We start from the raw sequence: 117,239 nt of genomic DNA, 5'->3' as shown, positions 1-117,239 counted from the left end.
CGGGATTTGCCGTTTCAGTGGGCCAAGGGAGCATGCCCTTCAGTCTTGCAGAAACGGGGGTCTAAAACGTTGCTGGCAGTGGGGAAAGAGCCTCAGAGACAATCCTTAGGAGCCAAAGCCGCCTCTCCTGGAAAAACTGCCTACGTAATCTATTCCTCTGTAACCGTGACTAGCTTTGCACAGGGTGAAGACCAGGACCTAATAAGGAAATGGCTTTCTAGCCCAAGGCATACCTCTGCTTGCTAGTATGCCAGCCCCCAGCGCTAACATAATTCCTTTTCTGAACCTGTGACAACCTTGTGAACGTCAGGATGGGCGCAGCCCACCCTTGTCCCTCAGAGTTTGAGCAAGTCGCTAAATCTCTCTAAAACTCGGGTCCTAACCCGTTCCATAAGGGATTAGACCTTAATAATCCAAGGTCCCTTTCCCTGCAGAAATTAGGTGAATCCATCATTCGTAAGGCATAGCTGTCATTTTTCTATTTGGGAAAATGATGTCAACACAAATAGAATATGAAGGTTCAGAAGAAATCAAGACAGAAATTGTAGAGGGAGAGAACACGAAGGGCTGTTTTTCTTCATTCTATGTGGCAGGGGAAAATCTATTTACAAGGGCTAAGGGGAGGGTTCAGCCGACAGCTGAGAGGTAGCCCATTCTCTGAAAGGATTACTAATGTCTATTTATAGAACCCAGCAGGCCACCATGTCCTGGATCAAGATACACATACTGTCACAAATACAGACTAAGCAGCAACACTCCACAGAATATTTGTGTAATATTTTATTTGACACAGTCTTAAGCTTTAAAGGAAAAATTAATTTGTAGCTTAGAATTATTGCAGCGCACTCAATATTTAGCATGGGACTTTATTTTAAGGCAAAGGATTATCACAGGTTTCATACTGTTGACTGTACATAAATATGGGGGAGGATAAGCCAATAAATAACATCGCTTTAAACACTATGGAGTCCAATTTATGGTGAATTATATTTTCTACAGTACAAAACTAATACAGAAAACACATTTGGAAAGATCACAGTGTTTAGAACATTGTAACAGCAGTTTTTCAAACAGTAAGGTGCATCTCTAAGCTTCTGACTCAATCTTGCTTCTAAGAAGATTGCATTATACCATGCAGCGGCTGTGAGAACCACCGCCCGCCCCATATGAAGGGGAGGCAACATCAACTGACTGTAGCACTTCCCCCTCCAGGAACAACTACAACCAAAGCTAAAATCTCATGAGCATTTGCAAGTTGATCCTTCTCAGTGTGCACACCAGCTAACTTGCCCCCAGTGACCGAGTCTTTATGTATTTTCGCTTACCATTTTGTCCTTGAGAATAATGTATACATTCAAGCCGAAGATTGCTCTTTCCCTGTAATACCTAAATGGATTTTGACTGAAGATCAATTTAATGTCACATATTACATTATACTTTTTTCCTAGGACTGAAATACTCATTTTTTAAAATATTATGTACATAATAATAGACTTATAGAAAGTGGTTTTTTGGTATAATAATATCTAACATACCAGAATACGTGAGAATTTGGTTTCATTATAAAATACAGTACTACAACATTTTGTGATATAGTAAAATATCTGACAGAATGTTCTGCTCTAAATTTAGACCTAACTGCTATGTCTTACGACATAAGAGTCGTAACGATATGTCTTTGAACGTGCCTCAAAATACCCCTAAAGAAATACAATAATATGCAAGAGGTCATAGAACTTGTTTTTGGCAAAAAAGGCATTTTTGAAGAAGCCTCTCATTTTGTTTGCAAGACTTTCAAAATTTTAGTTATATACAACAGATAACTGGTGTTGGATTGAATGCTAGTGGAAATTAGAAGTTTAAAGTAATAACAACTTACATCTATTATTTGGTGTATTTTTTAAAAATTTATGTTAACTCTGCATTTGTGCTGAGGCAAGTGTATTCCAAAGAGTACAATTTTATTAATAATTTATTGATCAGTTCTTCAAAGTTTAATATTACTTTAAATCATAGTATTCATTTCTAGATACAATTAGGAATAAGCAGTTATATTCTATCGACAGATTATTCTTTTGTATCCCCTAAAATAAGGAATTGCAGTAGTTTACTAGAGAATGTGAAGTATACCATTAAGAGGGTGAGCTTTTTTTCTCCAATGATACAATCATATTTCTGTTAAGTATCATGAATTGTGCAAAAAATCTTTTTTGGTGAAGTAAATTCTATTCACTTGGTAAATGCACATTCCAAAACATGTGGTGCTTGACAATTCCCCTTATATGGCTTTGCAAAGTGTTTCCTTAATAATTGAATTCTACAAAATCCATTTTAAAAATGTTTGTTAATTTAGCGCCATTAAATCCATGAGATTAAAATTCAGACTGCCTTTCCAAGGACAGCTCCACTAGATGTTCAAAGTTGGGAAAGCTGTTAACCTTTTTTAGAGAAGGGGCTTCCCTTCGTTATCAGATTCTAAAACCAAACTCTTGTGTTTCAAATGTTCCATTTCTACTCCTGGAGAGTCTACATAAAACCGGCTTTGCATTTTCAAGAGCAAAGGGATTCTGCTGCTAGTCTTCAGAAGACATTTCTAATATTGAAATACTAAAGTCCTAAAAAAACAGAGATAAAATTGATCATTAAAATCAGTCTTATTTGAATACATCCACATTATGAGAACTACTGCAGTCAACTTGGACCAAATTCAGTGACCGAAGTTGATAATTGATAATTGCCACTTAAGCATGGAGAGCAAAACAAAACTGGGGGGGGGGTGGCATCAGAGGTCCCCACTAAAAAAAAGGCAAAAAGGTAATTTGCTAAAGATTGACAGCAGTTACGTATCATTTATAGCTTTTTAAAACTGATTGCTAACATCTACTTTACACACTTTACAAAAACAGTACACACTGATGCATGTAAATTAACACCACACACAAAATATAAAAAGAAAGCAACAGCAGGACAGTATTACTCTACTTAGGAGACTGTATTCTGTGTTTACACATTTACACAGTCAGATGTTTCTCCTTTCATCTTTTTAGAGTGCTCATAATTTCTGAAAGCGGGAGATGAAGGTGGGTATTTGGGTACTTTCTGAAGATCCACACCCATGTGCAAGACATTAAAGCCATCTGCTGGTTTCAATTTAGTAGGTGGTTCTAGAACACAAAAATGTATCTTGGCTCTAGGGTGGTTCTGAATACAAAGAATAAGTAGAGATAGGCTCCAAGAAGAGTGGAGAAGGAGGGAAAGATACAAAGTTTTTCTTATGTAGAGACACTTTCGGCAATTTTCAGAATTCTTGTTCCGGAAAGTGTAGTAAAGAATGACCTCAGGTCTCTGTGAGGACAGAATTGTCCTCTAGGACAGAATTGTTGTTCTGATATCTTTATTGGGCCGGGGTGTGGGGAAGAGTATTAAAACTCTTCTGTAGAAAACACAAATGTTATAAGTATAACATAAACATAGCATGCCAGACTAACCGTGTTTTTATAGTGGCAGCTGGGCAACAGCAACAATCAGGAGGTTGAACCTTACAGACACAACTCAACATCTGCAAACAGGTTCTTTATCCAAGAGGATTTTCTCAGAGTCTGCGATATGTTAATACACTACATACATCTCCAAAAGGGGGCAAAAGAGCAGAACTCGCCTACCTTATGTAATCACAGAATCTATTTTTCCCCAGGGCAGCTCTTGGTACTAGTGTTCGGAATTTGGGGAAACACCACAGTACAAAAGAATATGCAGTGGTTTGTTTCCATTTTATCTAATAACAACAAAAACATACATAAGCTGTAGGAAGACCTTAGCAATACTGTGAAATAGCAGTACAGTGCCAGCCCTGCACTGTTCAATACAGTAGCCAACCCACATGTGGCTCTTGAGCGCCTGAAATGTGGCGAGTCTGACTTGCGATGTGCAGTAAGTGTAAAATATACGCCAGATTTGAGACTCAGTACAAAAAAGGTTAAACATCTCATTAGTAATTGTATATTGATTACATGTTGAGGTGATCATCCTTGGGATACACTGAGTTAAATCCAATAATTACAATTAATTTCATCTTTTTTTTTAACTCTTGTAATGTGGTGACTAGAAAAATCTAAAATTACACGTGACTCACGTTTGCGGCTTTGTTTGTAAAACTCACATCTGCTAGCTTCTACAACTGGCTACTACTAATGGCTCTAACCTGGCAGAAGTTTTAACGAAAATGAATACTTAGGATAGACAAGTGGAAGTGTTAACGAGGGCCCTCATTAATTATGTACTAATTTATTAGAGGGCAGTGAACACACAATGCAGACCCATTCATTAATCAGTGTATGCTTGCATATATCTATTTACCACTTGGATATATCTAAGAGCTGTTGGGTTTTTTTTTTTAAGATTTTATTTTACATATTTGAGAGAGAGGGGGAGAGAGAGAGCATACAAGCAGGGGGAGGGGCAGAGGGAGAGGGAGAAGCAGACTCCCTGCTCAGCAGGGAGCCCCAATACTGGCTAGATCCCAAGGACCCCTGGGATGTCACCTGAGCCGAAGGCAGACACTTAACCAATTGAGCCACTCTGGCACCAGAGCTGTTAGGTTTTACATCATATGTGATACTGACTTTCCCTAAGTCAATCTCTCACTCTCTCTCTCCATCTCTCTCCCCACCCCACACCACCCTACACACACTTTCTTACAGGGGAGACTAAGAAATACCAAAGAGGAAACCAACAGGAAGTGCTCACAAACTGTTTTCAGTCCTCCACACTCAAGCCTCGCCTCGTGTATCTTTTCTCCCTGTCTCCCTTCTTCCTCGATATTGTTCAGGGAGGAGAAAGTCAAGAAAAGGAAGGAGAGCTTGCTCTTTTAGCCATACTACTCACCAATACACCCCTCCAAAAAATAAAATATGATTTGGTTTTTGTGCTAAATGATTTTTCAAATTCAGTTCAGAGGTGAAAGAAGATGCAGGAATTTCTGCAGATAAGGGACTTTGCCACTTGTGGAAGAGTTTAGGTGGAAATGACAAGGTTCCATATTTGAAGGGAATTTTTAAAAATATTTTTTAACTCTAAAGGCATCAGCCATCAGGCCTCAATTCATTAGCACTTTCAATTAAAGAAACAAGGAGAGAGGGCACACCTGGTAGATTTATGATAATGTAGGAGGCTCCGATATGTAATGTAGCATCAACTTTGGTATTTTTCACAACAGTACAAATAAAATGACCAGGTTTCTTTAGGCAGGAGAAGCAGGATAAATGCAGCTGCCATTCTGTTCCCTGTATAGCTGTCTTTGGGGTGAGCTCTCTTGGACCTGTCACCTGACAACACAATGGGCCCAACTCCTGCTGTGGCTGACCTTGGGGTCAGCGCTTCTGTCCAGAGGGGAGTCTGGCCTTATTAAGCCTAGAGCTATTAGCTATGAACTAACATGGATGGAAGAGATAAGGAGAAATCCTGCCCTCCCAGGCAAAAGGAGGTCACATGATTAAGCACACACAGGAAAAAAAATAAACATCAGAATGTACTATTTAAAGACCAAAGGGAGGACAAGAAGTTGCTGAATCATGGGGAGGTTGGTAGGGGTGGGGGTGGAGATCAGAAGACCCAGGAAGCAATAAAACCCACAAGTAAGATGAGGGGTTCTTAGCAGCATGAAAAGTGCATGGGCAACTCACACTTAGATGCTGAGCTCCAGAAAGCTTTTCCCACCCGCCCCTTTGGCTGCCTTTTCATTTGCTTTCCTGGCCAAGTTTATGCCAAGAGAACATGGCCTTGGCAAATCTGAGGCTGGTCATTGAGATATTAATTTGGGACAGTGTTGAATAAACAACCCAGATCCCCCAAGGAAGGCCTTATATGTAATCGAGAATGTATTTCTATTGCTGCATGTCACACAGTTCTGAGGCCTGAATTCTACTGTAGACCAAACTCAACCAAAAATACTTTATTTCCCAGTTCATTTTTGTCCTGCAGAGCTAGCCTGCCAGCTCCTTTTCTCACATTAGTGGCACTATAAATCCTTTGTTTGCAGCAAGCAAAATAAATATTTGCATGAAAAGGAGCTCAGAGCCAAACCAGCCTATTCCTATTTATTAAGCCCCAGAGCCTTCTGAGGCCCAAATACTATGGCCAGGATTGGTTCTAGAATATAAAAAACACACACTTCATTTTTGCCCATCTAGTGATCCAGACCCCAAACACTGCATCCACATAGGGAGATTCCACTTGGCTGAAATGCTTATTTGAGGTCAAACTTGAGCACAGTTTTCTGTGCACATAGTAGATACTTAAAATACAGGTTCCCTTTAAAACATATAAAGGAAAAAAAAAGGAAAAAAAAGGAAAAAAAATAAAAATAAAAATAAAAAAATAAAACATATAAAGGACCTGCATATGACAAAACTCTCTTCTACCCATTGACAACTCTCATGACAATCCTGTGAGGTGGAGCGGGCTCTTTGTATCACTAATGTTTTTCCTTTTATTCATGTGTTTCCTGATCATGGTTATAAATCACAAGCTTACACTAGTTGCACTGAAATTATTGAGATTTACTCTCTATGGAAAAGGAAACAATTTGAGTACTACCTTGATTAAAATCTTAGTGTGTCAAAGAAAGTTAAAGTTCCGTATTGCCATGGAAGAATGCCAACTTAAAATGAACCAACAAAATGATTCAAATTATCAGAAAGTAAATACTATTATTTTAACCATGTAGTCGGTTACTTGAAGAACCACAGGGGTGTATATGCTGAAAACTCTGTCAAATCTCAGTTATTAGGATACAGATGGAGAGAAAAGTATGTGTGGAAGAGAAGGTATGTAATTGTGTTAATGAAACAAATTTGCCGAGTTGTAATATTCTCCAAAACTTCCCATTCTTAAAGTATATTGCAGACTCCCCATTGTGGAGAGATTCTTTCAATCTAACCACAATTTCCACTGTTACCCTTGGGGTTTATAAGTGTTCATGCACACATAGTAACTAACATTAGAGTTATACTAGTGGTAGTGAAAATGCCCTTGTGGCCATCACGGGGCAACCTGCCTAAGCACCTACTCCATAAAGGATGGTACTGCTTAGCAGGGAACAAATTGGTTAATTAGATAGGAAGTGACATGCCATGCTTTATACAGTAATATGTAGGGGTCTTTTCCCCACTTCTTGGAAAAACAAGATAGAAGAGGATCTTCCTAAAGCTACAATTCTACTCTTTCAGGAAAATGGAAACTTACAATATGTTGACATGCTAAACAAGCTTACCCTTGTTTCCAATTTACCAAGGTGTCAGTTCATAAAGACACACTCAAGCATGGCCTTTGCTTGGATTCAACACAGGAAAAGGTTGCCTTTTCATAAGGGTCAGCACAATGTCATAGTTACCCTACTAGACCTTAAAAGGGTGGGCGAGCATGAATGAGTCCAGTTGTTCTGAAGTTCTTAGAAATAAAACTGATATGTTAAACTAGATTATCACTTCTTAGTGCTCTAGGTTTTAGGTTTCCAGAATGAATGATGGAAGGATCAACAAACAAACAGAAGGTACCTTCCAGGGGTACTTTTGTTCACTGCTGTACCTGGATTCTAGTCTAGAATACTAAGTAAATGTACTTGTGAAGTGAAACCCTGGATTTGAATCTTCATTCTGCCCCTTCCTAGCTGTGAGACTTTGGAACAATTATGTAAGTCACCTTGAAGGGTTGTTGGATGATGAAAAAAAGCATGTATTCCATAAAGCCCTGTATATTGGATGCTTATTACCTTCAGCCTATAGAGGCCAAAGGAAATGAATCTAAAACCAGATGCTGAAAAGCAGGGACCACTGTCATTTCAAAAGAAGACTACTCCATAGAAGGCATTTCGCCTTAAGGCTTTCTGAGAAGGCCTAGACTATTCATGGAAGAACTTCTAGAACCCAACTTTGGGAGTCATCCGAAGCCTTTTATGTGGTGTTGCTCCAACCTGAGTATTTTCAAAGATGAACAACTGAGGCCAAGTGTATATATTTATTTCTGAGGATGTGAAAATGAAACAATAAACAAAAAAGGTGCATGCTTTTCCAAATCATTTTGTCCTAGCTTGTTCTGATGAGTGCAAACATAAAGTAAAAAAATATACAAAGGTACCTCTTACCTTTTTCAGCCACAGATTCTTTGAGAATCTTATGAATGCTAGAGAACCTCTTCCCAGAGAAATGAGTGTGCATACATGCACACACATGCCAGGTCACACACAGACACACACATATTTTACGCAACAGTATTCCCAACTCCTCCCAGTTTATCTATAAATCAAGAAGTTAGGAACTACGAACTTAATAAGTGTTTGGGTTTACATGGAGATAGATGTAGATGTAGAATATATATGTATATATTCTACATCTATCACATATATACAAATATTTAATGACTATTTCAATAATTCTTATATCTTGTATGGTACGCAAGTCCCTCCTCACTCTGATATATGAAATTGCCAATGACCCCTTTATGTGTTTACAACAGGGTAGACTTTAATATGGCAACTTGGCTCAGTGGATATTGTAGAGAGTTTCTAGTGGAACCTGTGTCTTGAAGTGTAAGGTGAGCCGCCAAGGAGTTCGCTCATCTCTTAATCTAACAGCATAAACTTTACCAATGTTCTTTTCACTATCGCCAGGTCCCTTTCTCAGCCAGGGTCTGCCTGTCCCAGGGGACACGGTGTTCCATCAAAGGCAGAAACAACATATCTTCGTAGTAGCTACCCTGATCTTTGAGATGAATGATTTTTACCATGAGTGTATTTTACAGTTCATCTAATAGCTCCATAGGGATTACATAAGCATTTCAATATAAATTAACAATAGAGAATACATAGCTCACACTTCAAATTGAGAAAAACATTGGACAGCAATACTTGCTACAGTATTTGCTAGCCTGTGAATTTTACTTTTCTAACTGAGCTTTAGGAAAGAAAAAGGAGCCAGGAAAAGAGATGTAAGGCCTAAAGAAATTCAGAATTTCAGGATTTCAACTAAGTTATGATATGTTTTGGAGCGCCTGGCTGACTCAGCAGGTAGAGTGTATGGCTGTTGATCTTGGGGTTGTGAGTTTGAGCCGCATGTTGGGCATAGAGATTACTTAAAAATGAAAATTGTTTAAAAAAAAAGGTTATGATATGTTTCCTTTAAAGTGCCCAGGGTAATGATAAAATAGAGATCCATTATGCAGATTTCTCCATTCAGTAAAACCCATAAATTTCAATAAGTAAAGACAGAGGACAACCAAGAGTTTCCTTTTTTGTCCTTTCAGCAACCTGACATTTCATCCCTCCCAGCAATTTTCAGCTGGGCAATCACTTTAGTTTTTGACTGTGTTTATTTCTGAATTTAGGGGTGGAGGGCACCCACAGATGGTCAGATTCTCTTTCCAGTTGCAAGGGTACTGGCATTTTATCAACAGAGTCCACATTTCAGTTTTGTTTTATATGCCATAACTGAAAAACGTATTATTTCTCTTTCCCTTTTTCCTCTGAGCTCTAGTTTCACAATAATTCCCTGAAATTTTAAATCTCTCTGGTTTTTGGAAGAGTTGTGGTGTCTTTATTCTGCAGGTTCTCAAACTGTTCTCCCTGAAGTCTGGTATCATGTTGCCTTCCTGCCTTCTCCCTCCCTTCCTTCCTTCGGGGCGGCAATGTTAAGGCTCATGGTTGTGATACCATTGAATGTGGCTTATGTGGAAACTGCCTCGGGTAGGCTCGGGAAATCTCAGGGACTTTCTGCAGGGCCACAGTGGGAGAGGGAACCTTCTAGACAAAGACACTGAAGAGAGGGAATTCGGCTTGATTGGGCTGCAGCAGATCGATCAGAAAGCACACCGTCCCGGAGAAGCCTTCATACAAGCTGTATATACTTTCAAGGACTCGAGAACCGGCCTTGAATTCCTCTGTAAATAAAAACTCAGCAAACCTAAGAAGAAGAAAAAGAAAAAAAAATATGAGCAGTTTTAACATGACTGTTTCCATATTATTGGCCTAGAGTTGCTTATTTCTCCTCTCTGCTAAGTTAAAGTTCTAGCACCAATTTCTTTGCAAAACTGTACAATATTTTAAGAAAGCCTTTTTCTCTGTTAAAAGGAGGATCTGTTACATAATTGTGTATGTTTCACAACAAATTATGTTGACAAGCAAGTTCAACTATTGTCAGAGTTTGCAAAGCAGTTTGGTATTTTCTGTGGCTTTCATTCCTTCTGTCATCTGATAATTAAAACTAAAAAGAGACAGATAAATAACCATATTTTTATTTATTTTGAATAGAAGCAAGCTGATGTATGACTGTTCCTTTAGAAGAGTAAATATGCTATGTTTCTGCAGCCATATCATTTCTGAGCTAGGTTTCATTTATATGTGACAGAGAGCAGAGACTGTGAAAATAAATGGGCAAGATTTTATACAATCTGTGCTTTGGGCAAACAAAGGAATAAGATGAATGGGAAAAGGCAAACAGCATTTTATAATCATGACATCAAATAGCAAATTCAGCTACAAGATAGATTATTTTTAGGACATCTGCCTTAAAAATAAATCACTAGTCTCTGGATTCTCTAAAGATCCTTTTTCTTCTACCTGTATTTGCCACAAATCCTATTCAAATTATTTATAATGAGTAACATTTGTAATAGTTTACAGCTTTGAAAGTGCTGTGACCTGTGTTATCTCTTTACGAACCTCCTCTATTACTTTCTGTCAAAAACACAAATAATCACCAATTCAGAAGCTGGAACTCACAGGTTGGTAAGGCCTGAGAGCTGATACTGCCATAAATTTAGATTATTGGTACTATGTGTGTGTGTGGGAGGGGGGTCCTATGAAGAGTAATTACTTATTTGATCTTTTTAGGGCTCTTGGAATTATCAGTAGTAGCTTAAAATAAGTCAGCAGGAAACATATTGCAATTCTGTTCAGCACCATTTTTCTATCAACTGTTTTCCTGAATATGCAACAATTTTTCAATGGAGTTCAAAATTTTAAACAGTAGAATGATTATGCCCCTTAAGAGTTAATTCAAAACTTTTAATTATGCAATGAAACTTCAAAGTATAGCTTCAAGGAGACAGAACCTTTACAGTGTCATGGATCACTTCGCAGTCTGGACTTCTTCCAGAAAAAAAGTCTTCAAATATAGAAAATAAAATACACAGGATTCCCAAGGAAATTAATTATATCAAGGCACAGCAAAAGTTTTCAAACCAAATTTATGAAGTAATAATATATGGATTTTTTATTAACACATTAAATAACAAGATATAATGGGTCTAATAACTGCAGACATTTCTAAGTAGTGATGAGAGTCAAATATATTTCATAACATCTATAACAAGAGTCATATCTATGACTTCTACTGGCGAGAGTCATAGCTACTGCTAATTCTCCTGTGGCTTATTACTTATGTTCCGAATTGGAGGTAATGCTCCATCTCAGTTTGAGATAATACTTTTCTCAAGTAAATTCACAAACCCTAGATTAAGAAGCCCTGGTAGAGGGATCCCTGGGTGGCGCAGCGGTTTAGCGCTTGCCTTTGGCCCAGGGCGCGATCCTGGAGACCCGGGATCGAATCCCACGTCGGGCTCCCGGTGCATGGAGGCTGCTTCTCCCTCTGCCTATGTCTCTGCCTCTCTCTCTCTGTGTGACTATCAAAAAAAAAAATAAAAATTAAAAAAAAAGAAGCCCTGGTAGAGCAGAAAGAGGAAGGGATCTGGAGCTGAGATACCCAACTCTGATAATTTTATGTTAGATGACCTTTGGCAAATTTGTTAATCTGATTTTAAAATGGTGAAGTTGCAAAATTGGGTCAGATTACCTGTAAAGATTAAAGATACCATATATTAGGCTCTGAGCATATGGCAAGCATTTGATATAGGGCAAATATCATTTTTCACATAAACATAGTGAAAATGTTTGTAAAACAGAGACTACCATTCCACGATACTTTAAAAGAAACCCACAGTTAATTTTGCTTTCTCCTCTGGACCTTTCTTTCCCCCTAATCTTTGACTTATTTAGCACATTACTGAAATTATAGTCTATATAATATTTAGTATCCTCCATTTTTTTTGCCTAAAAATAAACATTTTTGTGCTTTTCAAAATGATTTCTAAATAAATATATAGCAATTTATAAGAGTACCAGTGATGTATGAGAGTAGCGGTTTCATTGTGTTCTGACCCATATAGTGTGTTAGCACATTAAAGTAAAAATGATTGCTCCCAAAATCTATCCAGTGATGTCAAATTCAAACTAACAAATTCATTCTTCTAAAAACTTCTGTCAAAATGGAAGTCAGATAGTAATTCTAGAGCTAAAAAGAGTACAGATACTGAGGACATTACGTATCAAAACCTATTGATTATGACAAAAATTGAACTCCGGAAAATTCATTCATCTGAGAATTTTATTATTATTATTACTATTATTATTATTATTATTATTATAAGAATGATGTAAGATATTCTAATGAAACATTTTTTAACTGTAGGAAATAAAAGAAAGGAAAACTAGAAAATCAAAATAAAGGCAGAAAGTTATGAATTAATAAGCAAAAGAAACACAAAAAGAATCAATAAAGCCAAAAGCTAGTTCCTTGAAAGAATGACATAGACAAAATTCTGGTGTCTGGCCAAAAAAAAAAAAAGCATTAGGAAAGTAAAAGGACATGGGAAATTTAGAATATCATGGAACTATACTGTTAAAGCTTTACATCAAACATTTGAAAATCCATACGAACTAAATGCTTTTATAGAACATATTCACTACCAAAATTAATTCAAGAAGAGGTAGAAACCCTGAATAATTAATGATGGAAGAAACTGAAAGCATTATCAACTATTTTTCTGCAACTATAATTTTCAACCAATGACCAAGTAATGTTTATTACAGGAAGGTACATATTGTTTGACATTACTGTTTTAGGACCCATCAAAATTAGGGAAGATTCCCCAGTTTGGGCCATAGCATAGTTAACTTTGAATTATAATGAAGTAGAAATTTCAGTACACTAAGGCAATGAAATGCAATGCCCCCGAAATATTCAGATATTAGCTGCACGTTTTCAGGCTCTACCTGGAAGTGAAAAATGGAAGCTGCCTGAAGGGCCCTGGACTCCAGAACCTCATAGATAAGACTCTGTAAACTAGGACTGGTCTGCCAAAAAAATATAGTGGTTGTTCTGGCACTTTTTACTAGGCTTTCTAGGGCATGACAATCTCTGATGAAACCTGTTACGAAGGTGGTATCGCATTAGTCTAAATAGAATCCAAAATGACTTTCCTTTGTAGAGAAATGTGGATTTGGGAAGTAAAGGGTCAGGCTGCAGCCAAACAGATTAGGGAGCCATGAATCCAACTGCATTAACAGAATTCCTGAACAGTGAAGCTTCAAACGGAGGATGGGCATATGTTAGTGTTTTTCCTTCAGTGCCTATGGGCAAATATCATAAAGGGTCTTTTATGTTTCTTAACACTGAATATTAGCTAAATTGGCTTGGGAAGACTTTTCTGAGAAAATAGCTTTAGAGTGAAGGTCTGAATGAAGTCAGAGGGCTGGGAGATATATATAGAAAGTGAGCATTACAGATAGGGGGGATACCAAAATTTCAAAGACTGTGAGGTAGGTTGTACCTGGCACCTTAAAAAAATCAAAAGGAAGCCACTGTGGTAGAAAGAACTAGGTGGAAAAGAGTAGAGGATGATCTCACAGAGGTAATGGTAGGCAAGATCCTTATAGCGCCTTTTGTTCAGAGGACAGACCTTGGCTTTTACTCTGAGTCATACGGGAAGCCACTGGATTATCTTGAACAGAGGAGTGTCATAATCCGACATGATACACAGCATAAGAAGCACATTTCAAAGGTCAGGGTGAAGCAAAGAAGTATTCCAATAAAATCAGCATTACTATGGCTCATAATAATGGACATTTTTATGGAGATTCTGAACCAAGCAAGGAGGGAGAGGGGGAAGGAGAGAATATAAAAGAGGAAGGAAGTAACAAAATTATAATTATTTGCAAACATATGTGTCTATTTAGAAAATCCAATGGACTCTAATGAAAATCTAATAGAGACAGTAACAGAGTTCAGAAGGGTAGCCAGATATATCATTATAGCTATCAAAATTGTTTATAAGATACAATGCAGATGTATATGAAAGAAGTGCATGTTAGATTGCTAAACTGCAATAATATGCACATCTTAAAAAGCTTTCATAAATACCAGTAATAAATGGCCTGAAAATATAGTGCAGACCTGGAAACATAAAATGCCTAGGAATAAAATTAACAAGAAACATGCAAGACCTTCTTTGTAAGATCAAAACCTTACCAAATGACATTTCTGAAAACTTAAATAAAGGGAAAATATATCATGTTCCTGTATAGAAAAACAACATTCTAGGGATGTTAATGCTCACTAAACTATAAATTTATTGAAATTCCAATCAAATTGCTGCAGGATTTTTTTAAATCTGAAAATTGATTCTAAAATATAATTGGGAAGATAAATAAGAGAAAATAGCTAAGAAAAACTAGAAAAAATGAATAATAAAATATGGTAAGTCCAGAAACAAACATGCATATTAATTGTTTATGATAAATTTGGCATTTCAAATCATTGGGGTAACTGGTCAATAGATACTACTGGAAAGTTTTGTTTCATCATTAAAAAACACAAAGATAGATATCCAGATAGCACTGTTATCAAAAGTTCTATTTTTTTAAAGATTGTATTTATTTATTCACAGAGACAGGCAGAGACACAGGCAAAGGGAGAAGCAGGCTCCCTGCAGGGAGCCCCATGTGGGACTCCATCCCAGGACCCCAGGATCATGACCCGAGCCAAAGGCAGACCCTCAACCACTGAGCCACCCAGGTGCCCCTAAAAAAGTAAATTCTAGATTAGTCAAAGATTTGAAAGTTAAGATAGCTTTTAAATGGGTGAAGGAGGCATAAATTTATTTTTTTAGGTTAAAATAAAATCACAAAGGTACTAAAAGACAATGTAAATTAATATTTTTATAATCTTGGAGTGGGAAAGGTATTTTTAAGCATAACACAAAATCCAGAAATCTTGAAAGTTTGACAAGAAAAACACTTAAAACTTTGGTCTGGCGGGTAGCCTGGGTGGCTCAGGGGTTTAGCACCACCTTCAGCCCAGGGTGTGATCCTGGAGACCCGGGATCAAGTCCCATGTCAGGCTCCCTGCATGGAGCCTGTTTCTCCTTCTGCCTGTGTCTCTGCCTCTCTCTCTCTCTCTCTCTCTCTCTCTCTCTCTCTCTCTCTCTTTCTCTCTCTCTCTGTGTGTGTATGTGTGTGTCTCTCATGAATAAATAAATAAAATATTAAAAAAAACACTTTGGTCTGGCAAAAGACTACCAGCTAAATTGAAGGACAAATGGCAAAGTAGGAAAATATTTACAGCATATATTGTAACAAAGAGTTACAATTCTCAAGACAAGCACCACATTAGGATTAAAAATGGGCAAAAGATAAAGACAGGCTAGAAATACCCATGGGTCTAATGACTTCAATTCTAAAATTTCTGTGACAAGAATGCTTGCATGAGGGCATAGAAATGTATGTACTGGATATCTGGGACAATTTTTCTTGTTATTCGTAAAGACCACATAGGTATCAAGTATCCATTACTTAAAGACTAGTGAAATTAATTATGGTACATCTATAATGAATAACTATATAGCCATTTTAATAATGAGATAGATCTATACAAACTGAAATGAAGGTTGTCCCTTAAAAACTGTTCATTTAGGGATCCCTGGGTGGCGCAGCGGTTTGGCGCCTGCCTTTGGCCCAGGGCGCGATCCTGGAGACCCGGGATCGAATCCCACGTCGGGCTCCTGATGCATGGAGCCTGCTTCTCCCTCTGCCTGTGTCTCTGCCTCTCTCTCTCTGTGACTATCATAAATAAATAAATAAAAATTAAAAAAAAGAAATTTTTTTAAAAAAACTGTTCATTTAAAATTATAAGCTGTTAATGGCATGTATGATACTGTTATATGTACATAATAGTAGGATCTTATTTATGTGCATGTATATATATGTATATATACACACATAGTTATATATACACAGATATATGAACGTGCATCTATGCATAGAGAAATGTCTGGAATGACAGAACTCTAATTTTTAGTAATAATAATAATGAACACTTACATTGCAGTAATTATGTGTCAGACACTGTTCTAAATGATAGATGAAGACATTGTGCTAAGTGAAATAAGCCGTTAACAAAAAAAAAAAAAAAACACATACTGCATGATAATACTCATATGAGGTATCTACAATAGCCAAACTCATAGAGGCTGGGAATAGAATAGTGGTAGCCAGGCACTGGGGACAGAAGGGAAAATGGAAAGTTGTCGATCAATAGGTATAAAGTTTCAGCTATGCAAGGTGAATGAGTTCTAGAAATCTGCTGTACAACACTGTGCCTACAGCTAACAATATGGTATCATACACTTAAAAATATGTTAAGAGGGGGACACCTGGGTGGCGCAGTCTGTTAAGCATCTGACTCTTGGTTTTGGCTCAGGTCATGATCTCGGGGTTGTGGGATCAAGCCCAACATCGGGCTCCATGCTCAGTATGGAGTCTGCTTGAGATTCTCTCTCCCTCTCCCTCTGCCCCTCCTGCTCGTGCTCTCTCTCTCTAAAATAAATGAGTAAATCTTTAAAGAAAACATGTAAAGAAGACGGATGTAATGTGAAACATTCTTACCAAAATAAAAGATAATCTCAAACTCCAATAAAAAATATATACTAAAAAATTAATAGGAAAATCAGAATGTATGATTAATATAATAACAATAAATCACACTCAACACTAAAAAAATTTAAAAATTAAAATAAAAGACAATCTCAATTATACATACCTTTGGCCCAGCAATTATACTTCTAGGTCTTTATCTTTCAGATATACCCATACATGTGCAAAATGGTACATGTGCAAGGTTATTCATGATAGCATTATTCATAATGCAAAATACTGGCAAAAATGCACATATCCTTTTACACGGGACCTAGTAACTAAACTCTGGTTCATTCATACAATGTAAAACTATGCAACAATAAAAATGAGGAGTTGCTTATGTGCTGATTTAGGGTAATCATTAAGATAGCAAGGTGCTACACCACTTGTATAAAAAAAGAGGGAGGAAACTTTATATATAGTACATTTGCTTATATATATACACAGAGTATCTCCAAGTTAACTAAGAAACTGTGAACGCTGATCGTCACCTGAGAAGAGAACCCAATTGCTAGAGTACACAGCTGATGTATGTCTTTTTTCACTTTTCCAGCTATGTGACTCTTACCTGTTCAGAACATGAATTTGATTAACGTTTAGAAAAAAATACATGCAAAGATCAGCTGACCTTTGGGCTCGGTAGATGTATTTAGAGTTTCCCGTGAGCCGGTAGAGCAGCAGGAAAACATAGGCACTGCCAGCTACACCGTGGCAAATCCCTGGTCCTTTCTTTAGCAGACCTTTTTGCCATGTCAGTTCCCCACACCGGATACACGTGTCAAGGTACTGTGGTTTTTTGGAAACCAGATAAGCTTTGGCAAACAGATAGGCAATTCCTGTGGAAACATCAAAGACATCACTGACCCCTGCAGAAAGAGCAACAAGTATAGAGTGATATAATCCATAATTCACAAATGGGTTAATATTTAATGGTGCATGCTCTGGTAAGCCTTATGCATATCTGGCTATTTGAAATGACTACGTGTTTATACAGTCTGCCCATTCCCCAACGGAGGTTCCGAATTTGTAATGTTAAAGTGCTTATACCAATACACCTTTTCTTAAGGCAAAACTGGGAGTCCTTCCAGAAACAACAAGGATCCCAGAGGACCTGGCCAAGATTTCTACTCCAGCTGTGAAGTGAGTCCTTCCCTACTTGATTGTTCCAAAGGAAGACATTTGCCTTCAAAACTCCTCCACAGAGGCAATCTCCATTACACAGCCAAGAACAGAAACAAGAGAAGCGACAGCTATTAATAAAAACAATTTCCCCCAAGTTCCAGGGGCTCCTATTCTGGGAGGAGATTAGTAACACAAGATCCTTCTCCTGCATTGTCTCCACCTCTCTCCTAAAGTGGGGAAGACTGGAATTTAGTAGGTATCTCGACTACCTCATTCATCAGAGTTATCTGTGCCTTTCATTATCTTTTGACCAGGCTATTTTACAACTCTGGGGGGACAGAAAGTACCTTGTGAACAACTGATAGTAATGCAAATAATTCCTATTCCTAGAAAACCACATTCTGTCTGGTAGAGGTTGGATTGATTTCCCTCAGCCTTTGTGGAAGCAGCCAGTTTTGCTTTTTTTAAAAAAAAAAAGATTTTATTTATTTATTCATGAGAGACACACACAGAGAGAGAGGCAGAGACACAGGTAGAGGGAGAAGCAGGCTCCATGCAGGGAGCCTGACATGGGACTTGATCCCAGGTCTCCAGGATCACACACTGGGCTGAAGGCAGCGCTAAACCGCTGAGCCACCCAGGCTGCCCAGTTTTGCATTTTTTAAGCAAATCCTTGTCAGCATTCCTAATGGCCCATAAACATGTCAGCTCCTAGGATTTTCCTTTGAAACTAGTTGTAGTACCTTTCTGGTTCCCTCGTTAATTAATGAACTAAGTAAAATTGTTGACATATGTTTATTTTATATTTGTATGAGTCATGATTTTATTCTTTTAGAATTCATCCTCTAACACTTCCTATGATTAATACATAACAACAGACTCTCCTCAGCCAAGGCTTTCCAGTCAACTACTGACAATGGTTGCCTACAGCACACTGTCCTTCCGTTCTAGGAACAAAGTATCTCCCACAAGCTAAAAGATGATTTTAAAAGAATTGAACTTATTACACATTGATTCATTCATGTATCCATACATTTGTAAGTGGTCATTGATTACTGTATACATAGCCCTAGGCAGGGCTTGCTTCATGGGCACGTGACCTGTACAATCGTCTTCAAGGGCCTCCAGAAGGACTTCATGCTGGGTTTAATACTCTGCTGTTACCATCTTGAAATGAATGATCCATTTCTTAAAGAAGGCTGCATTTTCACCTTGTGCTGGGCCCCCCAAATGATGTAGCCAGCCCTGGCCTTGGGTTATACAAAACAGATGCTAAACAAAATTTTTGACCTTCAGGAAAGTACTGTCTAGAAAGAGAGAGAAAAATTTGTCCATGTGACTAATACATAATAGGACATGTAGTTCATGATGCTGTTGGAACATAAAATGAATGATGCTGTCAATAACACTAGAGGGATCAAAAAAGTGGAAGTTCCCTAAGGGAGAGAGTTGGGTGAGGCCTAGAAGTAGGGCTTTCTTCAGGACTTTGTAGGATGCGTAGGAAACTCTAGGCCCAACATGAGTTAGAGACAGCATTTCGAGGCATCAAGATCAATAAGGGCAAAGATTTGGAGGCAGGACAAACAATCCACATGAAGACCACAGGTATAGTGTTCTAACCAACAGGACAGGGAGATAGAAAGTTAGATTGGGTTCATGTTATGGATGGTTTTACAAGTCCAGTTAGGCAGCATAGACTGTGTTCTGTGGGCCATAGGGAACCAGTGGGAGGGATTTTGTTGTGGATTGGTTGGTTTTTATTTTTAATGGTGTGATTAGTATTATAGACACAATGTCCCACAGTGGTGTCAAGAGAGTACAATGGGGTAGCTATGAGCTGATCATGTTGGCAGAAAGATGGCAGAGAGGTTAATAAAAGGCTCAGAAGAGGGGTACCTGAGTGGTTCAGTGGTTGAGTGTCTGGCTTTGGCTCTAATCATGATCCAGGGGTCCTGGGATCGAGTCTTGCACCAGGCTCCCCAGTGGGAGCCTGCTTCTCCCTCTGCCTATGTCTCTGCCTCTCTCTGTATGTCTCTCATGAATACATAAATTAAACCTTTAAAAAAAAGGATTCAAAGGATTTAGTGGTTGTTTAAGTATCAACTGAGCATCTACTATATACCAGGTACAGCAATAGGTGCTAAGGTTTTAAAAAGCCTCTCCCTTCATGGTGTTTACAACCTAACTGGAGGCATTAATTAGGTTACATGAGGGAAATAGAGCTGTCATGGAAGCACACAGGAAGGCTCCTGACCCACACCTAGAGGCAGGAAAGGCCTACTAGGGGGAGTGACACTATCTAGCCTGACTACCAAAGATGAGGAAGAAATAGCCAAGTGAACTGGGAGCCCTTGGTGCTCTGCTGGATTGCTTTTACCTTACAGGCAGGTGCTACATCTCTCAGTTGCTATGAGTTGGCTGCTAAGAAAGCTCATGGCTCCCTCTTCTTGGGACATTTGCACTCAGCCAAATGAGAGGAGATTTCAGCCAGTGACTAGCTGACACAGGGATCCCAAAGGTCAGCTCCGTGCCTCAAGATGGACCAACTCTGTGGTGTAATCTATGCCTCTCAGCTTCTACTCAGAAGCCAGGTGAAGCTGGCCTCCATGGAGACACAAAAAGCCCTTTGTGTCTCAGCTCCTACTCTGTTCTGCTGACATCTCCTCCATTACCTACTTGAAGCTTTTCACTTCAGTAAAACCAAACCACCTGCAGTTCCCCTTCCTCCACTCTGGTTCCAAGCCTCTGAGTGACTTTTCTTGGCACAATCTTCCCAACTTTCTTGGCCGGGCCAACTCACCTCAGGTATTTCTGCCCTCCAGGAAGCCTTTCCTAAACCTGGAGGGGCACCCGGAAGCCCTCTTCTGAGTCCTCATCATTCCCTTTACAAACCTTAGCACTTACAGGATATCATATTAAAATTGTGTTTCTGTGTCTGCCTTTCCTAGGATCGTGCAAACTACCCATGGACAGGAACTCTATCTTGCTCATTTTTGCTCCCCTAGTCTATGGCATGGTGTTTGACATGGCAAAGGCTCCACAAACATCTGCTGACTTTATAATGTCTCATTTCTCACCCCAGCACAGGCTGACACTGAAGCAGAAATGAGATGTGGAAGCAGGAAGGGGTGATATGGTCCACTAACTGTGCCAGGTCATTAGCCAAAGGCAGTTTAATAGCTATTGATCCTATGGTTCGACCAGAGCAGAGGGTCTCTTCCTGCAGCCTGGATCACAGAACAGTACATGGAAGGGACCTTGAAAGACTTCTAAACCTGTTGTCTTCTAACCTGACCTACTGAAATCCACAATAAGGCTGCTTAATCTAAAAGAAAGGAATGTTGGATTTCTTTGCTTTTGATAAGAACCGTGTCATTTTTGTCACCGGAACACTAATTATCGTGCACCGATAAGAAACTTAAGTCAGCAACAATATATGTGTTTACCAAACACAACTGGAGGGAAAATTGTTACTTAAGAAATATGGTTTAAGAAGCTAGACCTGCGAAAGCACACAATCTAGCAGAGCCTCACAATAGCTAGACTTGGCACGCATGGTTTTAACATACTGGAGCAATCACCACGCAGTTCTCTTCTGCAGTCTGTAATTTCACTGAGGCATGCATTGTACGGTACACAACAAAGCTTAGTGACCAACGACACCTGCACCGGACAAGCCCTCGTTCTCTATTCAAAGTCATATACCCAGGAGCCCTTGAGAAAGGATTTTAAAAAACAGCCACACCTGTGTTTCACACAGAGGAAAGGAAATGCACTGTCAGTGTTACCACAGTAATGATGTAACATAATGCAATCTAGAGTTTATTTTAGACACGGCATTTGTTTTAATGATTTTGTAAATGACTCTCATCCTGTATTTCAGAATCATTAAGGTTATGAAGAGGTCATATGCATCTGCCTGCTATACTTCATTGCATTTAGTGAGAAAACCTATATGCCACACTGCCTATTTCTAAATGTGGGTGCCTGCAGATCTCTTGGGACATATCCCTAGGGAAGGGCAAGGATCCACAGGATAAAGGGGATCTGTGGTGATAAAAAGACTGACTTTCATTTCTCCATCTCAACATACTCATTTCACAGATGAAGAAACAAAGCCATGAAAGGCACAAAGCAGTTTTCTCAAGGTCATTTAGTGGTTAGTGTTGGAGCTACAATTAGAACCCAAAGTTATTAACTTCGAGGCCAGAACTATTTCCACACTGCCTGAAAGATAACTACAGCTGTCTGTCACCTACAGAGGTGTGCTAAAGGACAGTCGATAGGAAGCAATTATAGGGAGAGATAAGGTATCCTTGATGAAGGTCCACATTTGGATTATCTCTGGCAGGTTTTTATTCACAGAATCAGTCTGCTGCCCCAAACCATCTGCTCTGTTCACAAATCCATTCTCAAAAAATATTTTCCTCAAACAAGTGAAAATGATTTTTCTAAGTCATCTTTTTTTTAGAATTTTGGGAGAGTTTACTGTTGCCGACTTGATGGTCTTTAACCTGTACTTATCAGATTTATAATCACTCTTATGCTGTATTTAGCATATCTCATATAAAAGGAAGACTGGTACCCTTGAGGTGGGAGTGCAGGTTGGCATAAATAATAGGCCCTATTTGGTTCTTTGTTCATTTGTGAATTGGTTTATTTTTGGTAGTTCAGGGACTACATGGGTTAAATGATTTTGCTCTGCAACCTATGTTTAATCTTACCAAGGTAGAGAACATGAATGAGATACAAGGACAAATAAAGTCCCCAAGGTGATAAATCCTATGTTATATTGTTATGGTACATGATTTACAAAGACACAAGGAATGTGATGTACAAAGAGGATGGAAAAATTGCCCTGCAAGACACCCCCATTAATTAACTGACGGAGTCACTCATTTTAATGGATTATCTTCCCATCCTTTGCAAGGCTTTTAGTAGCACATTGAGTCCCTTTAAAACACTTGGTATTTAACTTGGGATACCTCCAAAATTCAAGGATTCTGGGGGTGCTTGGGGGATATACAGAGACTATCAATGAAAATGATTAAAGGGAAATGGGATTTGGGAGTGCTGAGCGTAACATGAAGAACTATCATTTCCAGAGTGGTAAATAACTTGTTTTTCTCCAAAAAGTTCAAAGCAAGAAGAAATGGGCTCAAATTATCACCAGCAGGAATTAGGTTGGACACAATGCCCTGGCACTGGTATAAGCACACACAGGAGCCTTTGAAGTCCCTTCCTTAGGTAAAATGTGGCAGGCAGAGAAAATACGGCCAATGAGCTAAAATGTATGTTATTCTTCAACTCAAACTGTACCAAAGAAAAACTGAAATTGCAGCTGGATTATAGAACATTAATTAGATAAGGAGGGGAAAGGAAGTAATGAAAATCAGGTCGCAAACTAAAGAAGAATCGAATATATTTTAAAGCTCTGCTCATGGCACTGAAGCATAGCCTTGAAAATTAAATCCACTCCTAATCCAAAATTTTTGTTATTTTGGTATTTTATCTCTCTCCCCTGGCCAATAAACTGAAATTAATTGATTTATTTGAATTTAGCTTCTTTCAAATTGCTCCTTCTCAGAAGGCCTAATTAACAGTGTGATGGGATAAAAAAAAAGAAAGAAAGAAAGAAAGAAAGAAAGAAAGAAAGAAAGAAAGAAAGAAAATGATGGAGTCTGATAGAGTTTCTAGGCTCAATTCCAGAGAGTACACTGCAGGTGTCTTCTCAGTTCTCTAGACTTTTTATTAGGTGATGATGGAAATCCTCATTTGAAGAATTATGTAATAGTGCATCTCAAACCTTAAAGTGCATATAAATCACGTGGGAATCTTGTTAACTGATTCTGATTCAGTGCATCTGGGATAGGGCCTGATATTCTGCATTTCTACGCAGCTCCCATACAGCCCATGCCACTTGTCCAGGGACCATATTTTGAATTACCAGCCTCCAGATCTACATTGTTCAATGCAGCCACTGAGCACTTGCCCTGTGGCTAATCTGAGCTGAGATGGGGTATTAACATAAAATATACACTGGCTTTCAAAGACTCTACTATGAAAAACATATGAAACAGCTCAGGTTTTAAATTGGTTGCATGTTGAAATAATACTTGGGGCATGCTGGGTTATAAAAAACATATTATTAAGATTTATTTTACCTGTTTCTGTTTACATTTTTAATGGGGCTACTAAAAACTTGATTTTATATGTGGCTTATATTTTATTGGACAGTGCTAGTTTAATTTATATACAAATAGATATAGGTCATATATTTTTAAAACTACAGGATCATTTCTGAAGATCCTTTGCAGATCAAGACTTTTTTTTAGCTTTGACAAGTTTCATCTTGACTTTTGTATCTCATAAAGTAATGACATAAGGTGAAAAATACTCTCACTCCTCAGAAAAGACACCTCTCTTTGGCTAAGCCCAGTGAAAGGCAATGTTTTCAGATAATAATGTGGGTGAGACCTGGGGCGCCATGGCACCAGTGCACCAGCTCGTTCTCTCTCTCGATGGCCTCGCCGAGCTCAGGTGGCCAGTTGCAGTTCTGTTCCTGCTCCATGAGGAAGTCCACACTCTGCCATACCAGCTCCTGATCTGAGGGCTTGAGGTGCTCATGGTAAGAAAGAAGCATCTGGAGAATGGACGACAGGCCGTGAGCTGCTCCTATATCAACAAACAAAGCATAATTAGTTCACACGATTGGAAGGACAGCTCATTTAATTTAGTGAAAAAACAATCATAGTATAAAAAATGAATGGCAATATTACTTGAAAGCAGACACAGAAATATGATAATAAAGTTGCCCAAGATCTAGACTTCTGGGGGACATATGTTAGAACAGGGATCAGTATACTATGGCCTGCGGGTCAAATCTGACTCACTGCCTGTTTTTTGTAAATAGAGTTTTATTGAAATAGAGCCACATTCATTCAAGTGTTGTCTATAGCTGCTACAGCTATAGCTATAGACAGCAGCTTTTGTGCTACAATGGCTGAGCTGTATTTGTGACAAAGACCTTATAGCCCACAAAGCCTAAAATATTATCTATCCCTTTATGGAAAAAAAATTAGCGACAACCCCTGTTTTAGGCAAAGATTTTTTTGACTTTGTAATTTATCAATAGCTTTTACTGTTCTAGGTGCTGAAGATAGACGAATGAACAAACTAAATCCTTTCTTCTCTAAAGTTAAACACTAATAATTGGTATTAATTCCTTAATCTTGCACAGTTAGCACTGTGTACTGGGCATTGTCTACACCTTGAGGATACACAGATGCATGTGACTTCGTTTATGCTCTTGAAGACCTCCCCATCCAGTATAGTGAGAAAGTCAGACTTGTAAATAAATAATCAGAATATGAAACGATAAATGCTATTATTGGAGATGTGTACCAGCAGCTAAAAGAGAACCAAGGAAGGAGTGCAAGAAGTGCTCGAGGTTCAAAACAGGTAGTATCACCTGAGCAAAGTCTTCCTAGGTGTTCCAGCATAGGGTACTGTACTAACAAAGGCCTGAGCCTGCTTTTGGAGAAGGAGCTAGCTTAACAAAGGTAAAAAAAAGTCAGCCTAGCCCTCTAGAAGTTTTCACTCATTCCTAATGAGTAGAGAAAGTTGACTGGTGGGTGGTGCTGGGGTCAAGATATTCTGAAAACTTCTCCTTTAAACTCAACTCCATAACAGTTAAGCTTTATCTTTGCACTCAGGCCACCCAGAAATGGCCTTACAGTTTTATTCAGTCAAAAAGGATTCTTCTGGGGTGCCTGGGTAGCTCAGTTGACTAAGTGTCCGACTCTCGGTTTCGGCTCAGGTCGTGATCTCAGGGTCCTGAGATCAAGCCCTGAGATGGGCTCTGCATTCAGCAGGGAGTCTGCCTGAGATTTTCTCTCCCCTCTCCCGCTGCCCCTCCCCCCACTCGCCCTCACTGTCTCTCTCAAATACATAAAATCTTTTAAAAACCAAGTCTTCCTAAAATTTAGTCATAACACTTGAAGTTACCTTTCTTTCACTGGATTTTAATTTGTTAGGTAAAAAAGCTTTCCAGGAAAATATTTATGCAGTAGATAGCAATCTGGTTTGTGCTATACATGCAAATGTCTAGAATGTTAATTTCTCTAAGAAGATGGAAAAAAATGAAAGGAATAGTTCTCTTCAGGAACTCTAGCAGACACTGCCCATGCCCTGCCCATCACCTTGCCCACACTCACCATTCTGGTGCACCTCTCCTACCTTCTACCTCAAGCATCTCTCATTCTGCTTGAGGCTTTCTCTAGCCACAGGGATATGCCCAGCCCACAGGTCCAAGACTAAAGTCCTTGGGAATTAACAGGTCTGGGAGCAGCCCTTGACCCATGAAGCAAGGAGTTGATGGATGAATATCCCAGCTACCTCACCATTTGGGTGGGACAATTCTGAGACATGTTCTAGATGGTCTTCAGGGTCCCCAGTGGAACCAAGCCTCAGCTATCCACAGTTGCTCACTATTACATCCTCTATTAACCTTTTTATCTACTCTGTCTCACTTCCTCATTCCTCTATCAACACTTTCTAGGACCATCTCCCAAATACACCATTTATACTCAAGTCTTTGTCTCAAGGTCTGATTCTAGAGAAATTCAGATAGGAACTTAAAGATTCCTTGAGAAATCTCTCAGAGAACTACTAGTTCACTGCTGAAGTTGGGTACCTTCATTATGTACAGGCTCTTGGTAAATTTCTAGGGATCACAAAGATAAGTGAGCAAAAGCCCTCATCCTGAAGGTGCACAAAGCCTGCTGACGTGGCTGGACAGGCAAGCCACTAATTACAATGTGACATGATAAGGGCTCCAATAAAAGTATGGCAAGGTGACCTGACACTAACCAATTTTGCTTTAGGGTAAAACCTGAAAGATGTGAATGTTTCTCCAGAGAGGATTCAATAAACTCTTTTTCCAAAAACACAAAGTTTCTCAGTAGCTCTGATGCTGTTTGATCAGTCTTGAAGTCTAGGTGTACATATTACAGATAGTTGAAGGGACTAAGGGAGGCCAGGCATTCTAGGCAAGAGGAACGGGCACAAAGATTTTGAAGACATGAGAGCACTTTGCTTGTAGGACATTATACAGGACAGAGTCAGAAAAGGGAGAAAGAGAAAGCTTGAGTTTGGAGAAGGGAGCAGGTGATCTCCAAAGGGCCTTGCATGACTCATGCTTGGGAGTTTGGGGAGCCACTGAAAGATTAAAAAAGAAAGTAACTAATTATCACTTTACATGCCTCATATCACAAAAGTAGCCATTATGACTCAGTAGTCTGCTATTAATCCACAAATATTAAACACTTGAAAATGTTAGTGGCTTCATCCTGTTTCCCTCTGCAGAGACACCACTGGCAACCAGTGTGTAAACAGTTGGCCAACTTTTGGTGGAATTCAGCCAATGAACTCACCATCTAGAATAAGGATTTTGGTCTCTAGTGCAAGCAATCATTAAAATAGCTACCTTTCTGTTAGACTATGAGAACAAACATTAAATTGTGATTTGTAGCATCTATCAATATTTGTTTTTATTTTATTTTTTAAAAGATTTTATTTGAGAGCAAGGGTAAGTGAGAGAGAGAGAGAGAGAGAGAGAGAGACAGAGGGAGGAAGAGAGAGAAACAGAGCATGAGTGGGGCAGGGGAGGGAGAGGGAGAGGCAGACTCCCCATTGAGCAGAGAGCCACATGTGGGGCTTGATCCTAGGACCCCGGAATCATGACCTGAGACAAAGCAGATGCTTAACCAACTGAGCCACCCAGGCGCCCCCAATATTTGTTCTTAAATGGCATTTTAAAGTGTTCATAGTCAAATGGTGATGACCTATATCATAAAACAAAACCTTCTAGTTTTTAGTCCATGAGGATCTTAGAGACTTTCTTCTTCCTGCAGGCCTTTGCCAACACTTACACTCACCCAAGTATTCAGTTCCATAGTAAGAATACATCAGAGGGAATGGTTTTCTCTTTTTCATGGCATACTGCTTCCCAGAGTCCAGAATCGCCTGGCAAATTGATTTGATCTGTGCTGGGGTCAGCACCTGAGGAAGGAAATCAAGAAGAATCAATCAAGAAGCAGCAGAAGTCAAATCAGGATCTTTTTTTCACGGACACTGGGTTTTCTCCTTAAAGACCATCAGCATATTCCCCAGATTCTTTTCCTCTATGTAAATAAGCTTAGCCAGCAGTAACTTTTTAACACCCGATTCTCTCTTTGTTGTCAAGTTTATCCACCCTCTTCAGAAAATCTGCTGTGTTGATGGGAAATACACACTTTTATCACTGTAGGCTTTTCTAAAACGCAAAGCCCACTTTAGAGTGGTTATATCATTAATCCTTGTCAAAGGAACAAGAAATTGCACAGAAAAGAACAAAGACCAGGCCTAACGGATTATCCTTAACAAAGCTGTCACTCTCAGTGTGCCACGCAGGCCTGGCCCAGACAGTGGGCCTTCGGTTTGTGTCGTTCAGGCTATGCTTGTAAAGCCACAGTTTTGGACAAGCTGCTGCATGGCAGGAACTCTCTGTAGCCTTTGCATTCCCAGACCAAGACCAAAGTCCAGTAAGTACTAAAGCAATATCACTTTCAAAATCACAATGACTCTGAATAGAGAATGGCTAAAATGCAATGACGTGCAGCCTTCCACATTTTACTCACTCTACCCACAGTCTGTTTTAGGACTATAGAGATGGAGATGTTCTCAAGCCTACAAAGCATTGTTGAGTTTATTAGGATTCTGCTCAGGTTCAAGAGGTTTTCAGCCCTTCCCCCCACTCTGCCTCTGAGCAGATGAGATGCTCCCAGCTCCATTGGGCTCACTCCTCCTAGGTCACCATGACTCTTTGGGGGAGCATTTACCTTCTGGTGTGTTATGTCTCTGTCTCTGTCTCTCTCTACTAGACGATCAGTTATTGGAGGGCAAAGACTGTGGCATCTCACCTTCTTGGTATCCTCAGTTCTTAACACAGAACCTGACAGGGTCTTTGGGAGTAATTAAGTGCCAGGTTTTTACAGGCATGAGAAGCAGAGCTTTCCCTCTTTCCCTTCCTTCCTTAGTTATTTCTTAAGCCCCTACTGTATGGCAGAAAGGCTGTTCTAGATCCTGGAGGTATGACAAGGAACAAGACCTCTGTTCTTATAAAGCCAACCTTCCAAAAATACAGACCTGCACCAGAAAAGTACTAGTTAGAGTGACTATGGCCACTGCCCAACCCCCCATCTGCTCCTCCAAAAATCACCTGCAGTTCAGCCTCAGCCTGATTAAATGAATCTAAGATCAAGGAAAAGCCAATTGGCAGATGAATGGATAAAGAAGATGTGGTACATATATACAATGGAATATTATTCAGCCATCAGAAAGGACGAATACCCACCATTTGCTTCAACGTGGATGGAACTGGAGGGTATTATGCTGAGTGAAGTAAGTCAATCAGAGAAGGACAATCATCATATGGTTTCATTCATACGAGGAATATAAGAAATACTGAAAGGGATTATAAGGGAAAGGAGGGGAACTGAGTGAGAAAAATTAGAGAGGGTGACAAGCCATGAAAGACTCCTAACTCTGGGAAATGAACAAAGGGTTGTGGAAGGGGAGGTGGGTAGGGGCTTGGTTGGGGTAACTGAGAGATAGGCACTGAGGAAGGCACTTGATGGGATGAGCACTGGGTGTTATACTATATGATGGCAAATCAAACTTCAATAAAAACAAAGCAAAAAAAAAAAAAAAGAAAGGAAAAGTCCATTGGATTTTGGTCTCTCTCCTAAGGCTCACACATCAAATCTTTCTGCCTGATACCTACCATTATACTCACCAATTACTTCTGAAATAAAGTACGAATGATTTTTTTTCTTTCCCGCCCCCCTCTTTTCTTTTTTTCTTTCCTTGCAGGGTTTTGCTCCTCTGATTTACCCAACATGAAAAGGGCAAAATATAATACAGGTTTTGCTCTCCTCAAATCTAGCATTTAATTTAGGAAATTAATTACATAGAGAGGAGTCTGTTTATTAATTATTTCTGCCAATTAACACTTACTGGGCTACTATTCTAGTAAGGCCCTATACTCAGTATTATGGCGGAAATTCTACAAAACCCAGGACATATTTTTTCCCTACATGGAACTTACTATCCAGCACTGGAGATGAGATATAGCCAGTAGTCTACCATAGAGCAATTTAAGTTCCTGAGCCTAAGGGTGGAAAGAAACAGTAATGCAGAGTATATAACAGACAAGGAAGCACTGTTTAGCTTCACTAAGACTTTACTATCCCATTTTCTATCTGGTTGCTCAGAAATAATGATGTCGTGGCTTGCAGCTTCAATTTTCTTTCTATTAGCAATCTATCTTTGTCTGTTGGCTGTACTCCTTTCTGCCTAAAATTCCTGAAGGCTCTATCTTCCCAGGCATTTTCACCATCATTTCAAGGCTCAAACTTGGGTCTTTCCAGAGCTGACCAGCAAATTTCTCCTAAATGATCTCCTGTCCTATATCCACTCAAATTGCTACCCCAAATTTTCATTTGCTATTAAAAACATCTTAAAAAAATAAAAACATCTTACACTGAGTCTTACTCTACTTTATAGCTTCCGTCCCCAGTCTCATATCAACCCCTCCTGACTGGCTTGCTCTCAGAAACCCACTAAGAACCTCGAACGGCATGGATTTAATAGGACTCTAACCTGGTCCCAGCCCACATTTTCCTGGCAATATATCTGGCTCTTCAACTGAACTTAGGTCCTGCCTACCAATACTGGTCTTGAATCCATATGACAGAAACAGTTTTTGTAGATAAGGTCATTGAATTTTCGGGGTATGTATTCATTTGAAGTACTAAAATTCTCCCTATCTTACTTCTATGCTACTAATTTGAAAATCAGCTTATTCTTTCCTCAGTTGAACATTTATTCATGTTCTCTCTCTCTCTTACTTCTATGCTACTACTTTGAAAATCAGTTTATTCTTTCCTCAGTTGAACATTTATTCATGTTCTCTCTCTCTCTGTCTCTGCGTGTGTGTTCATCTGCTTATTTTAAATGCAGGGGAAAAAATCAACTTAGATTACATGTGGTGCCCTCTTCCTTTCTTTCCACCCCTAATCCATGGGTAAATTATTGTATAACAAAACAATTCGCTCAGAATAGAGCACGAGTTTATAAAGTACTTCAAAACCTCCCCGGTCATGCATCATGTCTGGGTGGTTTTCTCTTATCTCTCAGAAACACTGCAAAAAACAAAGAAAAACTGTGCTAGGTTGGCTGGATAAAGACCAGTTATGCATGCAGTTCTTTATCTCTGGGAACAGACAAGACCTACCCTTGGGTTTATTGATCGGCAAATAAAAGTGAAAACACTGCTTATCCAAAGTGTGCAAAGGAGGAATACTGAGGAAGAGTGTGCTCTTCCCCTCTCCCCCCACCCCCGACCCAGCAAAGAGCACAGAAAGAAGACATGTGGCAGGAGGTGCTAGTCCTTTTCTCATCTATTTGCTTTCTCGGGCATCCCTCCATTTCTATGCCAGCACACAGGAATGAGCTTGTGAGCACACTCACTACCTCTGAGTAGATGGCTTCCGCGCTTCTGAGACACTGAGGCCTGGGAATGAGGTAGTTGGCATTTCCAGTGGGGGTGGAGAAAAGTGACTGGGGATGGCAGACAGGAGCTCCCTGTCCATCAGGCCTTTACCAAAACAAACCCAAATTCCCTCTACTATATTTGTAGCATCAAAGGCCTATGTGTGTGTGGATACCTTGGACGGATTTGGTTCTTTAAATAAACTGTTTCCTACATTGAATTAAAATAAATTATGGTATCTCAAAAATACAAAGCAAGTCCGTGGTGGTTTGATTTAAACAGTTTCATTAGTTTAACTGATTCCCTTCACCAAGCCTCAAACAGAGGTGTCTGCGGTGAAATAGTTCCTATTGGGCTGGGCTCTGAGTTTGAAGATATGGGAGAACAGTAAAGCCCATGCTATGTTTCTTGGCCCTACCCGAGGGTTGTGTGGTAACTGAATCAGCTCCATGCCCAGGAGAGAGTTTCATTAAGGAAATGGATGAAATGAACCAAGCCACAGAAGGCTTCCTTCACCACAGTCTTCTTTCCCAGGCAAGTGTCTTGCCCACAGGCCCTCTGAAGTGGCAGTCTTTGCTAGCTATAGGTCAACCACTGCCAATGTGATCATGCAAAAGTCCAAAATGTCCTATGTGGTTGCCCATCTACACAGAATGCAGAAAGCCACTCCTATATCACACCAAACACATATGTAGCAGAGTAGGAATCTGATATTAATTTGTGTTTTCCTCCAGCAATTTATTTGACCCCAATTCTTTGTCTACCACCATATGTGGTAGCATAGGCTTCTGCTCAAAGAAAAGAAACAAGCCATTTGACTCCCAGTGAACATTAAAATGACTTGATGCCCATCAACAATAGGAAAGGGCTTTTGAGCTGGCAGAACCTGGGTACTTTTGAATTGAAAGCTGATACCATAAAGAATAGCCTTGAAGGACATACAGAGTCAGGATAGAATTACAAGATGTTCGAGGTAGGAAGAGTTGACACAGAAAGGAAACCACGAGGTTGAAAATCAGCATGGAATCCCTGTTCTTCTTCCTACACTCCCTTGTGCCAAGCCTTAGGAGAGACCTGATAGTCCCTGGATGGGTTTGGGGATTTATAGGTAGTTAAGATGTGTGCCCCCTGCTCCTCCTGGAATTTGGGGAGATGGTAGCCTCAAAGATGTGTCTCTTGTCTCAGGGTCTGGGGCCAGTAAGAGAGAACACTGCATGGCACATCCCAGCAGAGAGCCAGTGACAATCCTGAGTTTCCCGTGAGCACCATGGTGAAGCAGGAAAAAAATACCATCCCCAAAAGTAAATTTATTTTTAAAAATTCCCAGCACAAATAATTTCTTTTTTTTTTAAGATTTATTTATTCCCGAGAGACACAGAGAAAGAGAGAGGCAGAGACATAGGCAGGGAGAGAAGCAGGCTCCATGCAGGGAGCCTGATGTGGAACTCGATTCCGGGACTCCAGGATCATGCCCTGGGCTGAAGGCAGGCGCTTAACCACTGAGCTGCCTAGGCGTCCCCAAGTAATTTATTTTTAAAAAAGATTTTATTTTTATTTATGGAGGGGTGTGAGGGGGAGGAGCAGAAGGAGAGAGACAAGCAGACTCCAAGCTGAGCACAGAGCCCGATGCAGGGCTCAACCCCACGATCCTGAGATCATGACCTGAGCTGAAACCACGAGTTGGATGCTTAACTGACTGAGCCACCAGGTGCCCCCAAATAACTTCAAATTAAAAAATTAGGGAAACTTTTTTGTACGAAGTCAATATTCACAATTGGTTAGGCTGGGGGTTTTTTGTTTGGTTTTCTTTTTTACTTTTTATGCTTTTGGGGGGTTCTGGTTTGGTTGGAACCCACTAGGTTACAGAGAATTGTCAGGCCTTCAGAAAATCTCTGGAGTGGGTGGAGATTTACCTCAGGTGTTGAGAAGACAAAAACTCAGGGAAGCTCTTTTGAGGCAGAAGCAGCTTAAAGAGACATGACAGGGCTAAAAGGACAGCTTTCAAGCAGGAAACAGATTTTGATGAATCAAACAACTCCTACTTTGTGCAAAGCCTGTGCAAGGCGCTTTGGGGGAAGATGTAATCTTAATAGTTAGACTAGTAATACCTGAACCATTTGAACAATGAAACATTCAACATTTAAATTTGAAAAGTCATGACCTATAGGGGTAAGGTGGAGGGAATAAACATTAGGGACCTAGCAGATGGGAGAGGGGTCAAAGCTAAGCTTTGAAGGACAAGTAGGAAGTAGATAAATAAAAGTAGCTGGGAGGGCAGGCATTTTAAACTAGGAGATAACAAGGAAAACTGCATATTAGGGCAATGCCTCTCAAACTACAATGTGTAAATTACCTGGCGCTCTTGTTAAAATGCAGATTCTGAGCCAGCCAGTCTGGATGGGACCAGAGTTCTACATTTCTAACAAGCTCCCAGGTGATGCCACTGCCACTGCTGCTGCTGGTCCAGGGAACACACCTGAAGTAGCAAGGGATTATGGGAACAGAGAGGCTGGTTGCAGCAGAGGATTTCTCCTGGGAAGGGTGAGATATTAGACTGAACGAACTGTAGGAACTTCCCAAAGACATTCAAGGAAGTAAGAGGGAGCACCTGGCAAGAACACTGCACACCATAATTTAAATGATCAGAATACCGGAAGAAGAGAAGCAAGTAACAATAGGAAATTCTCTTCCAATATGCTGTGTGTAGGAAAAATGTGTCCAAATTTGCAAACCCCAGCAGAGTTCTCTTAGCCAACATGGCCAGGTTTGTTATTTTCTTAATTAGTCTCCAAATGGGGCACGTGTGCTGGTGCAGAATGAGCAAGTCCCCTCCATCTGGTTTTCCTGATGTTCCCTGACCATTATTATGCTGGGTGATGAGGAATTGTTGGGGGGGGGGGTGCTTTAGTTAATGATTATCTTTCAGTTCCTAAAAGCATTCAGCAAGGAATTTCAGTTATAAACATTTGGTCCCAGATACCATTTCAAAGTTATTTCTTTTCCCTTCCCATATCAGGAAACACAAGCCCAGAAAACACTGGAAACCAGAAAAGAAAAACAGGTTTTACCCCATTCTTGCAGACTGACTGCTAGCTTTAAAGATTTACTGAAAGTAGCTGGTAACCTAGTCTGTACCAAGTGTCACTAGATGGTGTCATTGTTTTCCGCAAGACACTGAATGTATCAGAGCCTGAACTTATCTATGGAAAGGGGATCACAAGGACTTGCCCCACCTGCCTCCTCAGGTCTTGGTGAGACTATTCAAAAAAAAAAAAAAGCCATTGCCAGTGTTTGGCTAAATGCCGCAATCACCTGGAGAGCTTTTAAAAATCCTGATGCCCTGGCCACACCCAAACCAATTACATGAGACTCTCTGGGTGTGGGACCCAGGCATATCCAGTTTCTCCCTCCACTGCCCCATGAGTGGACACACATGATATGCTGGGTCAGATCAGAGGTCACTGAACCTCATCCAGTGTTTCAAACACAGGCACTAATGCACATATTGTAGGACAGTCATGGTGAGACCATAGAGCACAGTAGACCGTATATTGGAGGTCTGGGCTTGAGATCCAACTCTGCCACAGTGACCAGGGTTCAGTCATCAGAACTGAACTTTTCCTTAGCTTTTTTTTAGGAGGGGGAGGGGCAGAGGGAAAGGGATAGAGAGAATCTTTAATTAACATATACTGTATTCCTAGTTTCAGAGGCAGAATTTACTGATTCATCAGTTGCATATTACACCCAGTGCTCATTACAACATGTGCCCTCCTTAACGGCCATCACTCAGTTATGCCATTCCCCCACCTCCCTTCCAGTAACCTTCAGTTTGTTCCCTAGTGTTAAGTCTCTTATGGTTAGCCTCCCTCTATCTGTGTCTTATTTTTCCCTCTCTTCCCCTATGATCATCTGTTCTGTTTCTTAAATTCCACATGAGTGAAATCATATGGTATTTGTTTTTCTCTGACTTATTTCGCTTAGCATAATATCCTCTAGTTCCATCCACATTGTTGTAAATGGCAAGATTTCATTCTTTCCTGATGGCTGAGTGATATTCCATTGTATATATATGTCACATCTTTATCCATTCATCTGTTGATGGACATCTGAGTTCTTTTCATAATTTGGCTATTGTGGACATTGCTGTTACAAACATTGGGGTGCATTTGAATCACTGTGTTTGTATCCTTTGGGTAAATACCTAGTAGTGCAATTGCTGGGTCATAAGATAGCTCTGTTCTTAACTTTTTGAGGAAACTCCATACTGTTTTCCAGAGCAGCTACACCAGTTTGCATACCCACCAACAGTGTAAGACGGTTCTCCACTCAGGGAGAAAGAATCTAAAGCCAGCACCATGCCCAGCATGGAGCCCAAAGTGGGGCTGGATCTTATGGCACTGAGATCATGACCTGAGCCAAAATTGAGAGTTGGACGTTTCACCAACTGAGGCACCCAAGCACCCCTCCTCATCTTTCACATGAAGAAGCTGGACTAAAATCTACCCACCAAGTCAGTACTTCCTAAATTTTAGTCTGCCTTAAAAATCACCTAGTGAGTTGGCTAAAACACAGCATCCTGGGCCTTACCCTCAGAGATTCTGACTCAGTAGCTATGGAATGGGGCCGGAGATCTTCTGTTTGTAACAAGCTCTTAGCTGGTGGGCATGCTTCTGGTCTGAGAACAACCCATTGAATAGCACTGTACTAAGTGATCTCTAAGACTCCTCAGGGCTCCAAACTCTGGTTCTCTAAAGTGTTGGAGGAGTCTGGCTCTTGAACAAAAGAAGGAGCATAGCATGATGCTTTAAAAAAAAAATAGGGACTTTGAGGTCAGACAGATCTAAGTTCCAGACTTGGCCTCAGCACTTCTACCATGGTGGGTTTAGGCAAGTTACTTTTTAAAATATTTTTATTTATTTATTCATGAGAGACACAGAGAAAAAGAGAGAGGCAGAGACATAGGCTGAGGGAGAAGCAGGCTCCATGCAAGGAGCCTGATGTAGGACTTAATCCCAGATCCTGGGATCACGCTTAAACACAATTGTGTTTAACTCTAAGTTTGAATAGTGAATAGGCCAAAGGCAGATGCTCAACCGCTGAGCCACCCAGGCGTCCCTAGGCAAGTTACTTATATAGCAGCATCCCCATGTATGAGGTTTTGCTTCCTGTGGTTTCAGTTACCCTTGGCCAACTGCAGTCCCAAAGAAGTGATCCTCCTTCTGATGAATCATCTGAAGTCAACAGTAGTCTATCGCTAAATCACCATGCCTGCATCATTCACCTCACTTTGCTCATCCATAGGCAACTTATCATCTCCCATCAGCACAAGAAGGGTAAGTACAGGACAATGTGATATTTTGAGAGAGACTGTATTCACATAACTTTTATTGTGCTATATTATAATTGTTCTATTTTATTTTTGTTTTGTTATCCATCTCTTACTGTGCCTAATTTATGAATTAAACCTCATTACAGGTATGTATGTATAGGAAGAAGCATTATATATATATGTATATATATATATATATACACATATATATATATATACATATATATATATATATATATATATATATATATATATATATAGGGTTCAGTACTATCCACGGTTTCAGGCATCCACTGGGGGGGGGCTTAAAACATATGCCCTGTGAATAAGGGGGGCTGCTGTACTTTCTAAGCCTGAGTTTACTTATTTGTAAAAAGCAGCAACAATAAGACCTACCCATCTCACTGCATTGCTATGAGGATTCCATGTAAGATACTTAGCACAATTCCTAGCATAATGCACATGCACAATACATGTAAGCTATAAGAGTTCAATTAGTGACTCAACTTCCACCATTCAGCACCATTGACCTTGGAGGTCTGCGCTCAGGATCTTTCTCATAATAACCCTGCTATTGCTCACCTCTCACCCCCACGGTCCACCCAAGGACCAGCTTGTGTCAGCCTTTCACTGTCCTGTTTCCCTCAAACCATGTTTCTTTGCTTCTGTACAACACTTCTCAAGTTTATATGGTTTCTAGACCAGTCTCTGTCACTAACTATGTAACTTTAGACCAATCATGTGTAACCCCTCTGGACCTCAGTTTCCTCTTCTGAAAAAACAAGGAGTTAAGCTGGTCTTTAATGTACCTCTCAGCAATAGTATTTTGTTATTTGGGGAGTCAAAACTTTATGACAACTATTTACAAATCCCTCTATACTTAATTTGGGCTCTAATTCTAGGACGTGGATGTGATGCTATGTTTCAGTGGTTTCATTTCTTACAGGCTAGGCCAAAGGTCCTTGGCACTGAGATCATAATGCATGTGTAACTTGTCCTCTATCCCAGGTGTTATCAAGACACATACTTTTTTTTTTTTAAGACACATACTTTTATGTACTTTCTTCTTAAGTAGAAAGCTTCAAGAACTAGAAATTGTTTTGGCCTTTTGGCACTGGCTACTTGAATATCTGTAGTCATTGGCCTCCTGATGCCTCTAAAGTGAATGACTGGGTTACTAAAGCCAGATGCTTAATTGACATTTCACATCAGACCCTCCTCTAAGGCATGGCTAAATGAATGAGTCATTGCAGTGTTCTCAAACTGTGATTCAACAGACATTTTTCAAGTGCTTTCTGGGTGTACAATACTGTGCTAGAGAGTACAGAAATACAGAGATGAGTAGTTGAGTACAATCAGGTATATAGTAAATGCCTTTCCTATTTGGAAAGGCCAATTCTGATTACATATTTGTGATTTCCATCATCACTTAGCTACTTAGCATCCACTTTCCCCCTATTCCTTGGTAACTAGATTTCAATTTTATTAGGCTGACAATTGTGTTTAACTCTAAGTTATAAATAGTGAATAGCCTCAGCCCATGATGTCGATCCTTTTGTCTCTTGCCAGATACTCAGTTCTCAGCTTTCCTTGAAGGTAGGCTTGGCTAAGTAGCCTTCCCCCTTTTGATCAATGGGGAAGTTTTCTGGGGCATGGGCTTCTTAGAAAGTTTATTATTTCATGATAAATGGAAATAAAGTGGATAGACTTGGATGTTACCTGCCTTTCCTCTTTTTGGTACCTTGGATGTTTACATAAGGCCCGCAGCTATAGCAAACATTTTGCATCCTGAGGCAAAGCATGCATGGATCAAAGGCCAACATTCAAAGAATGATGGAGGAGAAAAAAAGATCCTGGGCTTTATGGATATCATTGAGCATCTGTACCCCAACCAGGACTACCTATCTCCAGACTCTTGTTGTAAGAGAAAAATTATCCCCTTTTTAAAAGTTGCTGTTCAGGGTATCCCTGGGTGGCTTGGCAGTTTGGCGCCTGCCTTTGGCCCGGGGCGCGATCCTGGAGTCCTGGGATCGAGTCCCGCAGCAGGCTCCCGGCATGGAGCCTGCTTCTCCCTCTGCCTGTGTCTCTGCCTCTCTCTCTCTCTCTCTCTCTCTGTGTGTGTGTGTGTGTGTGTGTGTCTATAATAAATAAATAAATAAATCTTTAAAAAAAGGTTGCTGTTCATTGTTTTACTTACGGCTAAACTCACATCAACTTGGTAGCCATAAAGTGCCAATCTAACAGCATGGCTAGCATTCATTTCCCTGTAAGGCAATTTTTGCCCACATGTACCTCTGTTTCCACAGAAACCTCTAGCTCTGCGGCTCTTTAAAGTGAGGCTGACTTCTTAAGTGGACAAATTCAAATGCAGTTTCCAGTTCCGGCAGCACTCACAAAGCTGTGATTGATTTTTCTTAAGTGCTGTCCTAGAGCCCAAAGACAAAGCCTGGGAAACAAAGTGGCACCTTTGCTGCCATTGCCCTGGGTGGTCTCCCTTCTCCTTCCACTTATCCTGCTCTAGGTCAAGGACAATGGACACTCTCCAGTCTGCCACCATGACAGTAGATCCTCAAATCCTCAAAGTTGATTTGGGAAGACAGAGAGGAAGCCCATGGGAGCCTCAGCAACAAGTGCTGTGAAGCAATTACCTTATTTTCCAGGAACCAGGGTCACCTCAACTTAAGTAATTATATTATGTACTGCCTACTTTGTCACTTTGAAGAGCTATTCATGAAAATGGCCGTAGGAGAATAATATCTGAACAATTTGTGACATTTTAAGGCTCAATAACTCTTTCACCTAGATACTTTTGACAGAACAAGCTGAAAGGGTTTCTTTTGCCAAGCTTTTTGACGTGGACCTATAGGATTGATGGCTGCCCTGAAAGTCAGAAACAGGGGAGGGAAGGCAGAGTTTCTTTAAAATTGCTTAGATCTTTTTTCTTCTTTTTTCCCCCAATATCTTAAAATACATTTTAGTAAATCTGTTCCTTGGGGCTAAAGGAACCAGTGAGACAGAGTGTGGGTTTGACCATGAGTGGTACCTTCTCGATGTGCAAAATGAAACCCAAAGCTGGTGGGGTGGGGGTAGGATGGAGTGAGTGACCATGGCTGAGAAATTCAGAATTTCTGGCTTTGTCATTATATAGCCCTGAGCAAGTGATCAAACCTCTCTGGCTTCATGGTTTTCATCTATATAATGACACTGCTGACCAAAAAACTTCCCATGACCTTTCTGGTTCATGATTTCTAGGATTTATAAGTATGTGCATACTTTCCTTCCTCCCTTCGTATTCAGTTAGGTATTGTAGAGAACCCTCTGTGTAATCATATCCAAAGTAGTTTTGTTATGTTGACATTATGTCTTCAGGTACCTGAAAGGGAAAATGATTCTGGTTTACTGTTTTCTGGTTTCTATTCAGAAAGTTTTAGGCAGGGATCTTAGAGCTAGATTATAAAATTCAGATAGAATCACTTTCTGCATTAAATGATACATTGAAAAAGATCTGGTGTAAGCTGGGCATGAAGGTGTGAAGGGGGCAGCCACCACCACCCCTGGTTAGGGATTAGGTGGCCATGATGAACAAAAGTGTCACTGTGGCTAGTTTCAATTTTCATTTTATGCCTAAAGGAAGGAGAAGGAATAGAGAATCTTAGGAGCTGACTCTATGGCTGAAGAGAGAAGAATGAAGTAAATCAACACCTTTAGTCTACTAGAGACAAGAAGGTCCCCAAATCCTCTTCATTAGATTTGAGCCTCCACAAATGCCAAGTGGATTGCTGCCAAATGAATGGAGCTAGGGAGACTCCTTCCTGGTCCTTAGCGAGGCTGGGGTAAGCAACTGGGATATATAGCTAGTACTAAGCAAAGCAGGATTTATAACCTTGTAAGTAACTAAGGTCCTTGTCTTATACAGGGTTTATTCTGTAAATATTTATTGAGCCCTCCTATGGCTCGCCAGAAGAACATCAGTGAACAAGAGAGACAAATCCCTGCCACCAGTGGAGATTATATCCTAGTCTGAATAAATTCATATTGTGCTCCATATTTTATTACCCCAAATATGTCTTTGTCGGCCACTCTCCATTATTTGTTATTATTTTAATGCAGCTGTCTTCATAAAAAGTAAATCGTGTGCCTCATCTCATGTTGCCTGGGGAAAGCTTAAAAGGAGATGAAATCTGTTCACAGGCACCAATGTTCAACTGAGGGTAATCACCAGAATCATGAGGATGGACATAGGAAAGACATTTTCAGCTGGCCAGCTGCTATAGTGTATAATTACATGAAAGAGTTGAAAAATCGAGGCTTCCCTCTGGACCAAGATTTACAGGAGGTGGGGTAAGACCAGACTCCTCATATTTTGTGAAAAGCCCCATTCAGGATGCTGGGATACAGGCACTGCTTTATGGGCTTTGCATTGCAAATCCAGCACTATTTAATATTGCAAATTGCACAGGTGGCTACAACAAAGAACTCGGCTTAATCTTATGTGGTTCATGTAGCTTTGCTGTATTTATACCTGGTCACAAACTAGACTTTCAATTACAAGCTTAATGCCAGGTACCCTCCCTATAAATTTGCTTCATTAGTTGCAACACAAAATACTACTGACCATTTAGCAAGTTTTGAATAAACAGAAGCATGCATCCCCACAATACTGAGAGCAACCCCAAGTCTAATATGTAAAGTGGGTAGTTACGTTAAATATAGAATCAATTTTGAAGAGGTACTTACAAAATAAGGTCTCCCAATTACACTATCAAGGAACAACTCACGACAAAGTGTATCCAGGTGCATACATATGAGATCTATATATCTATATAAATATATAGATAGATTTAGAGTGAAAGATGTAGAATTTGGACTGCTGCTACAATACATCAGTGTCCAAGGGAAATAAGTACCTAGGTCCACTTGTATAAGAATGTCCACAGCAGCTTTATTTGTTAAGAGTTTATTCATAAGCTTTATTCCTAAGACCTGGAAACATCGTAGATATCTATCAAGGGAAGAATGAGTGAATCACTGTGGTATATTCCACTATGGAACAGTCCTCAACAATAAAAAGAGAATGAATCGCCTATACATGCAACAACATGGATGGATCTCATGAATATGTTGAACAGAAGAGTACTTGAAAAGGCAAAACAAATTACAGTGATACAGAGGAGTGGTTACTTCCCTGTGTCCTTTGTGGTGTGTGTGTGTGTGTGTGTGTGTGTGTGTGTGTGTGTGTGGTGGGGAAGGCAAGTGGTACTGACTGGGATAAAGAAACTTTCTGAGATGATGGAAATGTTCCTTTCCTTTTTTCTTTTAAATATTTATTTATTCTGGAGAGACAGAGAGAGAGAGAGAGAGAGAGAGAGAAAGAGAGAGGGAGAGAGAAAGGCAGAGACATAGGCAGAGGCAGAGGGAGGAGCAGGTTCCATGCAGGAAGCCCAACGTGGGACTTGATCCTGGGACTCCAGGATCACACCCTGAGCTGAAGGCAGGTGCTAAACCGCTGAGCCACCTGGGCTGCCCCAGAACTGTTCCTTTTCTTAATCTGGGTAGTGAGTATATGACTCATGGTGAAATCACTGAACTATATGATTTGTACACTTTGCTATATGTAAAACATGCTTTACTTTCTCAAAGCAAAATAAATCAGGGTATTGAACATCTGTCAAATGCTAGAAAAAATGGTTTCACTGCTCATTAATACAGTTTGTCTGAATGTCAAGATCCTTTGGTTATAAGACAACTAACCTTACTAGCTGTCTTGAAGAAGGGCCTTCTTAAATCTTGTGTTAAGTCTGCCCCTTGTGGGCAAATGAATTCCATAATAAAGCACATTACCTCTGGGATGATGCAGCCCCAGGTCAAGACTTATGACTAATATACAGAGGCTGGATTTCATTTCCTCCTCCATTTTATAGTCAGGTGCTCTTATGCAGGGCACCACCCTGCTAATCACACAGGGCTGCCTGGTTCTCTGGAAGGAAGCTTGAGAGCTCCTGCAATCTAAATGCAGCCAAACCTATGAAGGGACTAATACTTGGGCCCGGAAATGTACTAGGCCCCAGGTAGTGTGACAATGGTCTCTGCCTCTTTCACTTTCCACAGACCCATTTTTTCTCTATGGTTGAAGGTGATCTCCTATCATACCATAACACATACCGGCTTCCAAGTTTTATGATGTTCTTCAAATTTAGCCACATTGCAGTATCATTAGAACCACTGAGACCCGGGATCCCTGGGTGGCACAGCGGTTTAGCGCCTGACTTTGGCCCAGAGTGCGATCCTGGAGTCCCAGGATCGAATCCCACGTCCGGCTCCCGGTGCATGGAGCCTGCTTCTCCCTCTGCCTCTCTCTCTGTGACTATCATAAATAAATTAAAAAAAGAAAAAAAAAAAGAACCACTGAGACCCAATTTCAAATTCTTGAGAGAGAATCTGATTGGCTTGTCCTCAAGTCAGGTGCATTTACCTCAACTGCATCAACATGGGTACAAAAGTCCAGCCAGAGAGTGTTTTACAGAGAACTGGGGATATTTGGAGCTAAGTGGACTTGCCCAGAAGGGTCTACTATGCTTGTATCAGGGACGTATTTAAGTTAAATTATTAGAAAATCTGATTTCCAGTGGCTTATTCAAATAAAAGGTTATTTTTCTAATACAACAAAGTCTGGAAGTATCAGCACTGCTGATACTATTTAGTGGTTTGTGATATCAGCCAGAATGTCACGATTCTCTCTTCCTTCCCCCAGTTGGCTCACAGGCACAAAATGGCTGTGGTAACTCCAGACACCATGTTTATATCCAAGGCACAAAGAGTAGAAAAGGACATTGCCAGTCATATCTATTCTCTCTCTTTCTTTAAAAATCAAGAAAGCAAAAGGTTTCCCAGAACTCCCAAGTGCACTTACACTGACATGTCATTAGCTAGTGCTCTTTGGCATAGCCACCTTGGAGAGGCGGAAAATCAAGTAATTATCTGAAAACACTGCTATGTCAAACAAGATTAAGGTTCTGTTAGTAAGGACGATGTGGAAAAAGGATATCTGGTAGGCAACAGAGTGTCTGTCACCATAGTGAACTACAGGAATCCATATTCTCTGAAAAATTTATGTTAGCCATTTGTGATGTCTGGACACAGGTGATGGAAAGCATACTTAATTTTTTTTAATTCATTGCTTTCATCACACACTAAACCCTGTGTGTGTGTGTTCAATTTTGCACTCTACCACACAGGATCCTTCAGCTAGGATTTGCATTCTATTTCAAAAGCTGTCATGGAGGTAATTGGTCAAGGCAGGTTTATCGGCTCCCAGACTCATTATCCAACCACTACACAAATACCTCTTCTATACAGATAATACAGGATTATAGGAAAGATGATTAAAGGAGCTCTGTTTTCTCTAAATAATACTGCTATTTCAGAAGTGATGTCAAAGATAATTATTTCAATATATGTAAATGGATACTATTCCATTTTAAATCCATTCCTTAGTGTGAAACACGTGCAGGAGGTGAAGGGAGAGAGTGAGTTACCAACTGCAGGCAGTTTTCACCTTTAGAAAGAATGGGTGGGACTAGGTGGCTTTTAGGTATCACTCCATGCCTGAGATTATCCTTTCTAAATGGACTGCAATCACGGTCTCTCCGAATCACAGGGACATTTCCAAGAATTGAGCAGTTAGTGCTACTTTTCAACCAGAGGATGTATTCTATGAGGAGAGAAAAATGCCATGGAAAAGGACAGAATGTACTCATCCACATGCTAAGTAGAGAAACTCAAATCTTCTAGCTGATTTTCACATATAAATTTGTGTTGAAAGACTATTATCACTGCTTTTTATGTTTAAATATTTATCATAAAGATATTTAATGGCAAAATTGAGGGGGATGTATTAATCCTGTGAGGGGGGGATCTTGTTTAGATATTTGTTCATAGAACATATGTTCACATTACAGCACATTATTTATGTGAATCTTGTTCTTGTTTCAACACCTAACTTAAAAGTGTAAGGAAAAGTCACAAATTTTAGAGATCCATTTATAAACCAATAAGAAAAGGAGTTCTAAATGTCTGCAGGTGAAAATTATTAATTATCTGTCAGTCCTTGGGCAGGTCACTTTTGTAGTCTGGATCTCAGTTTTCTCAATCTATGAAATGGGAGACATGAAAAGCCCTTAAAAGCCATTTCCTTGCTCAGAATTTCCAGGTTTCTCTTATTGCTAAAGAAGTTTATCCAGATCAGAGGTTGCTCTGGTGACATCAAGCCCTCACCTGTGTTGTCCTGAGTCTTACATCTCTTCCAGTAATTCTGTTAAGTTCCCCGGTATTCTGTTGGTAAAGTTCCCCCTTTAATTTATCTTTATTTTTGTAAATTTTTTAGTATAGAAGTCCAAAAGACTATATATGAGAATATTACAAACTTTCCCACAAACTCTGTACCTTAGTCACATTTTGTTGGCATTTTTTTCCCATTTGCTTTATGTTTCTCTGGTTTTGGAGGGGGCATTTTAGAGTTAAGTTGCCTTTACCCCAAAGTACTTCAGAGTTTATTTCCTACAAATGAGGGAATTCTCTTATCCAACTATAGTATAATTATCAAAATCAGGAAATTGAACACTGATACAATGCTATTATTTAATCTATAGTTCATATTTAAATTTTTCCAATAATCCCAATAATGCTTCCTAAAGATTTTTTTTCCTATTAGGATCCAATCCAGAATCACACACTGCATTGAGCTGTCATGTCCTTTAGACCTCATTAATCTGGAACAGATCTCTCAGTCTCTGCCTTTCTTGACTTTGAGATTTTTAAAGAGTACGAGCAATTTATTTTATTGGCTATCCCTCAATTTGGATGTGTACAGTGTTCCTAATGATCCAATTTGAGTTATGCATTTGGTGCAGGAATATCCCAGAAATCGTGTCGTGATATTTCATCCCTATTGGTGCCCCTACTTTTAAAATTTAGCTACTTCCTTTACCCCAAAGATACAGATGTAGTGAAACAACAGGGCACTGCACCCCAATGTTCATAGCAGCAATGTCCACAAGAGCCAAGCTGTGGAATGAGGCACGATGTCCTTCAACAGATGAATGGATAAAGAAGATGATATATACACACACACACACACACATATGCACAATAGAATACTACTCAGTCATCAGAAAGAATATGTACCATTTGCATCGACATTGATGGAACTGGTGAGTATTATACTGAGAGAAATAACTCAACCAGAGAAAGAGACAATTATCATATGGTTTCACTCATACGTGGAATATAAGAAATAGTGAAAGGGACCGTAAGGGAAGGGGGGAAACTGAGTGGTGAAAAGTTAGAGAGGAAGACAAACCATGAAAGACTTCTAACTCTGGGAAACAAAAAAAGGGTTGCAGCAGGGGAGGTAGGTGGGGGAATGGGGTGACTGGATGACAGGCACTAAGGAGGGCACTTGATGGGATGAGAAAAGGAAAATTAAGCTACTTCCAGTTCAATTTCTATCATCTGAGATTTTTAAATTTTTTTAAGATTTTAATTATTTATTCATGAGAGACACAGAGAGAGAGGCAGAGACATAGGCAGAGGGAGAAGCAGGCTCCCTGCAGGGAGCCTGATGCAGAACTCGATCCCAGGACCCCAGGATCTCAACCGGAGCCAAGGCAGATGCTCAGATGCACTGAGCCGCCCAGGTGCCCCTATCATCTGAGATTTTTAAAGTTATGACTAATTTAAGGCCTTAGTTGCTGAAGACCCACAGGCTCTTTTAATAACAGTTGCAACAGTAAAGTGTGTCATCACTTAGGCCTGGCTACATCCCAGCTGGGAAATAGGAGTTTGGGCCAAAGACGACCAGTGATAAATACACTATGAAAGTCAGCTCAGTCAGGGGGAGGGTGGATGCGTAGGTCCAAGAAGTCAGCGTCCATGAGGTCAAAGTCTGCAAGCACCAATCAACAAGGATAGTAAGCGCTGACTGCAGGGCAGGGGTTGTGGGCTCCCTGCCCAGCATTAGAGAGCTAATGGGTGGAGCTGGCCCTGGGCCCATGGGTGTTAGTCACAGACCTCAGCGGAGTGCAGGAGTAAGGTGTTTCTGGCTATGGCAGATTCTGCGGTGCCAGCACTATCTCACATACCACAGGGTTGGCGATTTCCCCTCACTCTAGACCAGTGCTTCTCCGATCTTAATGTGTATAAGAATTCCCTGGAAGTCTTGTGCAAGTGCAGAGCCAGATTCAGTAGTCTCAGGTAAAGCCTGATATTTTGCATTTTTCACCAATCGGTCCACATGTGATGCCAGACCACACTTTGGGTTTCAAAGCCATAGGAGAACACTGTTTGGGGCTATTGCAGCAATGGATGTGCCCACACTCCCTCACATACTTTGGAGTTGGCATTCACTGTAAAATTCCCCTCTATACCATCATCTAGAAGCTTCTTCTAATCAGCCAATTCAGAACTCACTGAATACCCTAGTAAGCCATTCAAATCCAAAAAGCTATAACAAAAAGATAAAGAGGTGACAAAGGCAAAGGAGACATATTTATCACACTGCCTAGCCAGAAACAAAGTGAAAATCTGTACACATTAAGCCATGAATAATGGCTTTCTAAAAAATAAGTTCACAAAAAAATCTCATTTTGATAGCCCTGAAAACGTGCATGTCCTGAGGAAGGGTGGCTACCCCTGGCAGGGGAAGTGTTGGCTTTGCATCAATCCTCGCTTTTTCTCCAGAAAATTACAGTCTACCTACATAACAAACCTGGTGACTCAGGCTAATTTCCTTTTAGCAAGCACCTCTAAATAGGCCCGGCACAGCCTTCCCATAATACTCCCAGATGTTCTAAAATTGAGAAGGTTAGAATTGAAGTAACAAGGGCATTACTCACAGGAAACACGAACCTGCTTCTTATTAACAATTCACATTTCTGGCAAACTCTTTAAAATCAGTGTTTTTTGTTAAGGCTCTGCTTTGAAAATGCAAGAAGTGCCAGTTGGTGTTACAGCTCTGTGGCAGGTAAATTTAGGACATGGCAGCAGAAACACTATATGAAAAGCCAGTCTAGCAATGCAGCAAATTGTTTATTATACTTGCTTTCAATTAAAGGGAAAGGGACTTCATCTTCAGGAAAAAAAAAAAAAAAAAAAAAGATGCTGTTTTCTTCCAGCAGAGGGAGCCTGTGAAATAGCCAAAAATCAACCCTGAGCTACCAGTGGTCACTTGCTCTTATCAGAGCAAAGTGAGGGTCATTTGCCCCTCTGTCCCCAAAAAAAAAAAAAAAAACAGTTTATTGAAGCATGAAAGCGTGACAATGGCCTTGAAATAATGAGCCAGATTTCAGGTGTTCAATGAAATGCTTGCTTATTGAATAAACACTTTGTCTCTTTCCTCAGAGAGCCTCTGTTTTAGTGACTTCTCTTGCACGTATCAACTTTATGGAACACCAGCTTTACATCACACACCTGTCTTCTGGGAGGAACCCATTTAGTAAACTGAGTTTGATGGTGGGAGTGCAGGGCTAACTTTGGTTAAGGGCCTCCTATGGCACACAGTTTATTTTTAATCTTTACATCATCCCAGATAAAAAAGCCCCATGCCATCTTGAGAGGAGGAAACTACTGATTTGTTTATGCTCACACACCTATAAAGTGGGAAAGGTTGGATTCTTGTTCTAAATCTTCATTCCACTGGAGTAGGATTATACATCCATATCTTTGTTATGTAACTGCAGGATTTCTCATTGTGAGTGGAACATACTTCCTTGCCCTACTGATGGGCTCTGCCATGTGAACTGCTTTGATCAAAGGAATGTTAGTGACACAGTAGAAGCTTTATTTTTTTAAGAGTTTATCTTTAGGGGATCCCTGGGTGGCCCAGTAGTTGAGTGCTTGCCTTCGGCCTGGGGCATGATCCTGGAGACCTGGGATCAAGTTCCGCGTGGGGCTCCCTGCATGGGGCCTGCTTCTCCCTCTGCCTGTGTCTCTGCCTCTCTCTCTCTGTGTGTCTCTCATGAGTGAATAAATTTTTTTTTTTAAAAGAGTTTAAGTAATCTGTATACCCAACCTGGGGCTTGAACTCATGACCCCGAGATCAAGAGTTGCGTGCTCATCTGACTGAGCCCACCAGGTGCCCCCATAATATAAGCTTTAAACATGCTTGCATAGTTTGTCTTGTGCTGGGATACATGGAGTTAGGCTGAACCCTACCTGTGGCCTGAAGTAGAGCCACTCCACCTCCAGATGACCCACAGACCATCAGCAAGAATAATCCATATTTGTTACCATAAACCACTGAGATTTGGGATTGTTACAAAGGAAATTGAACTAATACAACTCTGTGAATTAAAACTAGCCCCAACCTGCAGATGAGAACACTGGGGCATTTAAATGGCTTACTCAAAGAGGAAAGTAATTTCCCAGGGGCACCTCTTGTAGTGTCCTCTTGATGTCTCAGTGGCCAGAAATATGTAACATGGCTACCTACACTACAAATGAGACTGGAAAAGTATCTGGGATTAGTAGCCTCTACTGTGGAGGCTAGCGTACACCATCCTGGGAGAAAGAGATAAAGGGTATTTGAATAGCCATTCAACAGTATCTGCCATCCCATTGTTGTCAGGCTCCAAATCCACTATCTTTATTACCCCATATTGTTTCTATCATAAGTAGGTAGAAGGTACTTAGAAGTCCCTTCAACTTGACCTGGGTGAGCTCAATATGGCAGCATGATTTAGCTTGTTCTTTTGCACTTCTGCACTTGCCTTGAGATCACCCTCCAGATAAGTGATAATCCTAGGGGAATGAGGACACACACGGAACCAACCTGAACCCACACAGAGCTACCCCATGAGTGAGGAAAAATGTTGTTGCAAGCCACTGAGATTTAAAGGTGTTTGCTATGTATTTTTAAATAATAGCAATAGTGTTTTGAATTGTACCCAGCCCTACTTGGCTATCAACTGCAAACTCTAATGATAGAGGTGAGCTTTTTTTTTGTATATTTTTTTATTGGAGTTCATTTTGCTAACATATAGTATGATACCCAGTGCTCATCCCGTCAAATGCCCCCCTTAGTGCCTGTCACCCAGTCACTGCAACCCCCCTCCCACCTCCCCTTCCACTACCCCTTGTTCGTTTCTCAGAGTTAGGTGTCTCTCATGTTCTGTCCCCTTCTCTGGTATTTCCCATTTTATCTCCTTTCCCCTTTATTCCCTTTCACTATTTTTTATATTCCCCAAATGAATGAGACCATATAATGTTTGTCCTTCTCCGATTGACTTACTTCACTCAGCATAAAACCCTCCAGTTCCATCCACATCGAAGCAAATGGTAGGTATTCATAATTTCTAATGGCTGAGGAATATTTTCCATTGTATACATAGACCATATCTTCTTTATCCATTCATCTTTCGATGGACACTGAGGCTCCTTCCACAGTGTGGCTATTGTGGACATTGCTGCTATAAACATTGGGGTGCAGGTGTCTCAGTCTTTCACTGCACCTGTATCTTTGGGGTAAATCCCCAGTAGTGAAATTGCTGGGTCATAGGGTAGCTCTATTTTTAACTCGTTGAGGAACCTCCACACAGTTTTCCAGAGTGGCTGTACCAGTTCACATTCCCACCAACAGTGCAAGAGGAACGTTCCCCTTTCTCCACATTCTCTCCAACATTTGTTGTTTCCTGTCTTGTTAATTTTCACCATTCTCACTGGTGTGATGTGGGATCTCATTGTGGTTTTGATTTGTATTTCCCTGATGGCAAGTGATGCGGAGCATTTTCTCACGTGCTTGTTGGCCATGCCTATGTCTTCTTTGGTGAAATTTCTGTTCATGTCTTCTGCCCATTTCATGATTGGATTGTTTGCTTCTTTGCTGCTGAGTTTAATAAGTTCGTTATAGATCTTGGATACCAGCACTTTATCTGATATAGAGGTGAGCTTCAATTTGTAACTACCTGGGGTATCTCCACACAGTACTGCCTGGTAGCTGCTAAGAGGATTCCAGGAATCTTTTAGGACATTCCCCCACCTCCCCAGTGCCCTCAATTTGACTGGTATACAATAGTGTGGGTGCTCCTCCATTCAGAGGCAGGTCAAAGGGGATGCATTTTCACATGGGAGGGCCAGGAAAGCACTATATGTAGGCTGATTTAGGGCTACCAAAAGCCCTGAGCACTGTGAGGAGGAAGCAATGGAGACAAGGTTGAGAATGACTCCTTAACCACCACCATTACCTCCACTACTGTTGCCCAACTGCTAATATCTCAATAAAGTGTGGTATGACCACTTACTCTCCCAAACTTCAGGTCATAGAATCTTTTGAGAGCCAGTTGATAAGAACAACAACAACAACAAAATTGCTAGAAATGTGCTACCCATTATATTGTGGCCACAGATGGTGCTAAATGTGTCAAATACTAGGTATACAACAGCTAATAAACCTGGAACTTGTAATGATGAAAACAGTATTGTTTTCACAGTCATTTCCTATCATAAAATAATTTCCTGATGGATAAACTATTCAAACATTTAAAAAGCAATCATGAAAGCAATCATAAAAAGTAGAAGAAAACACACAGGAATTTTATATATGTTGCCAAATATACAACAGACAGTATTAGTGTTTTAAATTTTACAAACCAAGAAAGAGCAACAATCCAAAGGAAAAACAGAAAAGGACATAAGAAGGGAATCTGCACATAATGGTATGCCAAAGACTTAGAACTTTGGCAAAAATTATCGTGAGACAAATGCAAATTAAAATGAGATAATAGGTTTTAATCTAGCAGAGTGGTAAGAAATAGGGAAGTCAATTTACAACACAGGTAAGTGGTAGGGCAACAAGCACTCTCACACAGTATTGAGTGGGGAGGTAAACAGGTGCTGCCTCTTTGGAAGGTATTTCGGCAACAATGAAAACTGCATCTGTGGAAACCACCTAAGAGTCCACTGACAGATAAATGGATAAAGAAGTTGTGGTATTAGGTATAGACCAGAGTACTATTCAGCCATAAAATACCCCTGAAATCCTGGGACGCCTGGGTGGCTCAGTGGTTGAGCATCTGCCTTTGGCTCAGGGAATGATCCTGGGATCAAATCCTGCGTCAGGCTCCCCACTGGGAGCTTCTCCCTGCTTCTCCCTCTGCCTATGTCTCTGCTTCTCTCTGTGTGTGCCTCTCATGAATAAAGAAAATCTTAAAAAAAAAAGGATTTCAATCTTGCCATTTGTGACAACACAGAATAAGTCAAAGACAAATTCTGTGTGATCGCACTTATCTGTGGAATCTAAACACAAAACTCCATAGATAAAGAGGTCAGATTTGTGGTTACCAGAGGTGGTAGGTGGGGGAGGGTGAACAGGAGGAAGGGAGTCCAAAGGTATGAACTTCGAGTCATAAGATGGGTAGGTACTAGGGATGTAATGTGCAGCATAATGATTATAGCCAACACTGCTATAGGATATATAGGACAGTTGCTAAGAGAATAAATCCTAATAGTTTTTATGACAAAGAAAAAATTTTTTTCCTTATTTTGCTTTTTATTGTCTCAGTAGGAGATGGATGCTAAACACTGTGATCATCTCACAATATACGGAAGTTGAACCATTATGCTGTATATCCTCAACTTATATGATGATATGTGTCAATTATACCTCAATAAAATTGGAAAAAAAGTAAGATCTTGGGGAAAAATTGTCTTAGATGTCCCACATTGGGCTCCTTGCAGGGAGCCTGCTTTTCCCTCTGCCTATGTCTCTGCCTCTCTCTGTGTGTCTCTCATGAATGAATACATTCCTTAAAAAAAAAAAAGGCATAGTTCAGTGAAGTGTGGTACCACCCGGACAATGAAATACTATCCATCTACAAAAGGTACAAAGTAGATCTGTGTGTGTTAACATGAGAAGTTCTTCAACATGAGAAGGTCAGATTCAAGAAGCAGGGTGCAGGACAGTGTTCGGGGCATGCTCCACTTGCATATGCACATGTGTGGACATGTCTAGAATATACCTGGGAAGATTCACACGAAACAGGGGAAAATTGTTTACGTTTGAGGATGAGAACTGGAAGCTGGCAGTGAGAGGAAGGCTGATGTCTCATTATATATGCCACCTTGTACACTTGGGTTTGAATGGATGTACACCAAATGCATGCACTATTTTTTAAAATAAAAGTCTAGTTAATACAAATAGAATTGAGCAGTCCTTAAAGGTGTACAGGAAAACAAAAAGAAAGCCTAATAGCCTCCCTATAATTCTAGAAAAATCAATGCATTTAAAAGGATAACTTTTTTTTTTTTTTAACAATGATCTAGTGATTAGACTGTGGAAGGCTGACTTTTCAAGGACTATTGAATTTCATTCAGTAGACAAAGAATGACCTGAAAGCAAACTAATGGCAGTTTTTCAGTCAAGAAGGAAGGTACCGTTATTTACATAACTCTGAGGACACACAAAAGATAACGTCTGCATTATCTTCATGCTCATCTTTTACTGCAGAGAGGCCGAAGGGACAAAACCCTCAAGTTAGATGACTATGGCAGGACTGATCCAGGATGATTCAAGTGTTTCTGAGGCACTGTGCCATTATGAAAGTTGAAAGCAATTACTTCTGTCAAATTGGAAAAAAAAAAACTCCACAACAATTATTCTCTCTTTAAAATACAACAGAAATAAGCATGTTAGGCTTTTAAGGGGGTTAAATGTAGAGTAGCTGCACTGTACCTAGGTCAGGACAGTGCACTAAGTGCCAAAAACACAAAACAAAACCCACAAAAAGCCACCTTTCAAAAAGTGCCACTCCTGTGGTTGAATGAATATTGTTACCTGTCAATCAATGAAGAGGTGTTTAGTGCATTTATGTCCCCAAAAAGCAGCTAAGGGGAAATAGTGCGGTTGGATGTGATATAGTCATGCCTTACAGGAATGTACAGTTTTGTCGTGGCGACAGACAGAATTTGGTTTTAACTGATGCAGTACTGAAGGCAAAGCTACTGGCATTTGGAGAAAGGACAAGCTGGAGGAGGCTTCACCCAGGACTTGGAAATATAAGCTGTGCCTAAAAGGAAGAGTATCCAGGTAGGTAAAATAGCACGAGCAAATGCCAAGGGATGGACTACCAGCCAACTGAAAAAATGGACACCAGTGGAACCACACATCATATTGTGAAAGACAGAGAGAGAACGTTTGGGTCGAACAGAAAAGCTCAGTCCACTTTGTAGCAGGCTTGGAAGCCACGCAGAAGTGTGCGATTCATGCATTACCCGGGTACTTACAAAACTGTCTTATCACATGATAACACATGATCAGGAAAGGAGGGAAGGGAAGGGTCCTGGTCCTGATGGTTAAATATTTGATTTAACCTAAATATTAGGTTAAAAAATACTTCCCCCCTCAATGTATGATTTCTCAGTGCAGTATGACTCTCCAAGAGTGGGTGAGAGTTTGCAAAGAAAACATTTGACCCAAAGTCCCTCTTTTTGCATAATTTCCAAGATCACACAACTCTGTTTGAGAAATGCCAGAGAGGCAATGGGGAACCTCTCCTGCTTCCAGACTAAGGAAGTAGGGCAAGGACCTGCACAAGGTCTACAAGCTGTGAGGTACAAAATGAGCTAAACTGTTGCCATGAACACCTGGGAACTCCCCTTTATGACTACACAAGTTTCTGTCTGACTGTAATTCTTCTCCCATGTGTAAAATTCTGACACCTCTCCACCACTCTGAAAAGTGTGATCCTGGGAAATACCAAGGGGAGGGCAGTACTGTGGGGGGCTCCTCAAATGAAGAGGGGATCTGAGAAGCAAGAGGTAAAACAGATGGTAAAGAGAAGAAGTTCTGGCAGTGAGGTCTTGGGAAAGACAAAGGAACAGAAGTCAGCCTAGGCCTCTGAACTATAAACCATCCTCAGGGGGCACTGGAGAGACTTGTAGGAGAGGAGCGGATCATACCACTTTGGCTTGAGTTGTGGGTGCTGGGCCAAGGAGATACCAGCGTAGGAGGGGGCTGGGGACAAGGGTTGAGCTTGATCCACACTAACATCACTTTTCCCTGAGTTTCCAAGTGCCCCCCCATCCCACCATGGAATCACTAAGTCACTAAGAGACTTACAGGAAGACTGAATTCTGGACATAGGACTAGACACAGTCCCAAGTTGTCTTAACAAGTGTATATTTTCTGCAACAAATCGAAACAAATCATTTTATTGAAACTGGAGGGAAGAAAGACATAATTCTCAAGTGAGCTGAGGAAACTGGAAAAAAACAATCCCCAAATACTACTTTAAGGTGATAACACATTATTGGTATTCTCTTTATTTAGAAAGCTGCTGTTAAGGCTGTATTTCGGTGAATGTGAAAATATTTGTCATGGGCTGCTATTGATCTAGCCACGCTTATTCTACCATAAAGATGCCCTTCAACCAGAATTTCCTAATTTAGCAAAGGAGTTTTGTGGAACCTAATGCCTTTAGATAAAGACTACATAATTGATCTTCAGAGTCAACCAAGTATCTTAAATTTACTTGTCAAGCAATAGTATGTGTATGTTCTACAAATGACGTGTCAAGCTCTGTCGAGAATCTCCAAGATAATAGTGCATGACCTCAAAGTATGTATAACTGGACGAGAGGCTGAGAGCTCCACAAATACCCACCAGAGCTGCAGAGACTCTGAGGAGCAAAATCATGGAGAGAAAAATACAAAGGTGCTTGTTAGTGAGATATCCAAAGCCAGCTTGGTCTAATTTAGAAAGGTTGAAATCCTGTATTAAAAGCTTTCCTTAATCTGTATTTAAAGGAGATGGGGGAGCTATTGATGTGACAGGAACAAGGCTGTGATCTGTGGGGATCAGCGCTAAGAAGTTGTGAGCTAAGAGTCTGCTGCCACTCCCCCAGCCCTTTGGGTCATTCCAGGAATGTAATAGAAGAGTGCATAGGATGGCAAGGGCTTCTCAGCTTTGGCAAGGATACTCCTTTACGTCAGGCATGTGGAGTTCAATGTTAAAGAATAACTAAGGATCCAAATGATGGCTCTGGGCACAAAATCTCATTTATCAGTTTCAACAGCTGTTATCACTGGTCTAAAGGTATTGGGAATATAGCTAAATTTGTCCATGTTGGCTGTGGTCTCATGGCTAATCCTACAGTCTTGTCCTCATTTGCAAATTCTCTGTGGCACTGGAAAGTAAGACAGCTACAGGAATGCCGGGATTTCCGGTTCTGGAAGTGGGGCCACTAACAGTTAGGATCTGCATGGGCTAGGCCAGATCAATGTGTCCTAGCTTCTGCGAGACCATACAGTCTCCGGAGCTAGTCTCCATTTCCCTAGACCTGATGGAAAGTGGGGAGGTGAAATTCACGGATTCTATCACAGGCCCAAATATCTGTCCCCTTTTCTTTTTGTTTTTGTTTTCTTAAGGAAGGATTCTGTCCTCTAGCGACCCAAGTGGTACCCAAATCTCCACGTGTGCCCTGTTGGTCATAGTAGTCATTCCATGTCTGAGACCCCAAGAGTCATCTGCTCTTTTGCCTTGGGCTGTCTCTGGAGACTCTCGCAGTCTGGATTTCACCTGAGCAATTACGGGACCCTAGGAAAGCAGAGTTCCAGAAAACTCCAACTGGTCAATAATGATGAGCACTACAGATATGGCAGAGTAAGAGAGCTGCAGAGAAACAGAGAAGAAACCAAGCTGTGTCACCTGAGAAGCTGCCTTTCTGGGGGCATCCCCATTTTACACCTTTTTATACGTGCTCCAGAGCTCTCTCTTTGGCTGCGTCTGGAAGGAAGAAGGGATATATTTTAGCAGAAAATGAAGAGGGAAAAGCATTCTAGATAGGAGTGACAGGGTGAGCAATGGCCAGGTGTCGTGCTTAAAGTACTCTGAAGAAGAGAAATGAGGGGAGCTTGCTGATAGACTGGGATAAAAGAGAAGACTTGATGACACAGTGAGAGTCTGAGTGCAGGGAGGGGTGAATGGAGGTTCTGTTCAGCTGTCTTCCATTTCCAGGGAAACGGAATGACAGGAAATTTCCACTGAATAAGAGGAAATGGTCGGAGCATCTGACAACACAGTTGAATGCAAGAAAGTGAAGAGACCACAGTTTGCAGAGTAGCTTCTCTTTTTTTGCTTTCTTGATCAAGGGCAGATTTTGTCACTGGTAACTTGTATTTAATTAGCAAGTTTCAAAATTTAATATTAACATGTGTTGCCAAATAGAACCATATAATCTAAAGATAGTTCAACCAAATTTTAATCCCCTTTGTCAGTGCCCTTACATAAAAAAACTTTTTTAATTCCATTTTATAATTTCTTCAGTGTCTTGTTTACTATCTCTCTCCATCCTCCCTTCCTTGGGCTTCAGCTCAGTGTTGCATGAACTCTGCTAAATTTAGGAAGATCCAGTTACATCCCTAAGTAAAGGGTTTTCTGCAGACAATCCTGTCAGAATACATCCTCAAGGAGAATTTATTATGGAGTAAAAGTGGATGGGGAAAAGGGATTTTGATCAGCGGCAGAAAGGAATGTACTTCCAAGCTTCCAAGAAAGAATGTGTGCGAAACTGCTATATAAATGATAATCGCGGTAATAATTATTCAGTCTTTTGGTTCCATTTCTTTTTACGCAAACGTAGGATCCCATGTACAAGACTGAATATAGGTATATAATTTAGCCCAGCATTTCTTTTCACACACTAGTCTACACAATCATTTCTTCAAACAGAAGAGTGAGGATGAAGTATTCCTAGCAAAAACCCACCTTACCTAGTAAATTCCACTGGTATAAGAATTAACGGACCGGACTGTGGCTACTGAGATCAAGAATGGGAGAGAAAGCCCCAGAGAAAGAGAAGTGGAGGTCTGGAATACGGGATCCTAAAAGTTCTCATTGCAAGGGCAAAACAAAAACATTTTTCTTTTTTGGTGTCTACAGGAGATGATGGATGTTAACTAAAGTTACTCTGGTAATCATTCCACAATACCTGTAAGTCCAGTCATTATCTGTGTGCCTTAAACTTATATAGTACTGTATTGTCAATTACATCTCAGTTAAAAAAAAAAAAAAAAGAGGCCCTCTCAGCTGAAGTAGGCCAGAGACTAAGCAGACAGGCCCCATGCCTCCCATCCTACTTCTGATCAATGCAGCTATGCCTCTCTCCTTTCCAAATAGGGCTTCCACACATGATTCCTATTAAACAAAGGGTTCCCCAGATTAAAGATAAATGCTTTGAAATCCCTTTGTAAGACCCCTGGGCTTCAGTCAAACTCATCTAGTCACTATTCTTCATACACACTTCACCCTCCCTGCCTTAAAGTCTTTCCCTCTCCTGGGAATGCCCTTACTCCTGATTCCACCAGCTGAAGCCCTACTGTGCCATAGGGTGTTGCTGAACTACCCAAAGTAGTCTTTGCCACTTAAATATACTTGTTCCCTCCAAAAAGAAGTGCAATGCTACTTGAATATTAGACTAGAATTCCTAGAATCCATAGAAGGTAGACCAGCCCCTGGTGTGGATGGTCATAAGCCCAAATTCTAGTGAGTGAGACAAAGGGGAGGTATGGTGGGAGGCTCCTAGGAGGGAGTTGCCTACTTGATAAGAAAGCAGAAGAATTCTTTGTCCTATCTCCCCCCCTCCAACCCTTTATTTCTTGTATATGAATACAGTTGAATGAGGATGTAATTCTCAGAGCTACCATCAGCCAACTTGTGACCATAAGGGGGGAAAAAAAGAGGCATACTACACATTTCCAACAACATGGACCTTGAGTATAATATGCTAAGTAAAATAAGATGGAGAAAAAGACTGTATGATCTCATTTTTAAAAAGATTTTATTTATTTACTCATGAGACACACACACACACAGAGAGAGAGAGAGAGAGGCAGAGAGAGAAGCAGTCTTCATGCAGGGAGCCTGACGTGGGACTCGATCCCAGGTCTCCAGGATCACGCCCTGGACTGAAGGCGGCGCTAAACCGCTGAGCCACCCGGGCTGCCCTGATCTCATGTATACATAGAATATTTAACCCCTTTCCCCAAAGAACAACAAAAAGCAAAAAAAAAAAAAAAATCAAGCTTATAGGTACAGAGACGGAATAGTGGTCATCAGAGGTGGGAGGTGGGAAGTGGGCAAAATGGGTGAAGAACATCAAATGTACAAACTCCCAGCTATAAAATAAGTAAGTCACAGATGTAATATACAGCACGGTGACCACAGTTAATAATAGTGTATTATTGCATACTTGAAAGTCTTGCTAACAGAGTAAATCTTAGCCATCACAAGAAAAAAAAAAATTTGTGGCTAGGTATGATGATGGAGAGAAACTGACTTATTGTGATCATTTTGCAATATATATAAATTCAGGTCTTCATGTTCTACATCTAAAACTAAAACAATGTTGTATAGCGATACATTAAAAACAAAAAACGACAACAAGAGGGCTGCAGAGACACTGATCCAGAACCCCGACATCCTCGGGGATGGAATACTGGAATCAGCACTGGAGACCCCACCCCACCCCCCAACCACTTGTGTAAGAAAGAACCTGCCTTCTTTAATTCACTGCCAATCTGGTTCTCTGTTACAGCCAACTGCACTCCTAACTGATACACTTCCCATCTTCCCAGGCCCCTTCCAGGGAACATTCAGAGATCTCTGCACCTGCCAACCAGACACAATTTTTCTCTCTACTTCCATCTTCTTTGTGCCTACAGTCACACCTGTTAATGCTCCTGATCACATTTGATAATTCATATTCAAATTATAGAACTTGAACTTATACATTATATGTCAATTTCAAAGATATCTCAATAAAGCTGGAAGAATGAAAAAAATAAAGAAAAAAAGAAAACAGTATGGAGGTTCCTCAAATAATTAAAAAAAGAACTACCGTGTGATTCAGTAATTCCAGTACTGGGTATTTACCTAAAGAAAACCAAAACACTAATATGAAAAGCTAAATGCATCCCTATGTTTATTTCAGTATTATTTACAATAGCCAAGATATGGAAGCAACTGAAGTGTCCTTCGACAAACACATAAAGATGTAAGACACAGTGTACCATTTCTATAATCCTTGTCACACACCACCTCTGTTAAACCTCTTTCCTTTCTGTGAACTCCTTGAGGGTAGGTGGCATGTTTCACACCCCTTGGTACCTCCAGAGTACCTAGCCCAGTGATACTCAACAACCTTTACTGAGTAACTGAATGGCATGAATGAGGCAAGTGAATACAGGACCTAACCTTCAGGTCTGGTTTCTTCTTCCAAACAGTGATAAATAGGACACAAGCCATGACCTCAACTGGATATTTCTGCAGAGTTTCAGTCAATAAAATGTAGCCAAGAGCCCTTTCCTTAACATTGGACCCCATAACAATGTCGAGACAATAGGATTTCACTCCGATTTCTGTTGCATGAAGTCACAGATTTTTAGAGTTACAAATTTTTTATTATCCACTTTGTTCCCTCTGGTTCTCTGAGCCAAGAAATGCTACTTAAAATAATCTAATAAGTAAATAAATTTCCCTCCAGGCAAAACCTCTTTGTCACATATATGCATCATCTGGTTAGAAAACATTATCCAGAGTGGTGGGAGTGCATAGAGTTCTTCCTGGAACCTGTAATGGTTGAATTGTTGCAAGGAACGTTAAATTTGATTCTTATTTTGTTTTGTGATGGGCCCTGTTCTCAGGGAGGTCCCTCATGAAGAAGAAAATCTATGCTATTGGAACAGAGCAGGGGATGGGAGCCTGAATCTTGTCCACCACATGACTGCACTAAATGTGGGAACCAAGGCTACTAAAGGAAATATTTTCCTGTCACTCAAAAAGTGGAAAATAATCTCTTTGCTTATGACCAAACCTTAAATAGCAGCATTATTTTTGAATGGATGTTGCTGTTTAGACAGTTTAAACAAGAAATGCTCCTATCAGCAGGACACTAGGTCTGTGTACTTTTTCAAAAGCAAAGACAATGGTAAAAAGACCCACAGAAAACCATCCCCAATGAAAATTTGATGAGCTGTTTCCTCTTTGTTCCCTGTCAACGGCAAGGGTGAAATGACCTGTATAGGCTGTAAGAAGAAAATGTGAAGATAAAAGCTGATAGAAGATTCATTTCCAAGGTTTAAAAAGTACCAATGAAAGATAAATTACCTGGGCTCTATTTAATACATTCCGACTTTTGACTCTACAGTGGTGATGTGTTGGACCCAGCACCCAAAGTCAGTTTACTTATTCATTCAATAGCCACTTACCAAACACCCAAGCATACTGGTTAAACCATCACCTTTGAGACCCCTTTGTGTGAATTCCAATTATAGCTTCCCTGTGTATTTGCTTTGAGAAGCTGGTGAAACCACTATCCTCTCAGAGCCCCAGAGTAATCACCTGGAAATGGAGACAGAAAAAGAAGTTATCTCATAGGGTATGCCCTCGTTCCTCAGTGTGGACCATGAACCTGCAGCATCAACACCACCTGGGAGCTTTAAGACCTACAGAATCCTAGGCACTGCATCAGATAGAGTGAGCCAGGATCTGCATTTTAACAAGATCCCCAGGTGACTTCTACACATGTGAAAATTTGAGAAGCACTGGATACATAAGAACAAAGTCTCTGAAGAAACATCTGTTCATGTCCTCTGCCCAATTTTTAATCTGATTGTTTTTTGGGTGTTGAGTTTTATCAGTCAAATGATAGATTTTGGATACTCTACTGGATATGTCTTTTGCAAATATCATCTCCCATTCTATAGGCTTTTAGTTTTGTTGACTGTTTCTTTCACTGTCCAGAAGCTATTTTGATGTAGTCCCAATAGTTTATTTCCGCTTGTGTTTCCCTCACCTCAGGAGACTATGTAGAAAAATGTTGCTATAGCAGATGTCGGAGACATTTCTGCCTGTGTGCTCTTCTAGGATTTTCATGGTTTTGGGTCTTACATTTAGGTCTTTCATCCATTTTGAGTTTATTTTTGTGTATGGTATAAGAAGGTGGTCCAGTTTCATTCTTTTGCAGGTAGCTAACAAGTTTTCCCAGAACCATTTGTTGAAGACTGTCTTTTTCCCATTGGATATTCTTTCCTGTTCTAAAGATTAATTAGCCATACAATTGTGTGTATTTTCTGGGTTTTCTATCCTTTCTACTGATCTTTGTGTCTATTTTTGTGCCAATACCATACTGTTTTGATTACTACAATTTTGTAATCTAACTTGAAGCCTGGAATTGTGATACCTTCAGCTTTGCTTTTCTTTTTCAAAACTGCTTTAGCTATTTAGGGTCTTTTGTGGTTCCATTTAAATTTTAGGATTGTTCAACATCACTCATTAGGGAAATGCAAATCAAAACCACACTGAGGGGATCCCTGGGTGGCGCAGCAGTTTAGTGCCTGCCTTTGGCCCAGGGCGCGATCCTGGAGACCTGGGATCGAATCCCACGTCGGGCTCCCGGTGCATGGAGCCTGCTTTTCCCTCTGCCTGTGTCTCTGCCTCTCTCTCTCTGACTATCATGAATAAATAAATAAATCTTAAAAAAAAAAAAAAGTTAAAAAAAAAAAAAAAAAAACCACACTGAGCTATCACCTCACACCTGTCAGAATAGCTAGAATCAAAACCACAAGAAATAAGTATTCGTGAGGATGTGGAGAAAAAGGAAACCTTATACACTGTTGGTAGGAATGCAAACCAGTGCAGCCACTGTGGAAAATAGCATGGATGTTCCTCAAAAAGTTAAAAATAGAATGACCCTATGACACAGCAATTGCACTACTGGGTATTTAGTCAAAGGATACAAAAATACTGATTCAAAGGGATGCATGTACCCCCATGTTTATATTTATAAACATTTATAAACATTTATAGCATTATTTGCAATAGCCAAATTATGTAAGCAGCCCAAGTGTTCATGAACTGATGAATGGATAAAGACATGATGTGTGTGTGTGTATATATATATATATGTATATATATGTGTGTGTATATATGTGTGTATATATATACAATAGAATATTATTCATCCATAAAAATGAAATCTTGCCATTTGCAATGACATGAAGTTACAGAGTATAATGCCAAGTGAAGCCAGGGAATGACAAATACCAGCTGATTTCACTCATATGTAGAACTGAAGAAACAAATGAGCAAAGGAAAGAGGGACAAACCAAGAAACAGACTCTTGACTATAGAGAACTGATGGTACCCAGGGGGGATGTAGGGAAGGGATGGGTGAAATAGATGATGGGGATTAGGAGGGCACTTGGTGTGATGAATATTGGGTGCTGTATGGAAGTGATGAATCACTATATTGTGCACCTGAAACTAATATTACACTGTATGTTAACTATACTGGAATTATGGTAAGTTTAAACCTCTTTAAATCCCAAGCTGACTTTCCAAGAGTCCTTCTTATTGTAATTTTCTTCTTTAATCCATGTTTTCAGACAAATTTGATATATATTTAAAAACCAAAAATAGGGATCCCTGGGTGGCGCAGCGGTTTGGCGCCTGCCTTTGGCCCAGGGCGCGATCCTGGAGACCCGGGATCGAATCCCACGTCGGGCTCCCGGTGCCTGGAGCCTGCTTCTCCCTCTGCCTATGTCTCTGCGCCTCTCTCTCTGTGACTATCATAAATAAATAAAAAAAAAATTAAAAAAAAAATTATAAAAAAAAACCAAAAATAAAAGAGAAAGCAGTGTCTTGAGCCCAAACTGCCTGAATCCTAGCTCTACTAGTTACCATTTCCAACTCCTTAAAACAGTACTTAACCAATTTGTGCCTCCATTTCCTAACCCATAAAATAGGGATGACAATAAAAACTCAACTAACTGTTGAGAAGAGTAAATGAATACATAAGAAGAGCTTATAAAAGGGCATAGCACATAAGTATTCAGTAAGACTACCGTTATAGTGAGGATTAATTGAGTTGTAAATGCTGAGTGCAGTAAACAAATACAAAACACTTGGTAAATATTAGCCGCAGTAGACAAAATACTGTTGGGTGTTGTCAGGAAACAGAATTTAAAAATAGACCCTGACCAGGGTGCCCACGTGGGTGATTCAGTCGGTTAGGCATCTGACTCTTGATCTCAGGGTTGTGAGTTCAAGCCCCACATTGGGTTTCATGCTGGGTGTGGAGTTTACTTAAAAAATAAACAGGAAAATAAATTTTCAAAAAATAGACCCTGACCTCATGACACTTAGGACCTATTGGTGCTAATCTTGCTTACACATGGTGCCCATTAAAAAAAAAGCCATCACAATAACAATCTTTCTGAAGCACTCATTCAATGGTAGTCAAGGCATCCATGCCACAGTCTGGATTTTAAATGATGGATCTAAATTATAATTCATGAGCCAAACCTGAGTTAATACTGCTGTAAACACCATGAAGTGACTAATATGGTGTGGGGGGAAAAGCCACATTCCTTGGCTTCCTGATTTTCAAGCAGTTCTCATACATGGCTCCCTGAGGTTTAGAAAATGGACAGCATTCAAAAGAGCCCTATCTAGTAAACTATATGGAAACAAGTTGATTCTGCTCAACTGGGGGGAAAGGGGCTCAGTTAATTCTACACATCTATACTATTTCCAAGGGTAAGGTGTGTCCTGCAATGGTTCTTAAACTTGGCTGCCTATTAGAATCATCTAGAGAGCTTTACCAAAATACTAATACCCAGGACCGACTCTCAGAGACACAGATTTAATTGCTTTGGAGTAAAGCTCAGGCATGGGTATTATTTTTAAAGTTCCCCAAGCGATTATAATGTGCAGCCATGGTTGAGAAACACTGCTATAAAACACATTAGGCCCAAAGGTGCCCCCAGTTAGTGGAGGGAATTAGCAGAAAGTGAATAAGAATCAAGGACAAAGCGGAAGAGAAGGGAAGGATACCATAAGGGAGAGCTAATCAGCATTCTGCTTCTATGTCTTGGGATAAACCACTAGATATGTGGCTTTTTTCTCTACTAGGCCAACTAGGGTTTTTGTAAATGTGATTTAGTTCCAGGCATTCATCACAGGTCCAAGCATAAATCAGAACCCTGAATTAGCAGGAAAAAAAAGGGGACAGATCCAGAAATGTAGGACTGAGAAAATGGGGTAAGGAGGAAACCATCCAAAATAACTGCCATAAAGCCTATGGTCTTTACTCAAAGCTCTACAAGGACCATTCCCCAGACTCATTTTCTCTATTGGCCAAACAGGCAACAACCCACATGTGAGTAGAATGAGTTAAGCATATTGCAATAAATTTACTGTGACTATTCCAAGTGATGAAATAAAGCATGAACTGCAGGTATACTCAAAAGTACGGATGAATCTCAGACATAATGTTGAGAAGGCTGACACATAAGAGCACAAACTACATGATTATATTTGTCTGAAATTCAAGAATAAGCAAAACCAATCAGTGGTGAGAGAAGTCAGTAGAGCAATTCTCTTTTGGAGGAGGTACTGACTGGGAGGGGCTTGAGGGGGGCTGCTGGATGGGTGCTGGAAATGCTCTATATCCCAGTCTGGGTGGCATTCTAATGTGTGCACATATATACAACCAGTCACTGAGCTGAATACGTGAGATGGGTGTGCTTTACCGTATGCAAGGTATTTTTTATACCTTGATAAAAAATAAAAAGATGGGACACTTGGGTGGCTCAGTGGTTGAGCATCTGCCTTTGGCTCAGGGCATGGTCCCTGAGTCCCGGGATCGAGTCCCGCATTGGGCTTCCTGCATGGAGCCTGCTTCTCCCTCTGCCTGTGTCTCTGCCTCTCTCTCTGTGTCTCTCATGAATAAATAAATAAAATTTAAAAAATAAAAAATAAAAAGAAATGTATCTGCTATTATTACTAAGAACTTATTAAAGGCCTACTCTGAACCTGGCAATGTGCTGGGTGCTAGAGACAGAGGTATACTAAACCGATAGAGCCCCTGCCCTTTTGGCATTTATACTCTAATGAAAATACACATCATGGGACATGAAGAAATAAATGCAATATGTCATCATCAGGTTGTGATTGTGATAAATGCCAAGAAGAAAGATCAAGCAGGGTAAGGGGCTGCAATGTACGTGGGGTGGGGGTGGGGGGAGAGATAGGGCATGCTATTTTGGATGGCAAGGTGAGAGGCCTTCCTGAGAGGGCAACATTCCAGCAAGTTTAAGGTATCTGGTTTCCACCCCATAGTACATTAGAGGCAGTACATGACATGACGATGGGAATGTTGCTTGAAGGCAGACAAAATGACAGGGCAAAGAGTATCAATTGACAACAAGGGGAAGGACGCTGTAGCTATAAACTGGGAGGCCCCAGCTCACAGATGACCTGGTGTGAGGGCCACATACCTTCTCACCTTATTAGCCTTTTGGACATCCCGGTGATAAAGCTCAAAACAGCCTTCTATCACTTCTCTTATTGTGTCATCCCCATTTCCTGCCCTCTTCTCCACTAGACAGTGAGTATCTTGAAGGCAGAGATTTGGTCCTGTTTGTCACTGTATCCTCAGCACCTACTACCATGAGGGGACATGGCAAGGTAGTCGATAAATATTTACTGTTTGCTTGGTTGATGATGTTGAGTCACCCCAAAAATATTACTCTAATACTACTATTTCCAGAATTCTCTGTGTGGACATGTAATAAAATTTAGACTTCAAAATGAATAATACATCAAGTTTTAACTTTAAAGATTGAGTGTTTAGGGGTGCCTGGGTGGCTCAGTTGGTTAAGGGTCCAACTCTTGATTCTGATTCAGGCCATGATCTCAGAGTTGTGAGAATGAGCCCTGCCCTCATGCTCCACTCTGGGTATGGAGCCTGCTTAAGATTCCCTCCCTCTTCCCGCACCCCTATCCCTCTCTCTAAAAATAGAATGTTTAAAACAAGACAAAAGTGTCAGCCACCTGGATCTGGAGAACTCATGGGAAACTCATTTCCCAAAATTGCTAGAGAAATGAGGTGTTACTGTGCTAATCAATCTTGTCTTGACATCACCTGATCCAACCATCCATCCAGCACTCTCTCTCACATTCTCTCTCTCTCTGCCTCTCAGCCTGGAGCAGTGGTGCTCAAACTTTGGGAGCTAGTTAGAAATGCAGGTTCTAGGCTCCATCCTCAGAGATTATGATTTACTAGGTCTAAGACACAAGAATACTAAAATATGGGATCCCTGGGTGGCGCAGCGGTTTGGCACCTGCCTCTGGCCCAGGGCGCGATCCTCGAGACCCGAGATCGAATCCCACATCGGGCTCCCGGTGCATGGAGCCTGCTTCTCCCTCTGCCTATGTCTCTGCCTCTCTCTCTGTGTGTGTGACTATCATAAAAAATAAAATAAATAAAATAAAATAAAATAAAAAATAAAATAAAATAAAAAAGAATACTAAAATATTACTGAATGCTTAGTAATTATAAAGGCATTGGTTCTAAATGCATTCCATGTCCTATCTCAGCTAATCCACAGAAAAATTACATGACACACTTTACAGATGAGGAAAATGAGACATAGAAGGCTCAGATAACTTGACTGGGAATACTCAAGTGAGTAAATCTGAGATTCAAACTCAGGCACTCTGGATCCAAAGCCTATGCACAGAGGCTCCTCAGCATATTGCCATCTGGTACGGGTTTACATCAAGCAGGCCAGTGATGCTGGTGGTCTGCGGGCACAACTGTAGAAACACTGGCCTATAGCAGTCTTTTTCTTCAATTCCTGCATTCTCCATCTAGAACTACTGTTACTTTGACCCTGTGCTTTTAGGGAACTCTTATATTTCCCACATCAGAAGGGGACCACGGGCCCTACCCTTGTGGGTAAGATGATGACTAGGTCTATATCCACAAGAAGGATGGAAGAGAACACAAATCATGGTAAGATAAGTAAGCAAAGGCACCTCTCATCCCATGGCTTGGGATGGGAGACAAAAAAGAAACGGCCACAGCCATGGAGCAGATGGACAGGGGAGAGGCGCGCTGTGTGATAAGAGGTAAGAAAGCTAATTGGCATTCAGCACTCTGCTTCTCAGTCTTAGACTGAAGCAGCAGGATCATCTGGGAGATCATGTAATGATTGGGGCTCTCTGCTTGAAGCCTCTCTCTGGCTTTATGTGTGGGTTTGGTCTGGACATGGGGTAGGCTGGAAGCATTACAGTTAATGCCCCCAACCGATAGGGGACAGGAACTGATAGACAAATACACCACATTCCTCACTCCTCCTAGGGGACAACTCTGGGTTGTGTTTCAACACCAGCTATGAAAGGTTCCCATGGGATCATGCCCCAGCTGCCCACAAGAAACCTGCTCATTATCATCACGCTTTGTTGGCTTTCTTCCCTTCTTTACCTCACTTTCTACTCCCTCACCATGCTTCCTGGCATCACCTCTCACGTAAACTGCTTGCTCCCAAAACCAAGTCTCAGAGTGTACTTCAGGGGAACCTGAATTCAGGCAAGGAGTACTTACAATAAATGTAGTGGCTACTGCAGATGAAGTTCTCAAATTGACAAATCTCTTAGTGTGTGAGGAGGGCTGCTGCTGGCTGGAAAAGTCACTAACAGTTGGAATTTCTGCTTTTCTTGTTGAATTCTTTTTTATTCTCTCCTTCCCAGGTCTGTAGCCCGAAATGTTTAAAAATGGCCAAAACTGGCTTCATAAAGAGTCGAGAAAAAAAAATGGGAATGTTTATGAGATTATACTTTTAGTAAGGGCCAAACATTCTCTCTATGGAGACAAAAGAAGGAAAAGGAACAAGGTGAGCAATTTGGGGACACTAATTTAAAGCCTAGAACATCCCTTAGGTTCCCTCGTATGGCGGGTTACATTATCCAAAAATGTCCACAATAGCCCATCCACATGCTTTCCTAAAACCTTTGCATTCCCCTGCCCCTTGAGCCTCAGTGGCCATTGTGACTGCTCTGGATAGAAGTGACACCATATATGACTGACATCCAAGGCTAGGTCACGAAGAGCCATGCACTTCTGGCATATTCTCAGGATGCTCACTTAATCCAGCCACCACACTGTAAGAAAGCCCAAGCAGTCCCTGAGAATGCCAACGCAGAAAGGAACCAAGGCTCCCAACCCCAGATGAGCTCCCTGGAGACAACCAAGACCAACACGCCACCCACCCCTGTGAGTGAGTCGTCTTGAAAATAGTTCCCCTAACCCCAAGGTGAGCCCTCTCAGCTGAGAACAGGAAGACAAGAAACAAGCCATCTCTCCATCTCTGCTGAGATGAAACCTACCCAAATTTCAGATTTTTGAGCAAAATAAATGACTGTTATTCTGAACTACTGAGCTTCTTGAGGCAGTGTGCTAGGCAGTACTAGGTAGCTGATACACCCAATTTCCCAAGAATGGAAAGCTAAGAGCTTTTACCAAAACCTTCTTTTGAAAGTCAGTGTATTGTCCCCTTTCTAAAGCTTGTAGTCTCAAGTGCCCTATCTCTTCCACTAGTTCTGCTAGAGCAATAGGGAAAGTTTCCCATATTGCCAACAGCAAGAGCTTTCTTGGGACTGTAAGTATTTGTTAATTGATAAATAGATACAGTGTTCCTCTTATCCCATCCAGGCTGGTTTCCTTGGAAACCTAATTTTCCACGGATTCCCTCGATTCTGTCTTGCAAACAAATTTTATTAGAGCAGAGATTGAGTCTCAGGTACTTTGGGTAAACTTAATAAATCCAAGGACCCATGTGGTCTGATCCTGAAGCAATGTCTCTTTTGGCAACTACAGATCATCAGAAAGCAGCTTTCTTTTCTTGTCTTTTAAAGTACAATAAAAGAAATCTATTCATAACCTGCAGTAACACTTCCCCATTCTCCAATCCCTTTGTCCCTCACAGCTCCTTCAGAACCTTTTATACACAAATTATTTCTCTGGCCCCAGAATCCACTTGGGTTCTTTTTTTCCCTCTTTTCTCTACTCATCTCCCCAAACCTTGATTTGGCCTCTAGGTCTGCAAGGAATAATTTTTACCCACTCTAAGGAAGGTGAAAGGGACAACAAAGAGGGATTCTGAGCAGACAAATGTGGGTTTCTTTTTAGCAGGCAGGTGGTTTCTGGAAGGAGGTGGAAGGATGCTACCACCAACTTTGATTTTTTTCTCAATATATTATAAAGCATCCATTTTAATCTAGCTAATGAATACAGACAAAAAGATTAAAAAAAACAAGAAAGAAACTTTATGTTAATGAAAAAATGTGCTTAGAATCTATTGAGAGAGTTTAGGTTTTACATTTAACCTTAATATTAGGAAGTCTCCCCATTCTGTAGCACCAAGGAAAACCTAAAGCACATTTCTGGTAATTTAATTCAATTCTTGCTTTAAATTCAATCCCCTTTGTCAGCTCAATTACCTGACGTTTGTGTGTTTGTTCTTAGTCATCACTCTGGCTCTCCTTTTTCCTATGTTAACGTATTTATTCATTCAAGATGAATAAAGACAATTTGATGATTTCCTGGTGAGGGTTTAGATTCTGATGAGGTGTTTACAATTAGCCATCATTCTATATTTTAGGGTAGCTCTCAAGGATTTTCTTTTCCTTGGCCTTGGTTTCCTAAGGTCCCTTTCATCCATTATCTAGGCACCCAATGGGTCGTAATTCTGAGTCAGATAAGAAATTTACCAGGTATTTGTGCAAACAGTAGAAACCTCGTTTAACAGTAATTTCAAGTGCAATAGGAAAAGTAGATCTTCTATTCTGAGTACTAAGATACTCAGGACTAGCTAAAATCAGTCATTCCTCTTCCCCACAAGCAAATTCCACATTTATTCTCCGTTTCCTGACATTTCCTCTACCCCTTAACCCAGGGGTTCTGCAAGTATGGTCACTGGATCAGGATCATCAAGCATCACTTGGGAACGTAACAAAAACACAAATTCCCTGTCCCTATCCCAGATCTATGGAAACAGAAACTCTGCAGTAGGGGCCAGCAATGTATGTACGGACAAACCCTCCAGGTGTTTCTGATGCCTGCTGGATTATGAGAACCCCTGCCTTAGAACATAAAACTGGATCAGAATGGGGCGCCTGAGTGACTCCTTGGTTAAGCGTCTGCCTTCAGCTCAGGTTGTGATTCCAGGATCCTGGGGTTGAGCCTCCAGTTGAGCTTCCTGCTGAACAGGGAGCCTGCCTCTCCCTCTTCCTCCCCCCCTCCCCCATGTCGTGCTCTCTCACTCTTGCTCTATCTCAAATGGATAAATAAAACCTTAAAAAAAAAAACTGGATCATAATGGTACTGTGAGCTGAAACTGAAAGGACCTAAGTTTTGTTCTATGCTCTATTAATTTACTGTGTGGCCTTCATCAAATCACATGTCTCTTGACCTCAGTTGTCCTATCTATACAATGAATAACTTGAGACGGAACTTCTCTTAGGTCCTTACCACTTCTTGAAAGCAACAAAGTCACTGCCTTCAAGAGCACTAGCCAAGTAGTATAATATGGCATATGATTCCATTTTTTTTTCATGTCAGATTTTCTAAAGTTTCAGGAAAGGCTAACCCAATCTTGTCAAAAATGACTAAATACTTTAAACAGCCAGAAGCTGTATTTTTTTTTCCTTTTTTTTAATAAATTAATTTTTATTGGTGTTCAGTTTACCAACATACAGAATAACACCCAGTGCTCATCCCATCAAGTGTCCCCCTCAGTGCCCGTCACCCATTCACCCCCATCCCCCGCCCTCCTCCCCCTCCACCACCCCTAGTTCATTTCCCAGAGTTAGGAGTCTTTATGCTCTGTCTCCCTTTCTGATATTTCCCACACATTTCTTCTCCCTTCCCTTATATTCCCTTTCACTATTACAGAAGCTGTATTTAAAACCTTTCTGTCAAGACCAAGTCATTTGTTCAAGTTGCTAGTGAATGCTCCTTGACAGTTTATCTCCCTTAGAATTTATCATTTCTTAGCCAGAAATATTAATTCATCTGATCAGTCCAGGAATCTTGATGTGCAATTATTTTTATTTGTGCCAAAAATAGACTCATAATTCCCCTTCCGTTCAGAAAAATATTTTCCCTGTACAAAAGTGACTCAGCATTCATTATGACTGTTATTAAGATGCCAACTGAGGATATTCTCTTGGTAGGCAGGAATGATATTTCAACACATTCTTGCAAAAATATTAAAACTTAATTTTGATAGCAAATGTTACAGAACATTTATATCCTAAGATGGTACTATGATATTCCTTTTGCAAACCTTTCGTTTTTCCTGCTGATAAATTCTTTTTTCTTTTTTTTTAAAGATTAATTTATTTATTTATGATAGATATATATATTAATTTATTTATTTATGATAGATATATATATAGAGAGAGAGGCAGAGACACAGGCAGAGGGAGAAGCAGGCTCCATGCCAGGAGCCCGATGTGGGACTCAGTCCCAGGACTCCAGGATCAGGCCCTGGGCTGAGGCAGCACTAAACCTCTGAGCCACCCAGGGATCCCCTCCTGCTGATAAATTCAATTCAGTATTTTGGAGCTGATCCTAAGTAGGTAGAGACACAGAATGTGGGCTGGGTACTTCCTGTTGAATTTCAACAAATGATTCATCCCATCCATTTGTCAAACTTCAGAATGTGACAAGCAAGGCTCTGATGAAATGGATAGACTTTCCAGGTGGGATGAAACCCTGACACAAGTAGTTTTGAAATTAGCTTAATCCTTCTATTACTAAGAGAGCGGGAAATGAAAAATGAGGTTTTTACCTGAAGAGTCAGTGATAACAGGTCAACTAAAGAGCTTATGTGGTCACAGCAAAAAATGGTTTCAGGATCCAGAAACAGAGAAAAACAAGGACATGTATATGGTGTGAGGGGGGAAAAGTCCTTTAATATGGCACATTTGCTTTTGAAGATAAACATTAAAAGAAGAAACTGAGACATTGCTTGCATAAATGTCATAACTGGACACACGTTAAATGGTCCACCCAGGCCACTTTTTAGTCCAAAGTAGCTAATTATGCTTAAAGACAATATAACATTTCCTAGCACTGTGCTAGGCACCGTGGGATGTGGCAAAGAGAAAAAACAGGATCAAGAGACCAGGGTCCTCACTAAGCAACTAACCAGGTTACTCTGCACACGTTGCTCCAGCGAATCAACTCACAAGGGAAAAGGCCCTTTCCAGTCCTATGCTGCATGAATCCATCATGAGAATGGCTTTGGTGAGGGCAGCCCGGGTGGCTCAGCGGTTTAGCGCCGCCTTCAGCCCAGGGCCTGATCCTGGAGACCCTGGATCGAGTCCCACGTCAGGCTCCCTGCACGGAGCCTGCTTCTCTCTCTCTCTCTCTCTCTCTCTCTCTCTCTCTCTCTCTCTCTCTGTTGCTCATGAATAAATAAAATCTTAAAAAAAAAGTTCCTTACTATAAAAAAAAAAAAAGAATGGCTTTGGTGAAATGAACTCACATGTCAAACAGAGAATCAAATTAGGGCATGGAAGCTCAGCTTGTTTCAAGAACCCTGGACAGGGAGTTGTCTGGGTGGGAGTATAGGAGTCTGCTGGCTCAGGTAAAGTCTCACAGGTATAAATCAGAAGATCGTGGTCTCCTTTACTCGGAACTTCTGTCACAGAGAAAGTCTACTCAAGTGTCTGGGTTCTAGCTCTTTATTCAATCAATATTTACAGAGCACTTACTATGTGTCAAACACTGTTCCAGGGGATATATCATGGAACAAAACAAAGATCTCTGTCCTCGAGGAGCTCATATTCTTGCATGGTATGGAGAAAAGAGTTATCACAGCAGGCCTGAGACTGCCATCCTTAGAAAGGTCTGCTTCCAAGGATGGCCCTTAGCTGGCATTTGGGAACTTGGATTTCTGAACAACCACTCCCAGGACTAGTAAGAACTAGAAGACTAGCTATACCTAAACTGTTTGTGTGAATAATATAGTTTATTTGTGAACACCTGCTTCCCTTCTGGGAGGCTAGAATTTTGGTACATGCCAGGCAGAGGATGCCTACGTGATGAGCCCCCTCCATGACTAAAACCCAAGGCATTCTGTCTCTGACAGGTTTCCCTGATGGGCAACGTTTCATGTGTTGTCACAACTCCCTGCTAGGGGAACTAAGCATGTCCTTTTGGACTCCACAGGGAGGGGATCTTTGGAAGCTTGCATTCAGTTCCTCCCCACTTTACTCCAGGCCCCTTTCCTCTTGGATGATTTTGCTTTGTGTCCTTTGGCAACAATAAATCATAACCATGGTTATGACTAGATACTGAGTCCTTTGAGTTTTCCTACTGAATCATTGATCCTGGGGTGGTCTTGGGGACCCCCAACAGTAAGGAGGAAGAAGTTCAGACTATATGCAATTAATATCATACATGACTAAATTATCTGGGATACTAGAAGTTGATTGATGTGAAGAAGAAAATATAGAGTAGGGAAGGAAGACTGGGATGTTGTGGTGAAGGGATGCAGCATACTGTATTCAACAGGAAGGTCAGTATAAGTCCCACTGAAAAGGTGCCATTTGATCAAAGACCTGAAGAAGGAAAGGATATTAGCCAAAGTGACTTGTTAAGAAGAACTTTCTTTCTAGACAAGGGCACAGCTCATGCAAAGACCCTGACATGACAGTGTGCCTGTGTGCTTGAGGAACCCAAAGGAGGCTGGTGTGCCAGAGCAGCGAGAGCCAGGGGGAGATCGGTGAGAGAGGAGGTCAGAGAAGTGAGGCCAGGAAGGGAGGTTGCCCATTATACAGGGCCTTGTAAGCCACCATGAGGGTAACAAGAAATAAAAATTAGAGTAGGATAATTAAGATGAAGTCAAAGGTGAGGTAAATACACCAAAATAGACTCACCATGGACCTTCATATTTGGGAAGTGAGAGGTCAATTTGAATTGCTCTGAGAAGGAAAATCTCAGGTGTTGAGTCACTGTATTTCAATATTAAGGCAACAATTAGGTCCAAAACAACCATATAATAGCTTAATAATCGGGATTAATAATCACCATCGATTTTTTGCTTTTCATGTGAACAGCAAACCACAAAGGCACATCCCTGAACATCACCGAATCATTCTAGCCTCATCTTGTAGTTATATACATTAAATACCTAGCATTGGCCATATGGAGGGGCAGAGGGATAGATGGCATGATACCTGTGAGGTGAAGAGAAGTATTTGGGGTTATCTGCGGCAGCCTTGATGAGATGTGTTGAGAGAAAAGGAGATGTGGGGCTCCGGAAAACTCAACATCTGCCCTGTGCCTTCTCCAGCACACACATCTCCCCACGTTTCCCAGAAGTCTAGAACCCTGAGAGGATATAGCCACTCATGCACCAACAAGTACATTATGCTGCCTTTGACATCACACACTGTGACAGACTGCAAAGCCTGACGCCAAGCTTTTCCCTCTCTGCATCCATGCCCTATGCAATTTTACCTTGTACTTCCTCTCAGCAAGGGGTGGAGTCCAGCGGACTCTCCTTCGAAACTGGACTGGCCACGTGACTTGCTTCAGTCAACATGCAGTGGACGTGATGGAGCATTGCCCCTGAACCTAAGCCTCCAGAGGACTTGCATGCTTATACTACCAGTCTAGGGATTCAGGGACCCCTGTCGCTCCAGCCAACAGCTGGCCAGCTGAAAGGCACAGAAGTGAGGCTGTCCTCCACCAGCCAGCCGTGGCTGACCTTTCAGCTCACTGCAGATATATGAGCAAGCCCAGCCAGGATCAGCCAAGCCTGGCCCAGATCCGCAGCACCATCAGATGGACTCGTGAGCAATAACGAACAAAACATCAACCACTAAGTTGTGAGGTAGTTTTGTTCTGCAGTGATAACTGACATGTGTGCCCGGAATGGAGTATTCTCTGAAAAAAATTCTCCAGAGGACTCCTAGCAGAAGCTCCAGGGCTCAGAGCACTGCAGAATCTCTCACAGTGGCTCTTAGGATGAAGGCAGATCTGACTACCACTTTAAAGCCAGAAGGACTTGGAGGGAGGCCACGCACTTCCAGGATGGGATGCTTAACTTCGAAACAGCCCTTACATTTTGGCTTGAGAGTCCAACAGCTGTCACACTGCTTTTCTCTCTCTCTTTTTGGCTCACAAGGAGAAGAGCAATTGAAATGTTGGAAACAATCTCTGCTCAAGTACAACAAAGGGCAGATTCTCACATGGCTCGGGGAGGCTGGCCTTTGGCAAAGTGGGGAACAGCAGGAAGGGCACAGACACCAGAGCAGCTGAGAAAGAACTCAGTGCCTGGATGAAGTGTGGGCAGGCTGCCCAGCGGGGAGGCTGGCAGCGTTTCAACATCATAGCCTCATTGCATGGAGCCGAGAGAATATTTTCATCCCCTAAGAACAACAGAGCTGCCCATGTTACTGTTTGTATCTTAGGCAGCAACATGTAAGGTTAATTCAAAAATCTGATTATGTCTGTGCCCGTCAACCTCAATGTTCTCTACATTCTTTTCAACTCTCCCCCCTTTTTTTGCTTTACTGATGCACAAGGTACCCCCTCTAATCAATGTACTCTGAAAAGGTCAAGATATTTCAAGTACCCCTCAAAGTCATCCCAAAAATTCTCTCAAAACGAGCTGAATAAGTACAGTGAAAGGAGGCACAATGTTCCAGTGAAAATGTGGATAAAATGACATATGAACTAAAAATCGCAGTGGGGTCCTGTATTCATGCAGCCATTTATTCGGTACCAAAGATGATGGAAAACAAGACAGGACGTACTCCCAGCCCTCTGGAGGTTGAGTTCTTGGGTCCACCCACAAGGAGCTCTCAACTCTGGCACAGTTCAGGACCCAAAATGCCAAGTGCAGTGTTGGAAGCAGTTTCCAAGTTCTGTGCAAACACAAAAGAGGCAGTAACACTTAAGTATGTCCACAGGGCCGAGGAACCAATGTGAAGTTAAAGCCCAGAACCCCAATGTTCACGTCTCCCAGGGACCATGAATCCCAGTCATTCACTCTGAGGAATACATGGAAAAACTGAAATTCTACTTTGTCATATCTCTGCCACACAATCCTACCAGGATCCTGCCCATCCTTTAGACCTGGACACAAGCTATTTTACACTCCTCTGTTAGCAGGAAAAGGAATTCTCTGTAAGAACTAATCTCCTGATTCAAGAGATATCCAAGGAAGCCCACGTATATCTTTTCCCAATTACCATCTCCTGCCAGACTCTCTATGGGATCGTGTGAAACACTTCTATTCCTCTAGATGAATGAAACAAAATTAAAAGTTGTCTTTTATCTCATTTTGTTCTCCTCCAGATGCTAAAATCTGCACAACACAGAAATCATCATTCCCTTTCATCCAGTGACCAGGGTACAGATAAAAATGTGTGAGTGAATTCAAAGCCAGAAAGCACAGAGAGAGGGGATTAAACTAGGCAATCACCTTCAAAATGTTACAAAGCCAAGCTGAAAAGTCTGATCTTGACCATCCACACTAGGTTTTTAATCAAGAGAAATACGTCACTCTCTGTCCTCAAAATTGCATTTTTCTTCATCTTCAGAAGAAGAGTTAACTCCTAGCAACTAAATTATTTTAATAAGGTTAAATGAAAAAGAAGGGGGGGGGCAGAAAGCAGTTACCCAGCTCAACAGTGTGGAAAATCATAATCTCACACAGTTCTAATTAACTCTACTTGATGTGAAGTGTCTAAAAACCAACAGCAAACATATGGTAACATCATTGGAAAGGTATTATTTAAGAATAAATGTCCAAAAGAACGTTTTTAAATGGAACATAATACCCCCTGATTTTCACATTCCATGTTGCTTCATTCTCTATCAAAAGCCTTTATTGATTACTGCTTATCAAGAAGTGAATCTTAAAGCCTCCCAAGAGGCATTCTAATTATAATTAATAGTACGAGGTTTTCTTTCGGAATCATTAGGGATTCATTAAGCTGACAACACAAGCTGTTTAATACTTGAACTTTCTAATAAAACTACAGGATAAGGGATATCGCCATATTTATGACTTTGGAAATTCTGTTGTTGAATCTCCAAGCTACTTTGTGTGCACAATGTCCATTCCTTTCCATTTTAGCTGTAATTTGTGCCCTCAAAACCCAAGGTGTGTATGTATTTCACTCGGAAGGAATCAAATTTGGATGCTGAAAGGCTGTTTGACCTCTGCTTCTTCACTCTACCCAGCCTCCCTCTAGCATATATTCTATTTCCTAGTAAGAATATTGGATTCTGCTAAGAACGAAATTTAGTCACAGAAGGCAGAAAAATTTTACTTTAGTTACTTTAGGTATGGCATACAGTTAGTTGTCTACCCAATATCTCTGTCTTCCTAACAGAACCCCAACGGTTTTCAAGGTGACCCAGACAAATGCAAGTTTCCCTGGCTCCTCTCTGTGGCCACACAACAGTTCTGGTCAACACACAGAAGGGAAAACTTTGCTGGTGATTTTGTGGACAGATCTTGCTTCTCTGAGAAGTCCAGACAGATAGTATGGTCTTCCCTCTTCTTCCTGCCTTAAATACAGACACTGTATCTGGAACTTCCACACAGATTCTGCAACTTTCGGGTGGGAAAGGTAAAGCAGTACACCACCATTCATCGAACAAATGCCAACAGCCACTTAACTGCAGACTTCTTGGCGTGTTAAAATAATAACCCTGTCGGCTTACACCCCTGTAAGTCAGGTTTTCAATCACAGCTAAAAGCATCGCTAAACTGATACATTCAGCTAGGACAGGAATCCAGCTTTCATACTCCGATCTGAATAGGTTTCATTGTTTGAAAAAAAAAATCCCTGTTAGAATACTGTGCTTTGCTCCTTGGGAAGAGAAGCATATGAGGGTCTCACAATGAGCAACGGCTGCACACAGGCTCTAATATTATCTCCCATCACTCCTATTTTGTCCAGGACCAAAGCAGCAATGAAATGATTTTTTTTAAAGCAGTACTCACCCTCATGCACCACTGGTCACAAGTTGGGTTTGCAAGTGAAAGCTATGGCTTTCTGAGGACATTATTAAGTAGCACAGCAAAGAGGCTGCATCACATGTCTCTCCTTGGAATTTGGGTGGTTTTTTTCTGACATGATGCCATGTGATCACCTTCAACATGACATTCATCACAACTCTTCCCTCGACAGCATTTTCCGACAAGAATAAAGTTGACATTTTTATTTTATTTTTTTTAAGATTTTTAAAAATTTATTTATTCACGACAGACACAGAGAGAGAGGCAGAGACACAGGAGGAGGGAGAAGCAGGCGCCATGCCGGGAGCCCGACGCAGGACTCGATCCCGGGACTCCAGGATTGCGCCCTGGGCCAAAGGCAGGCGCTAAACCACTGAGCCAAAGTTGACATTTTAATGACCATTTTAATGACCAATGTAAAAAGATCTTAAAGAACACAGACATAAAAGGAGTGGTTTCTGATGAAAATACTGTCCACAGAGTAAGCAAAATATTCTTACTAAGTGAACAAAATGATGCGAACAATGACTACCTTAGGTGAGCAGGCCAAGATTCCGGGTGAAGAGTTATGCCAGCACCCTACTCGCTAGTTTGAAAGAAGGGATACCCTTCTGAAAGCAGGTGGTTCAAAAGTGTTTAGCATCTTGCCACTCCAAGTGTGGTTCTTATGCCAAGAATGGTGGCATGACCCAGGAGCTTCTCAGAAAATGCAGAATCTCGGGCCCCATCCTAGATCTTTAACAGGTTATCCAGGTGATTTGGCCACACTGAAGATAGAGATGCACTGGTTTAAAACTTTAAGAACATTGCTAGCATGTTACTACACCAGAAATTGAGAAATGTAAATTATTCTCACCCCAGCAAATGGCAGGCATAGTCTAATATTCTGAGGGCCACAAATGTTGCCTATGGACACTGCAAGGATTTACAGCATTTGCCATGGCAGAAAGAAGAAAATTTACTCTGCCCCTGGCACCAATGATTAATATATTCAACTGGTCTAAAGACATTAACTTCTCCCTAAAAGGTCATTTATTAAGGTCTCTAAGGTTAATATATATTCTTCAAGATGACAGTGATAACAACACTTGTGGGGAAGGAACTATGCTGTGGAGATGCAAGGCACATTTTTCATAAAGATGCTTCCTCCTGTCACTTCAAACAAAGCAACACAAATGTCTCAGCAGTCTGGGATGCTATATGGTTTATGCCACCATGCCGCTGCAAAGGAATAGCTTGGGCATCTGTGCTACTTGGTCAGACCCTAGAATGTTTCAACAGATTGTCCATGGCATTATCAAAGAGAACTGGGAGCTTATTTACACCCAAATCATGGTACCACTTGGCTTAAACAGGAAAAAGCGCATTTTGCTCTTCTAAGAGTGTGAACATCTAATCTAATAAAAACCACATATCCGCTACAGCCTACATTGATTGTGCCATAGCCCTGAAAGTAAGTGATGTTCTCAACAGTGTGCCAAGGAAAGGAGATGAAACTGAAGTTTAGAGAACTTATTTTATATTCATGAAGAGTGATCACTGGAAGCAGGAACTTTCCAAGAGAGCACCAGGATTCCTTGTGCTACATGCCAAGCCGGAAATTCTTGGAAGTAAGATTTTTGCTTCTAGCAATGTAGTAGGATAAGACAGTGGTGCCAGAACTGTGGCTCCTAGAACAGCAGTATGAGCATCACCCGGAAACTTGTTAGAAATGCAAATTCTCACATCCCACCCCACATCTACCCACTGGCGACCTGTCTTTTAACAAGCTGTGTGGGCAATTCTGCTGGAAGCTAAACTTTGAGGACCATTAAGATCAACGCTACTCAAACTATCATTGGTAAAGGACCAATTTTGTTTATTTCTAAGACAACGGACTGATACATTGCCAGAAAATTTAAATTCCAATGCATAATACAAGTCCCATTTTTTATTAGATCCAACTGACAAAAATTATTTGATGTAATTACTAAAAAAATTCCTAAGTGCTTGCTTACTCTCCGTTACCATATTTCTATTCCTTTAGACCAGTAACAAACGTGCAGAATGGTACTAGCCTGCAAGCTGTACTTTGAGTAGCACTGGTCTAGACACTCAGAAAGGCCTTTCCCTTTAATAAAGGAACTGTAATTTTATCGATTCTAAGATGCACCTATTTTCTACATTTTAACATCTCTGAGATCAGAATGTCTCTCAAAATCACTACCTGTCTGGAGGCAGCAGGACTTTGTTCTCATGATCTGTGCATGTGCGTCAAAATGTCCCAAATGGGGCAGCCCCAGTGGCGCAGCGGGTTAGTGCCACCTGCAGCCCAGGGTGTGATCCTGGAGACCCAGGATCGAGTCCCACATCGGGCTCCCTGCATGGAGCCCGCTTCTCCCTCTGCCTGTCTCTCTGCCTCTCAGTCTCTTTCTCTTCTCTGAATAAAAAATCTTAAAAAAATGTCCAAAATGGATATCAACTACTTGGAAAAACTGCCAGACACAAAGAACACTCTTGAGAAATGCTGCATCACAGTGCTTTTGATGGCACAGGAGACTATATTATGTGGAAAATCACAGACCATCAGTAACTCAAGGGGAAAGACACACTTCAGACCTGTTGAAGTGTGAATGTGAGAAAATTTTATGAATATCATAACAAATTTATTTTGCTTATATTCTCCTTTTAGGTATACACAAGAGTGATCTGTGATAAAAGTCACTGTTTAACTCTAAAAAGAGCTTTTTCAAGAAGTATAAAATCTTAAGTGATAAAAAGTATTATGTCAGTTTAATGGACTGGTTTTTCTCATTGGTACATAAGGAAGATGCATTTTACAAAGGACATAATCTTATAATTGATTAAATTCCACATATCCTTCACAAGGCTTACTCGCCAATACATAGACTCAAATACACTAATGGAAGCCCCAAGTTCCCCTAAAAAAAAAAAAAAAAGTAAAACAAAACAAAAACCTCGAGCTAAAGTATATGTGATAAGCAAGGGAAGGCTATCCTGAGGGCAAATGTTGGTAATCTCCTATATTAAGCTGGGGACCCAGGAAAAAGTCCAAAGTGGTTCCAGGCCGATGATATTCCCAAATCCCAGAGAGAGCAAACACAAGTCTCTGTAAATGAGCTTCATTCTCTATTTAGGCACCACACATTAAAATCAAGCAAATATGTGTACAGGGTGAAAGGCCAAAGACCCAAGGCAACAAGCCAACATGAGTGACAATACGCAGAAACAACAAACCATAAAGTTAGACCACCAAGGATTTCCAACATTTAAATTAACAGACACTGTACCCCCAACAAATGCATTAAATGCTCCAAACAAAAAAAGTAAAAATCACAAAACTTAACAAGCAATATGAAACCTTGAGAAAGGCTCACCTGGAACTAACAGGAAAGGAAAATAAAATTGACAGACATAAAACTCAATGGATAGGTTAAACAGGTGAAACAGTGCTCCAGAGGTAACTGGTAAATCGGAAGATAGATTTGCAGAGGTGACCTAGAATGTAGCACAGAGAAACAAGGAAATGACAAGTGTAAAAGAGAGGATAAGCAACAGGAAGTGATACAAAAGGTAATGTGTGTCCATTTGGATCCCAGAGGGATATAGAGCCCTGGTTCTCTACCTTGGCTGCACACTGCAATCACCTGTGGAACTATAAAACTATTGATGCCTACTTCCCACTCCAGGAGATTCTGATTTAATTGTTCTAGAGCATGGCCTGAGCTTCAGGAATTTTTAAAGCTCTCCAGATGATTCTAATGTGCAGCCAAGGTAGAAAAGACTTACTATAAAAAATGGGGAACGTTGTGAACTCGAGTTAGTCGGTCTTCTTAGATATAAGACCAAAAGCACAAGTGACAAAGGAAAAAGTAGATAAAATTGGGCTTTATAAATATTAATACTTTTGTGCTTCATCAATACAGTTAAAAGACAACCCATACCATGGAGATCCTATTTCTGATAAGGGACTTGTATTCAAAATATATAAACAACTTTTACAATTCAGTAATATACAACTCAATTAAAGGGGGGGGGAGAGGGAAGGACAGAAAAGCCATTTCTCCAAAGGTGTGCAAATGGCCGATAAGCACAGGAAAAGAAGTTCAAAATCATAATCCTTGGGAAAATACATATCAAAGCCACAATTCTATACCACTTCATACCCACTTAACATGGCTATAATAAAAAAGTTAAATAGTAACAAGTGTTAATGAGACTGCAGAGAACCTAGAGCTTGCATCCATTGCTGGTGTCATGGAAAATCCTGCAGCTGCTTTGGAAAACCAGGCTGCCAGTTTCTTAAAATGTTAAAGTTACTATTTGAGCAATTTTATTCCTAGGTATATACCCAAGAGAAATGAAAATATATGTCCACAAAAAAAGACCTGTACAAGAATGTTCACAGAAGCTTTATTCACAATAGTCAGTAACTGGAAATAACTCGAATGTCCATCAACTGACAGGATAAATAAAATGTGATGTATCCATACAATGGAAAATTATTTGGCAGTAAAAAGGAATGAAGAACAGATACATGCCAGACGTGGATGGACCTTGAAAACATTTTTCTAAGTGAAAGAAGCCATTCACAAAAGGCCACATATTACTCCATTTGTATGAAATGTTCCAAATAGACAAATCCATAAAGACAAAAAAGTTGACTAGAGGTTGCCAAGGGCAGTGGGGGTAGAAAGAGGAGTTGGGTATAATGGAGGAGTGACTACTAATTGGCTTCAAGGTTTCCTTTTGGGGTGATAAAAATCCTAAAATCGATCATGGTGATGGTTGCACAACTCTATGCACATATTAAAATCACTGAATTGTGTACTTCGTATATGTGAATAGTAGTATATGTGAATTCTATCTCAATAAAGTTAATTTAAAAATGCAGAACAGGGGGATCCCTGGGTGGCGCAGCGGTTTAGCATCTGCCTTTGGCCCAGGGCGTGATCCTGGAGACCCGGGATCGAATCCCACGTCGGGCTCCCGGTGCATGGAGCCTGCTTCTCCCTCTGCCTGTGTCTCTGCCTCTCTCTGTGTGTGTGTGACTATCATAAATAAAAAAAAAATGCAGAACAGGTGATATTTGAAGGGACAACAGCTGAGAATTTTCCAGAACTGATTAAAGACAAGAATCCACAAATACAAGAAGCACCACAGACATAAGTAGGGGGATTCCAGTGAAATTTACTCCTAGACACACAATGGTGAAACTGCAGAAAGCCAAAAACACAGAAATCACTGGCAACCAAAATCCAAAGGGGACTGTGAACACATTGAAAGCATCAGAGCATTAACAAGAAAGCCAGCGCACAGAACTTCAGAACAAGGAACTACCCAGAAGGTACCCTCACATTTGGCCCGAAATCTAGAGAGAACAAAACACCGGGCAGTAAGTAAACAAATCAAAGCAGTATTGTTCTACTTTTGATTCACATTTCGACGGGAACACAGCTTGCCAGATGGAAAACACAGGATGCTTTAAGCTTGAAAGCTAAATGTTAAAAGTCATTTGACACAGTCGTTTTACTTAGAATCCCTAAGAAGTCACTAGCATCAGGAGGCAGAATTGGGGACTTTACCCAGCTGCAAAGGCTGACAAGGTGTTAGTTACACGTTGGTCGATACGCAAGGACAGAAATCAGAAGCAGTTGTGCCATACCAGGTACCACCTTGCTCATTAAAAGCTCATGCGGGATGCCTGGGTGGTTCAGTGGTTGAGCATCTGCCTTCAGTTCAGGGCATGATCCTGGCCGGGATCCTGGCATCGAGTCCTACATTGGGCTCCCCTTAGGCAGCCTGCTTCTTCCTGTGCCTGTGTCTCTGCCTCTCTCTGTGTTTCTCATGAATAAAAAAATATTTTTTAAAAATTAAAAAAATAAAAAGCTCATGCTAAAATGAAGAGAAATATTAAGTCACAGAATGCTGCATAAAAATTCAGGTTCATATTTCCTTCTCATTTCTTAGATTTAATTATCTCTTCACTTATCTTTACTCACTATGAGAAGGATTTGATGAGGTATTCATTTCTTAGCTGTAGTAAAAGTATACTTACTGAAAACTGCCTTTGACTTTTCTCCTCCTGTACATATCTGGTTCATAAATATTTAATAACTGTTTGAAGGACAGTATTTTAATATGCAGTTAAACTGACAGTTTTCTACACTAAGTTATTTTCTTTACAGGAAAAGCTTAAGTCCTTCAAAACAAACCAAAAAAGGCATTCTAATGGCTGATTAAGTGTCTACAGCTGTCAATGTTTATCAAGCACGAATGTAAACTTTAAACAGAGGGAGGTAAAGGTTGGAAAACATACAGAAGGTTTTATCACCCACATGAATATAAAAGTAATAAATTATTTTTTAAAAGAAAAACAAAAAGCTTTTTAGATGTCAGGTATTACACAAGTCCAAAATTATAGTTCTCTAAAAGCTATCTTTAATGTTAACAATCAGAGAGTCCTATGTGTCAGCACAGAAATGCTTAAGTGGATCATTTTGACCTGTCACAAGCTGGGTAAATTTCTCATTTTGTAGTGTAAAAGTGGTAGAATTTCACCATCCTTTGGCTGTCACAAAGCTGATTGTGAGTGAAAATATGACAATATTCATGAGTAACCAAGTATCCTGTCCATCAAATACTTAATCCTAAGTGGCTCTGCTCTCAGAGCCATAAAAGCTACAATGCATTTAGATAAGAGCTGCTTTTAAAATGTGGGTTGCTCCTTCTTGAGCCTTGAATAAAGGGGGCTATTTACTTTCATGAAATTAAGAATATTTCATATGCATTCCTTCCTTCCTTCAGTATTAAGAATCTTCTGTTTGCCAGGAGTGTGCTTATTATTCAGCTCAGTAGTAATAAGAAGGGAGTGGAGATTAGGGGCTCGGAGTTGCCCCAGGTATGCTGCAGGAAAGGTTCCCTCGGAAATGTGTAGGATGAAAACAAACATGAAATGTGCAGTGAACAGTACACCCAAAAGGGCAGCCAGAGATGCTAAGGAAAGGGATTAAGAAAAAAGGCTTGTGAGAAAAATAACAAAAGAAACTCAGAAAAATAACAAATATGGTATTAGAAACTTTCTGCTAGGATTATTTATCTCACAATTTGCCATCTGTGTTGGACCCTCACAGATCATCATCTGTGCTCATCTTGAACATCACACTACCAGTTCTTTGACCATGCTCTATCTGGGCCCTTCTCACCTCTACCTGAATGCCATCCAGACACCTCCTCTCTTTGAGTTTTCAAGCTGCTATGAGGAATCTGGGGGTGGGGTGGGGGGCTGGTGAGCAACTAATTCAGTCCTGAATCCCCAGGGTGGATTTAGAGGTTCTGCCAACTTCCTCAAATGCTCTCTCCATGAACTGCAACAATTATCTGTCATTTGGTGAACATTTATCGGTATATAATTTTGTTTAACACTAATGGTACCACCAGCCCAGGGCAGCAGAAAGATCACAACCCTGAAGAAGAACATGAGTTCTAGACTAGATTCAGTCCCTTATCAATTGGGAGCTGTAAGCCCCATAGGTAAATTCTGATTATATCGCCTCTTTCCAACAGGTTGGTTCCTATCAAAAGTATCGTGCTCGGAAATGTTATCTTTATCTTACTTAACAACCCTGTATCCTTGGGAATGTTACTTAACCTCTCTGCAACATTTTCTATTCTGAAAATGTAAATAGTAATATTATCTAACTTGGAGAGATATTATGAGGATTAAATGGGACAAAGTATGTGAAAAGTACTGAGCAGACTTAATGTTCTATATAATTATTAGTTACTATTGGTTGCAATGACTTGGAAGCATTTTAGGATCTTGGAGCATCTTAGAGCCACTGTCATGAAAAAAAGGGTCTCTCCTGTTCTTCTTTACATAAATGGTTCAACCAGTCTTTACTGTATTGTAATCATTTTTCACTTTTAATTATTTTAACCGGGTTCCCTCCTCTCCTTCTGGGGGAGAAGCTTAAATGTGGCTCTGATCCTCATTTTCCTCAATACTTTATTAAAGAAGGCACAATTATTTAAATTGAACCATAGGAAGATTTTAATGGTCACAAGGCTATTTGACTATTCAAACTAATAAAATATCATTATATTCTAATTTAGTATGACCTCTAAGGATATAAAGGATATGTCAAGCCATATTTTTGATGAGGAGGTATTTGTTGACAAACTTTACCTATAAATGACCACATTATTTCATTACTAGGTAATATCCCATAAATGTTCTCTCAGAGCATTTTTGAATCTCTGCGCAGTAACAACATAAATGTGAACAGAATATGGAGAAGTCATAGCTAAAAAGCACAAGGTTAATTTTTAAAAAAGAGTTCTTGTGCTCTTGGTATTCATATTTCTCAAAAAAATACATGTACAAAAAAATACATGTACATAGCTTAAAAAAAGAAGAGTTCCTTAAAGTAATATTGGGCTCCTACCCCCTACCCTCCACCATCCATGTTTTGTTCCTCTGAGCCAAAAACTTAAAAACATTTGTATTTTTGCTATTTACCTTCACAGTTCTTATACAGCAATTTCCTGGTTTTTCCATTTTAGGTGCTATTAATCTAACATGGAAGATAAAGATTTAGTTCTCTTATCTCTCCATACATACATTCCCTTTCTCAAACACCTGAGTTATATCTTTTATCAAAACAATATGTGGGAAAAAAAACAATATGTGGTTAAATACTCAGCAAAACCACGTACACCCTTCTCCTACTTTATCCCACCTCGGAGTTAATAATTTCCTTTTTCTTTTTATATAGTTGCTTGGTTTTCTATCTGTAACAAACACACACCCAAACTTTCCAACTGACCTGCAAAACTCCCCTAGGTATATCCAAACACATCAGGTAAGCCTTCTGATTTTTTTTCCTCTTGGCAACATCCCAGCTGTAGCTCTGCCTCAGTACTTGCTGGATGCCTTCAAAGCTGGATACACAGCTGTCATTTTTGGGCTATCTTTATAATCACTCTGGAAGTCTCCAATCATTTCACCTGCTCCAGATTTTGAGATTCCCCTATTTTCCTATTTCTTGGTTCCGTCCCCCTTTACAATGGGCCTAAAATATATATATATATGTGTGTGTGTGTGTGTGTTCCAGATGGGGTGGCTGGTTTATTTGGAACCTCTGGCCTCTAGAATTCTCTTAACACATATCCTGTGAGGCTAGATTACTTCTGTCTTATGCTTTTGAAAGAAAAAAAAATTTTTTTGAGACCTTGCAAGTTATTTTTTCCCTTCTCTCACACTTGATTATTTTGGCTGCCATAGAATTCTGGTTGATAAGTAATTTTCTCTGTGAATTTTCGGGGCCTTGCTCCATTGTCTTGGACCTTCCTAAATTGCTATTCGAACCCTAAAGCTAATCTTTTTATGGAACCCGTTTTGCTTTTCTCCTTGGAAGTCTTTAAAATCTCTTTTTTCATTCAACATGTTGGTGGGCCCCTGAAATCTGACAACTTAAGGCTTGCACCCATGAAAAATACTGGAGTCATTTTTTTTTCATCTTTCCCTTTCATTTACTTTGCTCTAGTTCATTGGGACTGACTACTAGACAGAGGTTGGGCTTCCTCTAGTCTTTTCTCTTTTTATCAGTCTCATTTTCATTTGGCTGAACTTTCAGGGACACTTCCTCAATTTAATAGTCGAATCCTTCTGCTGAATTATTTTTACTTCTGCCATCATATTTTTAATTCTGAAGAGTTCTTTTTCTGTCCTCTGAATCTTGCTTTCAATAACATCCTGCCTTTATTTCATCCATGTGATCGCTTTCTTCCCTGGCAATATTAATTATAGATTTGGGCACTTGGGAAGTTTTCTTCTGCTCCCAATATGAACTGTTCAATCCAAGTCTGGCTTTCCTATGTGTTGTGATTGCTGTTTTTCACATCAGATGCTTTCTTCAAATGTCTTCTGACAGGTCCTATTTGAGAGCCTCAGCCTAAAAAGCTCATTGGGAAGCCTGGGATGGGGAAGAGTGCTAGCCAGTTGGTGGTATTTACTATAGGGTGACAAGGCAGTGTAACTGCTTCATCATTGGGAGGGAATACATGTACAAATGTCAATATTTGCAATTCTTTTTTGCGGAATCTATTTGACAACCATAGCCCCCCGCGCCCCCTTTAATCTGCCCGCTCCTGATGGGTGTGTCTGCCAGCACTCTGAGGGTTGAGAGGCTAGGCCAGTATATGTTGCAGGGGGGTGGTGAGGTGGGGGAGGGTGGTGTAAGGAGGAAGGAGTGTGGGGGAGGGGGGAAGCAGTGGTGTGGGGGGGTAAGGTGGTGTGAGGGGGATGTCTCACCATTCAGCATGTAATGTTATTTTTCAGTGAGGTACCTCATCTTTGCCCTTGAATGTGACCTGGGCCTCAAAGCCCAGAACTTCTCTATTTCAGTCGGTCAAGTGATTATCAAGGCTTCTGCCAAGATCTGGAGGGCCCATGTACAGAATCTGGGTGTTCCTACCCAATCTCCTCAGATACTTTCACTGAGTCTGTGAATTCACCCCCCAGTGTCCATGTGTTTTGCTTCTAACAACCCATGCCTGCAGCCTTCTTCCAGGGCCCAGGTTTTAGGCTACGAGAGACACACTGGACACACACTAACAGAGCAGACATAGCTGGGAATATTACAGCCCACACCACTGGCTGTCATGACTTACTGGTCCAAGAGTATGCCTCTCGTCAGGACAGCCTCTGATGTTACTTCTGCTCCAGAGCTCCTCTACAGAGTGAGACAGAGCTGGGACACCTTTGCTAGGCTTCCTGCCCTTTGCTCTTGTCCCATACCCCACCCCCTACGCCCCTGTACTGGTTTCTCCAAGAAGCACTTTCTGAAGGAAGCACTTCCACATCAATCTATAGCCCAGAGTTGGTTTTTGGAGAAGTAGCCTTAGACCATCATCTGGTTGCTTGGGTTTGGGAAAGGATCCAGATGTTCAACCATTTCATCAAACTTGCAACTAGTTCTTCTATTTTCAGACCTGACTTACACCCCTACGCCACCACATGGGTTTTGAGAACCTCCCATTCCCGAACCTTTCTAGTGTTCTAGGAAGCTGAGGAAGTTGGTGACAATTGTAGAACACTTGCCTGTACTGCCATTTTTATTCAATTCTAAGTGACACTTTAGGTTACACCATCAGCTTCAAAGCATCTATTCTTCCAAACATCTTGGATATAACTCACTCTCCTTGTAGTAGTGTAAACCTTAGTAGGAAAACATACAGAAGTCTTCCCTCACTGAAAGCCCTAGAAGTGAAAGCAGCTCTCTAGTCAGACGAACATGGGCTCAACAGCTTTACCAACTGTGTGATGATGGGCAAGTCACTGAGCCTCTGAGTCATATCATATGTTTATCGCAGTGCCTGTCATACAGTAAAGCCCTGTCCTTTGGGTTATTTTCTGGTGGTAATAAGTTTGAGGTACTATCACCCTATGTCTTTACCTAGTTTTCACACTTCTGAGATGTCTGCTCAAGGTTGAGGGAATAGTCTAAGGCAGTGGTTCTACAAAAATGTCATCTCCAAATGAGCAGGAACATCTGGAAGCTGGTAACAGTGCAAAGTCTCAGGTCCTCCTGCAGACCTACAGAATCAAACTCCAGGGATGGAGCCCAGCCATCTGCATTCTAACAAGCCCTCTGAGGAATTCTAATGTATGTTCGCCTGTGAGAAATACAGACCTAAAGCCAGTCTCTATATTAGAGAAAAATATAATAGACCCCATAAAGATAAAGGCTAAGACCTAGAGCCAGTAAGTGTGGTACTGAAGACTGTAAGCAGAGCTAATGAATATACATAGCCATTCAATGATTAGGGATAGGAAGAAGTCATAATTATACTTTTATTATTAGAGCAATGTAAATATTAAGATCAAGTTATAAATGAATATAAACAGGAGTTAGGTGCTAAAGAGTAAAATGAGGATTTAAGTTTGTAGAATTGACAGTGAGCCTATACCACATAGTCTTGAAACACAAATAGAAAAGTGCATTAATGCAAGAAAAACAATTTCTGGGCCCAGAAGCTTAAGAAACACTTGAAAGAATCCGTAATTGTATTAATTCTTTTCTGAAACAAGCTACCAAATATACATGATCCAGAATATTTGGTGAGGAAAACTCATTTGATGTTGTCAGTTCATCAGAGATACAACTATTGAAATTCATCTCAAATTCTGAACTAGTGCCATGCAAGCAAATGATCTTTAGAAGGAAAGAAAAGAACTTAAGAGTAAGAGAGAGTTCCCTGAATCTGCCACTCGGATTCCAGGAGAACAGGCCAAGAAAGATTCCAACATCACTTGCATAGCAATTTCCAGTTGCTGAAGGCCCATTAGGTGATTTACTCTGAGGAGTACAAATCAGAGACACAGGAAAGCCAATTCCTAGAATAAGTCCCCAAAGAGCCTGAAATTTTCAAAGGAGGAAAGTGCAGAGGGTAGCACACATAGGTTTGTGTTTCAGAGGTGATGACCAGCCACTCAATTTGCTTTGACACACAATCTCTCTGAACTGTTCACCTTAATTTCCTGACTAGCATAGCAAAGGATGTTTCCCTCCAGCCCTTTATGGCCTGTGTGTGAAGATCTCAAAGCTCTGATCAGGGACACAGCAGCTCTGAATGCCACCACGGGAAATATTAGACTGAGTGTCCAAAAAGTATACCAATATTATTTAGCCAATACAGAGTCTCACTTCATGATACTTAAAATACTAGTAATGGGGATCCCTGGGTGGCGCAGCAGTTCGGCGCCTGCCTTTGGCCCAGGGCGCGATCCTGGAGACCCGGGATTGAATCCCACATCGGGCTCCCGGTGCATGGAGCCTGCTTCTCCCTCTGCCTATGTCTCTGCCTCTCTCTCTCTCTGTGACTATCATAAATAAATAAATTAAAAAAAAAATACTAGTAATGGCTGACTCAGAGTCTTTACTCTGTACCTAACAGACCCTCTGCTAAGCACATTACATGCCCATTTTTCCATGGATTTTCATTAATACACGTACAAGGTGAGTGCTGCTTGTATTGCATTCTGCAATAGAAGATGAAAAATCGGCCTCCAAGATGCTAAGAAACTTGGCTAAGGTCAACCAACTATGGTGGTGGAGCCAGGATTCAATTCCAAAGCTATTCGACTCTGAAAAGTTCTGCTCTTAAATACTATATTTTAATGCCTTCATTGAGAGTCCAATCTATTTTACCAGTTGCAATTCTCTTTGCCTCACGAGGAAAGAACATTTCAGATAATAAGATTATGTTACAGAAAGTACACCAGGATAATACCTTTCTGGTTGAGCACTGGATCTCTTCAGCCTTAGATAGCTCTAAAGTCTGTTAGGAATGTGGCTCCCTCCTAAAGTCATTGTAATAAGTGGAGATTCAGCTGGTTCACACAGTGTGTGCTTTGAGATTGGTGATGTTTTGGTTGCCATGGACACCAGATTTCAACACACCACTGAGCACGGGAAATCCATTCCATGAAAAGCAATGGAGCCAGCAGATGGGCACAGTGACAGCTAACTGCACACAGTGCTATGACCAATATTTGTTTTGCCACTTCTAATTTAGATGATGTTCTCACCCATGAAGTCTGTAAGACTGCCTCTCATCTGAGAAACAGCTTCTTTATAGGCCAGGTAGCAACACTCACACTTGAACGTGTCAAAGTCATTTATTTGTCTGGGTTGTTAAATGGGTAAAGCTATTCAGAAATGGAAATCTGATCTTATACAAAACACTTCTTTGTTCAGCTTGCTAAAAGATGGATCAAACGACTTCTTAAAAATTTAATTTGTCCAAGTGGCTAGCACCCCAAGAATAATGAGTCTGTTAACTTGGTAGGTTTCCCTAGTAACTCAATCCATAAAGAAAATAATTAGACAAAGATAAGTGGTACTTATATATAAATAATGCATGAAAACAACATGTTTTTCTTTGGGACAAACCAAATATCCAAGGCATCATACTTAATTAATGAATACAAGTCAGAGATCAGTAAAAGTCAATCAAGAAGAAAAACACTTGACGACACCATAGATTATTGGCCCCCTTACCAAGAGACCATCACCATGTGGGGATGTTAAAGGACCTCCCTGCCACATGGAGGAAATCTGTGCGTTTTGTAGGGGCCATCACATGACAAACATTAAATTAACCAGCAAAAATGAAAACAGTCAAGTTAATAAAAAATTAATACAATCTATAATTTTCACATTCAGAGGTCAATAAATACAGTGAAATTCCATTAAAACAATCTCTTATAAACCACTGGGAGGTTAAGTTATTGGCAAAATAAATATTTCAATACATTTAAAAGAATTTTTACTAAGCACATTCCCCCCCCAATTGATTCAGTAATAAGAAAATTACAAACCATGCTCTTGCTAAATAATTACAACGCAAACAAGCTTAGGATTTAGTGGAATGTATATTAATAGATGAAAAGGTATAAATAAATTCTATCTCAGGAAATCTGCATTACTGAGGTTTGTTGAATCATTATATCATAAAAATAAAAAGGAAACGGTCTAAGCATTTTCCATTTAAATTAATTTACAGTAGGGGCAGCACTACTTTATGTCACACAGGTGAATTTAATTAAAATGATTCTAAAATGGGAGTGGTTCCATGAGCATCAAGATCATGTGTTCTATCTGATCTGGAAATATAATCAAGTGTCTCTTCTATTATGAACTAATTTAAAACTGCTGGAATTCGGTCTATTTGGGCCTTTAAGGAAATCCTACAAAACCCTTGTATATATAGTGCAAAATTATATTTATCAGGAAAAAAAAGAAACTCATGCATTCATTCACAGATATTAACAGAGTTCTTACACCTGCAAGATGTGCCAGGCAGTGAATCTTTCCTTCAGCATTAACCACGAACTGAAGAACTAATGGTCTTTGGCATTTATGGAAGAAGTCATTTTCAGCACAAAGGACAAACGATGAAAATCATGAAGTTTTGGGGGAATCTGTCACATCTTTTGATAGGCAATCCCATAAAATTGGAAGACAAATAGTGATTTAGAGCTTTTTACACTCCAGTTTGCTCGCTCCATGAGCCAGCAGCAGCAGCAGCAACATCAACTGAGAACTTGCTAGGGCTGCAGGATCTGGGGCCTTACCCCAGACCTGCTAAATCAAAACTTGCTTTTTATCAAGATCCCCAGGAGATCTGTGTGCACATTCAAGTGTGAGGAGTGCCAATTGAAAGCACAGATTTGACAACCAGCCTCTAGGAGGCGGAATGCCATTTCTGCCACTGCCGAGCTGTGTGACCTGGAATAAGTGGCTTAACTTCTCTGTGCCTCCATTCCCTCACTGGGTACAATGGAGAGAGTAATGGTGCCTAAGTCATATGGTTGCTGGTTCTATTAAAGGACATAGAATCTGTGAAGCGCTTGCCGACAGTGTGCACAGTAAGTGATCAACTGTTGTTCATCCTTACATCCTTTGGGCAATCACAGGGTTCTGGCTCAAGAGTAACAAAGGATCTAAGCTGTAGCCCATTGATGGTCCCCCGTTGCTGGTGGGTCCATAATCAGGCCATTAAGAACTGGACTCAACTTATAAAACTCCAGATTTCTAACCTGCTGTCATTTCAAGCCTAACCTGAGGGGTTTACATATGCAGTACACAGCACGTGGCTGCTTACAAACAGAAACCACTCAAATCCAAACTAAGTGAAATCCTGCATACGTATTGTTTGGTGAGTGTTGAAGGGAACAATAAGAGGATTCATTTTCTACCCATCAGTTTGTCATATACTAAAAAGTCTGATGAAACCCAGCACTGAAAATTATATGGAAACACCAGCACTCCCCAGCATCCATGGAGGGAAAGGAAATTGATGAAATCTTTTTGGAAAGCAGTTTTGATAATCTCTATCAAATGAAAACTATCCCTGAACTTTGAATGAACAACCGAGTTTTAAAAAATTTATCCAGGCATCCCAGGTGGCTCAGCAGTTTAGCGCCACCTTCAGCCCAGGGCGTGATCCTGGAGACCCGGGATAAGAGTTCCACGTCGGGCTCCCTGCATGGAGCCTGCTTCTCCCTTTGCCTGTGTCTCTGCCACTGTGTCTCTCATGAATAAATAAAATCTTTAAAAAATAAAAAGTAAAAAATTTATCCTACATATATATACACTTGCAACAGAAGGCAAAGATACACATATAAAAAGACCTGTATGTATGTACATATTACATGAAAATATTGTATATATATGTTGTATATATGTATGTATTCTTTACAGCATTGGTTTTGACAGGAAAAAAAAAGAAAAAAACTTGAATCAATTTAATATCAATAATGGCTAAATTGTGGTACAGCCATTAAATCAAACCAGTATGAAGAATGAGACCTCTATGCAGTCATGTGCAGAGATGTCCAAGGTACATTAAGAAAACTATAGAATATACATATAATTTCCGTAGATGGATAAAGATATAGGTAGTTTATACAGAATAGTTCTAAAAAGGATAAATCATTAACAATGATGTGTTCAAAAAAAGACCTTTTGTTATGTATCTTTCTGTATCTTCTTCTTGTTTGGTATTACCTTGTATGAGGACAGTAATGATTTTTAAGAAAAACTAGGGGGGGGGATCCCTGGGTGGCGCAGCGGTTTGGCGCCTGCCTTTGGCCTGGGGCGTGATCCTGGAGACCCAGGATCGAATCCCACGTCGGGCTCCCGGTGCATGGAGCCTGCTTCTCCCTCTGCCTGTGTCTCTGCCTCTCTCTCTCCTCTCTCTCTCTCTCTCTCTCTCTGTGACTATCATAAATAAATAAAAATTAAAAAAAAGAAAAACTAGGGGGAAAAAGGATCTCAAAAAAAATGTAACATTACACCTCCAAGAAATACAAAAAGAAAAACACTAAGCCCAAAGTTAACATAAAGAAAGAACATTAGAGCAGAAATAAAATACAGACCAGGAACACAACAGAGAAGATCAACTATGAGTTGGTTCTTTGAAAAGATAAACAAGACAAACCTTTAGCTAGACTAAGAAATTCAAATAAAATCAGAAATGAAGAGACATTGCAAATGACACCACCCAAATACAAAGAGACTACTGTGAACAATTATATGCCAACAAATTGGACAATCTAGAAGAAATGGATGAATTCATAGACACACACAATCTACCAGGATTGAATTATGAAGAAATAGAAAATCTGAACAGATCAATAAGGAGTAATGAGATGGAATCAGTAATCAAAAACCTCCCATCAAAGAAAGGCCAGGACCGACTGGTTTTGAAGAATTCTATCAACCAATTAAAAAGAATGTCAATCCTTCTCAAATTCTTCCAAAAAATTGAAAAGGAGGGTACACTCGACTCATTTTATGAGGCTAGCATTACCCTGACAAAAAAGCCAAATAAAGACACTACAGGCCAATATCCCTAATAAACAAAGATGCAAACATTTGCAAACCAAATTCAACAACACATTAAAGGATCATACAGCTTAACCAAATGGGATTCATCCCTGGGATGTAAGAATGGTTCAATATGTGCTCATCAATAAATGTGACACAGCACAGTAATATAAGACAAAAAAATCCTATGATTATCTCAAGATGTGCAAAAAACGCATTTGACAAAATTCAACACCTAATTATGATAAAAACTCTCAACAAATTGGTTATAGAAAGAATATACCTGGGATCCCTGGGTGGCGCGGCGGTTTGGCGCCTGCCTTTGGCCCAGGGCACGATCTTGGAGACCCGGGATCGAATCCCACATCAGGCTCCCTTCTCCCTCTGCCTGTGTCTCTGCCTCTCTCTCTCTCTCTGTGACTATCATAAATAAATAAAAATTAAAAAAAAAGAAAAAAGAAAGAATATACCTTAACATAATGAAGGCCATATAAGAGAAGCCCACAGCTAACATCATACTCAATGATAATAGGTTGAATGTTTTTCCTCCAAGATCAGCAACAAAACACAAGGGTGCTTACACTCACCACGTTTTGTCAACATAGTACTAGAAAAAATACAAAAAGACATGAAACCACAAAAGACCCTGAATAGCCAAAGCAATCCTAAGGAAGAACAACACAGTTGGAGGCATCACAATTACTGATTTTGAACCATATTACAAAGCTACAATAATCAAAACAGTAGGGTACTAGCATAAAAACAGACCTATAAACCAATGAAACAGAATCAAGAGCCCAGAAATAAATCCACACATACATGTCAATTACTACCTGACATAGGAGCCAGGAAGGACTACTCAATGGAGTAAAGATGGTCTCTTTAATAAATGGTGCTGGGAAAACTGAAGAACCCACATGCAGAAAAATGAAACTGGATTCCCAACTTCTACCACTCACAAAAATTAACTCAAAATGGATTAAAGACTTAAATATAAGACCCAAAACTGTAAAACATGAAGAAAACAAAGAAAATGCTCTTTGACATTGGTCTTAGCAATGATTTTCTGGATAGAACACCAAAAGCACAAGCAACAAAAGCAAAAGCCAGTAAGTGGGATTACATCAAACTAAAAAGCTTCTGCACAGCAAAGGAAATCATAAACAAAATGAAAAAGTAACCTATGGAATAGAAGAAAATGTCTGCAAACCATATTTTGAATAAGAGGTTAACATCCAAAATCTATAAATGACTCCATACAACAGCAAAACAACTTGATTTAAAGCTGGGCAGAGGAATTGCACAGACATTTTTCCAAGGACAGACCCATGGCCAATGGGGACATGAAAAGGTATTTAACATCATTAACCACCAGGGAAATGAAAACCAAAACCACTATGGGATCTTTCCCTTGTTAGAATGGCTATCATCAGAGAGACAAGAAATAACAAGTGGTGAGGATGTGGAGAAAAGGAAATCTTTGTGCATTGTTGGTGGGAATGTAAATTGATAGTCAAGAGGTTCCTCAAAAAGCTTAAAATAGAACTACCCTACAACCCAGCAATTCCACTTCTAGGTATTTATCCAAAGGAAATGAAAACAGGATCTCAAACAGATGTATGCATCCCCACGTTCATGACATTATTCACAATGGCCAAGGAAGTGGGAGGTCCTAAGACCTTGCCAAGGGGTGTCAGGAAGTAGACATTTTAGTATCCACTTAACAGCCTTTTCCTTCTTCTTTTCTCTTTCTTGTCAGAACTTGCATTCGATGATCCAGATTAAAAATGAAGGACACTAGCCTTCCCAACCTCTCCTGAAACCAGAAGTGGCCAGTGACTAAGTGCTGAACAATGAGGCAGAAGGGAAATTATTCAAAATAAAATGTTTTATATGATTTTTTTTTAAAAGATGCAAGAAAAAAGCCTCAGGCCCTTCTTTTCTACTTCAGTTGTATGGGAACATGATGCTTGGAATGACAGTAGCCATCTTGCAATCCTCAAGAGTGGGACAACTCCTACATTGAGAACAGCAGGGAAAAAAGTTGGAGAGCTTGGTTTCTGATGACTTTCTCGAGTTGCCGGACCAATCTGGAATGGCCAAGCTCTACACCCCTTAGAAAGTAAGGTAGTAAATGTTCCCATTATTCAGATCACTTTTTAGTGGACATTCTATTATTTGCAGCTAAAAGCATCCCCACACAGCTGCCAACCACCTGCTTTAGGAATGAGCCAAGGACCCAATGAACGATCTAGCTATATATATATATATACACACACATATACACACTAATTATGGCAGGAAGATAGACTCCTTATATTGGGTATAATTTGCTGTATGATGTTCAGAATTACTTTTGATTTTCTGTTGGTAGATGCAAATGGAAAGAACATCAATTTCATTAAGCAGCTACTGGGTGCCAAGCACTATACTAGGCACTTTATTTAAAGTAAGTCACCACGGCAGCTACCAGACCAGCCCCCTTTGGCTGAGGAAATAAAATCACATCTGTATTTCCTCAAATCTCATTTAAACAATTTAGCATTTCTTTTCATTACAAATGCAGACCACAAACCACCAAAGTACTTGTGACTTTGCCACCTATAGAAATCACAGCTATATTCATATCACACTGCAGTTGTTGAAGACAGCTCGAAATATCATTGACCCTCATCACTCTTTCAAAGGTACCATAATCCTTAGGCTTGCTGCAAAATCTTGTTACTTAACGTGTTAATAAAGAAACATAAGTGCAACTGCAGCACAATTTTTTTTAAATGTCTTGGTAACTGAATGTCGATATAATTGGCTTCCTTTGTAATTCTAAGTGTTTGATTATATACACCTAAAAATGCTATTCTAAAGGGTATCAAAGGCTTCAACAGATTTACAAAGGAGTTCTTGGGACAATAGGGGCTTAGACCCCAGAAACCAATCCCCCTTGTGACCATTCTTAATACTGTTCAATCCACTGTTCATACAGAAAATCCAGGTGATCTTTCTAAAAATTAAATAAGATGAAGACATTGCCACTTAAGCCTGAAACACGTACAAACTCCAGACTGACCTGGCCCTGTAGAATCTGGTTTGATCCCGCTCACAGCATCTACCTGGTCTGGAGCTCTCCCATCCATCTAGCCCTAGCTCACTTTGCTCCCATTATGCTGGCAGCCTTCCATTTCTTTGAAATTTCCAAGCAGATTCCCACCTGGGGGGGGGGGGCTTCATCCTTGCTGTCCTCCTGTGCTCTTAAAGCAGCCACTTCACGTTCATGCTTCAATGATGAGCCAGGACATCACCTCCACAGAGAAGTCTTCCTTGCTGATGTCTGCCAAGCAGCACCTCTCCCCTCTCCTTCCCTGCCCCCAATTATTTCCTGTTTACTTCCTTCAGAGCACTTGTGGTAACATCATTATATTGATTTTTGTTCACTACGAACTCCTGGTATCTAGCAAGGGGCCTGGCACAGGTAAAAAACCTGACAGTCATTGAACAAAGGAATAAACGACAGAATTAAGTGGATAAGGAAGCAATAATTCATCTATTTTACAAGTGAGGAAATTGAGGCTTAGAGATGTTAAAATTATTTGTCCAAGGTCACCCCAATGGCAAAGTTACTATTTTAACTCTGGTCCCCAGGTGTCCCCTTTATCCCTCCACTATTTCTAACTTCCTTTTCCCTGCTACATTTTCACCAATCTGGAAAGCAGAATGGACCCAATACAAGTTTTTATGGTGTGATTTCATAGGACTTTAGTGCCCCATTGCTCAAGGGTATCTGCTTAACAAACCGTTAAAGCTACTTCCCTTGAGTATTTCCAGGAGAGCCAAATTGAACACAAATATATTACCTGGTTAGAGTGACTATTCCTGCCACTGTCTCTTTACCATACATAGACACACATGCACATTTTTTTCTCCTCTCTGAATTTTATCAATACAATCAAATCAGATGGAAGGAAGACAAGTCAAAAAAGGGTAAACTAAGGAAGAAAAAATTATAAACCCCAAATGAAACACCTGTATATGAAGGTACATGTGAGAAGGCACTTTACACAAGCTTATGTGGACAATTCTGGCCATATGCTCCCTAGTAGCCAGCATCAAATAAGAAACATGTCAGTTATGTGACATATTCTGAAGATTAAAAAATTCAATTTCCAGGAGGAGCACAACTATTCCTGTTTCTAAGTACTGAGAGAAATTTCCCTTGTGGCTCCTTATAATGAAAGAATGATAGGATACAACAATCAGTATTCTCAACTACAACCTTATAAAAAAATATATCAAGCAAGACACCAAAGAATGGGGTCTTATAGCAGATCTTAATAGACATGACTGGTATGCCAAAACCTATGCAGCACTATACTGCCTTGCTATTCAAAGTAGGGTCCCTGAACCAGCAGCATCACCCGGGAACTTGTTAGAAATGCAGAATCCCAGGCCCAATACCGGGCCTGCTGAATCAGTCTGTATTCTCTTGACAAGATCTGTAGGTGATTCCTATGAAGGTTCAAGTTCAACATGCACTGGGCTAAGGTCAAGCTCAATCTGAGGCAAAATTTTTAAGAAACTAGTATTCACTTATTCAGGCAACACATATTTCCTTAGTGGTAGGAAAGAATTCCTACCAATAGGACATATTCCTACCAGTATGACACCAAAAGCACCACCATAAAGGAAAATCTTGATAAATGAGTCACAATTAAAAATGAGTGGCATAAAAAATATTTGTAATAATACCAAAAGAAAAGTTGAGAACCCTAAATATGTCCCAGGTACCATCTTAATGAGGGGAATATAGCAATAAAAAAACAATTCTCCACATGTATGGAGCTTATCTTCTAATTGGAACAATAAACAAGTAAAATGAAACAAGAAAAGGGCACAAAGTTAGGGGACAAGGTTGCAGTTTTAAAGAGGATGAACAGGGAAGGCTTCACTGATGAGGTAGTGACCTACACAAGGTCAGAGAGCTAGCTATAAAAATAGCTAGGGGAAGAGTATTCCAAGCAAAGGGAACAACGAGTACAAATACCCCGAGACAATAAATGCCTGAAACAGCAAGAAGGCCAGTGTGGTTGAAGCAGAGTGAGCAAAGTGGAATAGGTATGCAGGGGGGCCAAATCATGTGGGGCCTTGTCGGCCATTTTAAGGACCTTAGCTTCGAGAAAGATGAGAAGCCACGGGAGAAAAGGTAATAGGGAGCCACTGTAGGATGCTGAGTGGGGAAATGGCATAATGAAGTGCTTTTAAGATTGGTTCCTAAGTGGTACATGTAATGGCTTGAGAGAATCCAGCTGAGTATATTGTACTAATCCCAGTAAATGGGGATTCATTCAGTCAACTATTTATTAGGTGCCAAAGCTGTGCCAAGTAGTGTGGGGAGGATCTAGACTAGGATAACTGAGGGAACTGCCAGAGGAACGCGAATATAAATGACATTGGAAGGCAAGAAACCCGAGACATAAGAACAGATTATTTATAGAGAAATGACAGAATTTGGCAACTCAATTTAATCAACGTTTATGGATCATCTACTGAGGGCAAAGCCATATGCTGGCTAGGATGTGGGAGTGGGAATAGTGCAGAAGATGTATTTTTCCCCCCTCATAAGGGCTTCCAGCCAGGCGTGTTTAGCCCCTGCCCTGCACCTTTCAAGCCTGAATTTCTCAGATTACTGCAGCTGAGGCTGGCACTGAGACTAGTTTATTTGCTCAGGTTGAGCCGGAGTTTTTTTGGGGGGGTGGGGGGGGTACAGGGAGCAGTGTTTAACCCTCAGAGTTTGTTCTGTCTTCTAGAAGCAGGGGTCAAAGCACCTCAAATTGATTAGCAGAAAAAGACAGATTTGGTTTGGCAGGAGCGCAAAAGAGAGGTCTTAATAAATGTCTTTTTGGATCAGCGTTGCAGACTGGCCCTGGGCCACCATTTAGGGCAAGGAGTCCTTGTGGTCTGTTTCCACCTGTATGACCTGATGAGTCTCACACTCTTTGCCACTCCGTTCTGGAGAAAAGGCTCCAAAGCACAAAACGGGAAAGCAAAAACCAAAAACAAAACAAAACAAAAAAAAAAACCCACCTATTTGAAAATTGCCTACCACCAGACTGCAAGGTCTGAGGAGCAGATGCAAATGTAATGCAAATGATATGTAAATAGCCCTGTGGCCTTCTAAAAGGTTTTCTACAACTGGAAGGGCCCTTAGGGAACTGCTAGCAGATAACAGTGACTCAGAAGCAGAATGAACTATTTCAAGACAACTTTGTCACACAGATCTTTGCTGCCGCGCTAGCACAGTACACAGTCTTCAGTGATTTTTTTTTCCTCACTTGGATCAACCTCACCTGCTATAAAAACAAAATCAAGTCTGCCTGTTATCTTAGAAGTTATCTAATTGCACTTTTAAAACACCGTATACCCTTAATTTTTCTTCAAATGTCTCTTTCACCCAAATAAAGTCATGTTGAATGTGTCACTTCCTCCCTAGAACAATATTTGGCTCCACTGGGTTATGAATGAAAATGCCTCTTTCAGTTCTAGTTACTAAGATCTTTGGAGGATTGCCCCCTCCCCCCACAGGAACTGGCACATTCTAACAGTCACATGTTGTATTCAAAGTGAATCCAGAAAAGAAAAACAACAATCCATAGGTAGTTGTGAAATCCAATTCACTTCAAGGAGCTACTGGAAAGTTATTAAGAAAACCTGCTCTGTCAAGTACACTGTCGTCTCGACATTTCTAACTACACGTTCTAAAATGAAAAATGCACATTCGATTACAATGGGGTAAACTTCTGTGTACATTTATGCATCTAGGAGGACACTCTCATCAGATGTGCATTTTAAAAAAGCCCTGAGATGAACCAAATAGCAAGCAACCAGAGTCAGTACATCAGACCCGCAGCTGGGCAGCAATTCTGGGTTACAGACCGAGGCGGGGGGGGGGGGGGTCGCAGAAGCCATTTACCTCCACGTTAGCGAGGGAAACAATGACAGCCTTACGAGGCCCCAAAACTTCCAATACTTTGCTAGCACTCTTAACATACGAGAGTGCTTCGGCTTTTTGACAGGAGGACCAAAGGAAGGGAAATCTCTTTCATTTTCAAGGAATTCGGGTTCCCCCCCCCCCCACTTGAAAGAACCTCCGGGAAGCTGCTGGGCAGAGGCATCCGGGGAGACGCCACGTTGCGCGTTAAACGGGAACAAAGCGCAAAGACGCGCAATCCCAACAAACGAGAGGCTGAAAAAGAGAGGAGGGAAGATGGATGAAACCGGGAGAGAAACCTCTGGAGGCTGAGGAGATGACAGCGCCAGACAGAGTAACAAAGAGAAGAGCCGCGGGGCGCTGCTCCCGCGGCCGGGAGTCCGGGGAAGGGCCGGGCAGGCGGCGAGCGCCCCCCCGCGGCCGGGGCTGCCTCTTACCTCCTGGGCGAGTTTCTGCTTGAGCACGAGCGCAGCGCACAGGTAGCCCGCGCGGCCCACGAACAGCTCGTCGGAGCCGCACTCCAGGAAGGAGACCGGCGCGCAGACGGCGCACAGCGCCCGGAACTTGCCGAGCGGCTGCACGTAGTCGGACCGGCCCAGGGCGTGGTACACGAGCGTGGCCACGGCGTACACGCCCGCGCCCCCGAGCAGGAAGGCAGCGCGGGTGTCGGCGTCCGGCTCGCCCCACTCCTCGGCGCGGGCGCACGCGTCTATGAGGCGCTTGGCCGAGCGCAGGTAGCGCTCCCGGGCCCCGGCAAAGAGCGGGCTCTGAGAGACGTGGTAGAGCATGTAGGCCACCCCGGCCACGCCGCCGTACAGCCCGCCCTGGCAGCTGCTGGCCGCGGCCGCTGCCCCCCGGGCCTCAGCGCCGCCCCCGAGCGGGGGCAGCTCCTGAAGGATGCGCTCGATGGTGGCGGTGACCAAGGGCGCCACCGCCTCCTCGCACTGGCCCGCCAGCAGACTGCCCTGGTAGTCATCGAAGCGGTTGGCGAAGCAGCGCTTGGTGTCCATGCTGCTGCCCGTGCCCCCACGGCCCGGCCGGGGTCCGCTTGAGAGCGCGCCCAGAAGCCCCGCGCACCACCTCTCGCTCTCGGAGGCGCTCGGCGGGCGGTCGATGCGGCGGGGATGGAGCAGGGAGGCTGAGACGGGAGGTGCCAAGAGGAGGCGGGCGCGAGGAAGAAGCACGGAGCGGATTGCCAAGTGGGGCACCGGGCTGCCGCGAAGCTCCCGAGTGGCCCAGGCGGGCGCGGGGGATGCGCGTCGTCCGCCCCCCCCCCCCCCGAGAGGCCGCGCCCTCGCCGAACCCGCCCCCTCCTGCGCCGCCGCAGCTCGGCCGCCTCTCCCAGGGGCCGAGGTGATCGCCGGCAGGACCCACGCGGGGCCCGCGCCACTCCTCCCGCTCCGCCCCCGGCTCCTCCCTTCTCGGCGGAAGGCCAGGGACGTGCGGGACCGATCCGGAAAGCTGAGACCCGGCACGCACACGCACACACCTGGCGGTGGAGGTGAAGACCTCGAGTCCCTAGTATACACCAAGTGTGGCCCTCGAGTCAGCAGATCGGCATCACCTGGGAGCGTGTTAAAAACGCAGCAGCTCAGACTTCGCCCCAAACCTATCGAATCAAAATCAGCATATTTAGCAAGATCCCCAGGTGATTCACGGGCACGCTAAAGGTCGAGAAGCCACTGAACTGGGGGGCGGAGGGGGGGAACTAGGAGAAAACGGAGTGCCCTCCCGAAACTTGTGTTCTCGTCTTGGTCACTTTGGCGTTCTCATTCTGAATGTTTCAATCCCAAAGGCTGAGGGCTTTGAGTACATCACGTCTCAAGCGTCGAATCGGTGGAAGGCCTCCTAGAGAAACTTTCTTGGCCTTCGTTGTCGTGTTGCTTTTCTTGGAGTATACAGAAGTAAAAATGCCGAGAACCACACCAGGTTAAGGTAAGAGGGTGGGGGTTCTGTGTTTCTCCTACTCTAGAGACCTCTCCCTCCCATGCATGCGTAGTAAGAGCCTAGTAAAGAGGTTGATGTCATTAACTAGTTAATAGAAGGGTAAATGCTGCGTGAGAATTTTAATTAGGCATTTTTACCCTTTTCTGCGTGTTCTTGGCTGCCTCTTTCCTCCCTTCCTCCCTCTGTTTCTTCTCTTCTGCTTTCCTTTCGCAGGCATTACTGAGGGTCTCCTCTGTGTCCTGGACTCTGGAAATAGATGGGTAAACAAAGCTGACACGGTCCTAGACCTCTTGGAGCTTGCAGTCCACTGGGCAAGACAGAAAATGAACAATTGCACAAACAAGTTGCCTTTCTTTTGTTCAGCTGTTTTAAAATAATGCTTCCATTCCCAAAGTGTTGACCAATGAAGGCCAAAGAGGTCACCTCTCCTAGGGGTATTTGCATTTTGATAGGGATTGTGCCAGACACAAAAGAATAAGTGACTGGTGGAAAAGTTCCTGACACTTGGTGGGGAGAGCAACTACTTCGCTTACTTGAAAGAACAGTTTTGTTTGGAGGTGGGTTTTTTTCCCTCAAAAGTGGTAATTGTCAATGATTTGGAGGCAGAGATTACATTGCCTGCCTCTCGGTCCTTGCTCCAGGCATTCTGGAAAAGGAGCTCTGTTTGCCAGGATTACTGCCAGGACTGGCACATCCACATAGTGGGTGCTATGGCCTCCATCCTCCTCTAACGCTGCCAAAACAGGCTTATTTTTAATTATATGATATATAATTATAATGATAAAAAATCTAAGTCCACTTTTAGGCAGGGAATTTGATGGGTTAAGGGTTTCAGAGGAGCAACTGGAATGTTTAGCTTCCTCTTGGGGCTTCTTCCTCTTCCCTTGATCGGAATAAACATTAGGAGTGACTTTTGTCCCTTCAGATAAGAAGGCCTAAAATGCAAACTTTCACAGGCAGAAATGAGGCCTTATTCCACTTCATTCCTCCACACCTCCCCCTTGTCATGAATCTAGAGGCAACTCTGTTCATTTTGACTGGGATTATCCTTTTGCAAGTCCCAGTGCCAGGGTAGCACCAGCAGCAATGACAGGGCCTTGTGTTCACTGATTTCAACAACAACAACAAAAAGACTTGTAAGCAAGTCTCCCAGAGAAAGAGCTCTGCCGTTTCCTAGTTGTGCCACCCCCTCTGTTGCCCCAAAGTGCTGTATAGCAAGCAACCACAAAACCTTATAGACTGTAAGTTTATTGCTCATGCATCTGGGACCTTGGCTGGGCTAGCTGTTGCTTGGGGAGATTGGCGCAACTGGGCTCTAGTTCACTTGTCTCCCATCGTCCAGCCAACCGCAGCATGCCTGTGTGGCAAAGGCAGAGGGGCAAGAGCTCCAGTGAAAACACTCAAGACTTCTTTAGGTCTAGCCTTAGTACTGACCCATTTTTACCTGCCTTAATCTATTGGTAAATCACATGAAAAATGCAGGGTGTCTTCATGGAACTCCAAAATATATGGCAGAGGGTGTGTGTACAGGGTGGGGAGCATTATTGGAGGCCCTACGGGTTTGGGGCTGTGATGCCAACAAGTAGAACAAAGGGTACCAGATGGACGTAAAACAGCATGGTTTGGGAAAAGCAAGAGGTTAGCAGTTTTCCGGAAGCGCTCTTAAACTCATAGGACAAATTAGCTCTTTTACCTATAAATGTCTTTCCCAAAGACCCCACCACTTGGTCTGTTGCACAATCACCTGGCAAAACTTCAGCCCAGAACATCCTTCCGGTTGGAGCTAGTTCTTTAGACCATGTGAGGCCTTGTCTATAATTGCCTTTTACTTAATTCACAAGCACTATTGCTTATTTTAATATCACGACTCCACGAGAATACACTCTCCGTGAGGGTAGGGCTTTTTGTTACATTTATTTGCTGATTATGCACCAAGAGCCTGGAATAGTCCTATGTAGTGGGCACTCAATATTAAGTTTGTGAAATGATGAATGAATGACTATGAGAAACCATCATCACAGAGTAACCTGGAGTATAGAATGCAGAATGAAACCTTTATTGGAAGTTTGCCCTGACTTGATTAAATCCCCACTGTTTTCTTGGATCCTTTTGCTCTTATGAATGCAAGAATATAAACATTCTGCAGTTTCTGCCTCCTTTCTTTGTCTCTCGACAGGCTGGTGACCTGAATGCTTTACAGTGACTTCACACAATCTGTTGTTATCAACTAACCCTGTGTAGGAGATTACATTTCCCAAATATGGCCCTAACAACATCTCCTGTCCATGCGCTCCTTTACAATGTGACCCTGACTTTCCTCCCATCAGACAGTAGAGTGTGTGTCCCCTCTTCTTGACTCTGAATGGACTTATAGCTGACTTATAACCAGTAGAATGTGATCGAAATTATACTGCATGGCATCCAAAGCTCAGAAAAAAATGGTGCAGCTTCCCTGTTATATGCTGGACCACTCCTATTTGGAGACTTGAAGCACCTTGTAAGAATCTGACTATCCTGAGGCTGCCATGTTGTGAGAAAGTGCAGACAACACAAAGAGGTCACTTACAGGTGCTCGGGTTGACAGCCCACCTGACAGGATCAGCTGATAGCCATGTGAGTGAGCCACCTTGGATACACAGTCCAACTGAGCCCTCAGATGACGGAAGCTCCATGAGAACCACCATCCCAAGTCCTTCCAGAATTCCTGACCCACAATATTATGAGCAAAATGAAATAGTTTTAAGCTACTAAGTTTTAGGGTAATTTATTGTGCAGCAAAGCTATCTAGAATATCTTGCTAGCTTCCCATCATCCAATGCCATAAAGTCCCTTATAATCTATATGGCCCCTTCAACTGGGCAGCAAATAGTTGAGGAGAGGAATATTTTGGGGGAACTGTGGACAGGGAGACAGGAAGTATGCAGGTACACAGAAAAATGTGTTCCAAAATAATAATTCTAGTTGGATTCTTTAGAAGTAGCAACGACCCCACAAAGAAATATGCAGCTTATACAAAATCTTGCCAAAGACTGTTATTTTGCCTTTATCTGCAAGATTTGTCCTATCTTTACAGAATCTCTAGCAGCATTTGCTGACAAGCAGCTCCCAACACATGGTTTCTGTGATCTTGCTGAATTGCCCAGTTCCTAGTTCTTCCTCAGGATTTCCTTATTATGCAGATTATGCAAAACTATGGATGGAAAATAGTTTTAGTGGGTTCATCAAGGAAATCACATAAAAATTATGCAAAACTATCCAGGAGAAAATATTAAAATCAAAGGGTTTCTCTGCTGCAAATCTTTGCTCTCTCAGGGTGAATCTGAAAAAACAAAACAAAACAGTAAATTTATAACTGTCAAACCTCAACACTTAAGAGATAGTACATTTTATGGGATAAACCATCTTAAAAATACTTTCAGAAATTTTTCCGAAGTTGTGCCCTAAGGGTGCAACCTAGAAATGGTTCCATTAACTGAGTCAGAGCTATGTCTAGTCCTTATAGCACATTCTCTTTGGAAATGCCTCTGATTTTTTTTTTAGCTTAGTTACCTAAACCTTGGAGACCTCTCCTGCTTCTGCTCCTTTGTCCCCTATAGCCCCTCCTCAAAATAGCAGCCTGAATAATAGAAGTCAGATCCTATGTCCTGATTGATGTCAGTGTTGCACCTGTCCCTCAGAGTAAAATTCAGAGCGCATAAGATAGCCCAGAAGGCCCACTGCCATCTCGCTGTTCTTCCTTCCCTGACCTCCCCTCTTCTTCTTACCTTTGCTCCTTCACTTCCCGCTGCACTGGCTGCCTTGATACTCTTCAAACGTTGCTAGTTAGAATCTTGGAAAGTTTTCTTTCAGTATTCTCTTCCTGGAATACTCTTCAAAAGATATACTTGCCCCCTCACCTCTCTCTCAATGTAGTCTCCCATAACTTATTATTTAAATTACAACCCATCCCTGCCAACCATTGGTATCTCCTCACTATATATTTTTATTGATTCATGTTGTTTCTTGTCTGTCTCCTTTAACTAGAATGTAATTCCCACAAAGACAGGAGACTCTGTCTCCGTTGCTCCCTGCTTTATGCCAAGCACCTAGATTAACGCCTGGCACGCAATATTTGTTCAATATATATTTATCGATGTCTGTGATACCTTTCTTAATGTCAAAAATTTCCACCAATCCCTGACTCATGGCTGTAGTTTGCTGTCCACTTTCATCAATTTCTTGATAGTGCTCCTTTGTATAAGCAGCCCTAAAAATGTACATTTTTTAAATGTACATTTTTGACATAAGATTTGATTTTCTTTCTTGCCTCTTTCTACATCCAACATTATCCATTTTAAGCATTTTTATTTAGCCATTATATGTCAAACATGATCGCCAGTGCACAATGTAATTGCAGATTAGAAACTAGGCAAAAGAAGTAAACTGTCAACCATCACTATGTCTGAAGGAGGGACAGCCCAGTGTGATCAATCACACTGGCCAAGAACAAGTAGTAACATACACCCTACCTTACTGGATATTAGAAAAATATGTGTCAGTTATCCCTTTGGGTACTATGTGTGTATGGGTGTATGACTTAAATACACTATGATAAATTATTGATGTGTGGGGCAAAATACTAAAACAGATATGCTCCTATTTTAAACTGATGAATCTATGTAAAGTCACCTTAAATTGGCAACTGAAGGGCCCCCCGGGTGGCTTAGCGGTTTAGCCCCACCTTCAGCCCACAGGTGTGGTCCTGGGAACCTGGATGAGTTCCACGTCAGACACCCTGCATGGAATGGAGCCTGCTTCTCCCTCCGCCTGTCTCTGTGCCTCTCTCTGTCTCTCTCTCTCTGTCTCTCATGAATAAATAAAATCTTTTTAAAAAATTGGCAACTGAAGATGGGGGTGTTCCTTTGATTAGAATAAATTCTTCAACTTGGAAATTTTAAGTTTCATGTAGTCATTTTTAAGGTTTTCTGCAATATTCAGAATTAGAAGAAGAGGAGTGACTGAGAATCCCTGTGGTGGAATAGTTCAATGGATGTCAAATAATGACCTAGTAATGAATAATGCATTAATTAATACTCTTGCTTTTTGCCTTATGATAAAGCACTATATCTATTGCTCCATTGATAGTTCTCATTGTTGAAAGAAGTTCCAAAGTGAGAAACATAAGGTAGAGTTTTTCTCTGATAGAATTTCTGGACACTTACATGAACACAAAAGAGGTAGTAGTTAAAAGATCAGATATGTCTCAAAGAATTGTTATTGATTATGACTTTGAAATGCTTATATTTACACTTTTCCAATTGTCCTCAATATGAAATGATTTCTCAATACACCTTGGCCCAGCATTCCCATGAGCTATAACAAGGAGTGATATCCAGAAAGAACTGAGGTTCCAGCCCATAGTCCAAAAGGTAGAAAAATCCATTACCAGGTAACCAAAGAAAGCTAACTGCTTTAGGTTGGCAAGGATTAACAGAATCATGAAGCTGGAAAGATCCAAGAAATCATCAATTTAATCCTTTCCTTTAACAATGAGGAAACTAAAAAACAAACAAAAAAACAATGAGGAAACTGGGGCCCATTGCAGTCATACAATAGAGTCACTGAATGGTGGAAAGAAGAATGATGGGATCATATCTGTGCTTTAGAAAGATCATTTTTCTAGAAAATTGGAGGATATATTTGAGGAGTGGAAGACTTATTAGGATGGTAAGCAGAATAATCAAGAAATAAGGAGGGATGCCTGGGTAGCTCAGCGGTTGAGCACCTGCCTTTGGCCCAGGGCATGATCCCGGGATCCGGGATTGAGTTCCACCTCAGGCTCCTTGCAGGGAACCTGATTCTCTCTCAGCCTATGTCTCTGCCTCTCTATATATATGTCTTTCGTGAATAAATAAATAAAAATCCTTAAAAAAAAAAAAAAGGAAATCTGAGTTAGGTCAGTAGCAGGAAGCATCGAGAGACTTAGAAGGAATCAGGAGATATTAAACAGGTAGGATTTATAGGGTTTGATGACTGTATGTGGGAGTAAGGAAGAAAAATCAAAGATTATGTCTGGTTTCTGCTCTGGACAACTGGGCCAATGGAGGTGCTATGCACCAAGTCAAACGATATAGGTAGTAGAATAGGTATGAGAAGAAGGACAATGGATAATTTAATTTTAAAACTTTGAGTGAAACTTTCAGTCTTATTATGGGGTTATATATATGTGTATATATATGGTGTGTGTATGTATATGTATATATAATTTCAATTTTTATATAAGATGTAGTCCCAAAGATGTAGTCAAAATTCACTAAGTCTGATTAAAGGAGGCTGATGGAGGTAAGCTTTGGAAATGGGTTAATATAGTGAGAATATGGGAAAAGGCACCCAGATTCAGAGCAAGGTCTGTTGTGCTGGTCAATCCAGCTTTATTCCCTTCTCCTATCAATAATATCTTGAGTTTCCTTTTTTTTTCTTAAATATTTTATTTATTTATTCATGGGAGACAAAGAGAGAGGCAGAGGGAGAAGCAGGCTTCCTCAGGGAGCCTAATATGGGATTTGATCCCAGGCCCCAGGATCATGCCCTGAGCTGAAGGCAGACACTCAAACACTGAGCCACCCAGGTACCCCTTGAATTTCCTTTAAGAAACAGCCACCTCTCATTCCCATAACATGCCATTTGAAGGGAGCTAAACCATTCCCATGTCCCCAAGGGTGAACATATATCCTAGGCCTGCATTGGGGAAGCTGAGGTTGCTAACATAGGATTAAATTTCCAGCTCCTGGTGGCCATCCTGTGGATGCAAGGAGAAAACAGGTATAAAGCCACACAGAGGAAAGCAGAACTGAGTCATAGAATAAAAAGTGTGACCTGATGACATTTTTGGTATACCCATACCTGGGTTTACCTAAAGAACTGTTCAGTTATGGGACCCAGTACATTCCTTCTTTTGCTCAAGTAGATATCTGTCACTAACAAAAGAAAAAAAAAAGATCTGGACTAATTTGGGTTTTTGGTAAAGTAGTTTGCTGTGGGAAAGCCTGGGTGGCACAGTCAGTTAAGGGTCTGACTCTTGGTTTTTGCTCAGGTTGTGATCTTAGGGTTGTGGGGTCGAGCCCCATGGGCTCCACTCTGAGCATAGAGTCTGCTTGAGACTCTCTCTGCCCCTCCCCACTGTTTGCATGGGTTCTTTCTTTCCCTCTCCCTCTCAAATAAATAAATAAATCTTTAAAAAAATCATTTGCTGTGATTTGTTTATAGAAGCTGGGTAGGCAGGGAGAGAAGCAAGAAAAATGTTTGGAAAAGTTGTAGACGTCATGTTTGAGGCGATGAGTGCGAACAAGAGCTGATTGAGAATAGCTCTTGAGCAATGAATGAGGGGAAGTGTTGAAATAAGACCTGATATCAAATTCCTGCTCCATCAAATCTAACTGTGTGACTTTGAGAAAGTTATTTAACTTTCCTTACCCTCGGTTTTTCATCTATAAATTGGTAATAATAAGAGAATCTGTCTCCTATGATGGTTAGGATAATGCCTATAAAGGATTTATCTTGATGTCTAGTTCTGAATAAATGTTAGCATTTGTCCAAAATCATTATTATTCTGCATGTAGTTGCTTCAAGAAGTGTATTCCTTCTGCCTGATTACCACCTAACCTCTTGTATCTTCCTCTTTTTCTAAGTTGATTCTCCTTAGAAAAGAGTTGGAAGGGGGTTGTTTATTTGTTTTGCTTATTCTTTCTCAATGATTCCTAACCAAACATGTTACATTTACAAGCCTAAAGATTCCTTTTTTTTTTTTTTTTTAGTGTGACAAATTCAACTTCTAAGGTGGAAAAAGAAATCATGCTATGTTTTTCAGCTTTGGTATGATTGCTGGTAATAAAGATTCAGGTTGACAAATTTTGTTGCTGATGCATAAGACAGAATAAAATTAATCTTTTTCAAGGCTGTCTGGTTCTGCAGTGCTAGAGTAGGCAGGAAAGGAAAAACATGTGACATAAAGCCATGTAGGTGAGCAGATCTGGAAAGGAGAATAAGCAGGCACTAAATGAGTGAGATGTTTGACTCAGTGGTTTTCAATCTTTTAAGTACAATGGAAGCTTTCCACAGTTTTCTCCTAAACAAACAAACAAAAAAAAAAACAACCCTGCAATATGTCATTGGTTACTTTGGTTATTTGAACTGCTTCTGAAAGACTTGACAGAGAACTTTGCTTTATTTTTGGCTAGAAGTTGTACAGCACAAACTTAGTTTAAAAAGAAAAAAATCAGTATATTCAATCTCTAATTATATTTTCTCTTTCAATTAAGATTTTCCAGAAAGTTATCAATATTATCTCTGTATTTAACATGCAGGTAAAGTGGTTTTTATACATAGTTACCTGAAATTCACACTTAGAATCTTCACATGACTGAATCTACAGGCCACTACTACTCAGTAAAATTGATTTTTATTCAGATGGTAACATTTAGCCTCTTTTTGTCAAGAGCACTATACATTTGGATTTTGAGTTTTGCATGAGATACACAAAACTGGAATTCAGATATAGAGTGCTAGTGGATTCAGAAGAGATAAGTAGGTAAGTACATATAAATGATGACTGAAAACATCCAAAAGATTGGCCTTCTATAAAGGCAGCCTGGAGATAAGTCAATGGAATAGAACATCATGACAGTCTAATGGGTTCCTGCTGCCAGATAAATGTCATGAAAAAGCAGAGATATTTATCTAGTCTCAATATTTATTTTTAAATCTGAAGTCTATTATCTCTTATAATAGCTTTATTTCATTTACCAAATGATGAAATATAAATAAAATGAAGTCATTTAATTAGTACAAGCTCACTCTGGTTTGTGATGCAGACTAAGTATCTAGACCAAAAAACCATGTGGAGTATGAGGCTGGCTAAGGGATTAACCTCTGGATATCTATCCTACTCTTCCTAATTAACCAAAACAGCATGAGAGCCATTGTTTTCCTATGGGTAAAAACAGAAAGAGGAGGATTTGCTTTCCTGAGAACTGCACTTTTATGTATTTTCATTATTCTTTTAAACTTCTTCCTTTTCGGGGATCCCTGGGTGGCTCAATGGTTTGACGACTGCCTTTGGCCCAGGGCGTGATCCTGGAGTCCCACGATCAAGTTCCACATCGGGCTCCCTGCGTAGAACCTGCTTCTCCCTCTGCCTGTGTCTCTGACTCTCTCTCTCTCTGTGTGTGTCTCATGAATAAATAAATAAAATCTTTAAAAAACAAACTTCTTCCTTTTCATAAAATATTTGGGAGAAGAAAATAATTTGAATCTTAAACTTATATCATCCTATATTTATAAAGTTTTAAGACGTCATATAATATGCCTGCCACCTAAAGCAGGCATCTATCTGCATCCATTAGGATTTGATCTAGCTGTTTAGAAAGAAAAATATATTAAACATTAAGCATAATAATTTCACCTATTAAAAAAAGTCAAAGATATAGAAAGTGATGTCAATAAGATGCCATAATAGAAGCCCCAGGCCTTCCTTCCCCCCAGAGAAACAGATTCCACAACAATATATGAACCAATTGCCTCTGTGAAAAATCTGAAAGCCAGTTAAAAGCTTTTCGTGCCCTAGGCCAAGCATGAAACCAGTCAAACTGAATGAAGTCCATAGGAACATTTGTAATACTCTCTTGTCATAGCCTGTTACCCTGGCATAGTACCATGTAATCTGAAACAAACTCCTAGCTTTTAACTTTAACCTAGGAAGAGAAAGAAGACTAAACTGTACATCCAAAGTTTTAACTTTTAGGAAGCTGCCCAAGGAATTGGCATCTGTTTCACCTGTCTTGGAGCACTGATGGGAACCGGCATAGTCTAGGTGCCTGGAGGTTGCTGAGAATAAAAAAGAGCTGGGCAGCATACTAAAGATCTGGGGTAATATTCCATTGTATACAACCACAATTCAATAGAGGTGATATAACTCAGCAGTCTCTCTTTTAGTGGGGGAAGAGAAGACTGGAACATGTCTCCAACATTCTGGATTTTCAGGGGGCTTCCTGAGGGACTGGCTTCTACCTTGCCTGTCTCAGAATGTGGATGGGCCCAGCATACGCCAGATGCTTCAATGCCACTATGAACAAAAAAGAGCTGTGTGACATGCTGCTGTTCTAGAAGGCCCATGGCACAGCAGACAAAGGCTGATATAATTTGGTGGCTTCTCCCTCATGAGAGAGGAGTGGAATATGCATCTGACATTCTGACTTTTGGGAAAGCAACTTGAGGGACTAGTTTCTGTCTCACTTGTCTCAGAAAATGGACAGGAACTGGCATAATCTAGATCCCTAGGGACTACAGAGAACAAAGAGCTAGGCAGCATGTTGCTGCTTCAGAGGACCTACAGTATAGCAAGCACACAGCAGAAGGAGCAAGAGATTACAAACTCCTGAAAATAAAAAAAAAACAAAAAAACCCAACAAATCTCTCTAGGAATCTACATGACAAGTCCAAAGAACATACATTCACAAAAAAGGTTTGAGCGGCCTACAGGATCTCTAGCTGAAGTGATTGGTGAATGTATTTTCCTGTATGAAGTCAGTTTGTAGGAACTGGGAGAGTTGACTGTTTTTTTTCAAATGTGCAAATACCAACACAAAGTTATAAGGAACAAAAAGAAACAAGGAAAATGACCCAATCAAAGAAACCAAATAAATCTCCAGGAACTGACCCTAAAAAAACAAAGGTATATGAATTACATGGCAAAGAATTCAAAACAACTGTTATAAATGCTCAAGGATCTCAGGAAAATTATGAATGAACAAGGTGAGAATTTCAGCAAAGAGATGGAAAATATAAAAATGAACAGAAATTTTAGATCTGAAGAATGCAATAACTGAATTGAGAAGCTCCTTAGATTCAACACCAGACATGAATTAGCACGTGGAAGAACTTGCAAACTTGAAGAAAAGTTCATTTGAGATTATCCAGTTAAATAACTGAAAAGAAAAAGGACAGAGAAAAACAAAACCTAGAGGAATTATGGGACATCAAAAGACCAATCTGTGCTTTATTAGGGTCCCACAAGAAGAGAGAGAAAGAAAAGGGCAGAAAGCGTTGATTTCAAGATATAATGACTGAAAACTTCACAAATCTGAGAAAGAAAATGAACTTCTAGATTCAAGAAGCCCAACAGATACCCCCAAATAAGATGAAACTAAAGATTTCCAAACTGAGACACATTATAATGAAATTATCAAAAGGCAGAGTTTTGAAAGCAAGAGAAAAGTGGCTCATCACATACAAGGGAACCCTATAAGCAGATCAGTGGATTACTCAGCAGAAACCTTGCAGACCAAAAGGGGGTGCAATGATATATTCAAAGTGCTAGAAGAAAAAATTGCCAAACAAGAATACCGTACCCAGCAAAATATTCCTTTTTGCAACACCATCATTTAAAATTAAATTTCCCAGATAAACAAAAGCTGATAAAGCTCATCACTAGAACGGCCTTACAAGAAATATTGAATGAAAAATGAACAGATGCTAAACAGCAACACAAAAGCATAGGAAAATATAAAAGCTCACTGTTAAAGGTGAATATAAACAAGTATAGAATACTATAATACTAAAATGGTGATATGTGAATCACTTTTAATTCTTGTATAGAAGTTAAAAGTGAAGTATAAAAATAACTATAAAAATATATTAATGGATATGCAATATAAAATGTAATTTTTTACATCAATAACAAAGTGTTGCAGGAGAGAAGTAAAAGTATGAAGTTATATTTTGTTTGAAGTTGAGTTGCTATCATCTTATAGTAGATTGTTACAAGATGTTCTTTGTAAGCCCCATGGTAACCACAAAGAAAATACCTTTAGGAGATAAAAGAACATGAGAAATGAGTCAAAGCATGCTACTACAAAAAGAAGTCAATAAAACATAAATGAAGAGAGCAATAGGGAAAAAGACAAAATAACAAGGCAGAATATAATTTTTTAAAGATTTTTGTTTGTTTATTCATGAGAAAGAGCGAGAGAGCAGAGACATAGGCAGAGGGAGAAGCAGGCTCCATGCAAGGAGCCCAATGCGGAACTCGATCCTGGATCCTGGGATCACGCTCCAAGCCAAAGGCAGACAGATGCTCAACCACTGAGCCTCCCAGGTGTCTCAGAATATAATTTTTTAAGTGGCAATAAGTTATTGCCTATCAA

The 117,239-nt window shown here is 40.8% G+C and overlaps 1 protein-coding gene across 1 annotated transcript; it reads right to left on the bottom strand.

The window, feature by feature from the left end:
* Positions 1 to 8,037: 8,037 nt before the first annotated feature.
* LANCL3 (LanC like family member 3) lies at positions 8,038 to 104,224 on the bottom strand. Its single transcript, XM_055338448.1, has 5 exons — positions 103,551 to 104,224; positions 27,862 to 27,985; positions 24,401 to 24,598; positions 17,430 to 17,637; positions 8,038 to 9,953 (listed from the first exon to the last, which is right to left on the bottom strand). Exons 1-5 carry the CDS (start codon positions 104,121 to 104,123, stop codon positions 9,794 to 9,796), a joined length of 1,263 nt encoding a protein of 420 aa, XP_055194423.1. The 5' UTR covers positions 104,124 to 104,224; the 3' UTR covers positions 8,038 to 9,793.
* Between the last annotated feature and the right edge of the window lie 13,015 nt (positions 104,225 to 117,239).

This window comes from Nyctereutes procyonoides, unplaced genomic scaffold, assembly GCF_905146905.1.
Source record: "Nyctereutes procyonoides isolate TBG_1078 unplaced genomic scaffold, NYPRO_anot_genome, whole genome shotgun sequence".
In the NCBI taxonomy this organism is placed as follows: domain Eukaryota; kingdom Metazoa; phylum Chordata; class Mammalia; order Carnivora; family Canidae; genus Nyctereutes; species Nyctereutes procyonoides.
The sequence above is the reverse complement of the archived record's forward strand: the minus strand, read 5'-3'. Positions and strand labels throughout refer to the sequence as shown.

Excerpts from the sequence above, each read along its gene's own strand:
- LANCL3 (XM_055338448.1), bottom strand. The coding sequence starts at position 104,123 with ATGGACACCAAGCGCTGCTTCGCCAACCGCTTCGATGACTACCAGGGC. Across the intron at positions 27,986-103,550 it reads AGCAGAAACTCGCCCAGGAG|GTGCTGACCCCAGCACAGAT; the intron begins GTAAGAGGCAGC and ends TTCCTTCCTCAG. Across the intron at positions 17,638-24,400 it reads CTGGTGCCATGGCGCCCCAG|GAATTGCCTATCTGTTTGCC; the intron begins GTCTCACCCACA and ends ATGTTTCCACAG.